We start from the raw sequence: 143,294 nt of genomic DNA, 5'->3' as shown, positions 1-143,294 counted from the left end.
CAGTCACATAAGCTCACATCACCCACAGAAAGGCAAGTATGGGCCCAGAGAGATAGCACAGCGGTGTTTGCCTTGCAAGCAGCCGATCCAGGACCAAAGGTGGTTGGTTAGAATCCCGGTGTCCCATATGGTCCCCCGTGCCTGCCAGGAGCTATTTCTGAGCAGACAGCCAGGAGTAACCCCTGAGCACCGCCGGGTGTGGCCCAAAAACCAAAAACCAAAAAAAAAAAAAAAAAGAAAAAGAAAAAAAGAAAAAGAAAGGCAAGTATGCGCCCATAGACACGCAGACACACATGGGCACAAGCACACAGCGGGCTGGGCTAACATAGCCCTGGATCCATACCCAGGACCACAAAACGTCTGATGTGGCTGTTTGGCTATTGGGCCGTGGTGGTTGTGTTGTCAGGGGCCGGGTCCTCCTCCTCCTCCTCCTCCTCACTACAGGTTGGCTGCCTCCCAGGCTTCTTCTATTCAATCACTTCTATTCAATCACTGTACACATCAAATGGCTCTAACAGGGAATGAGCCTCTGGACCTCACACAGTACAGGAGGAGACTCCAGTCAGTGTTGTGGGCATATATGGTCTCCCAAATCCTGCCAGGAGTGATCCCTGAGTCCAGAGTACTGCTGAGTGGGGCCCCAAAACAAAAAGAAAAAAAATGTCTGAATAATGATAGTAGTGTTTAAAGATATAGAAGCTTTGTTCTTGGGACCAGAGAGATAGCACAGCCATAGGGTGTTTGCCTTGCACACGGCCAAAACTGGACGGACCCCAGTTCGATTTCTGGCATCCCATATAGTCCCCTGAGCCTGCCAAGAGCAATTTCTGAGCGCGAGCCAGGAGTAACCCCTGAGCATCACCGGGTGTGACCCAAAAACACACACATATAAACACATACACAAAAGAAGCTTTGTTCATAAAACTGAAAAATGGGACTCTATCTGCAAGTCCATTGCTAGGGCCTATGTGTTGTCTTTTATAGTTCTGACTTTTAGAGAGCTTTCACAAGATTCTCAGAAATTGCTCCTGAGGGCCCGGAGTAGTGGCACAGGCAGTAGGGCCTTACATGCGCTAACCTAGGATGAACTGCAGTTCGATCCCCCGGCATCCCATATGGTCCCCCAAGACAGGGAAGATTTCTGAGCGCAGAGCCAAGAGTAACCCCTGAGTGTCACTGGGTGTGGCCCAAAAACCAAAAAAAAATAAATCACTCCTGGACTGGCACACATCACAAAGAACAAGAACAATCAGCACTGGCAGGGATGTGGAGAGAAAGGAACTCTTATTCACTGCTGGTGGGAATGCCATCTAGTCTAGCCTTTATGAAAAACAATAATGGAAATTCCTCAAAAAACTGTAAATTGAGCTCCCATATGATCCAGCTATACTAGTCCTAGAGATATATCCTAGGAACACAAAAATACCATAAAAAAATTCCTCCCTGAACATTGACATAAAAACCTGGCACAGGCCTCAGAAGAATGGTTCTCCATTCACCCCTGATCTAGGGAAGACATCTACGAAACATCCAAGGTTGTCTATAACATCACCTGGAGGCAATCTTCTACCAGGGAAGACCCTACCGCTGCTCTGACATCGACCTACTCAAAAGAGACTTCCCTTAACACTGAGAAGACTTAACAACAACCATGACCTGCTTACTGGACAGGGCTTTCTGTATTGCCCTTTAATTGTGAAGTGAAACTAGAAGATACTCCACACCAGCCTGACTTCAATGTAGGATGTGCAGATTCCAGGATCTTTAATACAGAAACCTGATGCCAACAATAGAGACTGCGTGAAAAATAAAACTGTATTGGCACTACAGACAATAACTCGGTTTGAATAAACTAGTTTACCTGGAGCCTAGAGTTGGTCTTACGCCAGGAAACTTCAGGGGTAGGGTCTCCTTGTATTTAGACCAAGGCTTTTCCTTTCCATGTCCCCCATATTTTGGTGGGCCTATGCAAACAATATTTGCCACTCTAACAGTTTTTACTGTGCTCTTTTGACTAACCCTTAAAAAAATTAAACTTTTGATGTTAACTTAAACTAATATGCATGTGCATGAAAATATAAAAAAAATACTATGCCTTCAAAAAAGATTTCTCCCTTGAGGCTGGAGAGATAGCATGGAGGTAGTGCATTTGCCTTGCATGCAGAAGAACTGTGGTTCAAATCCTGGCATCCCATATGGTCCCCTGAGCTTGCCAGGAGCAATTTCTGAGCAGAAAGCTAGGAGTAACCCCAGAGTGCTGCCAGGTGTGACACGAAAACCAAAAAAAAAAAAAAAAAAAAAAAATTCCTTCCTCACACCTATATTCATTGCAGCACTATTTACAATAGCCAGACTCTGGAAACAATCAAGATATCCTTCAACAGATGAATAGCTAAAGAAACTGTGGTACATATACACAATAGAATATTATGCAGCTGTCAGGAGAGATGAAGTCATGAAATGGATGTACATGAACATATCTATTATGCTGAGTGAAATAAGTCAGAGCAAGAGAGATACACAAAGAATAGTCTCATTTATATATATATATATATATATATCGGTTTTAAGAAAAATTAAGAACATGATTATAATAATCCCCAGAGACAATAGAGATGAGGGCTGGAAAGATAGGCTCACAATATGAAGCTCACCACAAAGAGTAGTGGTGCAGTTAGGGAATAACTAAACTAACAACTATCATGACAATCTTAATGAGTGAGAGAAGTAGAATGCCTTTCTCAAATATAGGCAAGGGTTGGGAAGGTGGGAGGGGGGCATTGGTGGTGGGAATGCTGGTGAAGGGTATGTTCTGATTATGACTGAAACCCAACTAAATCATGCTTGTAATCATGGTGCTCTAATAAAGATTTTATATATTAGAAGAAAAGACCGGGCCCGGAGAGATAGCACAGCGGCGTTTGCCTTGCAAGCAGCCGATCCAGGACCAAAGGTGGTTGGTTCGAATCCCGGTGTCCCATATGGTCCCCCGTGCCTGCCAGGAGCTATTTCTGAGCAGACAGCCAGGAGTAACCCCTGAGCACCGCCGGGTGTGGCCCCAAAAAACAAAAAAAAAAAAAAAAAAAAAAAAAGAAAAGACCATATGGGATGAGGGTGATCAAACCACGGTTCGTCCTAGGTTAGTCGTGTGCAAAGCAAAAGCCCTACCACTTGCACCACTCCTCCAACCCCATCTCATTTGACTGTTAACAAAATGGCAAAACCCCAATTTTTACAGATCCATTCTATACAGATGAGGAAATTGATCCATAGTGCACTTAAAGTAGCTGATATCCTGAACTGACACACAAGTAATATTTGTAGGATTTGTTTTTCCTGCACCCCCAATGCTAACATCGTGCCTAGTATCTAATGCTTATAACTTTGCTGAATAATAAATAACTATATTTAATAATGTGGCTTGTTGGAGCAATCACATTCTTTTGCAGCTCCTTTCTGAAAGCCAACCAAAAAGGTAAAAAGCTTATTTGAAGAGAGAACCAGACAGGATGCTGACCCTAATGATAGATTAAGCCAACCATTCATGAATAAATGAGGTTTGTGAAAGTCATAGTCTTTGAGTCTGCTTACAAAAACAGAATGTTTTAGGGTTATAATGATAGTACAGTGTGTAGGGCATAGGCCTCACAAACAGCTAACCTGGGTTTGATCCCAGGCATCCCATATAGTCCCTCAAGAACTGCCAGAGTAATTCCTGAGTGTCTAGAGCCAGGATTAATCCATGATCGTTGCCTGGTGTGACCCAAAACTAATTTAAAAATATAAAATGTTATAGTTTCTGCCCAGTCTCAGGAGTTACTCCTGGCTTTGCACTCAGAAATCACCCCTGGCTTGGGGGACCATGTGGGACACCGGGTATCGAACCAAGGTCCATCCATCCTGGATCAGTCACATGCAAGGCAAATGCCCAACCACTGCACTATCGCTCTGGCACAGTCTCATGTTTTGTTTATGAGAAATTATCAGAACTTTGCCCAAAAGGGTCTTGTCATTTAACATTCCCACAAACAAAACAGATATATGAGACTTCTCATCCTCTCCAACATTTTAAACTGTCTATAACATGTTAACCATCTGGGTAATCTAGAGTACCTGGATGATTTGGATGGAGTCTTTGTCGAACTGTTTAGTACTGTAGTATTTTAGGAGTTCTTGACACTTTTTCATTGCTATTCTTAAGCTTTGGTCATTTTTCTCATCACGGGTGGTATCTGAGGAGAAAATAGGCACAATACATCTTCCTTATTCTTTTTCCTTGAATTTTCAAGCAGATCTACTTAAATTTCCAAGCTGAAGGAATCCTAAAATGATTGCATTTCTCTTTTTCATTTGAATAAAAAAACACCTACAGGAAAGAATTTGTATTGATTTAAATGCTGATTTGTTTTACCAGTTGTAGAGCAAGATATAAAGGGCCCTAAATATATATATTTATATATAAATATATAATATAAACATATTATATATAATCAATATATATATATATATATATATAAAGGGCCCAAAAGTAAAAGAGCTTTTAGTTTTGTTTTGTACTTTTGGGCCACATTGGTGAAATTTAGGGGTTACTCTTAGCTCTGCCCTCAGAAATCACTCCTAGCAGACTCAGGGGACCATATGAGATGCTGGGGATCAAACCTGGGTGGGCCACGTGCAAGACCCTACCTGTGTGCTATAAAAGAAATTCTTGTAAAAATAGAGCTCTAGGGCCGGAGAGATGGCATGGTGGTGGGGCAGTTGCCTTGCATGCAGAAGGACAGAGGTTCAAATCCCAGCATCCCTTGTGGTCCCCCGAGTCTGCCGGGGGCGGTTTCTGAGCGCAAAGCCAGAAATTGTCCCTGAGCGCTGCCGGATGTGACCAAAAAAAAAAAAATAGAGCTCTAGGGGCCAGAGTGGTGGCACAAGCAGTAGGGCTTTAGCCTTGCACTTGCTAACCTAGGATGGACTGCGGTTAGATCCCCCAGTATCCCATATGGTCTCCCAAGCCAGGAGCGACTTCTGAGTGCATAGTCAGGAGCAACCCCTGAGCGTCAATGGGTGTGGCCCATAACCCAAAACAAAAAAAATAGAGCCTAAAGTGATTTGGGAATACAACCAAAGCATACTAAGCCTTTCCAGAACTTTTGAGAAGTCTCCTATAAAACATAACTTCCTGGGACTGGCGAGGTGGTGCTAGAGGTAAGGTGTCTGCCTTGCAAGTGCTAGCCAAGGAAGGATCGTGGTTCAATCCCCTGGCGTCCCATATGGTCCCCCCAAGCCAGGGGCAATTTCTGAGCGCTTAGCCAGGAGTAACCCCTGAGTATCAAACGGGTGTGGCCCGAAAAATCAAAAAACAAAAACAAAAACCCCATAACTTCCCACAAAACAATTGCACAGTTTTGGACAGGTCTGATAATTAGAACTCTCTGACTACTTAAGTGGCTCATTTTTTTTTTTTTACCTATTAGGTCACAGTTAGAAATGCTCAAGAGTCATTTTGGGGAAATGTGCTGTTCTCAGGATTAAAACCAAGGCTCCCAAATGCAAGATAAGGATTAGATCACTATGTTCTGATTACTGTGGGATCCCAAGCGAGTACTCAGTAAACACTTAAAGGCTTTATTGATGGCTGAAGGCCCAAATGATAGCAAGCCCCCATTTTACTACTGATCACTTCGGTTTATCTACATAGTCACACTCCAACTTAGGAGACTTGCAGATGGCTAACACTCATAAACCTGGTCCAGTATAATGATTCAAATGATTAAGTCATTGTTGCTCTATCTCTGCCTATGAACCATGTGCCTTTCTTTTTATTAACTACTGCTAAAGAAAATTAGGAGGCCAGAAGATATCTAAGTGGGTTGAGTGTATGTAAAACAGGCAGGAGGCCTAAGTTTGATCCCTGGAATTGCATAGGGCTTGGAGCACCCCTGGTAGCAATCCCTGACCAGTGACTGCGATTAGCCCCTGCTCACTGTTACTGGTGTGTTATTTGATGTGTTTTCCAAAGTTTATTTAAAACATAAGTTAGCTGAAACAATAAAAGAAATGGGGAAGAGTAGCACATGTGTGTATATGATTGTGTGTGTGAATGTGTGCCATAGCATTTGCATATAATTCAGGAGCCTTACTGGCAGGAGTAGAGCCTTACATTTCAATCTTAGGATGATCCGCAGCAGATAGAGCAAACCCTCTGCAGCATTCTCTGCCACCTGATCCAGTGAGTCCCCACAAAGCAGCGCCATCAGAGCCACTAAGTGTCCGAATCTGTGAAATTGCAATGGAAGCTAGTGAGGGAGAAAAAGGAACACGTCATCAGAATAAATTTATTTATTTTTATTGTATTGTATTTATATATGGGGTGACATGTGCAAGGCAAACACCTTACCCACTGAGATATCACTCTGGCCCCTAGAATGCATTTATTATCTTAAAATAATGCCACTTGGGGCCAGAGAGATAGGAGGTAAGGCATTTGCCTTTCATGCAGAAGGTCGGTGGTTCGAATCCCGGCATCCCATATGTTCCCTGAGCCTGCCAGGAGCAATTTCTGAGCACAGAGCCAGGAGTAACCCCTGAGCGCTGCCGGATGTGACCCAAAAGCAAAACAAAACAAAACAAAACAAAAAAATAATGCCACTTATACCATCTATTCAAGAAAAGTGTGAAGCCAATATTTAATAGTTGTATCTCTTTAGACTTAAGATTTAACATGTATAGACACAAACATCTAGCAAACATTAGCAGAGCAGAAAAGAGAACCATGGTAGTCACTCTGAGTATTAAATCATTAAAAATCAATTATGTAGGAGTTAATCCCATGACAGTATACTTCAGGGGTGAAGAAACCCTGTATCTCCTAGGCCAAGGGAATTCCTTCTATAATGTCCTCAATAGTTACTGTGCCTATAAAGGGGGAAAAAGAAAAAAAAAGCTCAAAATAATCCTTTTATCCATATATATATATTGATTGATTGATTGATTGATTTTTTTTGATTTCTTTATTTTGGTGTAGATATTGAAGTTGATGTCTCCAATTATATTTTATTTTATTTCATCTTTCTCTTTCTTTTTGCACTCCAGCATGGTTTGATTTCAGGACTGAGACTATTGTGCGGTGCTTGTCTTTATTGCTGTAGTGCTCACAGGATATTTTATTTGATATTTCTTTCTGTATTGTTGCGGTGTTTCAATTACCTTTTCCTGTCCTCTCTCAAACTGAGGTTGAAAGCCTCTAGAAGACTCCGCCCATTTTCAGCTTATTTGATTTTTTTTACCCCATTCTATTGCTTTTCTTTCCTTCAAACAAAACCATATAACTCAAACTATCTAGCTCCGCCTCTCAAATAGAGGGGGAAACAAGAGAGGCTACCAGGACCAATCAGATATATGACCCCTAGTAGTAAGCTAGACACAGAAGGGACCACTTACTCTAGCAGCCTGAGGGGTGATGTTGGGGGATATAGGTTGCAGGAAGGAAATGGGGGTGGGGGAGGACAAATTTGGTGATGGGTATTCTCCTGATGTATGTACCTAAAATATGTACCTAAAATACTACTGTGAAAGATATATAAGCCAATATGGTCAAAATAAAAATAAAAAAAGAGAAAAAAGAAAAAAAAGAAGGGCCCGGTGAGATAGCACAGCGGTGTTTGCCTTGCAAGCCGCCGATCCAGGACCAAAGGTGGTTGGTTCAAATCCCAGTGTCCCATATGGTCCCCCGTGCCTGCCAGGAGCTATTTCTGAGCAGACAGCCAGGAGTAACCCCTGAGCACCGCTGGAGGTGGCCCAAAAACCAAAAAACAAAAAGACAGAGAGAATACAAATTACATCAACTACCATCTCAGATCATCATGCACTGAAATTAGATGCAGTTGACCTGGGTTCGATTCCTGGCACACCATATGGTCCCAGGGCCTTCCAGGAGCGATTTCTGAACTCAGAGCCAGGAGTAAGCCTGAGTGTGGCCGGTGTGCTCCCCCCCACCCCCCGCAAAAAAAAAAAAAAAAAGTAGGACAGGAGCAATAGCACAGAGTTTAGGGCATTTGGCTTGTACAAAGCCGACTGGGGTTCTATCTCCGACATCCTATATAATCCCCTGAGCTTGCCAGGAGTGATTCCTGAGCTCAGAGCCAGGAGTAACCCCTGAGCACTCCTGGGTGTGGCCCAAAAACCAAAAACATAAAATAATTAAAACAAAATTTTACTTTTATTTATTGAACTGGGAAGAGAGAACAGTATTTTATTGAACTGGGAAGATAGTACAGTAGGTAGGGCCAGGCTTTGCACACAGCTAACCCAGATTTTATCCCCAGTAATCCATGTGGTCCGTGAGTTTGCCAGGAGGAATCCCTGAGCACAGAACCAGAAGTAAGCCCTAAGTACTACCAGGTGATGCCCCCTAAAAACTAAACAAGGCATTGTTTTTTCTCAGTCATGGCAGGATTGTTTACCTGCATTTTGAGATATATGAATAAACACTTCAGAACTTGAGTCATTAAGGAGATGGCCCGTAGCCGCTCAGTGTCTCTGTCTGTCTGTAGCCATGGGGCCAAGAGCTGTGGAAAATAAAGAGTGGTTTATGGGATTAATTTACCAGGAAGATCTGGGATAACACCTTTATTTTAGCTGGAAGAAAATAAGGAGATGTGTTTGTATTATGTTGCTACTATGTCTGACAATCTCTTCACACAGGATAAACCAATTTGAGTTGGAAATGAATGACAGGATTCCAAACAAGGGCCAAAACTCAGGAAGTTCAGTGAATACTATTATTTCTCCCATTCTGGGGATGTCTTGTTGTTGTTATAGTATTAATGATTTTATTGGTGATACAATAATTGTCATGAATTCTGGGGATGTCTTAAGCCTTCTGAAATCTCCTTTGGAAAAAAAAAATAAATGGCAGGCTAAGGAGGAACTTTGAGGGAGGGGAGATTGCTTCTACCTACAATGATCAGAGAGGAATTCATGGAAAAGATCTGAGGAAGGACTCTGCCAAACAACAAACAAACACACACACACACACACACACACACACACACACACACACACACACATTTCAGGTAGGAGAATGACTTGAACTAAGTTCCCAAGCCAGGGACATGCTCAGTTGTAAAGCACTTGCCTTGCACATGAGACCTAGGTTAAATCTCAGATATCTCAAAACTATATTCTCAACTCCACCTGCTACCCTCCAAAAAAATAAAGTCAAAGAAATGCTGCCAGACAGCTCAGTACAGGTATATTTTACTAAAGGGAAGAAACCTTGATCTGTTTGGGGTGGAATGAAGGTAAGTGTAGGCCACAGGGGGGCAGGCACTCCTCAGTGACCTCTGTATCTGCAGTCCCCTGCTCCCCCATAGGAAGTAACCTATTTACTACTGAAGTTGCCTCTATTTTCTGGTCACTAAACAAAACCCAGAGGCAGTAAAGAAAAATAATTTAAAGAATAATTATAGATTTGGGGGGGGGTTTAAAAAAAATAAATAAAGAATAATTATAGGGCCAGAGAGTTAGCATGGAGGTGGGGCGTTTGCTTTGCATGTAGAAGGATGGTGGTTCGAATCCCGGCATCCCATATAGTCCCCCAGGCCTGCCAGGAGCCATTTCTGAGCATAGAGTCAGGAGTAACCCCTGAACACAGCCAGGTGTGACCCAAAACCCACCACCACCACCAACAACAACAACAAAAAAAACAACAACAATAAAAAAAAAAAAGAATAATTATAGGGGCCAGAGAGATAGCATGAAGGTAAGGTAAGGTGCCTTGCATGCAGAAGGACGGTGGTTCAAATCCCGGCATCCCAAATGGTCCGCCCAGCCTGCCAGGAGCAATTTCTGAGCGTAGAGCAAGGAGTAACCCCTGCACGCTGCTGGGTGTGACCCAAAACCCAAAAAAAAAACAAACAAACAAACAAACAAAAAGAATAATTATAGCAACCACTTAAACTATTTACTCAAACTCACAGTAATTATTTTCATTTTACCTTTTTTTGTTTGTTTTTGTTTTTGGGGGGGGCCACACCCAACGAAACTCAGTGCTCTGTGCTCAGAAATTTCTCCTGGCAGGCTTGAGGCACCATATGGGATGCTGGGATTCTGTACTAGGTTAGCCATGTGCAAGGCAAATGCCCTACCATTATGCCATCACTCCGGCCCTTCAATTTACTTATTTATGTTTACAATCCCGATTTAAAGGTGAAGACATGAGATTGTAAAAGATTATATTCCTTGCCGAATTTATAACCAATGAAGGTCAGGGAATCAGAATTTAAATCCAAGTCTGATTTAGATACTTCGTGGGGGGACTGAAGTGATAACACAGTGGGTAGAGCATTTGCCTTGCATGTTGCAGATCTGGTTTAGATTCCTGGTATCCCAGATAGTCCCACGAGCATAGCCACAATGACCCGTGAGTATATAGCCTAATTAACTGCCCAGTCTCCCAATACCCAGCTTACCTTCAAAATGTTATCAAGATTTTTCAAATGTGAATCTTTTACCACCAAAATTTGGAACATCTCAGAGAATGCCTGAAGCGTCCGACTGTAGAGATACTAAAAAGGCATTAAGTTAGGAATGCTGCCTCTGTTTCTCCTTGCTATCTGAAGCAAAGGCTCTGAGAAACAGAATTAGTGAAAAACCCTGGCAGACGATTCATCACCTGTTGAGTAACAATACATCTTCCTTTCACAAGAATACCTCAGCATTACTGGAAACACACTGAACTGATTCCACCTACATTTTTGGGGAATTCCCTATGAATAATATTTTTTTGTTTTGTTTTGTTTTCATGAGAAGGGTCATCCCTGACAGTGTCTCAAGCCTGATGATGCCCAAAACTAGCAGTGCTTTGGGGGAGGGGGGCATTAGGGCCACAACTGTCAGAGCTCTGGAGGCCATGCTGTGCAGAAATGAAAATCAGGGCATATGCTAGACACACGCTCTAGTACTTGAATACTGTTCCCATCTAGATATTTCAGTTTGACTTGTGCATCTTTGACCTAAAATAAAGGGGAATCAAGTTCCGTTTGGCAACTGCTTTTCCAGTCACAAAATAAAATCAAGTATTTGGAGCTAGAGTGATAGTACAGCAGGTAGAGCACATATCTGATCTGCATTCAATTCCTGGGGTCCATTCGATTCCCTGACCCTGCCAGGAGTGATTCCTGCTGGATGTAGACTTCTCCTCCCTCCCCAAATCAAGTCTTTACTTCCTCTTCTTTCTGCTTTGAAAGCTTTCCTTCAGAGATAACCACAACAAATTGCTAACTACAATTTTTTGGGGTGGGGGAGTTGGGTCACAACAGGCGGCGCCCAGGGGTTACTCCTGATTCTATGCTCAGAAATCGCTCCTGGCTGGCTCGGGGGATCATGTGGGATGCTGGATTCAAACCACTGTCTGTCCTGGATCAACTGTGTGCAAGGCGAATGCCCTACCACTGTACTATCTCTCTGACCCTGCTAACTACAACTTTTTTTTTTTGAATATTTGAACCCCTTTTTCTCCAACTTTCCACTTTGCTGATGTTGTTTCCTCGCCCTACAGTACCCTCATGAAAAGGGTTGGAATCCCATGCAGATTTGTTAAGGTTGATTTCCACCATGGAGTTTGAGATGAAGAATCCTGTTTGGGTGAAACCACTTCATCTAACCTCCTGGTAATGACAGTCCTGAGAGGCTGCAGTGGTGGTGACATCCACCGACCACAAAGGTCACACTGCCAGCAGGAGCACAGTACCTTCTGGGCCCATCACTTTTCCTTGGCCTTGTCCCTCAAATTGGGTAGTTTTGCACCAAAGGACTCAATTCCACCAAGACATCACCGTGATGAATGTTCACAGCCATTTTCTGTAGACACCTTCTATTGCCCCATGGGATAGAAGGTCAGGAAGACTTGAAAGGAAGCTGTAAAAGTCCAGCCAGGAATCTCAGCTCTGTTTGATGTGGACACAGGAAAACCACCTTTGTCCTCCCCAGATTTTATTATAATCAAAGGAGAAAAATCCATGGGACTCTAATGGCAAATATGCTAGATATAAAACTGATGGAATGCTAACTGGTCCATAAAGGGCTGTACAAGATAATCTGTGGCAAAGCAGAAAACAAGCCCAAAGGTGATAGAGATGGGAAGAGCTGGTAATGTTTTCTTGAAAATGGCCAGGAGTAACAATGTAAGGCACAGACCAATTAATATGGCTACGAAACAGGCTATGGTGGTGTTCCAGTCTCCACTGGCTGTTGCGGAAGCTTTACCAACCAAAACACTGTAGAAAATGAAATCTCCTAATACAAGTTTTACTCCCCTTTCCTCTGGGTCCTCGCTGGTCAGGATGCTGCTGGCTATTTCCTGAGCAGCTGCTCGCGTCTCAGGTGTGCTGCGCTGAGGCCCAAGGCGACTGTCTCTCTGGGCTTCCCACTCCTCACTGAAGCCACCATCATCACTCTCTGTCACAGGGTCTTGTGGCTCACCTTCTGAGCTTTGTGCATTGTGATTGGAGTTTTTTGATACCTTCCTTTGGGCTTCAGGGTCTCCTTCGGCCATATTCACCAACCACATCATTGTTGAGGAGTAAATGAGGGCTGGAAACAGAGTTTCATTCCTCTCTTGAGCTGTTTCAACCAGCATACGAAGTGGGCCTTTTAGACACAAAACAGCCACTAAATCATATACGGAAATCACAGCCAAGATGAGTCACGCGGTCCACTCCGGGAGGTACTTGATAAATACCAGGGCCATGAGGGCACTGATCGTGATGAGATACGCTTGCTGGAGTCGCAGTGGCCCTTTCCAGTGAATGGCGATCATCCCCACCACGCCAAAATTGAAGATCAGGAGCACGACGGTAATGTAGTCCATGGCAACAGTGTAAGTTTTAAATACTTACCCCAAGTAAATAAATGAGAAAAAGAACAGCAACAACAAAGATGAAACAATTAGCCAGCCATGAATGACCTTGTAGTACCTGTATTTATATAGAACCACCAGGAGAATAGTCATGACAACAATGACACTGATCATGATAATAGCATTCAGAATTGAGTTCAGGGCTCGCTGACCCACTGTCTCCGTGTCCTCTGTGAATGGGGTGTAGATTAGCTGTCCGTCCTTCCGGGTATAAAAGCTGACAGATTTGATAGTAGCCACGACAACCACCATACAAAGGGTCACAGGGACAAAGAGCATGATCACATGCTTGGCGCCATATTTTAATGTCAGCTCTTCCTCATCGTCTTCTTCTTGTTCCAACACCTGCTGTGTACCACCCTGGGGTCGCCCATTAGAGACAGATTCGGGGTTGCTGCGTCTCTGCCTCTGCTCATTCTGGTCTCTAGTGTCATTCTGGCTACGTGCAGGATTGTTCGAGTGGTTGTCCTCGGACATCTGTGCATTCTGAAAGTAAGACAAAGGTGCGGGTAACTCTGTCATTGGAGCAACTGTATAGTAATACTTTTTCACAGAACACAAAGCCTCTTGGGGTTCTTTCTTTCATGTGTCCTCCTCCTGGCCAAGCTTTCTAAAGGTTCTGCAGGCTGGTGTCACGTGCGGGTTTCCAGATTAGGTCGCCTCTCGCCTCTCGCCTCTCGCCGCCGCCGCCGAGGCTCCTTCTTCCTGCGGAGCCGCTGTTTTGTTTCCGACGTGAAGCGGCGGCATCCGGAGCAGCCCGCCTCGGCCCCGCCTACCGGCCGCTGCGCGTGGCGTCACTCTAACTACAACTTTTAAATCAGCTTCCCCTGACACCGTGTGTTTAAGAAAAATTCATATATTTATTCTTTATCTTCTGCTTTTTCCATTTTATTTTTGTCAAGTCATTTAGAGCTATTGGTATTTTATTTATCAATAAGTTGTATCTCTGCTCTAAGATATAATATGCTCCCAGAGTATGTACTGCTGTATTTTGGCTGCCTATCATGATTAGCTGCCCAATTTCTCCTAATACCTGGTTTACTTTGAAAATGTCAAGATTTTCCTCTGCCTAGCACAGAACCCTAAATATCTGCTAAATACATGAATGAATACTCCCACCTGGTGGGTCACATCCTGTGGTGCTCAGAGGTTACTCTTGGCTCTGTGCTCAGAAATTACTCCTGGCAGGCTCAGGGGACCATATGGGATGCCAGGGATCAAACCAGTGTTGGCCGGCTACAATGCCTTATCCATTATGCTACTACTGTCTTAGCTCCCCACCATATTTTGAAGTTGAAATCAAAGAAAGAGGAATGAAGAGAAAAAAAAGGGGGGGGTCAAATAAAGGGCACAGCAGCCCTGAATTTGCCTACAGAATTTATTCACCACATTTCCTGCCAATGTTTATTTGGGGGGGTTGGTTATTTCCTGCCCCCAATTCTCAATCAGACACACCTGTAAAAAGGTCAAAATCATCAGACCTATGGCTGGCAGTTAGTAAGCAAAGCATGAGTTACCTCTAAGTCGTAGGGCTCCTTTGGCATTGTATTTTGCAGAGGAATGAGAGCCTCTACAGGGGGAAGAGTTATCATTCTTCTGGTGATAAGATTGAGCAAGTCGTCTTGATTCTCAGAGCTGAACAGCAAACAGTCACTTTGGAAACTGAGGAAAGACAGGTTGAGAATAGCAATGTAAGAACAGTTTTATATCAGATATCGCTAAGTAGGGATTGAAGCCACCATAAAGGTTAGGATAGACTGGCTGGACATCATTCTGATGGAAAAAAATAAATGGCATGACTTAACAACCTGTTAACTCTCAAAAGTTTAGAGAAGAGTTTAAGTTTAGGGGCCTCCCTTCTTCTCCCTGCTTCCCACCACTCTTGCACCAGGTCACCAGAGTGATCCTCTTCTAGGTCTGTCCAGTTACAAAACAGAGGGTGGCCTGCTGTGGTCTGATGCAGGGATTCCTGACCTTTGCCCACTCTATTCTGCTGTGTGCTTGCCAGGTTGGCAAATAGAAGGTTGAACATATCTCCAACTGAAGGATCTCTTGGGGCCTTTAATCAAAGAACATGCAGTTCGAACCTCTCAGAAAGGTAGAGGCAGGCAGCCCTTGAAATTTCTTAGATAGCAGAATTCCACTGCATGGAATTATTAGGATGACAAAAGGAAAGTTGGAAGAGGTTTCAATAGGGTCTTTCTGAAAGTTTTTTGGGTGGGATCATACATGATATTAAAGTTATTTCAAACACACAAAATATTTGAATTTGGCTTTCCCATTTTCAACTTAATAGTTTTTTGCAAGTGAAATATATGGAATGTAAGCACAACATGGGGAACTGGGAGCTATGTTTAGTGTGTGGGAGGAAGAAAGGCATGTGGGTATTACCTGAGGGCAGAGATGGTTAAAAAGATGTCCTGACATACAGGGCTAAAGAAATTGCATGGTATATGCTCTTCCACCAGGATCTGCAATGAGAAAGAAAGAAAATTCTGAGTTGAGCACATATCAGGCTATTAGGCCAGATGATCAGAAAATGAATCGCTAGGGCCCGGAGAGATAGCACAGCAGTGTTTGCCTTGCAAGCAGCCGATCCAGGACCAAAGGTGGTTGGTTCAAATCCCGGTGTCCCATATGGTCCCCGTGCCTGCCAGGAGCTATTTCTGAGCAGACAGCCAGGAGTTACCCCTGAGCACTGCTGGGTGTGGCCCAAAAACAAAAACAAGAAAAACAAACAAACAAACAAAAAAAAAAGAAAATGAATTGCTAGCAAGGGCAACTGCCAGACATTAGCCTGGCTAGGAGTTAATGCTCTGAAATTAGGTCCTGAGGCTGTGGTCTAATGCAGAGTGTTCTGTCTTACAAGGTATTTGTACTGACTGGGCTTAATCTCTCTCCTTTTCCTAATTTGGAAAATGAGACATTAGTGCCATATACCTTCATGGGGTCATTGTGAATACTACAGGCACTAATTCTTTTTTTTTTTTTTAGTTTTTGGGCCACACCCGGCGGTGCTCAGGGGTTACTCCTGGCTGTCTGCTCAGAAATAGCTCCTGGCAGAACGGGGGACCATATGGGACACCGGGATTCGAACCAACCACCTTTGGTCCTGGATCAGCTGCTTGCAAGGCAAACGCCGCTGTGCTATCTCTCCAGGCCCGGCACTAATTCTTAATACCTAGCAACCTTCATTAACTGTATCTGCCGTTCTTGATTCTATTTGTAGTGATTATTCCCAGGTTAGGCATCCTAACTTCTTTTCCTACAAAACCAGTCATCTCTATTCTGGGGTCCATTATTCTTCCAAGTTACCTATCCTGGAAAAGAAATAATTTCCTAATTCTTTTTTGTTTGTTTGTTTTTGGTCACACCTGGCAATGCTCAGGGGTTACTCCTGACTCTGTGCTTAGAAATCACCCCTGGCAGGTACGGGGAACCATATGGGATGCTGGGATTCGAACCGCCATCTGTCCTGGATCAGCTGCATGCAAGGCAAATGCCCTACCAGTGTGCTATCCCTCTGGTCCCATATTTTAAATTCTAAATGAGTCAAGGAAATGATTCCTAATTCGGCTGGAAAATCTGTAGTGTAATAGAGTAAAAGACAGGCTGGAAACCTCTTCCAGAGCCAGAAAGCACCCTGATTTGAGAACTGGCTCTGCCACTTGGTCACTGTGTGGCCCTAAGGCTGAGGGAATAGAGCAATAGTACAGCAGGGAAGGTGTTTGCCTTGTAAGTGACTGACCCAAGTTTGATCCCCCAACATCCCATATGGTTCCTTAAGATGCATCAGGAATCATCCCTGAGAGAAGACCCAGGAATAAGCCCTGAGCACTACTGGGTATAGCCTACCCCCACATATATGGCTAAACTTTTTTATGCCAGTTTCCTTATCTGTCTCTCAGAGTTGCTGTGAGGTGCATATGTCAAGGCCAGGGGCATTGCTCTGTGATCAGGGGCACATACATGCATGTATAGGGACTAAGTTCTATTTCCAGTACTATATGGCACCAGAATCACTGCCATGGTTTCTCTAAAGGCCCCCAGCATGCCAAGTGCAAGCAACACTGTATTGCTGAGTCCAAGAACTGAACCATCTGGCATGGTTGACCAAGTATTGGCTAGAATGGCCCTGGGTCCCCTGAGCATTGCCTGAAAGTACCCACATACACACAACAGTTGAAATGTTTTCTGAAGTTGTGCCATTTTACATTCACCCAGCAATGTATAAGAGTTTTAGTTGTCACATAGCTTCTCATTTTCTACTGTATATAGTTAAATCTCATTGTGATTTCAATGTGCTTTTTCTTTTTTTTTTTTTTAATTTTTTTTATTGTGACTGAAGTTCATTACACAGAATTATTTACGATACATAGTGACAATAAATGAAGGGCATTCCCACCTCCAATGTTGTCCTCCCTCTACTCTTGTTCCCAGCATGTCTCCCACATCTCCCTCCTTTACCCCCAGAATCCTACTGCAAATAGTCTCCGCCTTACAGCTTGTTATAGGTTGGGTATCTATTCTGTTTGGTGTTCCAGTCTGATCATTTTCTTTTACACTACCTGTCCATATGACTGGTCCTGGTATCATTCTTTTCCCCCCTCAATTTATGAGGCTGAATGATTCAAAGTATGCTATTCTGTTGGAGATAAAAAGGTTAAGGAGGGGGCCGGAGAGATAGCATGGAGGTAAGGCGTTTGCCTTTCATGCAGGAGGTCATCGGTTCGAATCCCGGCACCCCATATGGTCCCCCGTGCCTGCCAGGAGCAATTTCTGAGCCTAGAGCCAGGAATAACCCCTGAGCACTGCCGGGTGTGACCCAAAAACCACAAAAAAAAAAAAAAAAAAAAGGTTAAGGAAAAAATGTGGTATCAACTACTAAAAAAAAAGAAAGAAAGAAAATCACTGAATAATATCCACAAAAGTGGAAAAGAAAGAAAAAAGTGGGAGAAAAAAAGAGAAGGAAAATAATATCAAAAAACAAACAAAAAATAAAACAAAACAAAACCATAAAAAGTGCTGCAGTGGCAGGTTTTGTGTTTCTCATCTTTTTATTTATTTATTTATTTATTTATTTATTTATTTATTTATTTATTTATTTATTTATTTTTTGGTTTTTGGGCCACACCCGGTAACGCTCAGGGTTTACTCCTGGCTATGTGCTCAGAAGTTGCTCCTGGCTTGGGGGACCATATGGGACACCGGGGGATCGAACCGTGGTCCGTCCAAGGCTAGCGCAGGCAAGGCAGGCACCTTACCTTTAGCGCCACCGCCCGGCCCCTTATTTATTTATTTATTTATTTATTTATTTATTTATTTATTTATTTATTTATTTATTTATTTTGTATAGGCACAGCAAGTATTGGGGAAGGAAGGAAATTCCCGTGGCCTAAGAGATTCAGGGTTTCTCCACTCTTGAAACATATTGTCATGGGAACAACCACTGGTTCCATACCTTCTCAGTGCCATATCCCAGGGCTTGTGTGTGTGTGTGTGTGTGTGTGTGTGTGTGTGTGTGTGTGTGGTGTCAGGAACCTTTCTTCTCTGTTGTGGATGAGAAAATAAGGCCACTATAGCAAGCAATCTTGGTATTTGCGCAGGTCCTAGGACAGGGCCTAGGATAGAGTCTTTAAGGTTCTAGAGGTACTGTTCCACCATTGTTGGTGTGTTCAGTTTTCTGTATCATGTGCTCCATGTTTTTGCTCATTCCCTAAGCTGAAGTCTAGGAAATTATGGTTCCAATGGTTCTGCTCAGTCTCTGTTGTCAGAATTGGACCTCTGTACTAAGAAGTCTTGATTTTTGTAAAAGACCTGGGCTATAGCCTAGGGTAGGGTTTTCCTTAATGGTCTCAAGGTACGTTCTGCCCAGTCACAGTTGTCAAAGTCAGTTTTTTGTAGTTAGTGCTCTTATTTTTCATAGTTCAAAGGACGATACATCTTCTGATTTCCACTTAGTGTTAGGTGATGTGATAGGACCTCCTGGTCTTAGGTCAAGTTGTCATTTCCTCGCTGTCCTCGTTGTCATATTAACACTGGCACAAGTATATCTCCCAACGCAGCTTAGTTCCTGGTGTTGTTGCATAGGTTTGTTTCAGTTCTACGTCTGGGATCTGAGATTTGAGAATGAACTAACACTGTCCAATCTCGTGGAGACTGAGTTGTATACACATGACATATGTCAGGATGGGAGGCATCCTTGTATAAAAAAGTGTGAGTTCTTATCCTTAGAAGATAAGAGCTTGTGTCTGAGTCCATGATTTCCCCTTAATTACTAAATCTATACAAAAATGTATGGTGTACTTTTGTATTGCTGGTGCTATTCCAGGTAAGGATGACAGGCTACACGTACAGTATCTGTGGTGTGGTCTGAGCTTTTATCCCAGGCAAGACGTTTTCTTGGTTTTTGACCAAGCAGCACCAAAACTGGTGAGGGTATGTATATATAAAAAATAGAATATATGGGGCCGGAGAGATAGCATGGAGGTAAGGCGTTTGCCTTTCATGCAGGAGGTCATCAGGTTCGAATCCCGGCGCCCCATATGGTCCCCTGTGCCTGCCAGGAGCAATTTCTGAGCCTGGAGCCAGGAATAACCCCTGAGCACTGCCAGGTGTGACCCAAAAACCAAAAAAAAAAAAAAAAAAAAAAATAGAATATATAAGGCTCGGAGAGAAAGCACAGCGGTGTTTGTCTTGCAAGCAGCCGATCCAGGACCTAAGGTGGTTGGTTCGAATCCCGGTGTCCATATGGTCCCCCGTGCCTGCCAGGAGCTATTTCTGAGCAGACAGCCAGGAGTAACCCCTGAGCATCGCCGGGTGTGGCCCAAAAAACCAAAAAAAAAAAAAAAAAAAAGAGAATATATAGATAAAATTGATATATATATATATATATATATATATATATAAAGGAAATTGAGGGGAAAAAAGGGAAAAGGGGTATTTGAAAAAGAAAGTGATTGGGGAGGCTATCTGTATGTTTAGGAATACATATCTTAAGATACATTATTATAAAGGTATTAAGCTAACGTAGGCAATATAGGCCTCCCAATTAGGTCTTCTGAGATATTCTTGTGGGGAGCTAAAGCCAAGGTACTTTTTCATATCATAGACTTTGGTCTAGAGTTTAAGATATGATTTGCGGCATTTCAGAGTCCTATAGTGTCCTTGAGCTGGGGGTTTTGCTGCAGCTGAATCTGGTATCATGCAACCGTCCACGATTTGAAGGTGGTGAGAGGGGTCACAAGCTTGAGTCAGGAGGCTTATTGGTTGTGGTTTCTTGCTGAGACACAAGATGAGGGATCAAGAGGGTGTCGTTCATTGAGGAGCTGGATGGTGGTCTGTTGGGAAGGAGGTCGGTCTTGGTGCCTAACGAGTTAAAAACTGAGGGTAAACAGGGTTAAATAAGGGGGAGATAACAAATCCAGGTTGGGATATGGGGGTAGGGTAGAAAGGTCTCTGGGTGTGGAACAATGTGCTTTTTCTAATAATGAGGAAGACACTTATTTTATGTGTTTTATTTATTTATTTATTTATTTATTTATTTATTTATTTATTTATTGGTTTGGGGCCACACCTGCAGTGCTCAGGGGTTAACTTTTGTCTCTGTGCTCAGAAATCATTCCTGGAAGGCTCAGGGGACCTTCTGGGATGCCAGCGACCAAACCCAGGTCAACCACATGCGAGGCAAACACTCTACCCACTGTGCTATTGCTCCAGCCCAGCTTGTTTTGTTTTGTTTTGAAGGAGTGAGAACAGTTTAATTTACAAACCAGCTTTGACAGGCTCCCATCTGAAGGGAGCCCTTTGCAGGCTAAAACAAAAGCTAAGACTTCCCCCACTTGTGGAGGCAATTCTGGGGCACAGTGGAATAGCTTTTTCAGGTAAAGGGCTGGATTTCTGCTTCTGCTTGCATTTGCATTTATTGCCATAATAGAGGGAGCTGTTTTTATCAACCAAGTCATCAGCTTCCTGGGCATGCTGTCCTGCAGCACCCTGAGAAGGCCCAGGGTCACTTGCTCCATGTCCCAGCAGGGGACAGTGTGGAATAGAAGTAGGCAGCTCTCAGCACCTGAGCTCCAAGTCAACTTCCTGAGCTCTCTGGAGGACTGGATGTTAAAGGCTATTTCATGTACTTTTTAAGTGAATCTTCTTTAATGCCAGACCATTGATTTCTTTCCCTTTTCCACATTCTACTCTATTTGGAGAAGGGGTCGGGGTCACAGGACACACTTCTGGGAGGCTCAGGGGTTCATATGGGATGCCAGGAATTGAACCTAGGTCTGCTATATGCGAGACAAAAACCCAATCTGTTGTACTATCTCTCTGACTCCTCACATTTTACTCTTAGCTTCCTTGTATCTTTTCATTTGAACCACAGTGAATTACATCGGTCTATGCTATGAAAAGACTGACAACTGCCTTAAAGTCTTTCTGTACAATAATTCATTTTCGCTTTCTTGAGCTTTCCTCAGCAAAATTGCTCCTTTGCTTGCATACTTGTCTTCTTGTTTTTCGGAAAATACAATCGCTCTTTTTTTTTTTTTTAACTGTCTTCACATGGGCCTTCAGGAACTTCAAAGAACTGATCAATGACACACTGTTTCATGTAACTCTCTCATGAACACCAATCACCTTTAGTTCTGTTATTTCCTTCCGTCCTCCCACCCTTCTTCCCTCCATCCCTCCCTCCCTTCCTTCCTCCCTCGCTTCCTCCCTCTGTCCCTCTCTCCCTCCCTCCCTTCCTCCCTCCCCCCCTATCTTCCTTTTCCTGGATCACCCTGGCAGTGTTTAGGGCTTACTATACACTCAGGGATGGCTCCTGGTGGAGCTTGTCAGGGTCTCATGGGTGCTGCGGTTGGCACAGGCAAGGCAAATGTGTTGCCAGCTGTACTACCTCACTGGCTCTCCTTAGTTTTTGAATTCCTTCCAGCCCAAACTTTATTTGATACCTGTAGTGGTTATTTCACTACAAATCCAGTGCAATAGGAGAAATTCCATGTGCTATTGCTCCTCTGAGACTGTATTTTATGCAATTGCTGAGTTGGCTGGTTGAACTCTGTGGCAACCCACTACCGATGATTTTTGTACACACACAACTCTGGAATTATGCATATCATCATCTATTTAAGGATAGGCTGCTGGGCTGGAGAGATAGCACAGTGGTTGGGCATTTGCCTTGCATACGGCCAACCCAGGATGAACGGTGTTTTGAATCCTGGAGTCCCATAGGTCCCCGAGCCTGCCAGGAGCGATTTCTGAGCACAGAACCAAGAGTAACTCCTGAACACCCCGGGTGTGACCTCAAAACAAACAAACAAAAACAACAGCAACAAAAAAGTATAGGCTGGTAGAAAACTACATTTATTATTTTTTGTTTGTTTTAGTTTTTGGGTGACATGCAGTGGCACTCAGAAATTACTCCTGACAGGTTCTGGAAGACCATGTAGTCTGCCAGGGATCAAACTTGGGTCAGCTGCATACAAAGCAAATACCCTAACCACTGTGCTATTCCTCCAGCCCTGCATTTACTCTTAATTCAGCATCATGCTCCTTTTGCTCTACTGGAGAGGGTATATAGAAAGTGTGGTTGCTTCCAGGTGGATTACTCACTCTTAGAAGGTAAGGATCAACAGTTGGAGGAAATACATTTCTCTTATTAAAGCACCGTAGTATTCTAGAAATAGTAGACCCTTGATAACTATCACATAACAAACTTGTTAGTCAATTAGCCTTTAATTCTGAAAATTAATTGTCCCCAATCTGGTTTCAAAGAACTGCTTATTTTTCCCAAATATGTAAAAAAACAAACAAACAAACAAAATACTCAGATTTCAGGGGCCAGAGAAATGGGTAGCACAGGGGTAAGGCATTTGTCTTGTATGTGGCTGACTTTGATTCTAATCTCAGTATTGCATGTGGTTCTCCAAGCACTACTAGGAGTGATCCCCAAACACAGTGAAGAGTAAGCCCTGATCAGAAAGGTGTTACCCAAACCTTCTGCTTCCCAAAAAAATCTCAGAATCACAATTTTAGAGCTCTAGGGAAACTGAAAGGAATATTTCAAAGATTAAAAATTTAAAGTATCAAGGGGCTCAATACTTGTTAAGTATCATAATCCCTCCCTATTTTTTTTTTGGCTACATATAGCAGTGCTTAGAAGTTAATCCTGACTTTGCAATCAGTCCCACTCCTATGGAGTGGGCTCAGGGCACCATATATGGTACCATGAATCAAAATGGGGGTCTGTTGTATGCAACGCAAGTGCCTTAAACCCTGTACTTTCCAGAATCCATTTACTCCCAACTTTATGTTTAAGGATTATTCCCAGTGGTATTCAGATGACCAATATATGTGATGCCAGGATTTCTGCCCAGAGCTTTGTTGCAATGTATGTGCCCTACCCACCATTCTATCTTTGGTCATTATCACCTTCATTGATCTCACTGTAGTCATTTAAACTTTCATCAAAGTCTCTGCTCTACTTGATTATACCTTGATTAGCTAAAGAAATAAGGATGATGTCTTCTTTCTTTCTAGGCCCAATTCCTAGGAAAGTGCCTGTTTCATATATTCAATCATGTCAATGGTGTGAAGTACAAACAGGACAAAACACAACCATAAAAACAATAAAGTCAAGTTTTCAGATGCAACATATGTGCTAAATGTTCCCAGAAGTTCTGGGAAGTAGACACATTTATATTTTAGAGATGAGGGACTCTGAGAAGTAGTTTTCCAGAGTCTTTCCCAAAGTTTGCCTTCTAACATCTAGAGAGAGGAGGAGATAGCCCTTAGACCCAGGCTTCTGATTCTAGAACTTGTCTCATAACTGATGCTAGATTTAAATGCTGAGTTGTCCTTACTGAGAAATTTAAGTGCCTTTCACCCTATCTTTTTAATTCTTTTCATTGATTTTCACAAGTTACCACACAAGTTAATATATCTGGGTTTCTTTTCTAAGCAGAAATACCATAAGAAGTTAGATAATTGATAATATAGAGGAAGCCACAGACATACACACAAAAGTATTGGTCATAACATAGACTGCATGGTCGCCATTATGTCACAATACTTACATATAAGATATCCACAATGTCCGTTATGTGGTTGTGAATGAACTCTTTTGCGGCTTCTTTAGAAGGTATTCCATTGCTGAGAGAGAGCAAAGACTTGAGGAAGAACAGCTTCTCAGACTCACTCTAAGTTGGAGAAAATAAAAACTTATAATATCCTCATATACATTGGACACCTATTACACATCTGCATTAGAATGCATACTTGTATGTAAATTATAATCTTATAGAATATTTATCTGATGATTGTTGAGAGTTTTAACTTTTGGGGGGGTTGATCACACTTGGTGGTACTCAGGGGTTACTCCTGGCTCTGTGCTCAGAAATTGCCCCTGGCAGGCATGGAGGACCATATGGGATGCTGGGATTCGAACTGCTGTCCATCCTGTGTTGGTTGCATGCAAGGCAAACGCCTTACTGCTGTGCTATTGCTCCAGCCCAGAGGGTTTTAACTTTGGGGGGGAATGGGAGCTCTCACCATCGATGTTAGGGGTCACCAAGATTACATCCAGTGGTGCAAGGATGGGTATAGAGTGCCTGGGACCTTGTGCATACCAGGCATGACTTACAGCCTTTTGAGATAGCTCCTGAGTACCCAGTTGTAGAGAGATTTTGAAAATAAAACAAACCAGGGGTTAATATTTGGAAATCCTCACATCTCATTTGATCAAATATCAGTTTTATTATTCCTTGGAATGAACAAATTATTGACCAAGTTTAGTGAAGTTTCTTGCCTATTGATTATGCCTGGGACCTTTCATCTAGGTTCCCAGTGCTGACTATCCAGCACATTGTCAACCACATCTCCTAAAGACACCTCTGATACTGCTATTTCAGGCTCTTAATATGATTAAAGGTTTTGTTTTTGGTTTTTTGGGTCACACCCAGAAGTGCTCAGGGGTTACTTCTTGGCTCTGTGCTCAGGATTCACTCCTTATGGTGCTTGGAGGACCATATGGGATAGCGAGGATCAAACCCAGGTCAGTTGTGTGCAAGGCAATTGCCCTCCCTGCTGTGCTATTGCTCTAGGCCTAGAGTCATTATTTTTTATTTTTTTAAGGCTTCCTATTAAAATGCAGGTTCCATCTCACCCATTGCTGGTACAAATGTTGTCTGGTTCAACCCCTGTAGAATATTGTATGAAGAGTCCTCAGTAAACTTAGAATTGAACTGCCATGGGGCGGAGAGATAGCATAAAGATAAGGTGTTGCTTTGCACGCAAAAGGATGGTGGTTCAAATCCCGGCATTCCATATGGTCCCCCATGCCTGTCAGGAGAGATTTCTAATCACAGAGCCAGGAGTAACCCCTGAGCGCTGCCTGTATGACCCAAAGAAACAAAAACAAACAAAAAAAAAAAAAGAATTTAACTGCCATATTATCCAGGATTCCACTTTTGAGTATCTACCCCAAAACATTCATTTAGGGCTGGAGAGATAGCACAGCGATAGGGCGTTTGCCTTGCAAGTGGCCAACCCAGGACCAATGGTGGTTCAAATCCCAGCATTCCATATGGTCCTCCGTGCCTTTCAGGAGAAATTTTTTTTATTAAATATATTTTTTATTTAAGTAACATGATCATATTTGGGTTACAGTCATAACCAGAACACCCCCCTTCACCAGTGCAACATTACCCCCTCCCCCCTCAGGAGCAATTTCTGAGTACAGAGTCAGGAGTAACTCCTGAGCACCGCTTGGTGTGGCCCCAAAGCCAAACAAACAAACAAAAAAACTAAAACAAAAAAACATTCATTTTAGGGCTGAAGCGAAAGCACAATGGTTTTTGCCTTGCATGTGGTCAACACAGGATGAACCCCGGTTCAAATCCCAGCATTCCAAAATGTCCCCCGAGCCTGCCAGGAGTGACTTCTGAGTGCAGAGCCAGGAGTCACTCCTCAGCACTGCCAGGTGTGACCCAAAAACAAAAACAAAACAAAACAAAACACAAACTAAAACAGGGCTGGAGAGATAGTGCAGCAGTAGGGCGTTTGCCTTTCACACAGCTGATCCAGGACAAACCTGCTTTGATCCCCGGCATCCCATATGGTCCCCCTAGTCAGGAGTGATTTCTGAGCACATAACCAGGAGTAACCCCTGAGCATCACTGGGTGTGACCCAAAAACCAAAACTAAAAAACAATAAAACATTTATTTAAAAGGATGTATACCAAACATTATTCATTGCTTTCACTTAGTACAATAGCTAAGATATGGAATCAACTAGATGTGAAGATATGGTATATATACACAATGGAGTTCTGTGCAGCAATAAGGAATAATGAAATCATACAATTTACTGCAACCTGATTGGAACTGGAAGATATCATATTCAGTGATAAAAGCGAGAAGAAGAAAGATAAACACAGAATGATCACACTTATCTGTATATGATACAGATATATAGAATAGAATATAGAATAACTGGATGTTGGGGCCAGAGTGATAGCATGGAGGCAAGACATTTGCCTCGCATGCAGAAGGAGGGTGGTTCGAGTCCCGGCATCACAATGGTCCCCCGAGCCTGCCAGGGCTGGTTTTTGGGCCACACTCGGCGGTGCTCAGGGGTTACTCCTGGCTGTCTGCTCAGAAATAGCTCCTGGCAGGCACGGGGGACCATATGGGACACCGGGATTCGAACCAATCACCTTAGGTCCTGGATCGACTGCTTGCAAGGCAAACACCGCTGTGCTATCTCTCCAGGCCCCAGGGGTGATATCTGAGCATAGAGTCAGGAGTAACCCCTGAGCACTACTGGGTGTGACCCAAAAACCAAAAATGAAAAGAAAAGAAAAGAATAAATGGATGTTAATTTAAATGGTATTTGGAATAACTATGATATATAAAATAATTGGATGAGGGCCCGGAGAGATAGCACAGCAGCGTTTGCCTTGCAAGCAGCTGATCCAGGACCAAAGGTGGTTGGTTCGAATCCCGGTGTCCCATATGGTGTGTCCCCCCACCCCCACCCCCACCCCACCCACCCACCCACCCACCCCCACCTCGTGCCTGCCAGGAGCTATTTCTGAGAGACAGCCAGGAATAACCCCTGAGCACTGCCGGGTGTGGCCCAGAAAAAAAACAAAACAAAAAAAGAATAATTGGATGAGAAAGTGTAATATAGTAAAGGAGGAATGCCTAGAGAAATCACTTTTGAGCTCAGAACTTAGGGAGGAGGACAGACAAGGAAATAAATCCAGGCTGGAAGGAAAAACAATGAGAAGTGATAAAGGAACAGAGGTTGAGACTTCAGTTATATTGTTGTATGGGAGAATAGTATAATTATATATCCAAAACATTGACTCAACAACACTGAAACATGATATCTAAGCTTCTACCACTGAACTTAGTAATTACCTATCAGGGTGACAAACAGGGGGTGAGGGTGGAAGTAATTGAGTATGGGAGCGTTGGCAATGGGAGTTGACACTGGTGGTTGGACTGGTGATGAAATACTATTTGCCTAAAACTTAACAATCAATAGCTTTGTAAACTACAGTTCTTTAATAAAATAAAATTTATTAAAAATAAAATCCTTCGGGGCTGGAGAGATAGCATGGAGGTAAGGCGTTTGCCTTTCATGCAAGAGGTCATCGGTTCGAATCCCAGCGTCCCATATGGTCCCCCGTGCCTGCCAGGAGCAATTTCTGAGCATGGAGCCAGGAGTAACCCCTGAGCACTGCCGGGTGTGACCCAAAAACCACAAAAAAAAAAAAAAAAAAAAAAAAAAAATAAAATCCTTGGGGCCCGGAGAGATAGCACAGCGGTGTTTGCCTTGCAAGCAGCCAATCCAGGACCAAAGGTGGTTGGTTCAAATCCCGGTGTCCCATATGGTCCCCCGTGCCTGCCAGGAGCTATTTCTGAGCAGACAGCCAGGAGTAACCCCTGAGCAACACCAGGTGTGGCCCAAAAAAAAAAAAAAAAAAAAAAAAACAAAATAAATAAATAAATAAAATCCTTGCCCAGTGGTAGGGCATCTGCCTTGCATGCAGCTGATCCAGGACGGACAGTGGTTCGAATCCCAGCATTCCATATGGTTCCTCGAGCCAGCCAGGAGCGATTTCTGAGCCCAGAGCCAGACGCAATCCCCAAGTGCCACCTGGTGTGACCCAAAAAATAAACGAACAAACAAAAATCCTTGTCCTTGTATTTTTCTGAATATCAAAGCAATATTTATCATAATCTGAAAAAAAAGTAATAATGAAGTAAAATATGTCAGTAATTCTACTGTCTTATCTCCCTCACTGACATAAAGACACAATAAACAGGGGTAAATTCTCTGATGTGCAATACACTGCAAGAAGCCAAGGTTATGGTAAGAGTCTCTTTCAAATTAACTCACTAACAACCCAACAACAGATATTCCGGACCCAATTTTTCCCCACTCCGATATTTCTCCTAGTTATGACCAGGCTAATCTTTCTAAAATGAAAATTTGACTAAGTAACTCCCTATTTAAAGATTTTTGGGGGGGTTACATTCGACCATGATCAAGGGTTACTCCTGGCTCTGTGCTTAGAAATCACTCCTGGCAGGCTCGGGGGACCATATGGGATGCTGGGATTTGAACCACCATCCATCCTGGATCAGCTGCTTGCAAGGCAAACGCCCTACCGCTGTGCTATCTCTCTGATCTGGCCCCAGGATCTTTTATTTTATTTATTATTTTTTTTGTTTTTTGGGTCATACCCGGCAGTACTCAGGGGTTACTCCTGGCTCCAGGCTCAGAAATCACTCCTGGCAGGCTGGGGGACCATATGGGACACAGGGATTTGAACCAATGATCTTCGGCATTAAAGGCAAATGCCTAACCTCCATGCTATCTCTCTGGCCCCAGGATCTTTTTTTTTTTTTTTTTTTTGGTTTTTGGTTTTTGGGCCACACCCCACGTCAGCTCCTGGCTGTCAGCTCAGAAATAGCTCCTGGCAAGCACGGGGGACCATATGGGACACCGGGATTCGAACCAACCACCTTTGGTCCTGGATCGGCTGTTTGCAAGTTAAATACCGCTGTGTTATCTCTCTGGGCCCGGATCTTATTTTTTTTATAAAAATTTTTTAAGTGGGGGTCAGAGAGATAGCATGGATATAGAGTGTTTGCCTTGCATGCAGAAGGACGGTGGTTCGAATCCTGGTGTCCCATATGGTCCCCGGAGCCTGCCAGGAGCGATTTCTGAAACCCCTGAGCAGCACCAGGTGTGCCCCCCACAAAAAAAATGTTTTTAAGTGAGGCCAGAGTGATAGCACAGAGGGTAGGGTGTTTGCCTTGCATGGGGCCTGGGTTCAATCCCCAGCATCCCATATGGTCCTCCAAGCCTTCTAGGAGTAACCCTGAGTGTCACCGGGTGTAGCCCAAAAAACAAAAGTAGTAGCAATGATAATAATAATAATAACAGTAATAGGGACCGGAGAGATAGCACAGCGGCGTTTGCCTTGCAAGCAGCCGATCCAGGACCTAAGGTTGTTGGTTCAAATCCCAGCATCCCCTGTAGTCCCCGTGTCTGCCAGGAGCTATTTCTGAGCAGATAGCCAGGAGTAACCCCTGAGCACTGCCGGGTGTGCCCCCCCCCAAAAAAAAAAACCAATAATAAGAATAAATAAATTTAAGAGTACTCAAGAAGGTATTCCCAGTATACCTTATCCATTTCATCTCTTGCCTCGTCCACTACCCCAGCACTCTGAGCCAATTGCTATTCTTCTTCTTCTTTTTTTTTTTTTTTTTTTTTGCTTTTAGGGTCACACCTGGTGATGCTCAGGGGTTACTTCTGGCTATGCGCTCAGAAATCGGTCCTGGCTCAGGGGACCATATGGGGTGCCAGGGATCGAACCAAGATCCGTCCTGGATCAGCCATATGTAAGGCAAATGCCCCACTGCTGTGCTATCGTTACAGTCCTATGCTGCTATTCTTATGTTTCTGGGTTTTTTTTAACCTTCTGACTTTTCTATATCTATTTACTGATTATACTATATATATCCTGGCCCAGGGATGGGTCTTAATGGCAGGATATATATATATATTTAATAAGCAACATTGTATTACTCATGAAATTCTAGGTCAAAGAAGAGTCTACAGAGCAGAAGGAAACATTTCTTTTTTTTTTTTTTTTTTGATTTTGGGCCGCACCTGGTGACTCCCAAAAAGGGGGGGGGGGGGCGGAGAGATAGCACAGAGGTAGTGTGTTTGCCTTGCATGCTGAAGGACAATGGTTCGAATCCCGGCATCCCATATGGTCCCCCGAGCTGCCAGGAGCAATTTTTGAGCATAGAGCCAGGAGGAACCCCTGAGTGCTGCCCAGTTAGTCCAAAAACAAAATAAAACAAAACAAAAGAATCATTTGAGGAGCCAGAGCAGTGGCGTAGTAAGCTTGTACGCGGCTGAACCAGGATGGACTGCAGTTTGATCCCCCGGTGTCCCATATGGTCCCCCAAGCCAGGAGCAATTTCTTTTTTTGTGGGGGAGGGGTCACACCTGGCGGTGCTTAAGGGTTACTTCTGGCTCTGTGCTCAGAAGTCTCTCCTGGCAAGCTCAGGGCCATATGGGATGCCAGGATTCGAACCACCGTCAGTCCTGGATCAGCTGCAAGGCAAATGCCCTACCACTGTGCTATCTCTCGGGCTCCCAGGAGCGATTTCTGAGCACGGAGCCAGGAGTAACCCCCTGAGAATCACCCAGTCTGGCCCAAAAACAAAATAACAAAACAAAACCAAAACCAAAAAAGAATCATTTGGCCAGAGAGATAGCATGGAGGTAGGGTAGTTTGCCTTGCATACACATGGATGGTGGTTCAAATCCCGGCATCCCATATGGTCTCCTGAGCATGCCAGAAGTGATTTCTGAGCGTAGAGCCAGGAGTAACCCTTGAGCACTGCCAGGTGTGACCCAAAACCCCCCAGAAAACAAACAAACAAAAAAGAATCATTTGAGGAGGCCATATAGATCCATATATAAAAATTTTTGTATTTATGATTGAAACCCAACTACAAACATGCTTGTAATCATGGTGCTTAAATAAAGATTTATTAAATAAATAAAACACTCATATTAAAGCCAATAAAGTTAAAAACAAAAAATATTCTTTGTGAAAGTTGGGGAAATGACTCAAAAAGCTGGGGCTAGGGAGTGGGACTTAGTAGATGACATGCCTCTTAGGTCTGAGACTCTGAATTTGGCCTTTGGCACAGCAAAATCAAACTGAAAACCAAATAAAAAATGTTTAAATGTTGCAAGCATTTGCTACAGATGAGAGGGTAAGTTGGACAAGTGGGAAGGAGGCTTCTACATACCTTAAGTTGATCTGTAAAAGCTGCCTGGATAGACTGGATCAGAGAAGCAATTTCAGCATCGTTGAAGCGGTACTCAGGTCTCAGTATTCTGAGTTTCAGAGATTTTACTGTAGTGGAGGAGAGACCTTGATGTCAAGACAGCTGCACTATCTTCCTCACCTTTGTTACTTGCTCTTCCCTTCTAAAGTCTAGGTTTTCAGATCTGAGTGATAAAACAGTCAGCAGTGCCTTGTAATGTGGCTATCTGATTAGATCCCTGGCCCCCTATCTAGTTCCCTGAGCAGCACCAGGAATGATCCTTGAGTTCACAGCCAGGAATAAGCGCTTAGAACCAAAAATTGTGGCCCAAAAATTTATAAAAAAAGAGTCCCAGATTTCTCAAAGATAAATTCAGGGGGCTGGAGCAGTGGCGCAGCAATAGGGCATTTGCACATGGCTGACCCAGGACAAACTGGGTTCACTCCCCTGGTGTCCCATATGGTCCCCCAAGCCAGGAGCAGTTTCTGAGTGCATAGCTAGGAGTAACCCATGAGCGTCAACAGGTGTGGCCCACATACCCCCCCAAAAATGGTAAATTCAGCATTCCCCGTGACAAATTCATGGGGATAAATTATATCAAAGATAAAATCAGGGGCCAGAGAGATAGCATAGCAGTAGGGTGTTGCCTTGCAAGCAGCCATCCCAGGACCAATGTTGGTTGGAATCCTGGCATGCCATATGGTCCCCAGGGCCTGCCAGGAGTGATTTCTGAACACCAAGCCAGGAGTAACCCCTGAGCGCTGCCAGGTGTGCCCAAAAAACCAAAAAAAAAAAAAAAAAAAAAAGGGGCCGGGCGGTGGCGCTAAAGGTAAGGTGCCTGCCTTGCCTGCGCTAACCTTGGACGGACCGCGGTTCGATCCCCCGGCGTCCCATATGGTCCCCCAAGCCAGGAGCAACTTCTGAGCACATAGCCAGGAGTAACCCCTGAGCGTTACTGGGTGTGGCCCAAAAAAAAAAAAAAAAAAAAAAAAAAAAAAAGAAGACAGAAAAAAAAAAGATAAATTCAGTGTTCCCATCTAAGCTTCTTTTTTGTTTGTTTTGTTTTGTTTTTGGGCCTCAACTGGTGATGCTCAGGGGTTACTCCTGGCTATGCACTCAGAAATCGTTCCTGGATTGGGGGACCATATGGATCCTGGGGAATCAAACCATGGTCCGTCCTAGGCAAGCACCTGCAAGTCAGATGCCTTATCGCTTGCGCCACAGCTCCAGCCCCAGCTCCAGACACTTCTTTTTTTGGAGGGGGGACACGCCTGTTTGATGCTCAGGGGTTACTCTTGGCTATGTGCTCAGAAATCACTCCTAGCTTGGGGGACTATATGGGCGGGGGTGAAGTGGGGGATCGAAATGAGGTCTGTCCTAAGCTAGTGCTTGCAAGGCACTACCTCTAGGGCCACTGCTCCGGCCCCCTCCAGACACTTCTGATCTATAATGTAATAGTTAAGAGCACATGTATTTCACATCTCAGTTTGAGACTAGTTTGAATTCTGGCTTTATGACTTCTTAGTTGTATGGTTAACTTCTAGTTCAGTTTCCTTATTTCTTTAAAATAAGGCTATTGTGCCCATTAAGTGGGCTACTTAAAAAGGCTTAAATCGGGCAGCAGGGATAGCACAACGGTAGGGCATTTATTTGCCTTGCAAGCGGCAGGTCCACTCAAGACCAACGTTGGTTCGAATCAGGGCATCCCATATGGACCCCTGTGCTTGCCAGGAGCAATTTCTGAGTGCAGAGCCAGGAGCAGCCCCTAGTACTGCCAGGTGTGGCCCCCAAAAAACCAACCAACCAAACAAACAAACAAAGAAACAAAAGGCTTAAGCTAATTATCTGGCTCACAGTTAAGTACTCAAACAATAGCAATTACTCTTCCAATTCAAAAGATGACTCTGTGGTGACAAAAGCTAAAGATAGAGCTGCACTCCCTTGCTCAAAACTGTTTTCCTACTGGACCAGGATGCAATGTGGATCCTCTCTCCAGACCTGCATATAATCTGATTAAGAATACCAGCAGGGTAGGGCACTTGGCTTACACATGGCCAAACTGGGTTCAATTCCCCGTTATCCTAAGCATTACCAGAAGTGATTCCTGAAAATCAGGAGTAACTCAAGTGTCCCCAAACAAACAAACAACAATAACAATAAACAAAATAGCAAAAAACCAACTCTGGATACCAAAGGATAGTACAGGGTTTAAGTCATTTGCCTTACATGCAGTCAGCCAGAGAGTTAGATCCTTGGTACCCCATCTTGCCCCCGCAAGCTTCCCAGGAATGATCTTTAAGCACAGAGTCAGACATAAATCCTGAGCACCACTAGTGTGCACCCTCAAAATAATAGCTCTAAACACCAAAGAAATAATACATAGGTTAAGGTGATCCTCCTGAATACTGGCATAAGTGATCACTGGACACAAAGCTGTGGCCCCAAACAACCTGCTTCTGGCCAAATAAAGACAAGAGTAAAAGCTTAAAAAAATAATAAGACCCTATTAAAAATGGGGAGAAGAAATAAACAGACACTTCCTCAAAGAAGAAATACAAATGGCCAAAAGACACATGAGAAAATGCTCCACATCACTAATCATCAGGGAGATGCAAATCAAAACAACAACCATCTCATGCCACAGAGACTGGCACACATCATAAAGAACAAGAACAATAAGTGCTGGCGGGGATTTGGAGAGAAAGAAACTCTCATTCACTGCTGGTGGGAATGCTGTCTACTCCAGCCTTTATGGAAAACAATATGGAGATTCCTCAAAAAGCTGGCAATTTAACTCCCATATGATCCAGCTATTCCACTCCTAGGGATATACCCTAGGAACACAAAAAATACAATTCAAAAATGCCTTCCTCATTTATTCATTCATTGCAGCGCTGTTTACAATAGCCAGACTCTGGAATTAGCCAAGATGCCCTCCAACAGATGAATAGCTAAAGAAACTGTGGTACATAGTATACACAATGAAATATTATGCAGCCATCAGGAGAGATGAAGTCATGAAATTTTCCTATACATGGATATACATGGAATCTATTATGCTAAGTGAAATAAGTCAGAGGGAGAGAGATAGACATAGAATAGTCTGACTCAGAGGCTGGAGAGATAGCATGGAGGTAGGGCATTTGCCTTGCATGCAGAAGGTCAGTGGTTCGAATCTCAGCATTCCATATGGTCCCCTAAGAAAAATTAAAGACATTATTGTAATAAGGTCCAGAGACAATAGAGTTAAGAGCTGGAAGGGCCGGAAGGACCGGCTCACAATATGAAGCTCACCACGAAGAGTGGTGAATGCTGTTAGGGAAATAACTACACTAACAACTAACATGACAATGTTAATGAATGAGAGAAGTAGAATGCCTGTCTCGAATACAGGCACGGTGGGGGAGGTGGGAGGGTGGCATTGGTGGTAGGATTGTAGCACTGGTGAAGGGAGGTGTTTTGTTTATGACTGAAACTCAACTATAATTATGCTTGTAATCATGGTGCTTAAATAAAGATTAAAAAATAATAATAATAATAATAAGGGGCTGGAGCGATAGCACAGCGGTAGGGAGTTTGCCTTGCACATGGTCAACACAGGACAGACCCCAGTTCAATTCCCAGCATCCCATATGGTCTCCCGAGCCTGCCAGAAATGATTTCTGAGCACAGAGCCAGGAGTAATCCCTAAGCGTCACCCGGTGTGACCCAAACAAACAAATAAACAAAAAAAGAAAAAATAATACAAGATTTTGGGACCGGAGTCATAGCACAGAGGTAGAACGTTTGCCTTGCATGCACCCAATCCAGGACAGATGGTAGTTCAAATTCCGCATCCCATATACTAGTCCTCCACGCCTGCCAGTAGCGATTTCTGACTGCAGAGCCAGTAGTAACCCCTGAACCCACTGGGTGTGACTCAAAACAAACAAACAAAACAAAACAGAATACAAGATTTTCCTTAGGGAAACAGTTCAAAAGGTTGGTGCACCTGCTTTACATGTGGGAATCCCAAGTTTGATCTCCAGCATCTCATGATCTTGACAGTGCCAGGAACAAGCAAGTACTGAGCAGGACATAACCCTGAGCACTGCTGGGTATATTCCCCCACCCCTCCACACCTTACACACAGAAAGAATACAGCTCTGGGGGCTGTCTGCCTACCTCCATTTTCCTTGCTCTGCTACTTTCTAGCAATCTAACGTCATTTATCTGTGCCTATTTAGTTTCAAAATGGAGATGACAGCAAAGCTGACTTCACTGGACTGACATAAAATCTGTACTAAGGACCTGTTGGAAAACAGTCCTTTGCTCATGGAATGATAAAGACTCAACCTCATTTTCCTCTTTTGTAGCTTTCTATCCTTATTGTCTCAAACGTGCAATTATTTCTTCTATTTCTCCTTAGGGATAAAGGGGGGAAATTATTATCTCTTCTTTTTTTTTTTTTTTTTTTTTTTTTGGTTTTTGGGCCACACCCTGCGGTGCTCAGGGGTTACTCCTGGCTGTCTGCTCAGAAATAGCTCCTGGCAGGCACGGGGGACCATATGGGACACCGGGATTCGAACCAACCACCTTTGGTCCTGGATCGGCTACTTGCAAGGCAAACACTGCTGTGCTATCTCTCCGGGCCCTATTATCTCTTCTTATCATCTTTTTTCAGATTGTGCAGGTCTACAGAATTATCTCTCAGAATCAAATTTAGTTTTTTTTTTAATTAAGTAATGTAGATCCCCACCCCACCTCCTGCAACAATATTTCTTTTTCTTTTTCTTTTTTTGGTATTTGGGCCACACCTGGTGACGCTCATGGGTTACTCCTGTTGATGCACTCAGAAATCGCTCCTGGCTTGGGGACCATATGGGATGCCGGGAGATTGAACCGCGGTCCGTCCTAGATTAGTGCTTGCAAGGCAAACGTCCTACTGCTTGTGCCACTGCTTCGTCCCAAGTATTTCTTTTGTTTGTTTGTTTGTTTGTTTGTTTTTGTTTTTTTGGACCATATCTGATGGCTCTCAGGGATTACTCCTGGCTTTGCGCTCAGAAATATTACCCCTGGCAGGCTTAGGAGACCATATGCAATGCCGGGATCAAACTCACTGCAAGCAGAAGCATGTACCTTACCTACTGTGCTATCTCTCTGGTCCTGCAACAGATGTCTTAAGTTAGGACAAAATCCAATGCCCAAAGTCTAGTTACTGGGACTGGGTAGATGGCTCAAACAGCTGGAGCACATGGTATGCAACTAGGAGTCACGGGTTCAATCTCTGGTCTTTCATGGTCTCCATAGCACTGAGTCAGGAGAAGCCCCTGAGCAAAGCTAGGTATCGCCCAAAGACCATAACAAAAGTCTTGTTAAGAGGTGGTCACACCATAACTTAATCTGAAAAGAGATTCCCTTTTTCCGATCCTCTTCCTTTAAAGCCCTCCCCTCACTTTATCACCTGGATGTTCCCAGATACCGAAAAATTTCAGTATGCCATTCAAATCTTTTAGTTGCAAAGCCACACTCCCGGAGTCAGAATCATCTTCCGAATCCACACTGTCAGGAGCACAAGGAATCACTACTTCCTCACTGGTCCTAGGGATGAAGAGAGGAGTGGAGAAATTAGTATTCCAGATTGCACTGGCTCATCACTTAAGCAAAACATGTTCCATGTCACTTTTAGAGAAAATAGGCAGTTATCATTTTTTCAATCTTTAAAAATTGAGGCATCCTGGGCCAGAGAGATAGCATGGAGGTAGGGCATTTGCCTTGCATACAGAAGGACAGTGGTTTGAATCCCGGCATCCCATGTGGTCCTCGAGCCTGCCAGGAGCGATTTCTGAATGTAGAGCCAGGAGAAACTCCTGAGCACTGCCGGGTGTGACCCAAAAACAAACAAACAGAAAAAAAATTGAGGCATCCTGGGGCCGGAGCGGTGGCACAGCAGTAGGGAATTTGCATTGCATGCTGCTGACCTAGGATGGACCGTGGTTCAATGCCCCAGCCTCCCTTATAGTCCCCCAAGCCAGGAGCGATTTCTGAGCATAGAGCCAGGAGTAACCCCTGAGTGTCACTGGGTGTCCCCCCCCCCAAAATTTAAAAAAAATATATTTTGAGGCATCATGGTCTGCAAAATTGTTAGTATTTTTAGCATTTTTTTTTTTTTAAATTTTGGGCACACCTGCAGTGTTCGGGACTACTTCTGGCTCTACGCTCAGAAATCGCTCCTAGCAGGCTCGGGGGACTATATGGGAAGTCAGGATTTGAACCACCGTCCTTCTGCATGCAAAGCAAACGCTCTACCTCCTTGCTATCTCTCCGGCCCCCGGCCCCTATTTTTTGTTTTTTTGTTTTTTTTTTTTTGTGTTTTTTTTTGGGGGGGTCACACCCGGCGGTGCTCAGGGGTTACTCCTGGCTGTCTGCTCAGAAATAGCTCCTGGCAGGCACGGGGGACCATATGGGACACCGGGATTCTAACCAACCACCTTAGGTCCTGGATCGGCTGCTTGCAAGGCAAACGCCGCTGTGCTATCTCTCCGGGCCCCAGGCCCCTATTTTTATCACAGTATTTGACCATTACCTCTACCTGGCTTGTTCACTTGTGTTTGGGTATGGTCTCCCATCAGACTGTAAGCTCCATAAATTTACAGGGAGCTGAATCCCTGGCCACGGCTGAATCTCTGCCAACTAGCCTAGAATGAGAGGGTGGTAAGAAATGCTAAGCCACTGTTCAGAGAGACAGAGTAGAACTCCTACCCCATCATCTCCCTTGACCCCCTGACCCCCCCTTTTCCTTTCTTATTTTCTCTTTGTTCTGCAGTGCATGACCTCTTCTGTCATACCCTGTGCTTATCTAAGATATTCATTTTTTTTTTACATCTATTTCTTCCTGTTTAAATCCAAGCAGTACAAGGGCAAGGCTCTTTGTCTGCTTTGTTCCGGAATCTATTCCCAGAACTGCGACAAAAGAGATGGGGTAAGGAAGATAGTTTCTCAAGATTTTGTGCTTTCCACAATATAAAATATGCAGACAAGACCATGTACAGACAGAAATTAGGTCTAATTCTTTTTTTTGGGGGGGGGGGTATAACACCTGGCAGCGTTCAGGGTTTATCCTGGCTCTGCACTCAGAAATCACTCCTGGAAGGCTCAGGGATGCCGAGGATCGAAACTAGGTCTGTCCCCAGTCGTCCGTGTGCAAGGCAAATGTCTACTGCTGTGCTATCACTCTGGTCCCTAATTCTAATTTTTTTTTTTTTTTTTTTTTTGGTTTTTGGGCCACACCTGGCAGTGCTCAGGGGTTACTCCTGGCTGTCTGCTCAGAAATAGCTCCTGGCAGGCACGGGGGACCATATGGGACACCGGGATTCGAACCAACCACCTTTGGTCCTGGATCGGCTGCTTGCAAGGCAAACACCGCTGTGCTATCTCTCCGGGCCCCCTAATTCTAATTTCTATCATATTTTCTCTACCTTTAAGTTCAGACAAGCAACCAGACAATAAATATCTCTTGGGCTGCAGAAATGGTAATGGGTAAGGTACTTGTCTTGAATATGGCAGACCTGGCTTCAATCTGGTATCCCAAGCACTATCAGGAATGATTCTTGAGTGCAGAGCTAGAAGTAATCTCTGAGTATCATTGGGGTGGCCCACAAACCAATAAATATATCAAGCTCTGCTTGACCTGATAAGTAGATAAATATCTCCAACATGGCCAAAATCAAGCTCTCATTGTTACTTGGGAAGAGAACCACCCCACCATGTATTTCTGCCATACAGTAAATGTGCACAATCACAAAATGTACACTCAGTGATTAAGTGTAGCAATTAGGAAAGAAGTAGGTTTTTGTTTTCATTATATTTCATTGTAAGCCTGTTTAATTTTATTTTTCTAAGTAGAAGTATTAGGGCTCTAGAGATAGTACAAGAGGATAAGGGATTTGCCTTGCATCCCAGCAACTCCTCCAGGAATCCTGGGTTTCTCCCCATCCTCCCTCATTCCTAGCCCCCACTGGCAGGAGTCACACCTGATCAAAGAGTCACCTCCCCTAGCTCTATTTAAGAGCCAATCTAAAAATTCCTTTTTAGTTTTTCCTTGTGGGGGCCATACCCAGTAGTGCTCAGGGGTTTACTCCTGACTTTCATTCAGAATTTAGTCCTGGAAGACCTTGGGTACCCTATGGGAAGTGAGGGATTGAACTCTGGTTAGCCATTTGCAAGGCAAGTTCCTTATGTGTGTACTATGGCTCTGGCACCCAAATTACTTTGCTAACAACTGATTCTCATAAGTCAGTTAAGATAGTCCAGCACATACTTACTAAATTGTAGGTTCTCTTTAATTGAAGGTTCTCTTTATCATTCTAGAACAGGATCATCAGTGTCCAATAAAACAAGTTTCCTTAATAGTGGAAATGCTCTTTACTTCTGCACTATTCAATACCATATCCACTAGCTACTCATGGCTAATAATCACTTAAAATGTAGCTAATACAAAGGTTGTAGGGTCTAGGTGGATAGGGCTTTTGCTCTATACATAGATGACCCTAGTTTCATCCCGGGGACTCTATATAGTCCCCCAACTGGACCAGAAGTGATCCCCGAGAACAGAATAAAGAATTTTATACATTCAGGGGCTGGAGCAATAGCACAGCAGGGAGGGTGTTTGCTTTGCACGTATGTATGACCAGGATTTGATCCCTGGCATCCTATACGGTTCTCTGAGCCTACCTGAGTATAGAGCCAGGAGTAACCCCTGAGTGTAGCAGGGTATGCCCGCTTCCCCCCCCAAATAAATTTATATATTCATAATAGAACATTGTAAATATTTATGAAATCACATTGCTTTGGTTCAATTGGTTCAAAAGATTCAACCCAAATCTTTTGGTTTTGAAGTGGAATTTTTCTCTCCACCCCCTATTCCCTTTACGTCCCACTCTTTCTCTGATTCCAGAGCACAACTGGACACTCCTGCCCCACTCTACACAGCCATGGGATTAATTTTCTTAGCACTGCTGGGTGTGGGAGAGCTAAGAAGACATATCTATCTCACTGAATAATGGTGAAAGGCGTAACTTGAGATAATGTATATAGTCCATTACACTTCGGGAGGGGCAGGGATCCCAACTGCTCAGGAGATCCACAGTCTGTTTGGGATTTTTATTTTTTCTTTCTGGTTTTATTTCTTTTTCTTATTTTTTATATATATAAAATATTTAAGCACCATGATCACAAGCATGATAGTAGTTGGGTGTCAGTCTTAAACAGAATACGGATCACCAGTGATCTATTCCACTTTTAAGGAATCCAGTCAACACCCAATAATTGAAATCATTTTAAGATGTCATTTCCATTTCTGAACTCGTTGACTTCTGTTTGCTCAGAAAACGGTGCTCAAATCAGTCACTCCCCCGCTCCTTCCGCCCACACCCAACTGTCCCTTTAAAATTGGCCGGGCTGCCAAGAGACGGCTGAGTGACAAGGGAACCGACCAATCAACGCCACCGACCAATCAGCATACGCCCCGTCGCGGGCCCTTCCGGGAGCCTCGTCCAATCGCGGCCCGGCAGGCGACCGTTTCGAGGCGGGCGAGTCCACGTCGGTCCGGGCGCGGGGGTGGTCGGGAGCCAAGCTGGCCTGTCCCGGAAGGACTGCGGGGCTCGAAGCGTGGCATCCCGGCCACGGCTGCGGAAAAAGCGGCCCGGCTCAGCTTGGCGGCGGGAACTGACCTGGGGCTCGCAGCCATCCCCGCACTCTCAGCCCGCGGGTCCCCGGCGTCCCCTCCGGCGCGGTCGGCGAGTCTCTCCCGGGGGCGGAAGTGAGGCCGCGGCGCGGGGCCAGCCGGGATCCGCTCGGAGGAATGGCGTCGCCGGGTGAGGCGTTGCTCGGGGCTCGGGCTGGGGGTGCCGTGGCCGGCTCGCCTCGGGGCCGGGGCCTTCGCCCGCGAGAGACTGGTGCCGGCCGCTCGGGAGCCGGCCTGTCGGGATGCCCTGCCCTGGAGGGACGAGGGCATGGGCGCGCGGGCTCGCTGAGGGTCGCGCCGTGCTGGGACCCCGCGTTGGCCGGGCGAGTGGAGGTGGAGGTGGCGGTGGGGGGAGTGCGGAGCTTGCGGGGCTACGGGTCCCTCCGAGGCCCAAGCTTAGCACCCCGGGCGCGCTAGCCTCCGGGCGCTGCTACTCATTCATGCCCATTCATGGATTGGCCCGGCCGGGCGGGCTTCTGGCCCAGGCGGGCCGACTGCGCTTTCGGAGAAAGCGTCCATAGTTTTTCTTTCTCTTTAGTGAAAGTTGCAAGAAACCCACTCTCGGAGGTAGCTGCGGGTGCCTGAATAAATGCTCAGTTAAATGCCCCAGTTATTGATTGGTTCTGTGACCCAATTGATCCAGTCGCAGATCCCACCCCGGAACCTCAGTCTCTGATTTGCAAAATTGTCAGGTTTAGGGGTTGGAGAGATAGCATGGAGGCAAGGCGTTTGCCTTGCATGCAGAAAGACGGTGGTTCGAATCCCGGGATCCCGTATGGTGCCCCGAGCCTGCCAGGAGCGATTTCTGAGTGTAGAGCAAGGAGGAACCCCTGAGCGCTGCAGGGTGTGACCCAAACCCCCCCTCCAAACTTGTCAGTTTTTTTACCTCCTGGCTGTTGCCTGGAGACCCTCCCTCACTTACATTGTGCGTGGCACCCACCGTGCCAGCACTCAGGAAAGTCATCTGTCTGATGGAAAAGGCAACTGTTTTGCACAATGGCCTCTCTAGGCGCCCCTCGCTCCAGTTTGGGGAAAGCATGTCTTATTTTCATCGGACAGACGAGAGGGAATCTCCTCCACCCTCCAAGCAATGAAGGAATCAGTGGCTCGCCGGCTGCCTTTTCTAGAGAAATAAAAAGTCGTGCGTGGGGCCGTCACACTGACCCACCTACCTACTTGTGGTAGCCCCACTCTCACCCTGCATGTGGAAGGTGCAAGTGGTGGCCCGTCACTTGGGCCCATTTCTTCTGCATGACATGGCTATCACCTGCTCTGTGCTCATCTGTTGAGTCCAGGGAAATCACTAACCAGAGCAGGGGAGTCTGGGGGTTTTGACCCTGCTGCTGAGTTGAGGGACTGGTTTCCTCAGAGTCTGCCTGGGAAAGTGGTGATTGTAGTCACTTGACTGGAACTCAGAAAGGGAGGCTGCACACATGTATGTAACTAAAGTTGCTGGGCCCCCACATTGTTATCTTGACTTTTTCTGATCTTTCTGTTAGCTATTCTGGTTTTTTTTATTTTGTTTCCTAGCTAGGCTGGAATAACTTCCATTGCTCCCTTCCTGGCTCAGACCCCTGCATCCTTTTTGCTTCGCTTTAATAGTCTCCTAACTAATTTCCTTTCAGCCTTTTTCTTGCAGAGTCTCAACATAGTGTTGCTTATTTCCATTCTCTGATCCTGTAAAAATGTCCTATCAAAGGGCTGGAGGGGTAGTACAGAACCACAGCACTTGCCTTATACACAGCTGGCCCAGGTCTTGCCAAGGGAGATCCCTGAGCAGAGCTAGGAGTAAGAAACCCTGAGCACCCCTGGGGATGTCTCTAAGACAAAAACAACAAAGTTTGTCTAATTTTCCCCTGCTCAGAGCTTCCCTGTGGATCTTTCTTTCTCATGAAAAGCCAGAGTTCTTACTGTGACTTAATAAACTCTCCTGATTTCACCTCTATCACCTGTCAGTGGTCGGCAACCTACGGCTCACGAGCCACATGTTGCTCTTTACACTTTTAATGTGGCTCTTCTGTGTGCTGGGCGGCCGCTCCAGGAGTCAGGACTCTGCTCCTAGCCTCTGTCAGTGTGCGCCCTGTGTGGCTCTCAAAATAAATTTCAATCGTGGTTTTGGCGAGATTTGGCTCAGTTGAAAGAAAAGGTTGCCGACCACTGACCTAGATCTTTCTCATTATCTCTCTAGCCAGACCAAGCCCTTCAGGCTAATGTGAAAAGATACTATCATGGGCATGGAGATAGTATATGATTAAGGTACTTACTTACTGTGCATGCAGTAGTTGGATACTGCTTCAAATCTCAGCACCTCATATGATCCTGGAGCATTCCCAGGTGTGGATTCCTGTTGCAAAAGATACCATCTGAATGCCTGATTTAGGATCTTTGCCTTGCTTTTTTGAGGGTGTCATTTCCCCCTAAAATTTTTTGGCCACACCCAGTGATGCTCGGGTCTTACTGCTGGCTGTGTGCTCAGAAATCACTCCTGGCTTGGGGGACCATATGGGACGCCACTGGGGGACGGGATCGAACCTCGGTCCATTCTAGGCTAGCGCAGGCAAGGCAGACACCTTACCACTTTGCATCATCGCTCCGTTCCTTTCATGTTCTTTTTTTGGGGGGAGGGGCACACCTGTTACTGCTCAGGGATTACTCCTGGCTTTGCTCTCAGAAATTGCTCGTGGCAGGCACTGGAGACCATATGGGATGCCTGGGTTCGAACCACCTTTGGTCCTGAGTCAGCCTGGGTCGGTGCTTGCAAGGCAAAAGCCCTACCACTGTGCTATCTCTCCAGCCCACCCTTCATGTTCTTTTTTTTTTTTTTTTTTTTCGGTTTTTGGGCCACACCCGGTAACGCTCAGGGGTTACTCCTGGCTATGCGCTCAGAAGTTGCTCCTGGCTTGGGGGACCATATGGGACACCGGGGGATCGAACCGCGGTCCGTCCAAGGCTAGCGCAGGCAAGGCAGGCACCTTACCTCTTGCGCCACCTCCCGGCCCCACCCTTCATGTTCTTAATGTAGGTATCCCAACAGCTTTTTTCAGTGTATAGAGGAGTGTCAACACTATAGTTAGATCTGGGTTTGAGTCCAAGACTGGTTGTATGCAGGTACACTGTGACCTCAGGTTTTTTGTTGTTGGTTTTGTTTTCTGTTTTTGTTTTTGGGCCACACCTGGTGATGCTCAGGGGTTACTCCTGGCTCTGTCTTGGCTCTGCGCTCAGAAATCGCTCCTGACTCGGGGGACTCTATGGAATGCCAGGGATCTAACCCAGGTCCGTCCTGGGCAGCCACATGCAAGGCAAATGCCCTACTGCCATGCTGTCTCGCCAGCCCTGAACTCGGTTTTGTTATTTGTAAAATGAATATAATAATTCCTTTTTTGAAGGGTTCTAGTTCAAACTAAATTTGACAGTTGTAGGCTAAGAATGTGGGACAAATAATGTTTGTAATAGTAATGATTACTATTACTTGTGAGCAGACAATACTGATAAGAATCAGTCCTCTTCAAATGTGTGTGGTTTTTCATGAAAAGCAACATAGACTGTTGCTTTTCGTCTGTGTCCTGGGGATGAGACAAGAGTTGTCTTTTTTTCCCACTTATTTAGAAAATAATAGTTTTTTACTACTATTTTTACAGTTTTTGATAGTGGAAAGAAAAAGAAACCATCTGTGTGCCCATGGAGCTTAAAGCTTAGTGGAGGAGTCAGGCATTGAGTACAGTGGTAAAAAATACTGCATATGGTTGCTATGAATGCAGATAGCAACAATAATGGTGGCAAAAATAGCTATCACTTGGATATATCACTTGTCTTTATTATAGACTATGTCTTGATCCTAAGGGGGCCATAGGACCATGTAGTGCCATAACTCAGACTCTGGACTCCTATCTGCAAAGCATGCGCTCCAGCTCATTGAGCTATCTCCCTGATCCTTCTAAAGCCTTATTGTTGGGGTTGGTGCTCAGGCTTACTCCTGACTCTGTGCTCAGGGATCACTCCTGATTTGGCTCGGGACCATATGGGGTGCTGAGGAATGGCAGTTGGCTACCTTAAGGCAAGTATCTTATCTACCAAGCTATTTCTGTTTGTCCTTACAAGCCTGAGGTAAATTCTGTTTTCTGTTTGGAGAAACTTAGCTATGGGACTGTCACTGTTACTGTCATGGCCATATTATAATGCAGGACAGAGCCTGGGTTTCAACTTGGTCTCAGAGGTCCAGCTCCCCGTTAGTTAGTGCTGGGAACCGAAACTGAGAGAGCTTCTGAAGGAAATTTTGCCTCAAACTGAGGCAAGTTGAAGTAATGGAAGGCATGGGAAAATGCCAGGTAAGGAAGAGCCTGACTCTTCAGAAGCGTTGAGAAGAGGATAGATAAAAAGAGTACAGAGAAAAACATGGCAAAGAAGCCTCAATGTTGTGGTGAGGATTCTGGTCCGGCCTGAGAGGAGTTAGAAAGAGACTTGATTTGGGAATGGCACAGTGAGTTCTGTGCTTTGGTGACATGGAGGCTCCTGGAAAGTTTGACTTCAGCTAGTTGACCAGTGCCCAGGTAGCACAGCCTACGTGTCTCTTCAGGTTAGACCTCCATTTCTCTCCCATTTCCTTCTGTGATTTGGTACCCAGGTATTGGCGTGTGTGGGAAAGAGTAACAGTGCAGTGCATTTAACGGTCGTTTCCTCCCCAGGTTCAAGGACTGTCTTCCTGTTGGCCCTGACCATCATAGCCAGCGCCCAGGCTTTGATGCTCAGTCACTACCTCAGCCAGCATGACGTGGAGAGACTGAAGGCCTCACTGGACCGCCCTTTCCAGAATCTAGAATCTGCCTTCTATTCCATTGTGGGACTCAGCAGCCTGGGGGCCCAGGTGCCAGATGTAAAGGTAAGGCCAAGTGTGTCTTGGCCCTTTGCTATGTCCTTTGTGAAGAAGATCCAGTATAATACAATAAGAAATAACTTTATCAGATTTTTTTTGAGGATGTCTACTACTGTGTTTTTAAGACCAAGTTGGGTGTTTTAGCACTACATAAAGAAAAGCAAGTTAGGGGCCAGAGATAGGCACTGGCCATACACACGATTGGCCCAGGTTTGATTCCCTCATATCCCATGAGAAATGATTTCTGATTGCAGAGCCAGGAGTAATCCCTGAGCACTGCTTGGTGTGGCTCACCCAAAGAAAGAGCAGGTTCTAGATCATCTTGGAACTTTGTTGTGCTACATGTATACCATGGGCAGTTTGATTTATTACACGGTTTAGGACATTTTGGTATACTTGGACTGAGATGACAAGTATCATAATACATCATGATTAAAGCCTTCCCTGAATTTAGGACTAGATTGAAGTGAATACACTTTTTTTCGTTTGTTTGTTTTTGGGTCACACCCGGCAGTGCTCAGGGTTACTCCTGGCTCTACGCTCAGAAATCACTCCTGGCAGGCTAGGGGACCATATGGAATGCCGGGATTTGAGCCAGCATCCTTCTGCATGCAAGGCAAATGCCCTACCTCCATGCTATCTGTCTGGCCCTGAAGTGAATACACTTTTTGCAAGAAGGGCCACCTGTGGTGGTATTCAGTGATTCCTCTTCAGTGAAGATGGCTACTTTCAAATACTGATTCACTTGTATTGGCAGATCTGTGACTCCAAATCTCTATGATTTATGATAAGTTTGAGTTTTCCTCATGTCCTATTGCCATCAGATGTTATGTGCAGCGTTGCTCCATTATTTATTTATTTATTTTTTGGTTTTTGGGTTTTGGGCCACACCTGGCAGCGCTCAGGGGTTATTTCTGGCTATCTGCTCAGAAATAGCTCCTGGCTTGCTCACTTCGGCACCACATATACTAAAATTGGAATGATACAGAGAAGATTAGCATGGCCCCTGCGCAAGGATGACACACAAATTCGTGAAGCGTTCCATATTTTTTAATTGAAAAAAAGAAAAAAGAAATAGCTCCTGGCAGGCACAGGGGACCATATGGGACGCCGGGATTCAAACCAACCACCTTAGGTCTTGGATCCACTGCTTGCAAGGCAAACGCCACTGTGCTATCTCTCTAGGCCCCATTTCTTTCATTTTTAATGTAGCCTGACAGAGCTGCTGCCTCTGACCAGCTTGTGCAGACATTAAATGAAAGCATAGCTCTTCAAACTTCTGCTCAGGGGCCTGGAAGATGACCCAGGAACTTAAGGTCTTAGCCTAACAATCATAAAGCCGTAAATGGCACAATTTCATCTTTTTGTAGCTGAGTAGTATTCCAGTGTGTATAGATAATAACTTCTTTATTCACTCATCTATTTTGGGAATTTGGGTTGTTTCCAGCTCATGTGCTGGTTGACCGTAGGTACTATAGAGAGTGTGCATTTATTTCTTCTGGCTGTCTTTTGAAAAAAAATTTTTTTTTTTTGGTTTTTGGGCCACACCCGGTGTTGCTCAAGGGTTACTCCTGGCTGTCTGCTCAGAAATAGCTCCTGGCAGGCATGGGGAACCATTTGGGATGCCGGGATTCGAACCAACCACCTTAGGTCCTGGATTGACTGCTTGCAAGGCAAATGCCGCTGTGCTATCTCTCCGGCTCTCTATCCATACTCTTACGTTTGTTTTAGGCCACACCTGATGGTGTTCAGGGGTTATTTGCTCAGAAATTGCTCCTGGCAGGCTCAGTGACCATATGGGATGTTGGGGATCAAACATAGGCATCAAACTCAGGTGTGTCCTGGGTCAGCCACATGCAAGGCCCTACTGCTAAGCTGTTGCTTTGGACCTTTCCCCATACTCTTGTGGAAGCCAGGTCACTTTTCTTCAAGATTTTTCTACATTCTGCCTTTTGTTTTGTGTTTTTGGGCTACACCCAGTGACACTCAGGGGTTACTCCTAGCCATGCGCTCAGAAATCACTCCTCACTTGGGGACCATATAGGACACGGGGATTGAACTGCAGTTTGTCCTAGATTAGTATGTGAAAGGCAAATGCCCTACCACTTGTGTCACCGCTCCGGCCCCTACATTCTACCTTTTATTGTATTCTTACGATTATTTTTTGTTTTGGTTTTTGGGTCAGCGCTCAGGAGTTACTCCTGGCCCTATGCTCAGAAATTGCTCCTGGCAGGCTCAGGGGACCATATGGGATACCAGGATTTGAACCACTGACCTTCTGCATGCGAGGCAAACACTTTACCTCCATGCTATCTCTCCGGCCCCATTCTTTAAATTCCTTATATTTATAAGCTGAGAGCTAAAATTAAATTACCCATCCTTACGATTTCTTTAAATCCCTTATATTCTATAAGCTGAGAGCTAAAATTAAATTACCGTATTTTCCGGTGTATAAGACGACTTTTGAAACAAAAAAGGTCAACCAAAAATCGGGGGCCATCTTATACGCCGAGTATATCCCGAAAAATGTTTCAATATGCCGCTAAACGAAAATTGTCTGAATATTGCCACAAAACGAATTTTCCAACTCAACCCTGCATCAGTCACTGCAAGGCTGCTCGGACCGCCTCTCTAACTCAGTCAATCCAAGCAGGCTTTTTTTTTTTAATTTTTTTTTTTATTATTATAAGAATTTATTCGAGGGCCCGGAGAGATAGCACAGCGGCATTTGCCTTGCAAGCAGCTGATTCAGGACCTAAGGTGGTTGGTTCGAATCCCGGTGTCCCATATGGTCCCCCGTGCCTGCCAGGAGCTATTTCTGAGCAGACAGCCAGGAGTAACCCCTGAGCACCGCCGGGTGTGGCCCAAAAACCAAAAAAAAAAAAAAAAAAGAATTTATTCAAGACAAAATTGATTAACATATTGAGGTAAACTGACATAACATAATATAGTAACATAATATAACATAACATATGATTAATAAATATAATAATACATGTAAGTCAAAGAACATTTCTAAATAAAACACAAATTTTTTTATCATAATGACTTACATCAAGCAGGCTTTTGATGCATGGAAATTAGACAATGTTCTGGACCTGAATCTACACTGTCAAAAGCCTGCTCAGATTGGCCAGAGTCAGAGAGGAAGTCTATTACAGTATAACCTTTGAACCTTTGCTTGTTGTGATTGGCTCAATGTGGTACATGAGCACAGGAACACATGCAGCACAGGAACGTTCTGTCTGGTATTTATGTTTTAACTGCAAAATTAGGGGTTGTCTTATACGCCCAGTCGTTTTATACGCCAGCAAATACAGTATATACAATTTCAGTCTTGGGAAACATTTCTCTTTTTTTGTTTGTTTGTTTTTGTTTTTTGTTTTTGGGTTACACCCGGCGGTGCTCAGGGGTTACTCCTGGCTGTCTGCTCAGAAATAGCTCCTGGCAGGCACAGGGGACCATATGGTACACCGGGATTCGAACCAACCACCTTTGGTCCTGGATCGGCTGCTTGCAAGGCAAACACCGCTGTGCTATCTCTCTGGGCCCTTGGGAAACATTTCTAACTTGTGGAAATGGGTGCATTTTGATAACAGAGTTGATCAATGAACAAGATAGTGTTAATACTAAATTAAACTTGTAAACTGTATGGAGAAATGACTGTATTTTATTCAGTTTGACCATTTCTGCCTACTCATTAGGAAACTTAGTTCTTTTTATGTTTGTTTGTTTCTGGGCCATACCCAGTGATGCTAAGAACTGGCTCCTGATTTTGTGCTCAGAAATAATTCCTGGTGAAGCTTGGGGTACCATTTGGGGTGCCTGGGATCCAACTCAGATTAGCCACATGCAAGGCAAATGCCCAACCTGCTATACTATCTCTGGTCTTCCCCTTTCTATTTATAAAACAGATGGTCTCCCCATTACCACCACTTTTTTGTTGCTGTTGGACTGACCAGAGCTGAAATACTAGTTTTTGATATTCTACACAATTACACACTTCTAGTAGTGTTTGGCAGGGGTTCTGACACCTCACATTCCTCTCCCACATCTGCTTTGCACATTTGAAGCAGCATTTGGGGTCTAACATGAAGCTTCTTGGTTGTAAGGCAAGCTCAGGAAGTTTGAGGCCTGAGGCATGTACTGGACATGAGTGGACTCTTCCTGTTCTTCCTCTCCCTCCTCCCCCTGACCTCAGGCAACCTTTGTTTTTATGTGATGCCACAGTTTTTTAGAGTTTCCAATTTCTCAGCTTCTCTTTTATATTTTCTGCCCCGACTAGATGCTACAGTTACTGTAACTTATTACTTGCTTCTTCTATGCCTTGTATACTGGCATATTCTGTCTTAGGTTAGAGTTATTTTTGTTTGTTTTTGGCTTTGAGACCCCATACCTGGTGGTGGTCAGGGCTTAGTCCTGGCTCTGTGCACAAGGATTGTTCCTAGAAGTGCTCAAGGAGTACCAGGAATTGAACTTGGGTCGGCTTCATACAAGTCAATCGATCTACCTACTGTACTATCACTCTGGCTCCTGGTTTAGTTTCTTAATTGTTTGTAGTCAGAAATAATATTCTATAAAAGAAGAGAAAAATCAAAGTTCAGAAAGGCTAAGTAAGGTGCCCGATGTCTGGCAACTGTCTTTTAAATACCTGGTAACAGACAGAGGCTCCCTTATGTATCAAATAATGCTTGGTGCCATTTTTGTAACTGGTGTCTTGCAGGAACCTGCCAATTCACTTTTATATTGTTTCTGGCTGCATGTACTTTAACATGCAAGTTGAGGATTATTGAGGAGACTGTCAGTCTATGGTGGCGGAGGTGGAAGAAAATATAAAAGACTATTGGTGGGGCCGGAGAGATAGCATGGAGATAAGGCGTTTGCCTTTCATGCAGAAGGTCATCGGTTCGAATCCTGGCGTCCCATATGGTCCCCCGTGCCTGCCGGGAGCAATTTCTGAGCATGGAGCCAGGAGTGGCCCCTGAGCACTGCCGGGTGTGACCCAAAAACCACAAAAAAAAAAAAAAAAAAAAAGACTATTGGTACAGAAAAGGCCTGGAATAGTTCCTCTCTGTCTCTTTCCTGAATGTGCTGATCTCTGCCATCCTGTTTCTCACATAGAAATTTCTTTCTGACAGCTCCCTCTTATTCCTACCAAGGTTTCCTTCCTGTGAATGATTGTGTTACGGAAACAGACTTTTCCTTGTGATAATGGTCCCTTGGGTACTGCCAGGTATGGCCCAAAAGAAGACAGGAACTGAACACAGACATTACAGTGAGTTAGTCCTGGCTTAGTTTTTTGGAGTTTGGGAAGCCACATTTGATGGTATTTCTGACTCTTTATTCAGGGATCACTCCTGGCAATGCTCAGGGAACCAGATGCAGGGCTTGAGATCAAACCTAGTTCCATCCCCAACACCATATAGATTCCCTTATGCATCATCAGGAGTGATGCCTTAGCACAGAGCCAAGAATAAATCCTTAGCATTGCCAGGTGTGTTCCAAGAACCAAAAAAGGGGGCCAGAGCAAGGTGCAAGCCGTAGGGCATTTGCCTTGCACATCCTAACCTAGGACGGACCCTGGTTTGATTCCCATGGTAACTCCTGAAGGTCACAGGGTGTGGCCCAAAAAAGCAAAACTAAAAGAACCAAAAAAGAAGAAAAAGATTCATTGAGAGACCAGAGAGACAGTACTGTAGATATGGTGCTTGCCTTACATGTGGCTGACCAGGATTTGATCCCTGGCTCTTCATATGGTCCCCTGAGCCTGGTAGGAATGAGTCTTGAGTACTACCAGGTGTGGTCCACCCCCCCATCCTACATCCACCCCGAAAAAGAGGGAGAGAAAAAGATGCATTGTGGTTCAAGATAAAACTCGAAGGGGTTCTGGAGCTATAGTACAGGCAGGGCACTTGCCTTGTATACGGCCTGTCCAGATTTGATCCCTGGCATCCCGTATGGTCCCTGGAGCCCTCCAGGAGTGATTCCTGAGTGCAGAGCCAGGAGTAAAACCTAAGTGCCTCTGTTTATGGCCCCGTACCCCCATCTCCTAAAGATAAAGCTTTCATTCTCGAAGCCTAAGTTTGATCCCCAGCACTACGTAGTCACCTGTACACTGCTGGGAATGATCTCCCCTGCAGCATCCCACAAGTAGTCCTTGAACACCATCATGTATGACCTAAAAACTAAACTAAGTAAAATCCTTCAAGAGACAGTCTCTATAACTGCTTGCTACAGGCAAAGGCACGTGTTGTGTTAGTTGGGTGCCACTTTCAGCAGAGTATTGAAGCCCTAAGTTAGTTGCTTCTTATGGATCTTGAGGGGAGAGTTTGGGTATTTTGTTCAAAGAAATTTTTGTGGTGAACTTGGTAGCATGGGGTTTAATAAGACAGGGAAGCTAGGAGGTATGGACCAGCAGAGTTGACTTCAGGTGCGATAGAGAGTAAACATGGGGCCTGAATGATAGCACAGTGGTGGAGAGTTTGCAGCTGACCTGGGTTCGATCCTTGGCATCCCATGTGGTCCCCTCAGCGTACCAGGAGTGATTTCCGAGTGCAGAGCCAGGAGTAGCCCCTGAGCACCACTGGGTATGGCAAAAAACAATAGAGTAAACATCTTTTACTTGATTGGTGGATACTGTTTGCATCTATATAATAACGATAAGCACCCAACAGTGACCATATTAGACATTATTGCTTAGCTTTTTACAAGTTCTAAGAGCAGTAGGGATTGTTTTGGATGCATGTTAGTGAAACTACTAAGTAAATAGGGGCATACTATGTCAGAAATTGTGAGGGCAGTACTCAGGTGACCGCATGCCGGACACATTAATGTTTCGAGGGTGATTTGTTAGTGAAACAAGCACTTTCCCTGTCTGTGAACTGGATAATCTTAACTATTTTAGGGAGTTATGGAAAGATTAACTAAATAAGGAGCGTGACATGCTTAACTCAGCACCTGGCATTTGGTGAATGCATATGAATAGGGAGTATATTGATCTTCATTCACTGAGTGCTTGTTGAATACCAGACCCTCAGGTAGCAATCACTGATGCAGTGTCTGCTTTGTGCAGATAGTACTCAAGAGCAGGGAAGCCAGTAATCCAACAACAGTCTTGCTCAGTGTTTCACAACCTTATTCCAACTTAGGCCCCCTTCTGTCCTTGTTTTTCTTTGTGTGGGCCCCTACTCGACCAGTTGTTCTCCTGTTTTCATACTGTGCCCTTACCTCATTGATATGATTTTCTTTGTGGCCCCTTGTAATATCCTGGGGGCTTATGGAGTGCATATGGAATGCTCAGTTGAGAAGCACTGTGAAGACAAATTCTTTTATCCATGACCATCAGTCATTCTCCATGTATCAGCTTCAGAGATCCTTGGAGGTGTGGAAAGTACCAAGGGAGTCCAGCAGAGGGAGTGTTCCTACTCATGCTCCCTGTTAGCCATAAAAAACTGAAACCCCAATTCTTTTTTTTGGTTTGTGTTTTTGAGTCACACCTGGCAGTGCTCAGGGGTTACTCCTGGCTCTGTGTTCAGAAATCGATCCTGGCAGGCTTGGGGGACTATATGGGATGTCAGGATTCGAACCACCGTCCTTTTGCATGCAAGGCAAATGCCTTACATCCATGCTATCCCTCCAGCCCCGAAGCCCCAATATTTATGAAGCTGAAGGGGGAGAGAAGGCTGGAGAGATATCCTACCTTTGAAAATTAGACATTGAGGGGCCAGGCGGTGGCGCTGGAGGTAAGGTGCCTGCCTTGCCTGCGCTAGCCTAGGACGGACCTTGGTTCTATCCCCCGGCGTCCCATATGGTCCCCCAAGAAGCCAGGAGCAACTTCTGAGCGCATAGCCAGGAGTAACCCCTGAGCGTCACAGGGTGTGGCCCAAAAACCAAAAAAAAAAAAAAGAAAATTAGACATTGAAGGAGCTGGAGCGATAGTACAGCGGGGGGGGGGGGGGGTGGTGGTGGTGGTTGGTTTGCCTTGCACTCAGCTGACTCTGGTTCAACCTCCAGCATCCCATATGGTCCTCTGAGCACTGTCAGTGATTTATGAGCACTGAGCCAGGAGTAAACTTTGAGTACTACTGGGTGTGACCCAAAAATGAACAAACAAAAAGAAAAGAAAGAAAGAAAGAAAATTAGACATTGTGAATATTCTAGGAGTTGCCAGTTTTTGAGATGAATAGAATTATGGATGGAGAGATAGCATGGAGGTGGGGCATTTGCCTTTTCTGCAGAAGGACGGTGGTTCGAATCCCAGCATCCCATATGGTCCCCTGAGCCTCCCAGGAGCAATTTCAGGAGGAACCCCTGAGCACTGGAGGGTGTGACCCCCCCCCCAAAAAAAAAAAAAGAAATAGAATTATGGATGGAGAGAACTGCCTACATTAATCCTGGGTTCTACAAGTGCCTAGTTTGTTTAGACCAATACCACAGGGTCTCCTGAGCACCACTGGATGTGACCCCGGTGTTTCCTAGCATTTTAGGACCCAAGCAGCAATGCACCTTTGGGTCCTAGCATTGAAATGTTTGACTTGGTGTGTTGATAGCCACTGGGAATGACCTCAGGCCCTTTGAGCACTTGATGGAGGGAGAGATAGTTCAAGTGGCAGAGCACATACCTAGCCTGAGCTAGGCTCAGATTCTCTCCTAGCACTGCTGCCTGCTTTCTGGCACCACCAGGTGACCCGGCTCCCAGCTGTGTTTACATGTACCCCAAAACACACCTTAACAAACACACGTAGGTACTGTGACAAAGTGGGGGGGCTTACCAACTTGGTGAGAGGATCCAGAGTAGTTGGGAACTATTAGCGGAGTGAAAAGCAGAAGAAAAGGCTGGTGAAAGGACTTGCTTCATGATTGGACCTCAGGAGTTGACTGGAAAAACTGGTGGAGGAAAAGGTTACTGTTCTTTGCTTAGAGGACACCTTGATAATTGATAGTAGTACTGGATGCACCTATACTAGGCCTGTCAGCACAAGGAGCCTGGTGAAACTTCCCATTGCTCTTGTTGGCACAGAATTCTAAAGGTCCAAGTGCTAGTTTTAGTTCACAGCAGATAGTTATTGTTGGTCCTAGGAGAAGTAGAGGGTGGGTGCACAGACTGGAATCTGGCTTTGAATCAGGAGTGATTTCCAGCTCCTCCATTGACTGCATAGTCTTAGACGATTACTTGGTATCTGAAAACCCTTCCTTCCTTCCCTCCTTCCCTCCTTCCTTCCTTCCCTCCTTCCCTCCCTCCCTCCCTCCTTCCCTCCTTCCTTCCTTCCTTCCTTCCTTCCTTCCTTCCTTCCTTCCTTCCTTCCTTCCTTCCCTCCTTCCCTCCCTCCCTCCCTCCTTCCCTCCTTCCTTCCTTCCTTCCTTCCTTCCTTCCTTCCTTCCTTCCTTCCTTCCTTCCTTCCTTCCTTCCTTCCTTCCTTCCTTCCTTCCTTCCTTCCTTCCTTCCTTCCTTCCTTCCTTCCTTCCTTCTGTGGTTTACTTTACTGTTACTGAAAGGGGTATCATGCATATCCCTTTATCTCTTTTCAGCACCCAATTCTTGTCCAAAGGGAACATTTCCAACTATCATTGCCATAGTGCTCCCTTCTCTGCCCTCAATGCACTCCCCCTCTTTGTGACAAGCCTGTTTTATTATCTGCAAAGCTAAGATAATATGACAGCATACACATCGCTCATCTTATTATGTGAGAAATGGACGTAAAACACTTAGAAAGAAAGCGCTCAAGAAAGTGTTCATAGCACATTGTTCGGGGAACTTGAATGCTGTCACTTCATCATTGAAGCACCAGATGGCGACAAAGCACTTGCCTCAAGCTTATCCATGCTCTCTTGAAAGGATTCCTCAAATAGAACTTTGTTTAAAATTATATTTCAGGCACCATGGTTGACAGAACTGTTCATGGTAGGTTTCATCCACAACATTCCAGCTCCCTCCATGGTGTGCTTCCCGCTTCCCTCCACCAGTGTCCCAGTGTTCCCTAGCTCCCCTGTCACTCTTTAGATCTCACACTTCTGCCGTGTTAAGTCTTGTGGTTTTAACTTCTCTCAGATTCTCGTTGAAATTCATTGTTTTTGAGACTCTTATATTTTATTTGTAAAATGTAACTACTGTTTTTAGTTGAAGTGACACATCATATACTAAAATAGTAGATAATTCAGAACAGCTTTTGTTGGGCTCGGCCACATGTAAGGCATGCACCTATCTCTCTGGTCCCAGGGTGGAGTTTAATAGGTCTGTAAAGTATTATGGTTTGGAGTTTAACATATGGGCATCCAGGTGGGTTTATTTTGTGCCTGCTTTGTGCTAGGCTCATAATTAGAGTCTCTGTCCCCAGGAAATACCACTGGTGGGGGCAGTCATGACAGTGTGGTGAGTGCTGAAGGTAGGGAGTATCTCAGGTCAGAGGTATCCTGGACTACCCTGAGATAAATGTCAGCAAAACCTTTCTGCATAGAGACATCAAAGGAGAACAGATAGGAGCTCGGTTGGCAGAGAAGTACAGAGTAGTTTCGGGGTGAGTGTGAAGCTCAGGAACTTGTCCAGGATGCTGTAGTGCTGAAGGGTAGTAGGTTGGGCCAGATTGAGTTGTGGTGGGGAAGAAGCTTAACGAGTGTCCAGTGGTTGTGAGGTCCTGTCATTGCTCATGGCATGGGAGTCCAGCACTTGACTCTGGACTGTTTCTCTGGCCTCTCAAGTGCATTTTAGATGGCTTGACTTTGATTCAATATTAGAGACATTTAACTAGAGACTCAGTATAGATAATTCAGAGACACTATGTCATTAATTGTGTCACTTCCATGATGTTACATACCTAAAGTCTCAGTTTCTATTTCTGTCAAATAGGACAGTAATAGCTATTGCCATCATAGAATCCTTAGAATTTTATTTATCACCCAGAAAAATATTTGTGCTTGTCTTGGTCACTGTAGGGCCACCGCTTCTCATTGACTTTTGCTTTCTTTCTTTCTGTATAGAAAGCATGCAGCTTCATTAAGTCAAACCTGGATCCCAGCAATGTAGATTCTCTTTTCTATGCAGCACACTCCAGCCTTGCCCTCCCTGGTTGTGAGGTAAGTCCAGGTTCCCACATGTATATGTCTTTCATTTATTTATTTATTTATTTGGGGTTGGGGGTCAGAATTTACTCACAGTGGTTTTTGGGTCTTCATGGGCCTGGAGATCAAATCCAGGCCCTGCACATGAAAAGCATGTACTCTGCCTTTGTGCAATATCCTGGCCTTTTATGTACTTTATATCACAAGAGAAAGTGGCTAGGTTAATTGTTTCTTTTTTTTTTTTTTTTTTTTTTTTTTTACTTTTGGCCACACTCAGTGGTACTCAGGGCTTACTCCTAACTCTGCATTTAGGGATCACTCCTGGAAGGGTTTGGGAGCCATATCAAGGACTGAGTATGGGACTCAGGTTGGCTTCATGCAAGGCTGTGTCTTTTCTACTATACTATCTTCCCAATTCCCAGATTGTTTTAACAATGAGACTTGTTGATGTGGGGGAAAGTGCCTTTCTTGTGATTTTTATATGTGGGCTTCATATTCAAGGGACATGCTATACCACTGAGCCACTTCCCCAGATCAGTCTTACTTTCCTTATTTCTTTCCCCTTGAATTGCTATTTGTTGTGACCATAGCTTTTCTTTGTTTTGTTTTGGTTTTGGGTCAGACCCGGCGGCGCCCAGGGGTTCCTCCTGGCTCTACACTCAGAAATCACTCCTGGCAGGCTCAGGGGACCTGATGGGATGCCGGGATTCGAACCACTGTCTTCTGCGTCTAAGGCAAACACCCTGCCGCTGTGCTCTCTCCGGCCCCTATAGATTTTAATTTTTACCATTTTTTTAAGGGGACTTGGGCCATTTCCAGCAGCAAACCATGGGTCTCTCCTGGCAGTGCTTGGGGAACTGCATGTGGTGCTGGGAATTCAGCTTTTTTGGCTTTATATACTTCATATCCCTTAACCCCTGGACTCTGTTTAGTCTCAACTTTTTGTGGATTTTTTTGTTTGTTTGTTTGTTTTGGGCCACACATCACGCAGGGGTTACTCCTGGCTATAGACTCAGAAATCCCTCCTTGGGGGACCATATGGGATGCTGGGGGATTGAACTGCTGTCCATCCTAGGCTAGTGCCTGCAAGGCAGACATCTACTGCTCCATGCCACTGCTCTGGCCCCCCTTTTTTTTTGATTTTTAAATAACATGTTACCTCTCTTTTGAAAGCCTTTAGTTTTCTTTTCATCTTCTTTAAACATTTTAAAATGTTTGAAATAAAGGGGTGTATATATAAACAAAAGCCCTTATAACAAAGTTTTGGACATCCGTTTTATTGAACATGGTAGAACTAAGTACCCAAGTGACTTGCCAGCATCTTTTCAAAAGTGTTGTAGGTTTGAGAACATTTGATTCTGGCACTGGGCAGTCGCTGGGGACTGATCCTGTGGGTGGGTGGGGTCGCTTGGCCAGTTGCTTTTCAAGCCATCTTTTACATGCCTGCCACAAATGGCCCACACCTGTCATGAAGCACTGTGTCTGCCAATTCCTCCTAGATCTCCGTTTCAAACGAGACCAGAGACCTGCTTCTGGCAACGGTCAGCGAGGATTCTTCTGTGGCCCAGATTTACCATGCAGTTGCAGCCCTCAGTGGCCTCGGCCTGCCCTTGGCTTCCCAAGAAGCACTCAGTGCTCTCACTGCTCGCCTCAGCAAGGAAGAGACTGTGCTAGCGTGAGTCATTCTTCAGTGGTCTTGGTCTTCATTCATACCGGGGACACCCTAGTAGGACTCGTTTGTCAGCCCAGCAAATAGTTCCTGACTAGTTACTGTGTGTTGGGCCCTACCAGACTCTTGGGTGTCCTCTTGAATAGAGGCAGATAAGGCCCCTTATATCAGTCAGTCACACTCACTGGCACATGATCTTCCCCAGGCTGAGGGCGGCCACATGGCACCACGAGACAAGACACGAGATAGCCTGTGCAGGGAGAACTTAACACTTTGATGCTGGCGCTGTAATTTGTGTTAATCAAGCCACACCCAAGTATGTACCACTAATGGTAGGAGCTGGTATCAGTTTGTTTTGGCAAGGTAGAAGAGAGCCGAGGGGACCTGAGGCCTATGAATCACATGTGAGGAAGCTTTGCCCAGGGCACAGTGAATACCGGCAGGAGGGGACAGTAGAATTGGGAAAGGCAGGTGCTGCAGAAGGCTTAGATGAAGGAAAGGAGCTTGGAGCAACTTTTCTGCATAACTGCTCACTAAATGGCACAACTGATGGAAGGATGTGCACTGAACATTAGTGAAGCAGGACCAAGGAGAAGCTCAGGGATCAGAGGATGTGAGTTCAGTCTCCAGCACCACATGACTCTCTGTGCAATGTTGGTTGTAGCTCATGAGGGCTCTGGTGCTGTTGGACCTGAGCCCGGAACTATTAGGCCAGTTGACCAAGTTATTCTGGGTGTGAGGCATGGGTCTCCTGGACATTCCACCACCTGAGATCCCTCCCATTTCCCCTTCCCCAAGGGAGAGCCAAAGCCACACCCAGAGTGGTGCTCAGGCAATTCTGGCTCTGCTTAGGAGGCAGTGCTGGGGGTCAAATCAGGCTGTCTGAATGCAAGGCAAGTACTTTAACTGTTGTCTTTCCAGTTCCCTGTAAGCTATTTTTAGATTACTTAAAACAAACCTCTCTCTATTTGCAGAGATGGGTGCTCAGCAAATAGTAAAGGGGGAAATTATACTTTACTGGCGTGGTAGTAGTTCTATTGATTTGGGACACATAGACAGGGCATGTGCTCTAGTTCTAAACTATAGCACCAGTTCACTTTTGTGGTTTATTTTTTCTCATGTTAAAAGTTTACAGGTAGAGGGGCTGAAGAGATAGCACAGCTGTAGGGCATTTGCCTTGCATGCAGCTGACCCAGGACCAACGTTGGTTCGAATCCCTGCATCCCATGTGGTCCCCTGTGCCTGCCAGGAGCAATTTCTGAGCAAATCCAGGAGTAACCCCTGAGCAAATCCAGGAGTAACCCCTGAGCGTCGCTGGGTGTGGCCCTAGGGGAAAAAAAGCTTACAGGTAGAAAGAGGGCATGATTTAGATTAGCTCAGACTGTGTTCATATTCACACTTCTTTATACTCTGGCCATGAGCAAGCTGCTCTGTGTTTTCTGAAGTCAATGAAAGTAACCTATCTGAGGATCATTATTATTAAGATCAAACTGTAAGATGCCCTCCCTAATGTTTTTGCTAATATGCCCTCTTTAAAGAAAACAGATATAAATTAGGAACTTAACACAGGGGGAAATGTTCATAAACTTGGAATGGGAGGGGAAAAATTTAAAGTTTATAGGGATACATACATCGGTAAGGCTGTCATTGCAGTCTCTCATAACCCAATTTCTTAGGTTCAGCTACCGTGTATTAACCAGGGGTTCAGCTTCTTCTGTGATTGAGCTTAGAACTCCAGAGGGAAAAAATTGCTGGCTGGGAAATAAATGATTAAAGCCAATAACAAAACTTTTCAAGAACTAAGTGTATTGATTTCATTCTAAAACTGCTGATGTGTGGTTCCCAACATGATACTCACTTGTTTCAAAGAAGAGAGAAATGATCTGTTTGTTCGTTGAAAAGGTCTTTCTGTGCTTTTTAAGCAATCCTTTCTGGTTCATCATTCATCATGGGCTGCTGTGGGACTTTATTTGGAAGAATTTAGCTTTCGTCTTCTCAAATGCTTCTAACTATGAGCATCCCATATGAATTGTTGAATACTCTGGGGCATCCCCCTCAGTGAATTGTGACTCCTATTTTCCAACTTGTTATCTTAATGAAAAATCACTTTTCCAGGGAGGGGATCTAAATTGTTACGATTATGATGAATGCAGACAGCATGGTCTCTGGGGTCCATCGTGCATTGACTAGATAAGTGACAGCTGCACACGGGGATCTGGCATCTCTGGGGGGGTTCAGGAACCTTCTGGCAATCTGTTTAACCACCAGAGGTCCTCAGCTTCCTCCATTTGACTTAGAAAAAAAAATCATTTCACAACTTACTACATTAAGAAAATTAAACCTGGGGCCGGAGATAAGGCGGTTGCCTTTCATGCAGGAGGTCATCGGTTCAAATCCTGGTGTCCCATATGGTCCCCCGTGCCTGCCAGTAGCAATTTCTGAGCCTGGAGCCAGGAATAACCCCTGAGCAGTGCCGGGTGTGACCCAAAAACCACAAAAAAGAAAAGAAAATTAAACCTGATTAAAAAAACTTAATCAGGGCCAGCGTGGTGGTGCTAGAGTTAAGGTGTCTGCCTTGCCAGTGCTAGCCTAGGATGGACCCCGGTTTGATCCCCTGGCGTCCCATATGGTCCCCCAAGACAGGAGTGACTTCTGAGAGCATAGCCAGGAGTAACCCCTGAGCGTCACCGGGTGTGGCCCAAAAAACAAAAAAAACAAAACAGAACAAAACAAAACAAAACTTAAGGTTTGTTCTACCTTAAGAAGTCTATCTTGGGGGCCCGGAGGGAGAGATAGCACAGCAGCGTTTGCCTTGCAAGCAGCCAATCCAGGACCTAAGGTGGTTGGTTCGAATCCTGGTGTCCCATATGGTCCCCCGTGCCTGCCAGGAGCTATTTCTGAGCAGACAGCCAGGAGTAGCCCCTGAGCAACGCCGGGTGTGACCCAAAAACCAAAAACCCAAAAAAAAAAAAAATAGAAGTCTTATCTTGGTGTGGATGCCCTAAGCAGGCCTAGCAAGCCCCCCCCCCCCCCGTGGGTTCGAGGCCCGGTAGCCCATGTGCCAGTGCCTTAAGATCCCCAAGATCCTCTCTGCATAAGGGAGGATGGGTTGGAAGCCTTAGGGCCGGAAAGATAGCGTGGAGGTAGGGTGTTTGCCTTGCATGCAGAAGGACGGTGGTTCGAATCCCTGCATCCCATATGGTCCCCCGAGCCTCCCAGGAGTGATTTCTGAATATAGCGCCAAGCGGAACCCCTGAGTGCTTCTGGGTGTAACCCAAAAACCAAAAAGTCTATCTTAGATAAATATACCCAAAGGAAATAAATAAAGGGGGTCATGGAGAGAGCCTGGGTGAAGCACTTGCCTTGCACACATGAGGATGTGATTTCGATCCCCAGTGCTGCCTAGGGGTACCAAATGTGATGTTCTGGGACCCCCAGAACTACACCAGGCTGTGATCTCCTGAGAGCACCCCAACTACAGGATGTGCAACCAGTACTGCCAGTTCCACATGTGACACTCCATTGCTGCAGTAGCAACAGCAAAGGGCAGGAAAGTCGAGACCATAGATCAAAGCAATGAAAATAGAAGAATTGAATTAAAAAAAAGGATAATGTCCTGGGGCAACATGAACAAGCCTTGAAAATGTGATGCAAAGTGAGCAATATGAAAGATGCCAAATACAGAAAGGCCCATATTGTATGGTTTAATTTATATGAAATATCCAAGCTTGGTAAATCCATAAAGGCTAAAGGCAGATTGAAGGACCTGTGACAAGGGAGGTGAGAAGGTATATTTGCAGGGTGCAGAATTTTCCTGGGCCACGGGAATGTCAGGAAATAAATGTAAGTGGTGATTGTGCAGCATCACATAGTAACTGAGCTTCACTAAATTGTTCACCTTCAGTGAATTGTTCACCTTGAATCATGTGGATTTTACTTGTGGCTTCTAGATCGATACAGATTCACATATACAAATATGTGTTATCGGGGACTAGAGTGAAGATTTCGGTTCTGTCCCAGGTATCCTGGATGGATTGCCCAAGCCTCCCAGGAATGATCTCTGAGTGCAGAACCTGGTGTAATCCTGAGCACGTCTAGGTCTTACCAAAACCAAACCAAACAAAAACATATGTGATATTAGTTGTAGCGTTGTATACAAGAAATGTTTTTATTAATTGGTGATTAAATGAGCAATGAAATGACTAAATGAGTCAGTTACCTCTAAGCAGCGCAAACTATCTTTGTTCATGAGCACAAAGTATTTTGCACTTGCTTACATGGAAAGAGGCATCAAGATACCATTAAGTTCAAATAAATTGGAGGGGCCAGAGGTATTGTACAGCATTTATCTTGGACGTGAGAGGTTCTGGGTTTGATCCCTGGTACCACAAAAATAATAATTAGGGCCCGGAGAGATAGCACAGTGGTGTTTGCCTTGCAAGCAGCCGATCCAGGACCAAAGGTGGTTGGTTCGAATCCCGGTGTCCCACATGGTCCCCCGTGCCTGCCAGGAGCTATTTCTGAGCAGACAGCCAGGAGTAACCCCTGAGCACTGCCGGGTGTGACCCAAAAACCAAAAAAAAAATAAAAATAATAATAATAATAATTAGAGAATAGTTCTTCTCTCTTTTGTGTTTGTTTGTTTAGGTTTGGGTTACACCCAGCATTACTCAGGCTATTACTGCCTCTGTGCTCAGAATTACTCCTGGTGGGCTTGCGGACCATATGGGAATTCAACCTGGGTTGACTGTATGCAAGGCAAATGCCCGACCCTAATGTTTTGAGTTTTTAACAAATGTATTTTTGTAGTCAGAAATAAATTATAGGGAGAGAATAGCGCAGACTGGTTTTGGAACCGAATCTTTTATGAATCTTATTTAATGCCTGAATGATGGGTGACTTTCTTTTTTTCCTGCATTTGTCACACTTCTGTTTATTCTGTAACAAATAATCTGGTTTCACAAAAGTTGCTCTAAATTGTAACCATTAGTCTACAAGTGTAGAGTTTACTGTGTTTCTTTAGTCTTAGAGTAAGAAAGAATGTCAACACGCAACACATGCCTTGGAAACTCTATGGATCTTGGGTACCTGGGAGAATAGAGATCTGATAAAACTGATGAAGTCTTAATCTTGGGGTTTCGATTGTGTGTGGTGCTGTTAGAGGCAGAACTGATCTTCAGAGTCGAGTGAGCCTCTTCTCCCTCTCCCTAGCCAGTCTGTCATGCCAGTCCTGTGTCCTGGTGTGATTTCTCCTGGGTAATCTCTCTCACATGTCTCATACTGAGTTGTAAATAGGTTCCTTAAAGGCAAATGGTTTTTTATTCCTAAAGAACAACAAAGAAATATTGGAGCTATGTCAGTCTTGGGAGAGGTGAGTAGACGAAGGGAATCTTGTCACTCATTGGATTTTACACTTTGCCTTCCAGAACGGTCCAGGCTGTGCAGGCTGCGTCTCACCTGTCTCAGCAGGCTGATCTGAGGAGCATCGTGGAAGAGATTGAGGTGAAATGAATTCCCCAACTTCCATCTTTGAAACTTTAGAAAAAGTATCCCGCATGTAAACTTGCATCTCTGCTGCCAGTTACATTTCTTTTCAAGTACATAACACACTTGTGTTCTTTGTATCCGAACATTAAATCATAAATATATATGCGCTTTTTTTTTGGTTTTTGGTTTTTGGGTCACACCTGGCAACACTTGGGCTACCCCCTGGCTCCATGCTCAGAAATCGCCCCTGGCAGGCACAGGGGACCATATGGGATGCCGGGATTCGAACCACCGTCCTTCTGCATGGAAGGCAGACGCCTTACCTCCATGCTATCTCGAAGGCCCCGCGCTTTTTTTTTTTTTTTTCCGGGCCATACCCATTTGATGCTCAGGGGTTACTCCTGGCTAAGCACTCAGAAATTGCCCCTGGCTTGGGGTGACCATATGGGACGCTGGGGGGATCAAATCACGGTCACGATCTTTCCTTGGCTAGTGCTTGCAAGGCAGATACCTTACCTCTAGCTCCACCTCGCTAGCCCCTTTTTTTATTTTATTTTATTTTATTTTTTTTTTTTTTTTTTTTTTTTTGGTTTTTGGGCCACACCCGGTAATGCTCAGGGGTTACTCCTGGCTATGTGCTCAGAAGTTGCTCCTGGCTTGGGGGACCATATGGGACACTGGGGGATCGAACCGCAGTCTGTCCAAGGCTAGCGCAGGCAAGGCAGGCACCTTACCTTTAGCGCCACCGCCCGGCCCGCTTTTTTTTATTTTCAAGCAAATGAATTTATGTCTCTGAGCCATGGTTGTCTTAGATGGTTTCTTAGGTAGAATCGGTGAGGTTCTCAAGTTCCTAGATATGATAAGGCTTGGAAAGAGGTTGACCAGTGTGCCTTTTTTTTTTTTTTGGTTTTTTGGTCATACCCGGCAGTGCTCAGGGGTTATTCCTGGCTCCAGGCTCAGAAATTGCTCCTGGCAGGCATGGGGGACCATATGGGGCGCCGGGATTCGAACCAATGACCTCCTGCATGAAAGGCAAACGCCTTACCTCCATGCTATCTCTCCGGCCCCGACCAGTGTGCCTTTTATTATGCTTTCCTTTCCTTTGCCCAGGCTCCGAAGATTCAGGCACTGCAGAGCAGTACTGAGGGACCACCCATAACATATTTCCTATAGGCTCCCCAAGTGCCCAAGCAGACTGCCCAGGAGAGTCATGGCTATTCTTTTGAGTGGGCAAGGGAGATGTTCTGCTCTGCAGGGTATATGATTTGATAGCCCCAGATTCTATTGGAATCCATGTTTTTCTGGTTGTTGTAGCCTACTAACCTAATTGCTCTCGATTGACTAGGAGCCATTGGTACCATAGCTCAGAAGAAACTGAGAAGAAACTGTTTTCTTCCAAAGTCTCTATGATATACTTTGCCATGTGCCTTTTAGGGGAATAATACTAAAAGACCGAGATGTTTTCAAGATGTGCAGGAGATTCCTTAGCATTGTGTCTGTAATGTTGGGGGTTGTGCATCTTGTTTCTGTTTTAGGTGCCTGCCAACACCCTTCTGTTTTGTTGTGACAGGATCTGGTGGCTCGCCTGGATGAACTGGGAGGTATATATCTGCAGTTTGAGGAAGGACTAGAGACGACTGCATTATTTGTGGCTGCCACCTACAAGCTTATGGATCACGTGGGGACCGAGCCGTCTATTAAGGAGGTGCTTGTTCAGTTGCTCTAAAACAGAAAACCCCAAAGGAGTTGTTAAATTTCTCTACTAAGAAGGACCATTTCCCCATCTACTTGGCCCTAAGATGTCATTCCTCTGGATCTTGTACTGAGAATGAGAAACAGAGAGAGTTCCTGTCTTAGGAAACTAGTTTTCAGTGGGACAGACCCATAAACATTGTCTCACATGCTTTAAATAGGGTCCTAGGGGGCTGGATCGATAGCACAGTGGTAAGATGTTTGCCTTGCATGCGGCCAACACAGGATGGACCCCGGTTCAAATCCCAGCATCCCATATGGTCCCCCAAGCCTGCCAGGAGTGACTTCTGAGCGCAGAACCAGGAGTAACCCAAGTGTCACGGGGTGTGACCCAAAAACCAAAAATAAATAGGGTCCTAGATTGCCATGAAGTAGTGCAAGAAGACCTGGTGTACCCCACTATGTGCTTAGCTTTTCTTCACTGTGCTCCCTGTCAGGTGGGTGCTTTCACTTGGTGACCCTTCAGATCATTATTTCCTTTTGGTAAGTGCCCCCTATGTAAGACTTGTCCATTCTTCCTTCACCTCTCTCCAGACATAAATGATCTTTCATCTTGCCATCTGACAGTTCACTGAGGTAATGTATCGACCAGGTGCCCACCAGAGGTTCCTCCTTTTCCCTTGTCAAGAGGTGTTGACCTGGAAGAGTAGGTGGTTGGAATATGGAAAGGTTTAAAATAGGACCTTTTCTTCTGTCTTTTGTCTGTGAAGTTACTGACTCGATGGATCCATTAAGGTCTTAAAATACAAGCTGCTGCTGATGGCACCTGAGAGAGAGCATAGCGGGTAGGGTGTTTGTGCCTTGCACACAGCTGACCCGTTTTCTATCCTCAGCATCCCATATGGTCCCCTGAGCACCACCAGGAGTGATTCTTGCATGCAGAACTAGGAATAATCCCTGAGCATTGTTGGGTATGGGCTAAAACAAAACAAAAATAAAATAAGCTGCTGCTGTTTAAAATTTTAGGAGAGGTTTGGGTTTCAAGTTAGAATATTTTTTTAATTAACTTGATTGATTGATTGATTAATCAATCGATCGATCCCTGGGCTACACCCAGTGGCGCTCAGGGGTCACTCCTGGCTCTGCACTCAGAAATTGCCCCTGGCAGGTTGGGGACCATATGGGATGTGGGGAATTGAACCAAGTCCCTCTGGGTCGGCCGAATGCTAGGCAAATGCCCACCGCTATGCAGCTATGCATCTCTTTGGCCCCTTCTCGTGTGTGTGTGTGTGTGTGTGTGTGTGTGTGTGTGTGTGTGTGTGTGTGTGTGTGTGTGTGTGTGTGTGTGTGTGTGTGTGTTTAAGTAAACAGTAAATAGGGGCTGGAGAGATAGCGCTATGCATCTATGCTTCTCTTTGGCCCCTTCTCGTGTGTTTGTGTGTGTGTGTGTGTGTTTGTGTTTTTAAGTAAACAGTTAATAGGGGCTGGAGAGATAGCACAGCAATAGGGAATTTGCCTTGCACATAGCTAATCAGGATGGACGGTGGATTGATTCCCAGCATCTCATGTGTTCCCCCAAGTCTGCCAGGAGTGATTTCTGAGTGCAGAGCCAGGAGTAACCCCTGAATGTTGCCAGGTATGATCCAAAAACCAAAAAAAAAAAAAAAATGTAAACGGTAAATAATTAATTGTCGGGTAATTTGAAATATTCCCTCCTCTAGTAGATATGAATTGATTTTCTTTATCTGAAGGATGTGATCTGATATTTGGTTTTCTGACTGTTTTGTTTATTCCAACCCGCTTTAGGAGCATCTGTATATGAACCGTCTCTTCAAATTTCTGTTAGGAGTGAAAGTGCAGGAATATGGGTCTTTAGGAACAAAGACATCTTTAAGGCTTCTTTTCATCTACTTAGGACTTAGATGAATTGGTGGTGTTAGACATAAACAACTTAAACTTTTTCTTGCTTTATTCCCAAGCTTCTGCTAACTAGGTATTTGTCTGGAATAATTTTGCTGTCACTGCTTTTGACACAACCATTCTAGTGAATAGTTACCCATTTTAGCATGTCAATAGCCTAGTGATGGAAAAATGTAATTGGTACAATTAAAGAAAATTATTTCATGTCGGCTGTGAATAACACTGTCGAGAACAAGGGAGCTCTTTTGTTAGATGGTAGTTTTTAAAAAACAAAACTGATTGAGGTGGAAAATGTTTTCTTTTCAGCAAACAGTCGCGAGAATTTTAATAATGCCTTTTAGTTTCCGCTTTTTTTTAATTGCTTTTCGTTTTCTCCTACAAGCAGCCCATTAGTTCTTAATGGAGGGCTATTTTAGCTTCTTTCTAATGTGCATTTTGGTCCTAAGGTTTGCCCTTTCTATACAAACAGCTCCAACACATTGCGTTGAGGTGGGATGGAAGAGATAATAGCTTAACTAGGAGGGGTGTGAAATCAGGAGAGATTGTTTTGTTGTGGAAGCACTTCATAGACAAATCTATGAATTTGCCCTCCCACACATTTTTTTCTGTTTTAACATAGTAAATGGATCCTTTTTCAGGATTTTTGTCAAGATTTGAATTAGTTAATATGACACACCCATCAGAGTACCTGGCACATACAGACATCTTAACAAACTTTTATTATATAGTGTCCTACCAGTAAGTTAATCTAGAAGTGTATGTGGTTGTATGCTAAACATTTAGTGAATGGTTGGTAGGCAAGCTCATGAATTTGCTTGAATTCGAAGATGGGAGAAAAAGTAGTGAACCAAATCTGGGCCATAGAGAAAACTCAGTGGGCCAGAGCCGTAGATCTTGTGTGCAAAGCCCTGAGTTCAGTTCTCAGTAACAGATCACCCTCAAACTACCAGGATGGTCTTGGTGGTGCCAAGCCTGAGTTTTGAACCTTTAGGCTCTCCAGACTGGACAGTGTCACCAGGGGTGCCCACATCTCACCCGATAAAAATTCACAATCAAAATTCAAGGTTTTTTTTTTGGGGGGGGGGGTGGAGTTGTACCCAGCAGCACTCCAGGGTTACTCCTGGCTCTATGCTCAGAAATCGCCTCTGGCAGGCACAGGAGACCATATGGGATACTGGGATTCAAACCACCGTCCTTCTGCATGAAAGGCAAATGCCTTACCTCCATGCTATCTCTCCGGCCCCAAGGTTTCTTTCTTTTTTTTTTTTTTTTTTTGATGAATGATTTTACAATAATAATAGCAGTGTTCATATATAAAACATTCCAATACTACACATACCCGTCACCAATGTTAGCCAGCTTCCCTCCAGTATTCTCCTAGTGCTCCATCCTTGATAGATGAACCCCCTTCCCTATAGTGATACACTTCCTTCTAAAGACCATTTCTCAGCTTCTGTTGCTTTTGAGCATTTGCTATTTCTTTTCTGTTTCTTTATGTCCCACATCTGAGAGAGTTCATTCTGTATCTGTCCCTCTCTTGCTGACTAACTTCACTCGGTATGACACTTTCCAGATACATCCACATAGCAGCAAATTACATGCTTTTGTCTTTTCTCATGGCTAAGTAGTATTCCATTGTATATTTATCCAAACTTTCTTTATCCAGTCAACTGTTCTTGGGCATTTGGGTTTCATATTTTATCTATTGTGAATATACTACAACGAACACAGGATTGCAGGTGCCTTTTTTGAAAAGAATTTATGGGCCCTTGGGGGTAAATACCAAGAGGTGGAATTACTGGATAATATGGGAGATCAATTCCTAGTTTTTGAGACGTGTCCATGTTGTTTTCCAAAAGGCTGAACCAGATGACTTTCCTACTAGTTTTCTAGTTGAGTCCCTTTTCCACACATCCTCATCCAATACTGTTTGTTTCTGATCTTTATGAAATGTGCCAGTCTCACTGGTGTGAGAGTTATCTCAATGTTTTAATTTACACTTCCCTGCTGATAAGTGATGCAGAACATTTTCTATATCTTTTGGCTATTGGTACTTCTTTGAGGATGTTTTTTTTGTTTGTTTTTTGGTTTTGGTTTTTGGGTCACACCCAGCAGCACTCAGGGGTTACTCCTGGCTCTATACTCAGAAATTGCTCCTGACAGGCTCAGGGGACCATGTGGGATGCCGGGATTCCAACCACTGCCCTTCCGCATGCAAGGCAAACGCCTTACCTCCTTGCTCTCTGGCCCCTGAGGACGTTTCTATTCCATCTCTTTGCCCCATTTTTTTTTAAAACAGGGTTGATTGTTTATTGTAAAGTTCTACCAATCTCATTTCTCATGGATGTTGTTAACTCTATCAGATAGACGTGGACAAATAGTTTTTCCCAATCTATGGACAAAATTCAGTCTTAAAGCTTAAATGCAAAAGATCAACTCCCTTCCCTTGCTAGTTAGAGGTTATAATTTCTTCCAAGATGTGGTGGGCTATAAAGACAGGCTCTCCGACTTCTCTGCTCTGTTGAAGATCCAACTTGAGGCAGACTGGGAATTCCATGTTTCTCCTTTCTTTCAGGACCAGGTAATCCAGCTCATGAATACCATCTTCAGCAAGAAGAACTTTGATTCCCTCTCCGAAGCCTTCAGTGTGGCCTGTGCAGCTGCTGCACTTGCCCAGAACCGTTACCACGTGCCAGTGGTGGTAGTACCTGAGGGCTCACCTTCCTACACTCAGGACCAGGCCCTCCTGCGGGTATGATGTTTAGACTCTAACTCCCCTGGAACTTTCAGAAACCTCCTCACCAGTTGTAACCCCATGAGGTAGCTCCATTATATTCCCCAGTATATGAGCAAGGTTCATTTCCCTTGGCCCGAATGGAGTGAGTTAGTCCCAGAACTCAAGTCTGTCTCTAAATCAAGCTTTTGCTCTAGCAGGGATCCTCAAACTTTTTAAACAGGGGGCCAGTTCACTGTCCCTCAGACCATTGGAGGGTCTTACTATAGTAAAAATAAAACTTATGATCGAATTCTTATGCACACTGCATATATCTTATTTTGCAATAAAGAAACAAAACAGATACAAATACAATATGTGGCCCTCGGGCCATACTTTGAGGATCACTGCTCTAGAGGATTTTTTGTTTAATTAAAAAAAAAAAATGGGGGACCGGAGGGATAGCATGGAGGTAAGGTGTCCGCCTTGCATGCAGAAGGTCTGTGGTTCAAATCCTGGCATCCCATATGGTCCTCTAAGCCTGCCAGGAGTGATTTCTGAGCATAGAGCCAGGAGTAACCCCTGAGCACTGCCAGGTGTGACCCAAAAACCAAAAATAAATAAATAATTTTTGAGTTTGGGGGCCACACCCAGCAGCGCTCAGGGGTTTCTCCTGTCTCTGTACCCAAAAATTTCTCTTGGCAGACTTGGGGGATCATATGGGGTGCCAGAGTTCCAACCCGGGCCCATCCCGGGTCTGCTACACGCTGGGCATTTGCCTTACCACTGTACTATTGTACTGGCCATGATTTTTTTTTTTTTGTTTTTGTTTTTGGGCCACATCCAGTAACGCTCAGGGGTTACTCCTGGCTATGTGCTCAGAAGTTGCTCCTGGCTTGGGGGACCATATGGGACACCGGGGGATCGAATCGCGGTCCGTCCAAGGCTAGCGCAGGCAGGGCAGGCACCTTACCTTTAGCGCCACCGCCCGGCTCCTGGCCATGATTTTTTATTTAAAAGTTTTCCTTCCTTTTATTGTTTTTGGGACCACATTTGGTTATGCTCAAGAGATACTCCTGGCTCTGTGCTCAAGGCTCACTCCTGCCAGTTTCAGGAAACCATACTGGGTGCCAGGGTTTGAACCTGGGTTGATTACCTGCAAGGCTAGTGCTCTGCCCACAGTACCATTGCTCAGCCCTTGTTCTACTTGTTCTAGAGGATTTGAAATAGTCAGGACTTCAAGAAATTAAGTGCACAGAAACATGAATTCCTTGCACTTAATTTCTTGAAAAATCTACTGTTTACCCTCCAGTTTTCCCATTGCTAATATTGTCATAAAGGATGTCTGTTTAAGTAGATACTGTATAAGTTTTATAATAATATTTTAAAAATTGTTTAGCGAATAGAACTGGCAATCAGAAAGGAAAGTAATTTGGGGTCAGTCATTATTTCTTCTGTGCTCTAGTTTTATCTAAAAATAAGATCACCAGGCAAGATCTTCAGAGGTAGAGCAATAATACAGGGGGTAGGGTAGGGTAGGTTTAGACACTAGAACCCTCTATAATTCCCCAATTCTGCCAGGAATAAGTCTTAAGTACAGTTGAGTGTAGCACAAAAACAAAGATATTGTAGCTCATCCCCACCACTCACCCTTTGGAATCAATATTCTTCCTAATCCAGTTGTTTTTCTTTGTTTCATCTCTGATAAATAGACCAAAGGTCATTGAGAATTTCCTGAAGTTTTTCTTCTCCTCAGAGATTGCTCCCTATGAATTAAGCATCCCAGCACAGCCTGTGGTACTACAAATAATCTTTTATTTAATTTTCAGTTGCAAGTCACCAACGTTCTGTCCCAGCCTCTTACTCAGGCTTCAGTTCAGCTGGAACATGCTAAATCTGTTGCTTCCAGAGCCACAGTTCTGCAAAAGACCCCATTTAGTTCTGCAGGGTAAGTACCAAGCATGGCTGTCAAAAAAATAATTTTCCTCTAAAAGAATTTTTATTAGAAAAAAGGGGCCAGCTCGGTGATGCTAGAGGTAAGGCGTCTGCCTTGCAAGCCCTAGCCTAGGACAGATCGAGGTTCAATCCCCCGGCGTCCCAGATGGTCCCCCAAGGAGCGATTTCTAAATGCATAGCCAGGAGTAACTCCTGAGTGTCAACAGGTGTGTCCGAAAAAGGAAAAAGTGTTTCCTTTCATTTTATCTATCCAGTTCTCTATGAGATTAAAGATTCGATATTTTATTTTTATTGGCAACATTAAATAATGTTATGTAAGTTTCAAGCAAGCTAAGTATCAGTTTTGGGGGGGTTTATGGAACAGAGGAGCATGGTGAATTGGACCCAGGACATCATATATTACAGTTCACCACTTAAGCCACTCTCTGGCTCCAATGGTCAGGTTTTATATGTAGTTTTGTTAAATTTCATTCACAAGTTAATAAGATCAAGAATGTTGAGTTTTGGGGCCGGGCGGTGGCGCTAAAGGTAAGGTGCCTGCCTTACCTGCGCTAGCCTAGGACGGACCGCGGTTCGATCCCCCGGCGTCCCATATGGTCCCCCAAGCCAGGAGCAACTTCTGAGCGCATAGCCAGGAGTAACCCCTGAGCGTTACCGGGTGTGGCCCAAAAACCAAAAAAAAAAAAAAAAAAAGAATGTTGAGTTTTAGAAATAATGGTTTGTTTTTTTTATCATAAAGTAAAACCAGTACTCTATGAAATTAAAAGACAATAATACAAATGATAATAGATGACTGACAAAGATTTTATCCCTGGGATCCCATCTGGTCCCCCAAGTCATCCTTAAGCACAGAGCTTGGAGTAATCCCTGAGCATCACCATGTGTGGCCCCAGAACAAACAAGATAAAATCATTATAACTAGAATAAAAAATTACATTGGAGATTTGAGATAAAATTTTTGTTTACATTTTCCACTTATTTATAAAGATATACATGTACATATGTGTGTACACAGGTGTATATATATATATATTTTTTTTTTTTTTTTTTTTGATTTTGGGCCACACCTGGTGGCACTCTGGGGTTACCTCTGGCTATGCATTCAGAAATCGCTCCTGGCTTGGGGAACCATATGGAACGCCAGGGGATCGAACCGCAGTCCGTCCAAAGGCTAGCGCTGGCAGACACCTTACCTCTTGCACCACCGTTCCAACCCCTATTTTTGTTTATTGTTTTTAATCACACCCAGCAGTGCTCAGGAGGGCTTTCTTCTGATGCTGAACTCAGTGATCATTTCTAGCAGGAACCATATAGGATGTTCGATATCGAAAGAGTCACCTGCATGCAAGTGTAATTTAAATACAACATAAACACATAACTATCACTAGCCCCTACTGTTTCCCTTTAAAGTAAAATTATATTTTAGGTTAGGAAGATATGCTTTCTTTACTTGGGGGGAGGTCACAGCTGGCAGCGCTTGGGTTAGTCCTGGTTCTGCCCTCAGAAATCACTCCTGGCTTGGGGTGACCATATGGATGCCAGGAATCGAACCCAGGTTTGTCCTGGGTTGGCTGCATGCAAGGGAAATGCCCTACTGCTGTTCTATCTCTCCTGCCCCAAAATATGCTTTCTTAAGGAAATTTACAAGGCATAGGAGAGAAGAAGTAACAATGTCTACAGTCATACTAACCTGTACAAACTACTTTATATCTTCTGGAAGTTTTCCTCTGATTATAACCTGTGACAAAGCAGGGACTGTCCAGGATGCAGAAAGTTGAACATTAAGGAGGTGGTAGCTCTGCATTGTCTCCTCATTTGTTCTCTGTGCATTCTATTCATGACTTTCTGTTTGGGAGTTCAGTAACTCTGCTGTCATTCTTAACAGGAATGTTTTTGAACTAAACTTCGTGAATGCCAAATTACCCAGTGGTTATTATGACTTCTCTGTCAAAGTTGAAGGTGACAGCCGTTACATTGCAAATACAGTAGAGGTATGTGCTTTTCTTGTCTTCTCCATTGTCATGGTTCATGCTATATGTGCAAGAAAATGACCAAAAATTAACATTTGGTTCCTTCAGTTAAAAAATGAGTGGATGTGGGTTAAGAGAGGGATAAGTTTGGAACCAGAGACATACTAAATGACTGAATGAATGGGGCCTGGAGAGATAGCACAGCGGCGTTTGCCTTGCAAGCAGCCGATCCAGGACCAAAGGTGGTTGGTTCGAATCCCGGTGTCCCATATGGTCCCCCGTGCCTGCCAGCAGCTATTTCTGAGCAGATAGCCAGGAGTAACCCCTGAGCAATGTCGGGTGTGGCCCAAAAACCAAACCAAACCAAACAAAACAAAACCTGAATGAATGCCTTATATGCAGGAAGTCCAATTTTGACCCTATTATCATATGGTTCCCCAAATACCACTAGATGAACCGTCTAGCTTAGTGCTGGGAATAGCTCTGTCTGTACGTGGTGTAGCTAGGAATACAGTGTGACCCAAAACCAGAAACAGCAATACATCAAGAGAAAGTTAGGTTCAAGTGGTGCTGTTTGACAGACAACCTGGTCTTTTACCTGTCACCATTTTCCATTATAATTTGGCATGACTAGTTTACATGGAATTTAGGAAATAAAAAAATATGACATAGTTCTGCCGAAGCAGGAATAGTTCTAAAATGTTATGTCAGACTTTAATAGGTTTAGAACAGTGCTTGATGCTAATTAAGTAATAAAAAGCATCACGTGGACATATGGCCCTATAATGAGGCTATTTGGGGAAAGCACACAAGAAAATCTTCCATAATGAACTATTTGCGATGTTTCTCCTACTCTGGTTCTATTGAAGATCTGAGTGGTTTTAAAAGTGAAAAGCTCTGCCTCATTTATTGTGGTCTGAGGCATTTTACATCAATAGTTTTCCAGCTAATTGATGTTTTCCCCGTTAGGCCCCCCCTTGATTTTCATTTTCACCCTTTGAAGGAAGTTTATTTTAGCTAAATTGTGCGTTTTGCAACTTTTAAAAATTGGAACACAGTTTAACCTTTCCTTATTGTAAACTAGAATCACCAGTAGTTGAACCCTTTCTTGATGCCTGTTGAAGTTCTATGTGCATAGAACATACTACTGCTGTTGGATAACGATACCTTAACCTGTTGGAGTATGTGCATAGCTGGTATTGTCTGTCCTATTGCAGTGTGTCAGAGCTATTTCTGTTTCTCTTCCCACTGCCTAAAGACAAATGGGACCACCTTCCTTCATTTTCTGGATGAGGGTGAGAGTAACTGTTCTGGTCATTTACTCTGCATAGGTAGAGCCTTGGCATAATTCTAGTTTGATGTTTAGCTGTTTCATTTTGAAATAATTGCAACTTAAGGAAAGTTGCAAGAGTAATACAAAAAATTCTCATTTACCCAGCTTCCCAAATGTTGACTGATATAACTCTACTGGTCAATAACAGGAAGTTAATATTAGTTTACTGCTGTCATCGACTTTATAAACTTTAGCTACTTGCTTCTTCTCCAGCCTTCTCCAGCTCAGAGTAATTTCTTTTTTTTTTTTTTTTTTTTTTTTTTTGGTTTTTTGGACCACACCCGTTTGACGCTCAGGGGTTACTCCTGGCTATGCGCTCAGAAATCGCCCCTGGCTTGGGGGGACCATATGGGACGCCGGGGGATCGAACCTCGGTCCGTTCCTTGGCTAGCACTTGTAAGGCAGACACCTTACCTCTAGCGCCACCTTCCCAGCCCCTCAAGAGTAATTTCTCTCTTGGGTCTTGACACTTTTGAAGAGAACTGGTCAGTTACTTTGTAGAATGTCTCTCTTTGGGGTTTGTCTGCTATTTCCCCAAAATTGAATTTATTTCATGGCTTTTTTTTTTTTTTTTTTTAAGGAATATTCTGAGTTTCTTCACTGCAGTGTTGCCATTTTTCTGCTTTATCATTGTCTAGAACTTTAGGTTCTTCTGCCTTCCAGTTCTCAGTATGAATTCTGATGACCTTGCCTGCCAGTTAATCCTGGTGTGTTTTTCTAAAGTTGATTGTATCTTTTACTTCTGCATTTACTAATTGGAACTATACTGTAAGAAAACATTGTACTCTCATAAACATGAATTTACTGGATTTTGTTCTATTTCTTATATTTTGTATTTACAGATAGTAATTTTATTCTCAAGGTTAGGACTCATTACTATCATTTCTCATATTCTTGCACATCTTATCCCATTTGCCTTTGCCAGGCTCTTTGAGCAGACTTCTGTAACATGCTCTCTTTTTTTTTTTTTTTTTTTTTTTTTGTTGGTTTTTGGTTTTTGGGCCACCCCCGGTGGTGCTCAGGGGTTACTCCTGGCTGTCTGCTCAGAAATAGCTCCTGGCAGGCACGGAGGACCATATGGGACACCAGGATTCGAACCAACCACCTTTGGTCCTGGATCGGCTGCTTGCAAGGCAAACACCGCTGTGCTATCTCTCCGGGCCCCCTAATTCTAATTTCTATCATATTTTCTCTACCTTTAAGTTCAGACAAGCAAACTTAGATTCTCATTCCAACATTTCCTCTAGAAAACTTTTAGCTTGTTTTCTGAGAATTTTTTTCTTTTATATTTTCTTTTTTATTTTTTTATTTTTTATTTTTTATTTTTTTTTGGTTTTTGGGTCACACCCGGCGGTGCTCTGGGGTTACTCCTGGCTGTCTGCTCAGAAATAGCTCCTGGCAGGCACGGGGGACCATATGGGACACTGGGATTTGAACCAACCACCGTTGGTCCTGGATCGGCTGCTTGCAAGGCAAATGCCGCTGTGCTATCTTTCCGGGCCCGACATGCTCTCTTTTCTTTTTTTTTTTTTTTTGGTTTTTGGGCCACACCCAAATGCTCAGGGGTTACTCCTGGCTATGCGCTCAGAAGTTGCTCCTGGCTTGGGGGACCATATGGGACACCGGGGGATCGAACCGCGGTCCGTCCAAGGCTAGCGCAGGCAAGGCAGGCACCTTATCTCTTGCGCCACCGCCCGGCCCCCCGACATGCTCTCTTTTAATAAAAGAACAAGGCATCTAGAAAGTCTGACCTTTCCAAGAGTGGCGTTACTTAACATTGCTAGGTAGGCAGGTTAAATACTGTTTGGCAGAAAGTAAAACACTTTCTAGAACTGTCCTGTCTCATCTGACTTTTGGGGGCTTAGTTTGGGTTTTTGATTTTGGTTTTCTGGTCACACATGACCATACTGCAGGCTACTCCTAGCTATTCCTCTGGGTTCAGTGTTCTATGGTTTCCTTCTTCCTAGAAGTGAGGCTCAGGCTCCACAGTGCACTGAAAAAGCTCAGGGCTTCCACTGGATGTGTTTCCATCTGGCCTTCAGTATGAACCTCTGAAGTCTACTCTTGTTTTCTCATAGGAATGCTCTTTTCCCCCTGGTCCTTATGCAGGTCCTGTCAGACCTGTTTCAAACGTGGCTTCTGGTCTGTGCTCCTAGAGAGTTTCAGTTGTGCAGTATGTATTATATAGATATAATAAATACATTATGTAGTGTAAGAATCTTCATGTGCCTCTGGGCTATTTATCTTTAAAAAAGCCCTGCTTTTTGCTCTATTTGCTTTGTCTATTGTTTGCTAAGAAATAAAACTCTTGGAGCTAAAGCGATAACACAGTGGGTAGGGCGTTTGCTTTGCCAACCCAGGACCAAATGGAGTTTGATCCCTGGCGTCCCATAGAGTCCCCCGAGAGTGTGTGTGTGTGTGTCCAAATGGAGTTTGATTTGTGGCGTCCCATAGAGTCCCCCGAGTGTGTGTGTGTGTGTGTGTGTGTGTGTGTGTGTGTGTGTGTGTGTGGCGATTTCTGAGCATTTCTGAGTGTAGAGTCAGAGTAACCCCTGAGCACCTCCAGAGGGTGTGTGAGGGTGTATGTGGTTGTGTGTGTGTGTGTGCGTGTAGCAACTTCTGAGCATTTCTGAGCATAGAGCCAAAGTGTGAATGTGTGTGGGGGGCGATTTCTGAGCATAGAGCCAGAGTAACCCCTGAGCACCTCCAGAGGGTGTGTGAGGGTGTATGTGGTTGTGTGTGTGAGGGTGTGTGGTGTGTGTGTGTGTAGCAATTTCTGAGCGTAGAGCCAGAGTAACCCCTGAGCACCTCCAGAGGGTGTGTGGTGTGCGTGTGTGTGTGTGTGTGTGCGTGTGTAGCAATTTCTGAGCGTAGAACCGTAGAACCAGAGAGAGAGAGAGAGAGAGAGAGAGAGAGAGAGAGAGAGAGAGAGAGAGGAGAGAAGAGAGAGGAGGGAGAGAGAGAGAGAGGGAGAGAGAGAGGAGAGAGGAGGGGGAGAGAGAGAGAGAGAGAGAGAGAGAGAGAGAGAGAGAGAGAGAGAGAGAGAGAGAGGAGAGAGAGAGAGAGAGAGAGAGAGAGAGAGAGGAGAGAGAGAGAAGAGAGAGAAAAGAGAGGAGAGAACTCTTGGGGGTACAGTAATAGCACAGTGGTACGGTGTTTTGCCTTGCATGCCAATGACCCCGGGACAGACCTGGGTTCGAACAGGCATCCCATATGGTCTCCCAAGCCTGCTAGGACAACTTCTGAGCCCAGAGCCAGGAATAACCACTGATCGCCACAGACCTGGGTTCGATCAGGCAATCCATATGGTCTCCCAAGCCTGCTAGGACAACTTCTGAGCCCAGAGCCAGGAATAACAACTGATCGCCACCAAGTGTGGCTCAAAAACAAAAAAACAAACAAACAAAAAACCCTTGAAATAAAACTCTTGGGGCTGGAGGAATAGTTACAGTGGACAGGATATTTTCCTTACATATGGCCAACCTGTGTTCAATCCCTAGCACCTCATATATTTACCTGAGCACCATTAGGGTGATTCTTGAATACAGAGCTCAGGAACAGGTCCTCATCACAGGCAGTATGGCTGAAAACAACAAAAAAGGAGAACTCTTAGGTTGAATTTAAGCTCTCTGCTTTTCTTGAACTGAATATGTTTTTTTTTCCCCTTGCCCAGATTTGGGACTTACGGTTCTAGTGTGAGATTTTTTAAAATTCTGCTTTGCCTTTTAGTGTTGTTGTGTTTTTTGGCCACACCTGATGGTGCTCAGGGTCTCTTCCCAGTATACTAGGATTTGAACCCAGGTTAGCTTTGTACAAGGCAATTGACCTATTCTATTTCTTTGACTTCTCTCCATGTGTTTTCTTCATCCTTGTCAAAAATCAATTGAAGAGGGGGCTGGAGTGATAGTATAGCAGGTAGGCATTTACTTTGGATGTGGCTGGTCCAGGACTGACCCAAATATGATCCCCAGCATCCCGTATAGTCCCCTGAGCCTGCCGGGAGCGATTTCTGAACACAGTCAGGAGTAACCCCAACCCCCTCTTCCCCAAAATCAATTGAAGAGGCTAGGTAGATAGCTTAAGTTAGCTCAAGTAGTAAAGCATAGACTCACTGGATGGCTCCCCATGCACCATTGGATAAGGTTATGGGGGTCTCGACACTCCTGGTTTGCCTCTTGTCACCCGTGGTGCCCCACTATTGCCACCACTATCAATTTGAGCTAGACCCCTATGAATAAAGCCCGTTGACCACAAATGTAAAGGATAATTTCTAGATTTTACTCTATTTTTGTGTTTCTCAATACCGTGCTGTCTTGATTATTCAACAGCTTTTTTTTTTAATAAATCTGGTGTTTCTGTGGTCCTTGGAAAAATGATTTTAAGTTCAAAATAGCAGAAATAGCAGCTAATAGCTATTACTCATGTAATGATAATAATCCCTAACTGACGCCACTGTTATTTTCCTTCTCTGTGATGGAGTAAACTTCCAAAATCTCCTCTCCCCCCACTTTCTGGAGTCAGGGGCAAGACGAGGACAGTTGAGGGCCTGCCAAGCCTCCCAGCACTCCCCAGGCTAGGGAGAAGGGCTCCGGTATGGGGCCTCCCCAAACCCCATACCTGGCAAGAGCTGGTCTCCAGAATCAAGGAGGAAACCGGAAGCCAGATGTCTGCCCACCCTCCTCCCCATGCACCTCCCTCCTGGAGTACGGAGGGAGGAGGGAAGCCTGAGGACCATTAAGAGTCCACCTGAACCCACTTCTGGCCATCTGAGCTGGCACCCAGGGAAGGCCTGGAGTTAGGGGAAAAAGACAAGGATGGCTGGGGGCCTGCCAAGCCTCCCAGCACTCCGCAGGGTAGGGAGAAGGGCTCCGGTATGGGGCCTCCCGAAACCCCATACCTGGCAAGAGCTGGTCTCCAAAATCAAAGAGGAAACTGGAAACCATAATCTTCGTTATTCTATTAGCTTTCAAGAGCAGAACCAATTTACTGTCCTGGGCGTGCCTGGCTTTGGCCAGAGAACATTATGGGTGTGGAAGGCACAACACCTAATAGCACTCACTGATGTTGGCCTGGCTATCGAGGAAGCATGGGTTTCGGGATGTTTTCATTAGCATTAATTGCCCCTAATGTACCATCATTTTGGACTGTAATGAGCTAAACAGGGAGGTTATTACTCTCAGCAGAAAGACTGCATTTCCTGGCATTAAAACATCTATTGAGGTGTATGTGGCATGCAACACGTGCAAAGAAAGGACTAGAGGGAGTCTTTGTAGTCGCTAAACAAGTTCCTTTCCCATTATAAAAACTAACCCTGCCGAGGGTGTTGGTTTAAAAGAAGTCACTAACCAATAGGAGCCTACACTAAATGCCTGACAGCTGGGCTTTGAAACAAGTTATGAGGACTTTTATTTCTTAGTTTGCTTTGAAAGCAGTGTAAAACACTTCCCTTTGAGACATTTCCAGAGACTCATTTGTAGCAGGATTTTTGGAGTAAGAGAACTATTTTAAACTGTTTTCTATTAAAAAACAGCCCCGCACCCTCCCCATACTACAAAGAAAGTAGTGACTCGGGAAGCCTTTTCAATTAGGCCTAGAATAAACCAAAAATGACTTGAGTGCACTGCAATTTGCCCTATGTCATTCCATATGTCTGAGGAATGCTTGTGATCTTTGTCTTCGTGTCAAATAAACATAAAGATGAATTCTGAAGAGCAAGCTTTAGTAACTATGGGCTTCCTGCAAGTTTGTAGTCAGCATTCTATGTGAAAATTGGAAAATTCGGGCCCGGAGAGATAGCACAGCGGCATTTGCCTTGCAAGCAGCCGATCCAGGACCAAAGGTGGTTGGTTCAAATCCTGGTGTCCCATATGGTCCCCCGTGCCTGCCAGGAGCTATTTCTGAGCAGCTAGCCAGGAGTAACCCCTGAGCACCGCTGGGTGTGGCCCAAAAACAAACAAACAAACAAAAAATGGCTACATAGGGGCCGGAGAGATAGCATGGAGGTAAGGCAATTGCCTTTCATTCAGAAGGTCATTGGTTCGAATCCTGTCATCCCATATGGTCCCCCGAGCCTGCCAGGAGCAATTTCTGAGCATAGAGCCGGAGTAACCCCTGAGCGTTGTCGGGTGTGGCACAAAAACCAAAATATATATATTGGCTGTATAATATTCCATTGTGTAGATGTACCATAGTCCCTTAAGTCACTCATTTGTTGTTGGGTACCTGGGTTACTTCCAAGTTCTGGTTATTGTAAATAGTGATGCAATGAATATAGAAGTGCAGAGGGCATTTTTGTATTGTTTTTTGTGTTCCCAGGGTATATCCCTGGGTGTTGCATTGCTAAATTGTATGGGGATGGGAGGTCAATTTACAGTTCTTTGAGGAATATCCATATTGTTTTCCAGAAAGGCTGAACTAGATAACATTCCCGCCAGCAGTGAATTAGAGTTCCTTTTTCCCCACATCTATGCCAGTTCTTTAATTCATTTTGATTTGACTTTTGTGCATGGTATTAAAGGGAGGTTTGACTTCACTTTTTTTGCATGCAGTTGACCAGTTTTCTCAACACCACTTGTTGAAGAGACTTTTCTTACTCCACATTGTATTTCTTGCTCCTTTATCAGCGATTAATTGGTTGTATACCTGAGGGTCTCTCTGTCTTTGTTGCAAACCATGCGGTTTTAATGACAGTTGGCTTATAGTACTTTTGTTTTGTTTTGTTTTGTTTTTGTTTTTGGGTCACACCTGGCAGTGCTCAGGGGTTACTTTTGGTTCTACACTCTGAAATCGCTTCTGACAGGCTCAGGGGACCATATGGGATGCCGGGATCCAAACCACTGTATTTCTGCATGCGAGGCAAATGCCCTAACTTCATGCTATCTCTCTGGCCCTTATTGGCTTCTACTTCATCAGTGATCTAGATAAGCTGCTGCAGGTTGGGATCCAAGGTCCTTACACAAAGTACCTTCAGCTCTGTCCCCTTCACTGCCTGCTTCTGTCCCACCTGAGGGGGCCTCTGCCACATTCAGAACAGGGACCATATGCCCTGATGTTCCATGTTCCAGTGAATGGCACTGCACGCGCAGTCCTGGTGATTAACCACCAGGATCAAATCACTCACCATTGTTGAGTCTTCTTGGGTCCTCAGGTTGCTGTTCGAGTATCAGTTGTAAAATAAATCACACATTGTGAAATCACGCCACACAACGTATTTCTAACCCCAGGAGGATGGATCTGACGAAGCAGGTTAGCCACAAGAATTAATAAAGCCAGTCAGGAGAGAATCATGGAGTCTGTTTGCTTTTCACCTCATGGTCTCTATGCACGCCAAGCCAGACTGGATTTGTATTTATTCTCCCAGTACAAATTCAGCCAGGTCTGGGATTGTAGAGTGAGGACTTTTACACATCAAAGGGATAGGTTTCCAGGAAAGAGGAAGATGAGGGATTGCCTTTGTTTTGGGTTAATATCTGGGAATCCTCTCATAGCTCATAATTGACAGGCAGCTGTACCTGAGTACCTCTTATGACTTTCTTATCACTATGATTAGGATCCACTTAGTTGCCTTTCATAAATCTGTAAATGTGTCTTATCTATCCATGAGGACAGAGAGTGATTTCCCACCACCACCACCAATGAACAATTTGGTGCCAACCTTTACCATGAAGCTACATTACTGGCTAAAAAGTGATAACGTGGTAATTTTATTTCTTGATTTATGTGTTTTTTTATTTTAAATCTAATTTCTTTGGGGGTTTTTTTTGGTTTTGTTTTTTGTTTTTTTTGTTTTGGTTTTGAGTCACACCGGGCAGAGCTCAGGGGTCACTCCTGGCAGGCTCAGGGGACCATATGGGATACCAGGATTCGAGTCACCGTCCTTCTGCATGAAAGGCAAACACCCTACCTCCATGCTATCTCTCTGGCCCTCTTTTTTTTTTTTTTTGGTTTTTGGTTTTTGGGTCACACCTGGCAGTGCTCAGGGTTACTCCTGGCAAGCTCGGGGGACCATATGGGGTGCCAGGATTTGAACCTATGACCTTCTGCATGAAAGGCAAACACCTTACCCTCTCCGGCCCCCTCTTTTTTTTTTTTTTTTTTTTTTTTTTTTTTTTTTTGGTTTTTGGTTTTTGGGTCACACCTGGCAGTGCTCAGGGTTACTCCTGGCAAGCTCGGGGGACCATATGGGGTGCCAGGATTTGAACCTATGACCTTCTGCATGAAAGGCAAACACCTTACCCTCTCCGGCCCCCTCTTTTTTTTTTTTTTTTTTTTTTTTTTTTTTTTTTTTTGGTTTTTGGTTTTTGGGTCACACCTGGCAGTGCTCAGGGTTACTCCTGGCAAGCTCGGGGGACCATATGGGGTGCCAGGATTTGAACCTATGACCTTCTGCATGAAAGGCAAACACCTTACCCTCTCCGGCCCCCTCTTTTTTTTTTTTTTTTTTTTTTTTTAGTTTTGGGGCCACACCTGGTGATGCTCAAGGGTTACTCCTGGCTCTGCACTCAGAAAACACTCCTGGCTTTGAGGACCATATGGGTTGCCAAGGATTGAACCCAGGTCCATCCAAGGTCAGCTACATGCAAGGCAAGTGCCCTACCACTGTGTTTTTACTCCGGCCCCAGGTAATTCTTTTTAATATAGTAGTGTCCAAATAAAGAAAATGATAGGAAATGGATAAAAGAATTGGAGCACATGCTTTGCATGTGGGAGGAGGCCTGAATGCCATCCCTTGCATTATGAGGTCAGAATCTACCAGCTGTGGCCCCAAAGCAAAGAGTCACAAAAAAGAAAATTGTGGCTTAATGGTAGAATACACTTATACCCTGTATGCGTAAGGCCCTGACTTTGAGACCCAGGAATTGTTTCATTCACCCAAGGGAAATAGACAAAAGGGAAGAAAGTATAAACATGTTCTCATCCCTCCAATATTTATTTGTTGTTTTTTTTTTTTTTTTAAGGTCTCTTAAGCAACTCTTAGAGATATTCCACTTGGTGCTACTTTTCTGTCCCAAGAGTGCTTGGGCGACCTCTGGTGTCACCTCAGCAGTACTTGGGAGACTAGACAGACCCAGGACCCTCACTGATGCCAGGCTTGTGCTCTAACCCTTTAAACCATTTCCCTGGCTCTCTGGGAATTTTATTTTATTTTTTTACTGTTGGTTTCTCCCCCCCCCCCCCTGCCCTCTTTGATTTCTCCATTCCTTTTCCACAGTTAGACTTTCTTCTCTCCTCCTCCTCTAATTCCTCCTCTCCTGGCTCTGTCTCAGGTTTCTCCCTTTGCCCATCTTTACATATATGTTCCTGAACTTGTCCCTTGTTCTATATCCCTGTGATTTAGCACTATCCATTAGTCACCCTTCCCAAATAGGCTCTGTTCCCTACACTCAAATTCTTCACATAATCACTTTAACTTTCTAGGACATCTGATACATTTACCGAGGGTACACTGACCTTCAGTAGTCCAAAAACATTTTGAACTCATTCCTATTTCTCATATTAAACAAAAACTGAACATCTATGTATACATTTCCCTGAAAACTCCCAATGGTTAACTACTTAATGGTTAACTAAGAGAGACAGAGGTTCTCTCATGCAATCATTGGTTTTCTCAAAAAACGAATTTTTTTTTCTTTTCAAAGACTACGCCTGGTTTGATGCTCCGGGTTACTTCTGATGGTACAAGGGAACTGTTTGGTGCTGGAAATTGAACCTGGGCTTCTTGCAAACAAAACATGTGTTCCAGCGCTTGGAGCTATTTCCCTGGCCCAGTTAGTTTTTAAAGAAATAGTAAAAGATGCATGTAACTAAGTTCAGCATAGAAAAATATACAATGGGCCAGGGAGATGATTTCACCCAGTTGCTGGGACTCGGGGACAGGCAGTGATGTGGACTGTAATTCTGTCATAGGTGACTATTCAAAGCATGGAGGTAGTATTTCCGTAGATACCTTACCTTGTCCTTTGTAATTGCTCCATAATTCAGAGAGTTTGCATCCCATTATTTATTGAACTAGTCTCCTGCTTATAGACTTTTAAGTGGGGTAATGATTTCAAGATCACATTTACAAATTAAGTGGGTTCTTAAGCGGATAAGTCTGAAGTGAAAAGGAAATTTTCTGGTTAATGTTGATGAAAATTGCAAAGTGGTTAACTATGAAGACAGATTGCTGTTATAGTGCCGGGTACCACTCAATTCTTTTTTTCTTCCCGAACCGGAAAGCTTCCTGAGCCTTCTTGCTTTGTATCTTCCTTAATCAGTTCCTTCTCTTATGCTTCTATTATAGCTTGTCTTCCCTCCATTAAAACACTGACCTGGTATTGCTTTGTTTTACCTCATAATATGCTTCCCTTTGGGACAGAGAATGTACCTTACTCTCTCTCTGTGTCCCCTCTGCTTATAGGGACTCCAGATAACTCAGGGTGTAGGCAAAGGGATCTCCCTGGGGCATTCTGTCTGTGGGGCCAAGAAGATGACTCAGGAGTCAGGCGTGTATACCTTGGATGTGCTAGTTTGATCCCTGGCACTGGAGGTTCCCTGAATACCATTAGACCGTGGTTGCTCCAAGCACTGTGGCCCAAGCAGGGACACTCACTTGGGAGCCCTCTTCCCCCGCAAAATTAGCCAATAGTGTATTTGTTGAGGAGATAGTGTGGAAAGCTGGACATCTAGGTTCATTTCTCAGCATATTTCCCATACCTGGACTCCTGAGCACCATCTACTATGCCCCCAAACTGGGAAACAAACAAGCCAGAGAAAGTCAGTCGCCTAGTCAAAGCTCTTTGGCTACTTCTAGAGCCTCCATCCAGTTTTTCTGCAGACGGACGTGACTCCTATGCCTCTCTGGGCTGAGCTTCCCACAGCACTGTTTGCTCTGGTTTCCAGTGCGACTCAAGTCATGGAGCTACTCATGCATGCCATACTCTGTATCTCTCTGGGTTGACTGTACCCAAAGGCACTCACATGTCTCTTTGTCATTTTCTAGACTCAGGGAAAAGTGAGACTAGTTATAACTGCCAGTGTGTGTCCTGTATTCAAAAGTAGGAAGTGACTTTATTATCTGGTTTATTATAATAGCTCTTTCACTGGTAGACTTTGAGGAAGTTAGGGGGAGCTGTTGGAGGTTGCTCCTGTGGTCTTCAGGGGCTGCCTTGGCTCCATAGGTGGAATCGTCCCTATAAGTGCAGGGATCTGGTAATTGTTGGGAATTATGCCTACGCCTACAGGTCTTTGCTCTATCTCTGGGCCCTTGGTGCTTTAAGCCAACAGAGTACTCCTTTCCAGGCTGATAACTGAGGCAGTAGCAAAGTGGCTATTATATAGTCAGAAGAGAAGCTCCCAGAAAGGAAATCCTTAATAACTATCTTTATTCCTTTTTAATTTTTCTTCTTTGACCTTGATTCGAGACGGTCACATTTTAGAAATATGCTGCAGCTATCTTTCAATTATTTGCACAGCCCTCTATTTTTTTCCCTGGATCCTATCTTAGACTATAAGCCAGTGGATTTGGCAAGGATTTTCTTCAGCATTACATTCAAGCTTATCAAATATTTGGAAGGCTTACAGATAAATGTTTGCTCATAAAAAAAAAAAAAGTGCCTTAGGTTTATATAATTTGCACATTCAAACTTAGATTCTCATTCCAACATTTCCTCTAGAAAACTTTTAGCTTGTTTTCTGAGAATTTTTTTCTTTTATATTTTCTTTTTTATTTTTTTATTTTTTATTTTTTATTTTTTTTTGGTTTTTGGGTCACACCCGGCGGTGCTCAGGGGTTACTCCTGGCTGTCTGCTCAGAAATAGCTCCTGGCAGGCACGGGGGACCATATGGGACACCGGGATTTGAACCAACCACCTTTGGTCCTGGATTGGCTGCTTGCAAGGCAAACGCCACTGTGCTATCTCTCCGGGCCCCTTTTATATTTTCTTAAATGAAAACAGTACACAGCTTTTATTGTTATCTGGTCATATGAGGAGAATCCACACAATATGAACAAATGTTTTAGAGTTCTACTCCCTGCGGTGGACACCCAAAACCATGCTGGTGTTTCTTCAGCAAGTATTCACTTCACTGATCACATGTGATCACATCATTGATCATTGCTAGTGGGAGACACTTGGCAATAGAATAATAGTCTCTCCTTTTAGCATGCTCTGGATGACTATTTCCTTTTTTCTTTATTTTTTTCTTTATTTTTCTTTATTTTTGTGGTGCTTGAGACCTAACCTAGGCCTCATGCATGGATATGCTATATATGTGTGTGTGTTTATATGTTCATGGTTGGTTAATTGACTCGATCAATTGACTCCTGCCCTAGAATTTTTCCTGCTCTTGTTCATCATTAATAGTAAAAAAAAAAAATGGGCCGGAGAGATAGCATGGAGGTAGGTGTTTGCCTTTCATGCAGAAGGACAGTGGGATCCCGTATGGTCCCCCGAGCCTGCCAGGAGCGATTTCTGAGCGTAGAGACAGGAGTGATTTCTGAGCGTAGAGACAGGAGTAACCCCTGAGTGCTGCTGGTTGTGACCCCAAAATAAACAAACAAAAAAAATAGTAAAATAAAAATTGGGGTTCCAGAGAAGATTACTCAATAGGGCAAACTCGGGCTTGCATTCAGAAAGCTAAGTTTGATCCTCGTACTGAACACAGCTCTATCTGGCCCAAACTCTCCCCATCAGAAACTGAGTAGAAAAACATGAACATGTGTTATTTCTGGTTATATATTTTCTGGTCTTTATACTGATCTTTCCCCTCTGGATGTGACTCTAGCTCAGAATCAAGATCTCCACTGAAGTCGGTATCACAAATGTCGATCTTTCCACTGTGGACAAGGACCAGAGCATTGCACCCAAAACGACACGGTAAATAGAATGAGAACTGGGTATGGGAGAGCCCCAACTTTACTCACCTGAACATGACTGGTTGTGGCACAAAAAAACAAACAAGCAAGAAAAGAGCTTGCTTTGCTGACCCTGGCCTGGATGTTTTTTCTTTTGTTTTGTGGTTTTTGGGTCACACCTGGCAGTGCTCAGGGGATACTCCTGGCAGTCCCAGGGTACCATATGAGACGCCAGGATTCGAACTGATGACCTGCATGAAAGGCAAACGCCTTACCTCCATGCTATCTCTCTGGCCCCTGGCCTGGATATTTTGATAATGACAGTGGGGTGAAGAACACTATTGAGAATCTACTATAATGGTTTTCTCAGTGCTTTAAGAGCTGAAGAGATTGGAGCGAAGAAATGGTGTCTTTTTCTTTTTCTTTTTTTTTGGATTTTGGGCCACACCCAGCTGTGCTCAGGGGTCACTCCTGGCTATCTGCTCAGAAATAGCTCCTGGCAGGCATGGGGGACCATATAGGACGGCGGGATTTGAACCAACCACCTTGGGTCCTGGATTGGCTGCTTGCAAGGCAAACGCTGCTGTGCTATCTCTCCGGCCCCAAGAAATGGTGTCTTAAAGTAGCATAGGTGTGAGTTCTCTAATAATGTCATTTGGTTTGTTTCCTGGACATCTTTTTTGTTTTGGTTTGGGGCCATACCTGGCAGTGCTCAAGGATCACTCCTGGCTCTGTACTCAGAGGTCATTTCTGTCAGGACTCAGGGGACCATGTAGGTGCCATGGTCAAATCCAGACCAGCTGTCTGCGAGGCAAGTGCCCTACCCACTGTAATATCTCTCTACCACCCATCCTATTATTTTTGTATTTTTTATAGAAGCCACACCCTGCAGTGCTCAGGGGCCATGTTTGCTGAATTCAGGAGACTAGACATGTGCTCTGCCAGTTGAGTTCACTCCTTGTCATTAAAAATGGAGCAGTGAGATTGAAGGGGCCCAGAAAGATAGTACAGTCGTTAAGGTACTTGTCTTACATGTGTCTGTATGATGATGTTTTGAATCTCTGCATGTTATATGGTCTCCAGCATTGCCAGTGTGGTCCTTGAGCACTGCTCGGTAAGGTAAAACAGGAGAGAAAAACTGTTAGTCTCTTTTCCCCTTTGTTTCCTCGCTGCTGACTTCACCACCATATCAATTTCTAGTCTAGATCTTTGGTCCTGCTAGCTGATGATTTTAGGTCCTTGGAGTGAAAGCTGCATAGAGCATTTCCCAGATGCTTGCTTTTTTGCTCTGGTTTCTGAGTCCAGTCTTCCCCTGGCTGCTCACAGTTATTCCCTATGTCTACAAGGGAAACGTGTTTCAGTGGGACAGAGAGACCAAGACTGTGAAGTCTGTGTTCTCTGCTCTCACAGACCTCCTGCTTCCCACTAAAACTTGTTCTCTGAATGTCTCTTGCAGAGTGACCTACCCAGCCAAAGCCAAAGGCACATTCATCGCAGACAGCCATCAGAACTTTGCCTTGTTCTTCCAGCTGGTAGATGTGAACACCGGGGCCGAACTCACTCCTCACCAGGTCAGGATAAGTGTGCTCTCTTTTAAAGGATTAGCTGATATTAGAAGATATATATTTAAGGCCAGCTATCTCTCTTTTTTTTAGTTTTGTTTTTGGGTCACACTGGGCAGCGCTCAGGAGTTACTCCTGGCTCTACGCTCAGAAATCGCTCCTGGCAGGCTCGGGGAACATATGGGATGTCGGAATTCGAACCACCATCCTTCTGCATGAAAGACAAACGCCCTACCTCCATGTTATCTCTCTGGCCCCCATGCCAGCTCTTTTTTTTTTTTTTTTTTTTGGTTTTTGGGCCACACCCGGTAACGCTCAGGGGTTACTCCTGGCTATGCGCTCAGAAGTCGCTCCTGGCTTGGGGGACCATAGGGGACGCCGGGGGATCGAACCGCGGTCCGTCTCCTAGGCTAGCGCAGGTAAGGCAGGCACCTTACCTCCAGCGCCACCGCCCGGCCCCCTTTTTTTTTTTGGCAGCTATCTCTTAATGCCTTTTATTTCAGGGAGGTGGTTTTGTTTTGTTTTTAATGAAAAATGAACGCCCAGTGGCCGGGCGGTGGCACTGGAGGTAAGGTGCCTGCCTTACCTGCGCTAGCCTAGGAGACGGACCGCGGTTCGATCCCCCGGCGTCCCATATGGTCCCCCAAGCCAGGAGCGACTTCTGAGCGCATAGCCAGGAGTAACCCCTGAGCGTTACCGGGTGTGGCCCAAAAACCAAAAAAAAAAAAAAAAAAAAGAAAAATGAACGCCCAGCCTTTTAAATTCTGAACAAGCAGCATTTTTTCTGTCTGAAAATCTGAAGACTCGACCTTTATAAAACTGGTACCACTTTTGTATTATAAAGGAGTTGCTTTTGTTTGTTTGTTTTTTCTTAAGTAATGATAATTCATGATTAAAGTAGTCTCAAAAAATGACCTTTCCCCCCATAAGGCAGGGCAGATGTGGGCTCTGTTTTGTGGGACACCTTTTTGAGCCCCTTCTAGACAAAGATTTTCTCAGGCCTACCCTGTCCCGTTCCCATCTGTCTCGTGTCAATGAAATTTAGATCAATAATACCTTAAAGGCAGCTGAGTAGGCAGGACTCACAGCCATGGCATCAGCCCCCTGGATTGTGATGAGACTAAGCAGGAGCAGAGCTGGGTTTCCTTGGGAACTTTTCTGTGTTTTCCTTCTTTCTGAGACCCCAGGGCAGCTGCCTACAGAGTCACCATCCTGGCACTTCCCTTCCACCACCCCATCTCAGGGATACATCACTCTGGTGACTTATTTCTCCATGTTTTAGCTATCCAGCGTTTCCGAGCTTCTTCGGAACAGCTTTTCAATCAGAAATAGAAGAAGGCAAAACAACTGGAGTTAATGAGGACATGTCATTTAGCTGAACACCAGCCTCCTATGAGGCTCTGTGTGAGACAGACTTCAAGACCTCCAAGGAGCCAGTGGTGTTGGCTGGACAGGAGAAAGATCAGCTGGCCTAAATTCATTCTTTGTCAAGACTCACTGATATAGCCGTGGTGCTTCACATTTCTGGGTCATTTTACCAAATGCTTTGGTAGTGGTTCTCTGTTGCCCAGATTTAGAAGAATAAAGGAATTTGTATTTTCTCTGTGGATTCAACACTCCCTCTTCGACCATGGCAACTCCTTTAATGCCTCTTGTGATTTGTGAAATGGAACCACACCCTTGTTGAATTTTTTAATTTCAAACATCTAAAAGAGAAGCTCTGAATGACTTTATTAAGATTTTTCCTAATGTTCAGAAACCTTAATTTCTTTCTTCTTAAAGTGTTTTTAATTCTCTCTCTCCTTCTCTCTCCCTCTCTCCCTCTCCCTCTCCCTCTCCCCATAGTTAGGGTACTTTCACCTGTGCTTACCAGTTCAGTTCAGCCATACAAGTAACAGTTGTTCACATCAGGTTCACTGTCATACTCTTGTGCTTGATTTGTGGGGATTGTGCACATTGTTGTACATACAGTACAGCAGGGTTTCATATACTCAGGCAGATGCTCTGAGCCACTGTGTCAGTCTCCAGGCCAGATCTTTTTTTTTTAGGGGGGGGGCACACCTGGTGACACTCAGGGTTACTCCTGACTATGTGCTCAGAAATTGCTCCTAAAAAAAAGGAGGGGGGGCGGAGAAATAGCACAGCGGTGTTTGCCTTGCAAGCAGCCGATCCAGGACCAAAGGTGGTTGGTTCGAATCCCCGTGTCCCATATGGTCCCCCGTGCCTGCCAGGAGCTATTTCTGAGCAGACAGCCAGGAGTAACCCCTGAGCATTGCCGGGTGTGGCCCAAAAACCAAGAAAAAAAAAAAAGAAAGAAAGAAATTGCTCCTAGCTTGGGGGACCATATGGGACGGGGGGGGGGGGGGTGTCAAACCGCAGTCTGTCCTAGGCTAGCATGGGCAAGGCAGACACCTCACCACTTGTGCCACTGCTCCAGCCCCCGGATCTTAGTTTCTTTTGTTTGTTTGTTTTTTTTGCTTTGGGTCACACCTGGCAGTGCTCAGGGGTTCCTCCTGGCTCTACGCTCAGAAATCGCTCCTGGCAGGCTCGGGGGACATATAGGATGCCGGGATTCGAACCACTGTCCTTCTGCATGCAAGGCAAATGCCTTACCTCCATGCTATCTCTTCAGCCCCACATCTTAGTTTCTTATGCCAATGGGTGGGTGTGGGGAGAGTTGAGGTGACTAGACTCATACCAATAGTCTACTCTTTGTAGACTAGCTGCTGTCAACAACACATCTCCATACTTAGGTCATTAATAATCTTAACTGTTATACCACAATTCGAGGTTAATCCTTGTGTCTTATTAAGGTCCAAGGAGGTTAAGGAACTTGTTCAGTGCGAATCAGTTAGTGAACCCTGATCTGTCTCCAGATGCTGGGCTCTGACATGGAGCTGCTGTCTGGATTGGAGCTCAGCTTTCCTATCAATCCCCTTGCCTCCTTCACTGAAACCTTAGCTAGAGGGCCTTGGAAATTAAAAATTGGCCTTTTACAGTTCCACCTCATTTCCCTTCTTTTCATCCTCTGGTGATGAAGTTAATTGGGCAGCAAAGTGGCCAAAAGACAGGGAGAAGAAATTACAGCAATAGCAAAGGACTTAAATCATCCACAAACTGGGTTTTAACCCTCCGAGTAGCAGACAACTTAACTGACTGAGCCTCTGTTATTTGTTTGTTTGTTTGTTTGTTTGTTATTTAGGTTTTATACCACAAAAAGTTGTTTGCACAAAACCAAGTGCTAGTTACCCTTCCTCCTCTTAGGCAGGTCTGTGACCCCACGGAGCTATAGATCCCCATGATTGCATGCAGGGATCTCAAACTCAGTTTACCTGGGGGCCGAAGGAGGCAAAGTCAAGGTGATTCTTGAGTGCAAAGTCAATAGTAAGCCTTGAACATTGAGGGGTGTGAACCAAACAACTAAAACAAAACAAAACAAAACAAAAAAAGATTCCTTTAGGGCAGGACCACAAAATGTTGTACGGAGGACCGCAAATGGCCTACGGCCGCGAGTTTGAGACCCCTGGAGAGTGTCTTGGTGATTAGATCTTGGGGCCTGAAGCAGTTTTGAAGCAATTAGATAAAAAACTGTATTCTTGTTCCATCTAGACATTTGTTCGTCTTCACAACCAGAAGACGGGACAGGAAGTCGTGTTTGTCGCCGAGCCAGACAGCAAGAATGTGTACAAGTTCGAACTGGATACCTCTGAGAGAAAGCTGGAGTTTGACTCTGCATCTGGCACCTACACACTGTACTTGATTATTGGAGATGCCACTTTGAAGAACCCAATCCTGTGGAATGTGGTAAGTGTACCCTGGGCCAGGTACATGGGTGTTGCTCTTCACCCCTATGTCCCCATGGGAGACAGTGGAGAGACTGTCGCCTTTGCCATTACTACCAGGAGTGAAATGCAAAGGTCCGCATAATAATCGGTGGTTGATAGTGATTGAGTAACCTGAGCATGGCCAGGAGAGCCCTGGGAAAGCCTTCTTGCCACATCATCACACCCCTAACCCAAACAGTGGCTGAGTGACTAATGAAGTATAATTCTTTCCTTGTGGGTTCTGGTGTTCTGTGAAATTTTAAGTAAGTGATACTAGAATGAGATTTTCATATTATAGCCAGACACTGGGGGGAATATATGGACATACATGATAAAATTCCTGACCTCGAGACAAAAGAACCTTCTAGGTAAACTTGGACTCTGGTAAGGATTTAGGAAGGTACAGACAAATAGATTAGAAGTTGTTCGGAATGCTAATAGACCAGCATCAGTGAGACATGTTACAGCTCACACACGCTTTCTACCTCTGGGTCTCATTTTTTATTTGTACCTTAAGAAACATCTTCTCCCAAGACTTAGCTTCAGAGATTGGAGTTGAAGGAATACAAGGGAGATGGTTGGAGATGGTCTGTAGACTCCTGTAGATTCAGGAGCTTTTGGTGACATGTGTGGGTTCACTGTGTAACCCAACAGAACTGGGCAATCACCACAGGTGGTGAGCTTCCGGGCCATAATAGGGTTGGCTCTCTCTGTAAGACTGTCTTCCTAATGTGCTTCATCTCAACAGCTACTTTTGTAGAAGATCCCATTTTTCACTTTATTTTCTCCTTCCGTTTCTCCGTCTCCCTTCCTTCCTTCCTTCCTTCCTTCCTTCCTTCCTTCCTTCCTTCCTTCCTTCCTTCCTTCCTTCCTTCCTTCCTTCCTTCCTTCCTTCCTTCCTTCCTTCCTTCCCCTTCCCTTTCCTTCCTTTCCCTTTCCCTTTCTTTTCCCTCCCTTCTCTCCCCTCCATTTCCCTCCCCTTCCCTACACCAGTAAGAAAACTTACTGGTTTTCTTACAGAGAAAGTAAGAACTCTTTCTCAAAAAAGCTCTTTCAACAGAGACTTACTTTATTCTTGAAATTTCTACCATCTTAACAAATGGTGCGACTAACAAATAAGAAGGTATGAGACTACTTGCAGCTCTGCCTAGTTACGGCAACAGGCACAGGATGCCTCTGCCCTGTGCCTTTCAGCTCTGCTCTTGTCTTTCTAGGCTGATGTGGTCATCAAGTTCCCCGAAGAGGATGCTCCATCAACTGTTCTGTCCAAGAATCTATTCACACCCAAGCAGGAAATTCAGGTATACTCAGAGACAGGTGAATCACTCTGGTATGTTCCATAGTTGGGTCCTAGAGACTGGCTCTCAGAAGTAAGTAGGGAGACCCCTAAACACACAAGAGGTCCAGCCCTCAGACCCCTGCTCATGGGCCACTGAACAGGTAAGTGTGACCTGCCACATTGTCTCCTACAGTGGTTGGGACTTTGGGGGGAGTTCAAGTGGAAACCCACCTGGGAGGTCAGGACTCACCTCCCTGTAGGCAAGTGCTTTCTCTCCATGAGTGATCCATGCCTAGCTCAGCCCAGCCCTGGGTCTGGTCTCTGGATCAATGTTAGTGGCAGGTACAGAGAGAAAGCTTTGGAAAATGGCTTACAGAAGCAACAGTAACCATTGAATTATTTGTGCACTGCTTATGGCAGCTGAGGTGGATCTCGCCAGTAGACTCTTTTGCAGTCATAAGAAATGATCCTGGGCCTGGAGAGATAGCACAGCGGTGTTTGCCTTGCAAGCAGCCGATCCAGGACCTAAGGTGGTTGGTTCGAATCCCGGTGTCCCATATGGTCCCCTGTGCCTGCCAGGAGCTGTTTCTGAGCAGACAGCCAGGAGCAACCCCTGAGCATAGCCGGGTGTGGCCCAAAAATAAAAAAAAAAAAAAAAGAGAAGAAATGATCCTGCTGTATTGCCATGGAAACCTTTCTAGGAGTTAATGGTTGATGTGTTTAAAGCAGGCTACTTAATCTCACTCTCAAGAGAAAAAGGACAAGAGCCCAAAGAGCAAGAAGAATATAGTGGGAGTCTTTTATTAAAAATCCCCCAATGGGGCTGGAGAGATATCTACACAGTGGTAGGGCATTTCCTTGCAGCCAACCCAGTACAAATGGGTTCAAATCCCAGCATCCCCTGTGCCTGCCAGGAATGATTTCTGAATGCAGAGCCAGGAGTAACTCCTGAGCACTGCTGGGTGTGACCCAAAAACAAAAACAAAACAAAACAAAAAGTCTCCCAGATGTTGACATGGGCATTGTTCTGTCTGTGACCTGGGCATTATTTAGGCTAGAAGATAAGCACAGGTAGAACAGTGATGATGAGGGGTCCTGTGTACTGACTTTTGTAGGACAATGCAGGTCTTAGCTTTTGCTCCAGGCAATGTTAGAACCTCCTTGGAGATAGCAGAAGCAGAGAGGATCAAAGGTGAAAATCGAAAACAGGGGTCTCAGGCTGGATTGACGCCTTTTGGAATTGGTTGCCTGGACATTAGCATGCAGGAAGTCAGCATAGGAAGAAAGTCTTTTTTTTTTTTTTTTTTTTTTCAAGAACAGGAGAGTTCAGTGGAACAAGTGTTTGCTTTGTATGCTGGAGACTCTTTCACTCTAACATAATATGGTTTCCTGAGCACACAGGGATATGGCCCAAAAACCAAAAGGAAAGATATAAACATTTCTTATGTGTGGAAGAACTTACAGAGAGCCAATGGTCCTTGCACAAGTCTAGCAGGATTGTCATTGCCCTCCTACCCCCTACTCCTCAGCTAGACACTGAGGCAGAGTATTGAAAGTAGGCTGAGGAGAAGATTCCAAGGTCTGGAGCATATACCTTACACACAGGAACCCCAGATTCAAACCCTTGCCCTTCATAGTCCCCATGCACTCGCAGGAATAGCTTCTGACCACAACCAAAAACCTGTGGAAGCCACTTGCCTACAATTGTGCTATCAAAAGATCAGTTTGGACCTACCATAGCTCTCTGGCCTCATGGTTTAACAGTGCTGGGCCACTCTGTCCAGATGAGCTTCCTAGAAATCTCCATATCTAATTGCCAGCTAAAACAAAGATATCCGGTGAATGCTTGGCCTAGACTTTGGTTTGCTTAGTGAGAAAGGGAGGACATTTAGTGCTTCCTGGGGCTCAGGGGGAATGTATTGACTTGGAACCCGCCTTAGTGAAGCTCTGTTACATTCTAGGACTGATGCTTCTACCAGTTAGCTATCTTAAGTGGGGTCACAACACGCAACCATGTTGCTCTTGACATTCTGAAAGCCAGAAGCCAGTGCAGAGAAATGGCAGAAGTCATGCTAGATTTTTGCCTTCGGGTGACCCTTTTTCTCCATGCGTGTTTTCAGTGTTTGGGGAAGTGTTCAGTCCGGGGAAGGGCATTTTCTTAAATGTTCTTGGTGTGTTTTCTTTTGGCAGCACCTGTTCCGAGAGCCTGAGAAGAGGCCCCCCACGGTGGTGTCCAATACGTTCACCGCCCTCATCCTCTCACCTTTGCTGCTACTCTTTGCTCTGGTGAGTAGCTCTAATTAGCATGGGCAGCATGTGTCTAGCACCACACTCAGCAGATGGAGCTGCTCCAAAGGTGGTCCTTTGCTCGTGGCCACAACAGAGCTTCTAAGGGGTCCAGCAGCTGTGACCTGAACCAGTGATCAGAATTACAGAGAAACCAAAATTCCCACTGGAGGGGAGCAGCCAAAAATGCACGGCTCTTACTAGCTAGGAACACGAAAAAGTACCTACTAGCTATTAAAAATGATAAAAGTGTGCAGACTATGGTGCTTCATAGACATGTTGAGACGGGGTCACGTGTGAAAGAAGAGGCCCAGTGCTGCCAGCTAATGCAGAATGACACAGAGCCAGGAGCACAAAACCACAGACTCAAAGCCTCATGGAAACAGTTCGGTGATAGGGCATACTTGCAATGGAATAATATGTGGTTTATTGAAGGAATAGATTTTGATGCTGCTATTCTAAGATAGCCATCACCTTACCGGCATGAGGGCGAAGGTGTTTACACTGAGAGGCTCTATACCTAGTGTTTCTACTTAATGTAAACACCTTCCCAGGCTCTGATTTATTTTGTGAGTACCTCTAAAGAGAGGACCTTTTGGGAAGTGTAGGGGAAGGAAATTTTCTTTTATGTTTTTCTGCTGAGTTTTGTTTTATGACCAGAAAATTTTGGTGGGAGTAGTGTGTGGGGAGGGTGGGGTCCTCCATTAAAGTCATAACATTATAAATAGAGAATTTGAAGGACTATGGGTAACTCACTAGAATTTCCTTTTAGAAAATTGGCAGGGCCAGAGAGATAGCACACCAGTGTTTGCCTTGCAAGCAGCCAATCCAGGACCTAAGGTGGTTGGTTCGAATCCCGGCGTCCCATATGGTGTCGTGTCCCCCCCCCCCCCCCCCCGTGCCTGCCAGAAGAGCTATTTTTGAGCAGATAGCCAGGAGTAGTAACCCCTGATCACCGCCGGGTGTGCCCCCCCCCCCCCCAAAAAAGAAAATTGGCCTGTATTCCTGATTCAGTCATTGACTCCTGTCAGGGAGGGCTGGTTTGGTTTGTCTAAATTGAAGGCATGCCTCGGCTTTCAGAAACCAGAGCAAGGGGTTAGGACAGGTCTCCTGTTTTCTCAGAACACTGAGCGAGTTTGCCCAGTTCCCTCAGACCCAAAGCTATAGCCCGAACATGCCTTCTACCAGTTGCCACTGAGTCTGTCTCTCCAGTCCTCAGAGAAGTTCTGGCCACTGTCAGCTACTCCATCTTAAATGCATTTTCTGACCTTTGTGCTTCTTGGTTTCATCTCTTTTAAAATAGAAAAGGTTTGCTGTAATAAAAAGTGACTTTTCAGCTTGAGTCACCCAGGCATGTTGGCAAGCAGGTGTTGGGATGTCTGCCTAAAGAAGAGGGGATGGGTTTTTCCTAAGGACAGAGAAGAGGATGCTTGTCACTTGGAAAAAAATTCCCCTCCTGCAAGTCTGCATGAACTTTGGAGCCCTCGGGCTGCTCATTGGATTAGCATCAACATGGCATGTGTTATCTCCCTTTCAAGTTCTAATGTCTTTTTAATTTATTTCTCTTCACCGTTCAGTGGATCCGGATTGGTGCCAACATCTCCAACTTCAGTTTTGCTCCTAGCACGATTATCTTTCACCTGGGACATGCTGGTAAGTGCCCCCCGGCTGCTAATTTCATTTAACCTCCTCTGACATTTAGCCTGCCCCCACAGAAGCCCTGTTAAGTAGAACCATAACATATTAACTATAATGACTTAATAGCATAACATTTCCCTTTTCCTCCTGGCCTTTTAGGACAGTTAATATGATGATAAACCTGGTTGGTCCATCAGCTTATAACAGCTGTTATTATATCAGTTTTCATTGTCCTAGACTACTTTTAGTAGGCCATCTACCCTCATTTAATAGCCCCACTCATTTCCAGAGATTACTCACTTAGTGTGTCTTTATATTGGGCCATCTTCCTGGGTGAAGAGCATTAATGCCGCTTCTAAAGGTTATCTTTCCCCACCACGTCGATCTCCCTATTTGCCAGCGGCTGTGTCTGGACAATTTTAGAAAACAGTCCCTTCCGCACTCAGGCACACTCGGACCCAAATGGAACAGGACATTGTCAAACATTAAGGCATCTCCAAGACTGGTGGCACTGTGGGTGCCTGGCTCTTGCCCACATTTCCGTGGCCACCCTTGTTTCCTTGACTCTCAGAATTCCCACCCACCCCACATGCAGATTTTGTAGTGTCCTCAGGTCAAGTCCTTGAAGTCCTCAGCAAATATGAACTGTGCTTTTCTGGGGACAAGCCTCAAAAACTGCTCGGCTTCCCGCAGGAGTCTGTTAGCCTCAGACTCTTGCAACTACTACCATTCTTTCTTCCAGCTACTACCATTCTTTCTTCTGGCTAGTCACTGAGCTGCATACTTGCTTTCCAAGCCAGTCCTAGGTACAAATTGGTTTTGGTGTTGACTTTTTCCACCAGAGTGCTGTTTGCTCCTGTCCCCTCACTTTTTGTTTTTGTTTTTGTTTTTTGTTTTGTTTTGTTTTGTTTTTTGGGTCACACCGGCAATGCTCAGGGGTTACTCCTGGCTCTATGCTCAGAAATTGCTACTGGCAGGCTCGGGACCATATGGAATACCGGGATTCAAACCACTGACCTTCTGCATGCAAGGCAAACGCCTTACTTACCTCCATGTGGCCCATCGTCGTCCCCCCCCTGCACTTTTATCTGATTTCTGATAGAGGTGGATTGATAAGAATCAGGATCCTTGGTTACAAGGGGCAGAATTTAGGCTCAAAAAAATGAAATGTGGGGGCCGGTGAGGTTGCGCTAGAGGTAAGGTGGCTGCCTTGCAAGCTCTAGCCAAGGAAAGACCACGGTTCAATCCCCCGGCGTCCCATATGGTCCCCCCAAGCCAGGGGCAATTTCTGAGGGCTTAGCCAGGATTAACCCCTGAGCATCAAATGGGTGTGGCCTGAAAAACCAAAAAAAAAAAAAATGTGGAGGAAGTGCAAAGCCTAGAAAGGCCTTGGGATTTTTTTTTTGGGGGGGGTCACACCCAGCAGTGCTCAGGGGTTACTCCTGGCTGTTTGCTCAGAAATAGCTCCTGGCAGGCACGGGGGACCATATGGGACACCAGGATTCGAACCAACCACCTTTGGTTCTGGATCAAGGCAAACACCGCTGTGCTATCTCTCTGGGCCCAGGCCTTGGGATTTTAATACCCAGCTCCAAGCCCATTTTACTAAACTGTCCTTGTTTCCTTCTTAGTCAGGATGACAAATTATCCGTCCAAAAAAGATTTTTTTTAATAAGGCCAGAGAACTAGCATAGGAGGCAGTGTTCTTGAATTGCTTGTGGCCAACCGTTAGCTGCACTACATTAGGATCTGTCTGTGCACCCTCAGGGGTCACTCCTGAGCACAGCCAGGAATAATTCCTGAGTGACTGACTACATGGGTCTGGGTAAAAGAAAGAGGTGGTGGAAATGTATGGAACACTATGTACTGTATACTTTCTTTTTTGGTTTTTTTGGGTTTTTTTGTTGGTTTTTTTTTTTTGGTTTTTGGTTTTTGGGTCACACCCAGCAGCGCTCAGGGGTTACACCTGGCTCTGTGCTCAGAAATTACTCCTGGCAGGCTCGGGGGACCTTATGGGATGCTGGGATTTGAACCACCGACCTTCTGCTTGAAAGGCAAATGCCTTACCTCCAGGCTCTCTCCGGCCCCTAGTTTCATTTTTTAATGAAAAAATATTTATGTGCTATATATTTTAAAAGTAAAATAAGGGGCTAAAGAGATAGCATGGAGGCAATGTGTTTGCCTTGCATGCAGAAGGACGGTGGTTTGAATCCCGGCATCCCATATGGTCCCCTGAGCACTTCCGGGTGTGACCCAACAACCAAAAAGAAAAAAAAAGGTAAAATAAATAAATTACTCTTAAAGAGATCGGAGGAACTGGAGAGAGAGTACAATGGCTAAGATTGTTTTCCCCTGCACATAGTCAAACCAGGTTTAATCCCATGAGTCCTTTCAGGATTAATCCCTAAGCACAGAGCCAGAAGTAACACTAAACACCACTGAGTATAGTTCATAAACCAAAAGGAAGGAAGGGAGGGAGAGTGGGAGGGAGAGATGGAGGGAGGAAGGGAAACAAAACAAAACCATGAATTAGAGTAGCTAAGGCTCAGGGGACCATATGGGATGCCGGAATTCGAACCACATCTATCCTGGAACTGCTCTGTTAAGGCAAATGCCGTACCACTGTGCTATCTCTCCGGCCCCTAAGATTTTATGGTTTTGTTTTGTTTTGGGGCCACACCCAGTGACACTCAGGGATTACTCTTGGCTATGCGCTCAGAAATTGCTCCTGGCTTGGGGGACCATATGGGATGCCACAGGATCGAACCACTGTCCATCTTAGGTCAGCTGCGTGCGAGGCAAATGCCCCACTGCTGCGCCATCACTCCAGCCCCAGATTTTGTTTTTTTGCTGGTGAATTTCTTGGTAGCAGAAGAGAGGGGCCGGTTTCAGATAAAAGGAATGAAAAAAGCCTGTCTTAGCTAGAAGCAATGACCTTTTCCTGAGCCAGCAATCACATCACTGCCCTCAGCTGTCTTCTCGAAGGCATTCTCCAAGGCATTCGCCCCTGTTCTTGCAGCTATGCTGGGACTCATGTATGTCTACTGGACTCAGCTCAACATGTTCCAGACACTGAAGTACCTGGCTATATTGGGCAGCGTCACGTTCCTGGCTGGAAACCGGATGCTTGCCCAGCAAGCAGTCAAGAGGTAATGCTGGGAGTGGCTGGAACCTGGAATAGGTATTCATCAGCTCTTTCCCCCTAGCTCTTTGAACAAGGGTGTATGACAAAATGATTCATGGCCATAGGAACCAAGTGTGACACTTTAATCCAGAAGGATACAAAAGCTTCTAAGTCAGACAGGAATTTTGTGATCAACTTGAAAAGTTAAAATCACAACCACTCACACCTCTACACATAAGAAAAAAGAAAGGAAGATTAGTTGTGTGTGATGATGAACCAATTCAAATATGTGGCAGAAGATGGTAGTTCAGTGCTGGCTGGATAAAAATTTCCTGTGCTGCTCCTCTACCTTCCTTCCGTGCAAGCCTGGAGGGCTCCTCCCCTCGGTCCCACAACAGGCTCGCAGAGTCTCATCCCTAAGCCTGTGACCCCTCCTCCATCCCCAGAGCTGGACGCACTGCTCAGTAGTCTGCCAAGCTCTTGCCAGAAACCAGACCCGCTTAATTTCTCAAACATATTTGGGAACCACACAGGGGCAGCCCACTGGCAGCTTTGCCTTTTGAGCCTTGAAGTGAGGGCAAATCTAAATGTCACATAGGTGTTTTATTGATTTGTTTCATTAGAACTGGGGTGTGTTCAGCAATGTAAAGGTCAATCAGAAAAGGTCAGCATCGCTCTCACCTTTGGCAGCTAACATTTTCCAACATGCCTGCCCTGCTTTATCCTCTCCAGAACTTTTGTTGGAAAAATGTGACTCAAAGGTATGGCCACTGCCGGTTCCCACAAACCCAGGAGAGGCTCCCTCAGAGCATTGCTCCCCACTCCCTGGGAGGATTCCAAGTTCCATCATCAGAGCTTCCCTAAGCCCTGGCAATAGCAGCTGCTCATTTTGCTCTCCCTCCAGCAGCCTAGACAGAGCTGAAAAGGCACAGGGGACTGTGTAGGTATTTCTAAGTAGAATGTGTTTCCTCACAGCCACCAGTTTGTGCAAGGAACCAAAGACTGTGCCTGATAATTCTCTTTCAGTAGTTGCCCACGCAAGTCACACAAAACCAAGGGCTATTAGGGGTATATGACCTGTGATTTTACTTTGGTCCTGTGTGATCTGTGAGCAGGACTTTGTAATATGACTGTGTTTCGTGGGTAGATAAGGTGAAAGCTGATCTTCACTGGCGGGGTTTCAGTTCCAGAACTAATTGCCCCTATTGGAAGCTCTGGTCATGTGTTTGTTATTTTTTCCCTCAGCTTATTTCTCTTCTCACTAGCCTTTTCTTGATTCTCAAATCCTCTTTCCTTTGGCAGGATCGCTGCAGAGCAGAGCAGTAGATTGGCAAAATATAGGACACTACGGTAAAGATGAGGGGTGACTCACCCCAGAAGCAGGCTCCTTCCCCATTTTAGTCACCTCATGCATGTCAGTTGTCCTGTAGCTTTCAGCCCATTCGTCCTTCCCTACTACTCCCCAAAGCCAATGCTGAATTCTGAGCTCCTACCTCCTAGACCAGGTTATAACTGACTGGAATGAAAGTCGTCCTGGTTGGACCAAGTAAGGAGACAAATTCTTACAGAGATGGCCGGCCAGGCACTTAATGAAAAAGACTCCATGCTGGCCAGGAGGTTCTTCTAAACCACAGTATTCCTTGTTCATAGGAGAAAGGAGTGGAGCTAAGAGCTAAGACAGATCCATCCTTGGCCTTTCTAAAAGTGCCCATTCAGGACATGTAAATTCATTCAGTAATGATCCCGTGCAAGTCCTGGCATACCTGGTTTTCGTTCCTAGCCCTTTTTGGAATACCGATCATTGGTTTGGCCAAATAATGTCATTTGGTAGACTTTTGATGCCTACAGGGTTTGGTCAAGTAATGGCAGATCAAAGCCAGGACAGTTCCCTATGCCATAGACTCAAGTCTATCAAGGGGCTAATTGCAACAGCAGCTTGGATGGAGAGAAGGAAGGAGAGTGTCTGATGCTTCACTGATAAGCTTCTCTGACCTAGGGATTCTTTGAAGAGCCTGGTGGTATTTTGGGCTCTACGACCATCTGTACTCTGGAAACCCCTGAGCCCTGCCGCTGTGCTGTGAGCCCTGTAGAGTGTGGGGACTGATGTGTGTGGCTGTTTCCACTCACATGTCATTGGCCATCTTGGAGCTATTTGTGCGGGTCTTTCACCCGCCCAAGGAAGGGGGAGGAAGTTTTATTTTTCATGTCTGTTCCCTCTTGCCCCTTGCCTTGAAATGGCTTTCCCTGCCAGAGCAATGAAGCTGTCTGATTTTTAGTCCTCAAGAAACAAAAGAGATCAATAGAGCATGACACATAATGCATTTTCACTGCTGTGCGAGCATAAGCTGAAATCTCAAGGCCTCACACCAAAAGGAACTACTTTGGTTTGTAATTTTCAGTCTTAAATTAAGGCCTAACTCATATATACTAAAATGGATGCCTTTAGAGCACTATTTTGTGACTATTTGCAAACACATTGCTAGAGGGTTATTTCTTTCACTTTACACATTGTGCAGACTGTTTCTACATTCCAAAAAGTTCCCATGTTCCTGAGACAAACATTTGGGTTTGTCCTAGAACCGCTCTATTAGAGACTGCTTTCTGCTATGTATTGAGCTTTTTCGTTCTTTAAAGTAACTCATTCATTTTATTTGATTTGTAGGTAGTCTGCCTTCACTCTGCTCCCCATAGCTCCATGATTATGCCTAAAAGAAAGAGAAGTAATTTGTTCACTGGGCATTTGGGACGTTCTGAGATTGGAACCTAGTGTTTTCAGGAAATACCCCTGGTAGCAAAAATAAAAATGACCTTTTTTTTTTTAGTTTGTTTTTTTATTTTTGTTTTTGGGTCACACCCAACAATGCTAAGGGGTTACTCCTGGCTCTGCACTGAGAAATCGGCCCTAGCAGGCTCAGGGGACTATATGGAATACCAGGGATTGAACCTGGGCCTGTCCCGGGTTGGCCATATGCAAGGCAAACACCCTACCTCTCTGCTATCTCTCCGGCCCCAAAAACAACCCCTTGTGATCTGAGCAGGTACAGGTTCTTGCCTACTTTATTCCTGCATCTCAACATGCCTGGGAACCTCTAAGTGTGTGTTGGCAGAGACTGAGATGCCTTCCCATGGTCCCCAGATCTGTGCCTGCATGTGCTTCTGGGTCTGTGGTTGTCGTGGAACCTGCCACACTGCACCTCTATGAGTCCCTCCACTTTTGCTTGCTGGTGGCCCCCACCTGCTGGCACCTTCTGTTGAGGATGTCATTTTTGCTTATTTGTTTTGTTTTGGGGCCACACCCATTGATGCTAAGGGATTACTCCTGGCACTGTGCTCAGAAATTGTTCCTGGCTTGGGGGACCATATGGGACGCTGGGGGATTGAACCGCAGTCTGTCCTAGGCTAGCGTGTGCAAGGCAAGCACCCTACTTGCGCCACCGCTCCAGCCCCAGAGGATACCACTTTTCCTATGTTTCCCTATCACTTCTTGGAGTCTAGAGAAAGGCAGCTCTGAGGAATTAAGGACTATGGGGATTGAGAGATTTCTATCCCCTCTTAGAATTATCCTACAAGCCAAGTCCCATTTTGAGAATCATTGTACAGTTAAATGCTCCATCTTGCCTCCCATGGCAGGAAGATGGTCCAGTGTCTGATCAGGATGCCCAGAACATCCTCTTCCCCGAAGCCAAGGACTGAATGCTGGGACCAGGTGAACCTGGAGCCTGGAATTGAAATGAACCTTGTGTTCGTTCACAGCTTCCTCTGTGTTCATCTGATGGAAATGTACTGTCCTTTGGCTTGCCCTGGGAGAGGTGTGCCTGGAATCCCTGTCTCCCACATCCACATCCCACTTTCCCAGTTTCCATCAGGCCCATCTCATCGTTTCCATTTCTGTTCTTGGCTGCAGTGTGAACTAGCAGTCTCAGAGTCTTCTGTGAAGGGAAATAGGACTTACAGACGTAGAACCGCTAAATAAGTGATTGCTCTCTAGTAAGTGGGATCTTAGAATGGGGACAGTTTCTTGGTTTAGTCATCACTTTGGGAATTGACAGAGTAAATTCAAGCCTTCCATAATTTTCTTTTTGTCTCAATTTTCTTTCAGAACAGCACATTAGTTCCAAAAGAAAAGGGAAATTCTAGAAGCTAAATGAACATCAAGAAAAGAAGTCAAGAACAGTTCACAGTTTGAAAAGAAGGGTGGAGAAAAAAAACAAAACAAAACAATTTAGGGAAAAAATCTAAATAGTAATCCTTTCTTTATATTTTTCTTTTTTAAAAAAATGTTTTGACTTGTTTATTTCACCAACACAGAACAGATACCCTTAAGCCCAGGTAATAATCTCTTTCTTTGGCCTGGTGCCCTGGCAAGATGCTGTGAATCTTCCTAACTTACCCAAGATACTGCTTTTGAAAAGCTGAAATTTGGACTGTCTGTGTGGGAATAAAGAAAATAGAGGATCTAAACTGACTAAGAATCTTCTGTTCCCTTTGGGCACAGGTCCTCAGGCCCTTTCCGTGTTGTCCTCCTCCTCTTCCTCAATCGAACATTTGATAGTTCCCTGCATGGGTCATCATCTTCCTACTAGATCTGTGGGACCACTGCTTTTGCCTTGGGCTTAGTGTAGGAGGGCTAATCCCATAAATTGTCTTGGGCTTTTAGAAAGACACACACAGGTCAGGAGTTCACCCTTGAGGCCCAGAAAATTGCTCAAAAGGGCTGTGATACATGCTATACATATGGGAGGCTGTGATTCTGTCCCTAATGCTGTGTTGTCCCCTGAGCACCAACATCAGGAGTAGCCCAAGTTCTGCCAGGCATGTTTAATAACTACTGGGGGACAGAAGAAGAATGCCACCTCCCTTTTAAGTTTTTTTTTTTGGGGGGGGTGGGTGGTTGTTAATTGGCTTTGAAGACATATTCTGTGATGCTCAGGGGTTACTCCTGGCTCTATACTCAGGAATCACTCCTGACAGGCTCAGGGCACTGTATGGGAAGCTCGAAATCCAAGCCTGGTAGCTGTGTGTAACTCAAATGCCCTATGTGCTATTCTATCACTCTGGCCCCAAGAATGCCCCTTTGAAGCTCGGCCAGGAGAATCATGGCTTAGAGGTTGTCTGACATGTGCAGACTGAAGTGTGTTTGATCACTGTGTTTGGTTCACTCTTTAAATGCCAACAAGCCCACTGTTAAACTTTAGCCAAGTGACCTAACTTCTCCATGTCACTTTTGTGACATTCCTGCTTAGACAACAAGGATGGTCAATGACCCTGGCCTCCTGTTCCTTTTTCTAAGGTACCTTGTAACCTCAGCAAAAGAGAATGGCATGGAGGAGAGCACCAGAGCCCTACCCACTGAGGCTGTCGCCTCTAGGGTCTGAGAATAGACATAATGGCTAGGGGAAAGAAGGGCCAGAGGCAGTTTCATTGAGAGGGCAGTTAGGCTGAGGGGCACCACAGACATTTGCTATGTGCCAGGTCCTGCTAGGTCTCTGGCAGTGGGCAAGACAGCTTGGTCATAATCCACTTCCTAGGAAACTCAGAAGGGAACAGAGCGGCTTTGTATGTGAGGACATCCAAGGAGGCAAGCACTGAAGAAGGAGCCTTTACAGATTTTGTGGGGTGTAAGTGAAAATGTGGCTAATCTGAGTAAATCAGGCCACTGTGACTGGGTGTAGTTAGCAAGGAAGCATTTTTAGAAGCCAGAACAAATGGGCCTCTTAAGGGCTGTGATTAAAAAGGATAGATAGGGGCCGGCGAGGTGACGCTAGAGGTAAGGTGTCTGCCCTGCAAGTGCTAGCCAAGGAAGGACCAAGGTTCGATCCCCTGGTGTCCCATATGGTCCCCCCAAGCCAGGGGCAATTTCTGAGCGCTTAGCCAGGAGTAACCCCTGAGCATCAAATGGGTGTGGTCCGAAAAACCAAAAAAAGGGATAGATAATGGGACCAGGGTGATAGCACAGCAGTAGTGTGTTTACCTTGCATGCAGCCAACCCGAATGGACCCGGGTTTGGTTCCCGGCACCCCAGATAGCCCTCCTCTTCACCGCCCCCCAACCTTCCAGGACTGATTTCTGAGCGCAATGCTAGGCCACATCTGAGTGCCCCCAGATGTGGACACACACATACACACACACAAAGTTACTTATTTCCTGTTCAACGGCAAAGTTGGGGAGACTTGGATTTTACACTGGGAGAAACTGGCAGAGGGAAAAACTCATTTGAAATACCTAACCCCAGCTAATCTTCCTGATGTAACCTCTGAAACCAGATTGCCCAGAAGAATTTATATGTCATTTAGTTGGTCTGGAAAGGCCAAACTCCTCATTTATATAAAAAAAAAAAAAAAAAAAAAAAAAAAAAAAAAAAAAAAAAACAACCTTGGGGCCGGTGAGGTGGCACCTAGAGGTAAGGTGTCTGCCTTGCAAGTGCTAGCCAAGGAATGGACCTCGGTTCGATTCCCCGGCATCCCATATGGTCCCCCCAAGCCAGGGGTGATTTCTGAGCGCTTAGCCAGGAGTAACCCCTGAGCACCAAACAGGTGTGGCCCGAAAAAACAAAAACAAAAAATAAATGAACTCAGTTTTTCTACAGGATGGTGATGGGGAGCAGATGAAATCCTGGATGGGAAACCCTGTGTGAACTCAAAGTGAACACAGAGATCAGCACTGATCATTAAAAGCACAAGTGTGGGCCCGGAGAGATAGCACGGCGGCGTTTGCCTTGCAAGCAGCCGATCCAGGACCAAAGGTGGTTGGTTCGAATCCCGGTGTCCCATATGGTCCCCCGTGCCTGCCAGGAGCTATTTCTGAGCAGACAGCCAGGAGTAACCCCTGAGCAACGCCGGGTGTGGCCCAAAAACAAAAACAAAAAAGCACAAGTGCACCATTGGAGAATTGCCTCCCGTGTGGCTGACCCAATTTGATCCCTGGTACTAAATACTAGTTTCCTGTTGGTTGTTGATTGTGGCCCCAAAACAAAACCAAAAGTATTGAGCAGCCTTAGCGAGTACCCTGTTAAGTCATTTACAGGAACACCACCACCTCGTCTCCATCCAGGATTTCAGATCACCTCAGTTACTGAGCAGGTCTCCCTTAGCATCCTCCAACTGCTGTCTGAGCCGCTGACCTGTCTCCAGCAAGAATCCTGCTAGAGGGGCCGGAACAGTGGCGCAGCAGTAGGGCAGTTTGCCTTGCATGAGGCTGACCTAAGACCGACCATGGTTCAATTCCTCGGCATCCCATATGGTCCCCCGAGCCAGGAGCAATTTCTGAGTGCAGAGCCAGGAGTAACCCCAGAGCGTCACCGGGTGTTCCCCCACCCCAAAATAAAAGGAATCCTGCTAGATTGCTTTAGTCAAAGTCCCCTAGTTAATTCTGGGCTAGAAAGGGATAGTAAGGCCTTGCATAGGGCCAACTTGGATTCAATCCTGCTCTCCAGGTAAGGTTTCTTGACCACTGCTGGGTGTGATCCCTTGCTCCAAGGACCCACCTGCCCATGCAATGTTGAAATTGAGCCAACCTCTAGCTGATGTCTCAGTCTTTGTTGCAACAATCCCAAATACAATTGTATCCTGCCACTTCACTAGCTTTGGGTTTTTCCTGGGTAGGGCCTTCTCTAGGGATTTCCAAGCACAGCCCCGAGTCTAACCAACTTGCTTTGAATTTCCTGGTGAGTGAGGGGTCCTTCGTTCTCTATCAGTGAACAGGTCACATTTAAAATACAGTACAGTGCCTGGCACTTTGCTTCACCATTTGCTGTGCTGGGAGCTGGACATGGTCATTCTGTAGTCCCCATCTCTTCTCCCCATTGTAGCATTTGCAGGAGCCTCGGGTGCAGGCCTGTGCCCTTTTTCTCTCCATTCTCTAGCTCCTGGAATCTTGAGATAAGCCCAGAGCACTGTCCTGGGGTCTGGAAATAGTTCCCAGCTTTATTCTCCTGAGACCCAACATCCCTTCACCCCACTCTTGCCTTTCCTCACACAGACAGCAGATGAAGTCAAGAACCAGCAGTGGTCAAAACCACAGAGCCCTGTTGATTAGAACATTTCTTTAGGGGAAATGAAAAGTTTTACTGAGGCTTCAGTAGGACCCAAGGGGAACAGGAAGCTCTATCATTCTTCAGGAGGGTGGGTCTTAAGGCTTTTAAGATGCCATTAGCGTCATCATGAATGGGGGACGGAGCCCAGAATCTCGCTACCACTGTGGTAATTGTGTTCAATTTAGAAACCACAGGGAGCAGTGAGTCCCAGTGGTCATTGCTGCATTGGAAAGATTCAGTGGAAGTCAAGAGAGCATCATTTGTGTTTCTGTGGGGATGGACCTAGGAGAGGAGCAGGTGGGTCTGGGGAAAGGGTGTCTGGAGTTGCCTGGGCCTGTCTGCTCAGCAGCGCCCCTTTGTTCTCTGTGCTCCGGATGAAGTGACCTGCCTGCCCTCCACTCATTCCAGCCTTCCTCTCCTCCCATTGTTGCCTGGTCTATGCAGAGCCTTTCCCACACTTCAGTCGACAGCAGGCATGGCGAGGGCGACGCTCCAGGAACAGGTGTTCCAAAGCATCAGGCTCAATTCCTTTGAGTCATGCTACTGGAGACAGGCACTGCTTGCCAGGCTCAAGGGACTTGGGGTGGCACCATGTGCCCCAGTCTAAGGAGACAAGGCGAGGAACCCTCAACCACTCTAAAATGCTGCATCTTATATGCACTTCGGTGTTTTGGGTTTTGTTTTACTCAGTTCTGATTTGAGGGCTATACCCAGAAGTGCTCAGGGCTTACTCCTGATTGTGCCCAGGAGTTACTCCCAATGGTGCTCTGGGGTGGGGTGGGGGGACCCTGAGGTGCCAGGGATCTACCCCAGCTCTCCTGCATGCAAAACATTTCTCAGGGAGAGCTGGGGGGGGGGGGCGGGAATCTCTCAGGCCCTAGAAACTGCCCTCCTGGCCTAAAAAAAAAAATCCTAAGCATGCTGTTTAGTGAATCTATGTACCCAGATGAGATACTCCCAGTAACTTCTTAGAGTCTTAATCAAAGCCTGTATAAAGTAGATATAGGGAATATTCAATCTAGGAAAGATGGCTTGAGGAGAAAAACTGATTAACCACAAATGCAAGTTGATTGCCAGATCCAACTTGAAGCCTAATTAAGTTTTTGTTTTTGTTTTTTTGGGGAGGTTTTTTGGAGGTCACACCTGGTGGTGCTTGAGGGTTACTCCTGGCTCTGTGCTCAGAAATCGCCCCTGGCAGGCACAGGGACCATATGGGATGCTGGGATTTGAACCACAGTTGACCCTGGGTCGGCCACTTGCAAGACAAATGCCCTGCTGATGTGCTCTTATTAAGCTTTAAACCACTGAGCCATCTCCTGGCCCCCTTTTGCTCAAAACTTTACAACAAGGAAGCTCAGTTCTTAGACTTCTTTGTTCTTTATTTTCCTTGGCATACTAAATAAACCACTCCTGATTGACTTCAAAGATGTAAATGGCTGGTAGACTGTTCCCTTGTGCACACCCAACCCAGGTTCTATCCCAGGCACCTCCCAGATGATCCCTAAACTTATCTAGGAGTGATCCCCGAGTGCAGAGCCAGAAGTAAGCCCTGAGCACTGCTGGGTATAGACTCCAAACAAAACCATGTAAAGGGTGATAGCTGACAAATCTCCAGACCTCCGACTTGATTCAACTCTAGTGCCCTAGTCCTACACACTAACTTTGCTCAGACCTGAGATATCCAAACCCAAATTCCTCAGCCTCAGCGCCTTGAAGCACCTAAATGACTTCCATCCTTTCAGTTATTTAGGCCCAGCCCATGACATCACCCTTGACTCATCCTTAGGCCATGTACCCTTTCCATCAGCAAACAAGTTCTGCACAAAGAATGGGCCCAGAATTTTCCCTTTTCACGGTTTGACTTGAAACTATAAGCCATGGGGCCAGAGAGATAGCATGGAGGTAAGGCGTTTGCCTTTCATGCAGGAGGTCATCGGTTCGAATCCCGGTGTCCCATATGGTCCCCCGTGCCTGCCAGGAGCAATTTCTGAGCCTGGAGCCAGGAATAACCCCTGAGCACTGCTGGGTGTGACCCAAAAACCAAAAAAAAAAAAGAAAAAGAAACTATAAGCCAGCTTGTCATTCCTGCTCAATTCTGGGGTGCACTCCCACACACACTGCCCTAGGCTCCAAGGCACTCAGCCTGCCTCCAGCCTCCACATCCCTTCCAGCTGTCCTCCCCTGCAGCCCCTTAAAACAACCACACTCAGGGCCTTGGCATGCATGTTGGGGTAGAAGTGGAGAGTCACAGCCTTCTGTTCACTGCCTCCTCCAAAACTTCGTCTCAGGCGTTCCTGGGTGTGACTCCAGCAACACTTGGCCAACTGAGGCCAAGAGTTCAGTGGTTGGGCATAGAGGTACCGGTGGGGTGGCACCAGAGGTATTGGGGAGACATGCAAATACAGTAGGGCTACACTGAGTGGTGCTCTGGGGTTGGAGGCCATGTATTTCAGGGAAGCAAACTTGGGTTATGACTCCAGATTGTTTGGGGGCCACCTCTGGTGCTGCTCAGAGGTTACTCCTGGCTCTGCACTCAGGAATCACTTCTGGTGAGGCACAGGGAACCATATAGGATGCTGGGAATCAAGGCTGGGCCAGTGTCGACCATATGCAAGGCACATGCCTTACCCACTGTATAATCACTTTGGCCTCTGACCTGGCTCTAGAGTTCTCCCCTAACCCCTGGCCTGGACTATTTTGGAGTTTTGGGGGAGGCAGGTTCTGCACTCAGGGATTACTCCTGGCAGTGCTCAGGGGATCAGATGGTGTGCCTGGGATCAAACCCGGGTCAGCCACATGCTGTATTGTGAGTTTGGGGGCACAGTCCTGGATCTGTGCCATGAGAATCCATTCCAGAGACCATATGGTACCCAGGATGTGTAGTGTTTACACCTGGGCTCTGCTGTTGAGCTGCCTTTCCTGGTGGGCCATGTTTCATCCAGATATTTACAAGACCTGACTTCCTCTCTTCCTTCAGGCCTTTTTTTTTTTTTTTTTTTTTTTTTTTTTTTTTTTTTTTTTTTTTGGTTTTTGGGCCACACCCATTTGATGCTCAGGGGTTACTCCTGGCTATGAGTTTAGAAGTTGCTCCTGGCTTGGGGGGACCATATGGGATACCGGGAGATCGAATCACTGTCCATCCTATGCTAGCGCTTGCAAGGCAAACACCTTACCTCTAGCGCCACTTCCCAGCCCCCTTTCAGGCCTTTTCTTAAAAGCCATGTATATTGGGTGCGGAGAGATAGCACAACAGTTGGGCGTTTGCCTTGCACACAGCCAACCCAGGAGGGACAGTGTTCGAATCCTGTCATCCCATATGACCCCCCAAGCCAGCCAGAAGCAATTTCTGAGCACAGAGCCAGGAGTAACCCCTAAGCACCCCTGGGTGTGACCCAAAACTAAAAAAAAAAAAAATGTCATGTATATGATAGTCACCATCTAAGTCCCACACAGCAGAGCTGTGATCCAGAGCGGAAAAGATGCCTCTGGCATGTGTCCTCTCCTTCCCTGTCCTCCCTCTGCAATTGTAGCTTCGGTCTCTGCAGTGCTGTCCATGTGAATGACTGCACAGCAGGTAAGCAGGGTCATATGACCCAGTTCAGAATAGAGGACTCTGCTCATAGCCCTGGTATGTGTTTGACTCCTCCCTCTCTCAGGAGCAGGGATGGGGCTGTTTGGTGACTTAACTCCTCTCCTCAGTTCCTTGTCTATGAAATGAGGTGCCCACCTAATCCTCTGCACTGAACTGTGTGAAACATGTAAGAGATTGACTGCATGGCCAGTTTTCTGAGCACTGACAGATATTAGCTCTTGGGTATTCTTCCATTTAGTTGTACCTGTCCTGTTCCCTTGGAAATGGATCTATAGTAAACATGGCAAACTGTGCTGAAGAGGAAAGGAAATGAAAGTACAGAGCAGAATGGAGGATTTTATTGTATTTAAAAGGGGAAGAGGCAGACAGAAAGGGAACAGGATGAATGGAGCCGGGGTTGAGTCTCCATACAGGTGAAATACAGACAGATCTTCATCCTTGGGAATTCCTGTGACAGAGAAAGACCAAGCACAATCAGGCAGGTGCAATAGCAAGTTAGGCCAGGCAGGGCCTGGGCACCCAGGTGAAAGATATGCCTGTGTTGGCACTGAGGTCTAGGCTCCTAAACCAGTTATGTGCATCCCCCTGGATGCGAGAAATGCTGCCAGTTCTACTGACCCATCCTTACGGAGGTCCTGCCTGCAAGTCCACTTCTTCTTGCCACTCCATCTATTACCTCCTAGTACCTACTCAACAAACCCTCAACCATCCCTCAGTGCATTTCTGTCTGCCTGGGCTTCATGCTTTGAATCCAAAGAGGAAGAACCACCCACAGCCCCATTCACTTGGCACCCATGCCCAGAGCCTGGCATGCCAGTACTGAGGGAACACTTTCACAGCACAGAAGGACACGTGGCTTTGAGTCTCTGCTACCTCCTGGGCTTTGACTGGACATAGGTGTGGAGTTAAGGAAACTGCCACCTGTCAGCTCCTCTGAACCCTCAAGGTCTCAGCCCTCATGTGTTTCCTTGGGTACCCCAACTGTAGCTGGGTTTCCGCAGACTGAGCTGGGCTGGAGGAACCTTCCTAACCCTCTGTGACTTCCCTGCTTAGTTTCTGTTTTTCACCTGCAGGAATAAAGTCTGAATTCTGAATACTTAACACACACCCCTTTGGGTTACTTCATTCCATGGGCAGGGGCTGCAGAATACTTGGGAGGCCTGAAGCAAGACTGGTGACTAACCCCACCAAGAGAGACCCAGGAAGGTATCTCAGAGCCAGATTTTTCCCCCATCCCCCTTTCTCAGAGTCTAACCTTAGGGACCTTTAGAAATAATGGGGCTCCCTGCACCCTTTCAAGGAGAGGAACTGGGCAAGCATACTGGCTGTGTGCCACTGGGCTCAGATCACAGAGCAATCTGGGCAGCTGCCCACCTCGGCCTTCCAGAGACTGCTTGTTTAGGCAGGGCTGGCTGATGGGATCTTTGGGGTCCTGGTATGTAATTAGGATGGGAAGATGAGGACACCCTCAGACAACTCTGCTGGGAACTGGGTTTGCTTAATAGGTTGACCCAGAAGTGCCAAGCAGAGTCAGGCTGGGACATGCCTGTGTTTACAACCGAAAGTCTGAAATATAGCAGCATCTCCAAGTGGGCAGGCCACTGCCACTTCTTTGCCTTCATTTTCCTCTTCTGTAACATGGCAAATCTCCCTCTGTTTATGTTTTGGGTCATACCTGGCAATGCTCAGGGTTTCCTCTTGACTGCTGGTGGGTTTGAGGGACCATATGGGATGCTGGAAATAGATCCATGTCAGCCACGTGCAAGGCAAGATCCCTATCTGCTGTGTTATCTCTGACCCTAAAACTTCTTCTTGACCCTTCTTGGCTTCCAGTGGGAATGGGAGCGGGTCAATGGGTTTTTTTTTGGGGGGGGGGTCACACCCAGCAGCGCTCAGGAGTTACTCCTGGCTCTACACTCAGAAATCGCTCCTGGCAGGCTCAGGGGACCATATGGGATGCCGGGATTCCAACCACTGACCTTCAGCATGCAAGGCAAACACCCTATCTCCATGCTATCTCTCTGGCCTGGGTCAGTAGTTTTTGTTTTGTTTTGATTTATTTTGTTTTGTTTTGGTTTGGTTTTTGGGCCACACCTGGCAGTACTCAGGGGTTACTCCTGGCTATCTGCTCAGAAATAGCTCCTGGCAGGCACAAGGGACCATATGGGACACTGGGATTCGAAACAACCACCTTAGGTCCTGGGTCCGCTGCTTGCAAGGCAAATGCTATCTCTTCAGGCCCAGGTCAGTGGTTTTTATGTGAACTTGATGGCCTGCAGCAGAGAAGGTACCACAGACATCCTGGCACAAGGGACAAAACCCAATTTCCTCTGTCCTTTCCCAGTAGCATTAAGTAGGAAACATGTTTAGATTCAGCTGCAGAGAATGGTCGCTGCTGCACAGTGGAGGGGGCAGTGAAGACCCTGTCTGAACCCCACATGTCTCCCCTCCTCCAGACATGATGCATGTACAGTGTCATTTTCTTACCAGAGCCCCATATTTTGGGGGAGAAGACTCTTTCTTTTAACTGGCAGCTCATGGAGATGGTTATGAGGTGGGTGTGTGCAAATACCACACATGTGCACACACGCACATGAACATATACATGCGCACATATTCATAAATACATAAACACAACTACACACAATCACATATCCACACTCATACATACAGATACTCTCACATGTTCGTACATAGACATGCACACTCCCCCACACATACACATCACACAGTCCACACAACAGGTATGTTCTCACACACACACCCTCAGACACGCGGCCACACACATTCTGGCACACAGATTCTCACACCTACCTGCGCTTCTGCATCAGGGCCACCAAGATGCCGCCCGACGCCACCTGCTCCTGGGCTGCCCACACACGGTCTACTGCACGTGCGAGTCGAACCCTGGTTCCTTGCTCCTGGTTGGGCTCCCTATGCCATTCAAGAAAGAAATGGTGGAACCTGCTATGAGGGCATATGGAGAGTCCTGGGAAAACTCAGGTAGAGCAGGCTGTGCCCTGAAGCCAATTTATTTATTTATTTATTTATTTATTTATTTATTTATTTATTTATTTATTTATTTATTTATTTATGGAGGGTCATACCCTGCAGTGCTCAGGGGTTACTCCTGAAGGCTCTACCCTCAGAAATTGCTCCTGACAGGCTCAGGGGACCATATGGGATGCCGGGATTCAAACCAATGACCTTCTGCATGAAAGGCAAACGCCTTACCTGCATGCTATCTCTCCGGCCCTTCAATTTATTTATTTCTTTTTTTATTTTTTTTTTTTTTTGGTTTTTGGGTCACATCCGGCAGCACTCAGGGGTTTCTCCTGGCTCTATGCTCAGAAATCGCTCCTGGCAGGCACAGGGGACCATATGGGATGCCGGGATTTGAATCACCCTCCTTCTGCTTGAAAGGCAAATGCCTTATCTCCATGCTATCTCTTCAGCCCCTAATTTATTTATTTATTTGTTTGTTTGTTTGTTTATTTTGTATTTGGGTCACACCTGGTGACGCTCAGGTGTTACTCCTGGCTATTCACTCAGAAATTGCTCCTGGCTTGGGGGATCATATGGGAGGCCGGGGGATAGAATCACGGTCAGCTGTGTGCAAGGTAAACATGCCCTACCACTTGTGCCACCGCTCTGGCCTCCCTGAAGCTAATTTAAGCATTTGCTGTGACTTCCACCCTGTGTGTTCTACCTAGTGGCTTTGGGGTGCTGTTGGTGGAGCAATGGATCAGGGAAGAGCCAGACACCTCAGCAAAAGCATCCAAAGAGCACTCAGGTATATCCCTTACCGGGGAATTACTAGCCTTAGAGAGGGCAGACCTAGTGAGCAGTGCGTGAGCAAAGCAATCATTAATAGTAGGACAAACATTGTGGCTCCCGAGAGAATGTGCTGAGGACATCACACCACTTCTGTGCATACAGAGCCTGAATGGGACCCTGAGGAAACTTCAAGAAAACCCAGCATGGGATCAAATTGGAAATTTAAATAAATGAACCTAAACACCACATCATGGAAGATTGAGGAAAACTAGAAACGAAAGAGACAGGACAGCTAATAGGGATCCATGATCCTGCGTTTGTTCTGGGATCACAAAAGGAAAGTTTTACTTTTGGGGACAATGGGGAGAATGATGGACACAGTGATCTGGAATTATTGATGGAAGAAAATGTCCTTCAATCTATGGACATACGATCCTGAACACACCAGATGTTGTCCAATCTCGGAAGCTAAGCTAAGGGCCTGGTTAGCCTTAAATGGAAGAAAATGTCCTTCTGTTAGGTATTAGGAGACACAAATAGAAATACCCACGAGATGAGTCTGGGAGGGGGTTCAAAGGGCTGAAACACATAGAGCATGAAAGAAGACCCAGGGTCATATGGTCCCCAAGCCTGCCAGGAGTAACTCCTGGGCACCGCTGGGTATGGTCAAGGAAGGAAGGAAGGAAAGGAAGAAGGAAAGGAGGAGGGAGGGATGGAAGAAGAGACTGGCTAAGATAGTAGATTGCCTAAAGCACCTGCCTTGCATGTGGTCAACCCGGGTTTGATCCCCAACATTATCCTCATTAGAAATATGCTAAGGGGCTGGAGAGATAGCATGGAGGTAAGGCATTTGCCTTGCAAGCAGAAGGTCGGTGGCTCGAATCTCGGCATCCCATATGGTCCCCTGAGCCTGCCAGGAGTGATTTCTGAGATTAGAGCCAGGAGTAACCCCTGAGTGTTGCTGGGTGTGACCCAAAAACTAAAAAGAAAAAAAAAAAAAGTAATGTGCTAAATGTGGGGCCTGAGAGATAGCATGGAGGTAAGGCATTTTGCCTTTCATGCAGAAGATCAGTGGTTCAAATCCCGGCATCCCATATGGTCCCTCGAGCCTGCCAGGAGTGATTTCTAAGCCTAGAGCCAGGAGTAATCCCTGAGTGTTGCTAGGTGTGACCCAAAAAAAAAAAAAAAATGCTAAATGTGACTTGGTGTCCTTCTGTGACTAGTCTAGAAGGGGAGACTCCTAGGGAAGGGACTAGACTGAACCAGGTCCCTCTGAACTCGGAAGTGTTTGGAGTGTGGAAAGAAATGCTTAGACTCACCCCTGCTGCCTGTTCATGATGTCATGGAGAAGCTTGCGGGCAGACAGCTGGCCCAGCACCTTCCTGTAGCTGTTGGTGAAGATGGCATCTGCATACCGTGGCACCCTGTGGGAAAGAAGGAAGAGGGCAGGAGGGCAGAGATGGCAGGGCACTGGGGCCACCCTCGGTCTCTCTCAGGTCCTTTTGCTGCCCTTTGTCAGCTCATTCTCCAAAGTGGAAGACCTAGGGCTGGGTGACATCTCTGAGTTTAGGGTTTGACCCTAAACATCAGTTGGGGAGATCAGGGCCAGCAGATGGCTTCCCTGTAACTGCCTGTGACATACACGCTCCCTCCCCTGGCAGGATGATGTGGGAGTGCTGGGCAGCTTACCTGAGGGGCAGGGAGGGTGGGGAGCAGTAGGAGCCAGTGCCAAGGGTGAAGATGACCAGAAAGAAGACCCAGAGCAGCATCTTTCCCTGGGAAGATGCAGGAGGGGAAGGTCAGAGGCAGCCACAGCCCTGGATCCAGCCTTAGGTGTGGTCTGTGTTCTTGGAAGACAGAAGGCAGGAAAGAGAACCAGACACTGAAAGTGAGACAGAGACAGACAGCAACAGGTCTGGGTCCAAGCCTGCCTCTGCCTGCCCTAAGTTCTGACCTCATTTTCTTGGTTTTCTTGGGGAAGAGAGGATGGGCTACACCCAGCAGTTTTCAGGGGCTACTCCTGGCTCTGTGCTCACTCCTGGCTCAAACCGGGGCTAGCCACATGCAAGGCTTCCTCTGGACCATCTCCCTAGCCCTAGACATCACTTATTTAGTCTGCAAAGTGGGCATGCTGTCTTCTTCAAGTGGAGTGGAAAATGAACATCCTTGGGGATGCTGGCCCTGCCATGCATCTGACTGACCATGCAACCTCAGAGCCACATACATCTGGACTCTGTTGTGTGGCCAGGAAAAGTGGGTGCCCTTTCTGGACCTCAGTTTTTCTATCTGTAAAATGGGATCGATCACAACACCAACTGCTTGTGGCCCTTTTGCACACAAAAGGACCCTGAAGAGGGTCATTTAGCCTATAGGGAATGCCCTGTGACCCTCTGCTGGGGTCCCCCATGTCACCCTCTCCTGTCTTTTGTTTGGGGCCACACTGGCACATTGTTCAGGGGTTACTCTTGGTGCATTGCTCCAGGGTTGCTCCTGGCAGAGCTAGGGTCCTAAGCTCTAACCCAGCTGTTCCTGTTTCTGTTTTGTGCAGAGTTGGAGCAAAGGGAAAGCTGTCACTTTTGCTTAGAAGCTGAGTAAGGTGTCATGGAAGACACTGTGAGTGAGTGAAACAGAATCATCTCAAAGAATCCCATAATTACCCTTAATTAGGGTACACTGGCACCAAGCACTGCAATTAGGAGAGGAACCTCAGACAGGAAAAGAACTGCTGTTGTCCTCACTTCCCTAGGTGCCTCCTCTACCCAAGAGACTTACTCTGTGTCAGAATAGCTAAGGCAGGAGAGATAATGCAAAAGACTGGGGTACCAGCTTAGAGTTCAACCCCAGTGCACTGCCAGGAGTGACTTTCCCAAAAAGCCCTCGGTGAATCTAAGGATGTCTCGAGATCCCAGAGAGCATCGGGAGACTGCTCAGTGGAGCCCCAGGACCCCAGAGCTGGAGGGAGCAGCTGTTCTCCTGGGCATGTGCCCGTCTCTCCTCACCCCATGGACATGCCTCCAGCTCTGGCACAGACACGTGCTGCCAGATAGGCCGTGCGCCACCTCCATGACGATATCCCCAGTGCTCTATTCCCTCCTTCCAGAAACTGTCTCATCGGACTCATTACACAAACTCATTATCAGTCTCATGAAGTCACGTCCAATCCCCTTGTCCTTTGATACCTGGTAAGTGTCTCTGCTGGTAAGGACCAGAGAGGACAAAGATGAGCCACCGGCATCAGCTGCTGCCTCAGTGGTGCCCATACTCCGTCCCTCCCTAGCCTCTTGCGTTGCCTCTGATGAAGCTTTTAGCTCTACACATTCAGGGTGTTTAGTCTTCTCTGTCACCCCATCACAGGATATCGCATCCACTCCCCTCTCCCAAAGAGCCATGTCCTAAGCAGGGCTATTTCTGGAGGCAAGGGACCCCCTAGACATACCCCTGGGACCTTTCCTTCCTTCTAGGTACAGCTGATTGGTCTCACTTCTGCTACTTGTCTTTTGTTTTGTTTTTGTTTGAGGATCATACCTGGCAGTGCTCAGGGGTTACTCCTGGCTTTGCACTCAGAAATCACTTCTGGCAGGCTCGGGGTACCATGTGGAATGCCAGGGTCTATTCCTACCTGCTGTGGTATAGCTCTGGCCCACTGCTGCTTTTCTTTTTTTTTTTTTTTTTTTTGGTTTTTGGGCCACACCCGTTTGACGCTCAGGGGTTACTCCTGGCTATGTGCTCAGAAATCGCCCCTGGCTTGGGGGGACCATATGGGACGCCAGGGGATCGAACCGCGGTCCGTTCCTTGGTAGAGCTTACAAGGCAGACACCTTATCTCTAGCGCCACCTTCCCGGCCCCTGCTTTTCTTTTAAGGGCCAGACACACAGGACCAGGGAGATGATACAGAAAGTTATCTGCTTCACAGGCACTATGGAGCTGGGTTCAAATTCCAACCAGTATTGCATCTGGTCCCCTGGGCACCGTTGAGCACAGAGTCGGCTGTAGGCATTGTGTACTGTCATATATGGCCCACAAATAAACTAAACCCAAAAATCCAAACCAGAGGACAGGCAGGCCCCTATTCATCTCATTCCACTGCTCTGGGTCCCTCATGCATGACAGAGGAACCCTAATATCTGCTCTTGGACTCAGCCCTCTTTTGGCTTCCACCCCTCTTTCCCTTCTCCCAAGGCTGGCACAAGAGCCTCAGGCGCTCTTGGTCTGCAGAACCTCCCACCCCCGTGCACTCCCAGCAGATACTTTCGGAAGTGGACACTTTAAAGAAAGACTTTTTGAAAGACATCCAGCCCAGTGCCTTCTTCCCAGACACAGCCCTCCATCCCAGTGCCTGAATTGGGAGTGCGTCACAGTCTCCCCCCCCCCCACGCTGTCTTGCCCAGGGCATGGGCCTGAAAATACTTTTTATCTTTGGGTCTTGAGGAATAAGAACAGGAGGACAAACTGGAACCCTGCTTGGTTAGTGTCTCTCTGTGCCCTTTTGGAGGGTTGAATGTAACCCCAGAAGGGGGCTGATTTGGGGGAGCGAGTTCAGGACAAAGGCTGTTTTTTCAGAAAGAGTCTGAGCCATGGCATCATCTGGACAACCAAGGGGCACATTTGCTGCAGCTAGGACCTCTGGAATGGGCCCGGAAAGATAGCACAGCGGTGTTTGCCTTGCAAGCAGCCGATCCAGAACCTAAGGTGGTTGGTTCGAATCCCGGTGTCCCACATGCCCCCCCCCCCCCGTGCTTGCTAGGACCTCTGGAATGATGCAAGACTCCATGGCAACCTCTGAGCACTGCTGCGATTGCCAGACCCCGCTGGACCAGGTGGCCAGCTGATAGATGACATGCTGCAGAGGTGATGGATACCAGACAGCACTACACACTGGAGCAGGTGTTTTGAGAGCCGGGCCACTTGGCTCTGTAGGCTTCTCTAGCACTGAACTCAATCACCCTCCCAAAGCATTGGTGGGTGTGGCCTCCCCCCAAACAACAACCCACACAAGAAAAAGAAGAGCAGTTGTGTCACCAATGGTGAAATAACTGTGGCAGGTCTAGAAGCTAGAATTTCCTGCAGGGCACACCCACCAGCAGCCTACCAGCCATGCCTCAGTGGGTCCAGGCCTGCTCAGGCGAAATTGCTCTCATTAGAATTGGTGCTTCTCAGCGGTAGGACATTTGCCTTGCATGTGGCTGATCCCACAGGGATCTTGGTTCGATCCCCGGCGTCTCATATGGTCCCCTGAGCCAGGAGTCATTTCTGAGCGCAGAGCCAGGAGTAACCCCTGAACGTCACAAGGTGTGGCCCAAAAAGCAAAAAAAGAAAGGAGTGTGCTTCTCTCTCTCTCTCTCTCTCTCTCTCTCTCTCTCTCTCTCTCTCTCTCTCTCTCTCTCTCTCTCTCTCTCTCTGTTGTTGGGTCACACCCGGCAGCACTCAGGGGTTACTCCTGGCTCTATGCTCAGAAATTGCTCTGGCAGGCTCAGGGGACCATATGGGATGTCAAGATTCGAACCACCAACCTTCTGCATGCAAGGCAAAAGCCCTACCTCCATGCCATCTCTCCAGCCCCCAGGAGTGGTGCTTCTTATTCTGCAGTGCTGACTTGCCCAATTCCATGGTCAGATCTATGTGAAGCCATCCGGAGACCTGGGCGCTCGATCTACCCCTGTGGGCAGCTCAGGCCAGCCACCATGCCAAGCATACCACATAAGCCTTATGGTCACATCCCCAACTAAGCAGAACACCTCAAGAGAAAAACCTGCTTTGCTCTATAGGAATTCTGAAGCTCAACCATCCTGGTCCAGCTTATAGAAAACCTCGCTGAGAGCGTCTGGAGTGGACAGAGATCTATGTTTTTTTTTTTTTGGTTTTTTTTTTTGGTTTTTTTTTGGTTTTTGGGCCACACCCAGCAGTGCTCAGGGGTTACTCCTGGCTTCATGCTCAGAAATCGCTCCTGGCAGGCTCAGGGGACCATATGGGACGCCAGGATTCGAACCGATGACCTTCTGCATGAAAGGCAAATGCCTTACCCTCCATGCTATCTCTCTGGCCCCGAGATCTATGTTTTTAATGAGGGAGATCTTGACTTGCCACACAAGAGGGTGACGGTCTGGAGTTGCGGGAGGTGTGTGGCTGCTACTTGAGGACATCAAAGCCAGGAAGGAGACAAGTGCGGGCTAATGGAGTGCTCCCGGCACAGATAATTGGGTCTCAAACCTAGAGAAAGGAGCGCGGTGGCAATCGAGCAAGGTAGCAAAATGTTGTCAATTTCCAGGCAATTATGTTGGATCGGTTCCGAGCGATCAATGCTGGGACTGATTTGCACCATCGCTTGGCTCTTTTCCACCCCTGCCACAAGTTCAGACTTGGCTGTCAGACAGATTCAGCCCCAGATCCCACCAGCAGGCACACCCCTGAATGGGCACCACCCAGGGCCCTCGCCACCTTCAACACTTCCCTGTGTGTCCCCTCATTCACACCCCAAGATCACCCCAGCATGGCACCCTCCACGCAAGGGGGATCGGGGAAGAGCCTGAGATGGACTCAGCCATGCAGGGACATAGGAAGGGTGGGTGGAGCTCTGGGTGTTGAGGGGAGGGGAAAGCCCCCCATGCAGGCCAGCCCCTGGGTTACCCCTCTCACCTCTGTCCCTCTGAGCTGAGCCGGTAGGTCTCTCTCTGCTCCCAGGTGTCGCTCTAGCTCCTGGGTCACCCCCGCCTCTCTTCTGCACTGTGGCCACTGAGCTCCCCCACATTTATCCCTTCATTTCCCTAAATGGTGTTGGCGTCAGGGAACCAATTACCCACAAGGCCCGAGTTCATCATCCATCGGGGAGAGACGCTGGGTACTCTGAGATATGCCTGGAACTCAGGGAGCTCACCCAGAGCACTGACTGTTATTAATGGGAGGAACCTCAAATACCGACAGCTGAGTACTGTCTCCCAAGAGTGGCAAAGCCCATCACAGGGTCAAATATGCCTTTTAGAAAGTCCCTACAGGGGCCAGAGTGATAACACAGTGGTAGGGCATTTGCCTTGCATGCAACTGACCCAGAACGGACTGTGTTTCGAATCTCGGCATCCCATATGGTCCCCCGTGCCTGCCAGGAGCAATTTCTGAGTGCAGAGCCAGGAGTAATCCCTGAGCACCACCGGGTGTGACCCCAAAACCATAAAAATATAGTAAGTCTCAAGAAAAGAGCTTGCTTTGCTGACCCTGGCCTGGATGTTTTTTGTTTCGTTTTGTTTTGTGGTTTTTGGGTCACACCCTGAGCCTGCCGGATCGATTTCTGAGCACAGAGTCAGGAGTAAACCCTGAGCGCTGCTGGGTGTGACCCCCCCAAAAAAATGTCATTAAAGTATAATTCACATATCGTACTAGCCAACTATTCTAAGTCTATGGATTAATGAGTTTTCAACATTTAAAAATGATTTCAGAATAACTTGGCATTATGCCCTCAGCCCACTGAGCTATCCCTCCAACCCTCAGTAGCATTTTTAATATTCTTTAAATAAATATATATGTAATATATATATATATATATGTTGGGGTTGGGGATCAGTCCCCTTCTCTCATGCGGCGTCTCGAGCATTTCAAGGAGATGCGAGAGCCATGCAAATTTGCAAAGGATGATTTTTCCTTCCCCACAGCAAAGGGCTGTGATTTTTCAGGGTCATGCTCCTCACAAAAATGCTTCCACACCTTTTCTTGTAGTGTGCTGGAGGTCCCATGCTTTGTGGTGGTGGCAGTGGGGTCCTGGGATAAGGTGGGAAGTGTGGGGTTCTGCTCCCAGAATCATTGCAGGAGACTTTATTGGCTTTATTTGGAGGGCCACATCCACCTGTGTTCAGCACTTCTTCCTGGCTCTGGACTCTGAGATCACTCCTGGCATTGCTTGGGGAAACACAAGCACCTTACTGGCTATATTCTGTCTCCCACCCCTTGCAGGACACTTTTGGCTCTATGGCCACCCCTTGGCCTCTGCTAATGTATTTTGACTGCTTTGAGCTGTGCTCCCAATGCCCAGTGGAGAAGTGGTGGCCAGGTAAGCTGGGAACCAATGTGGATGATGAGCTTTATTTGCAGCAATGCTTCACTCATGCAGGAAGAGGATGGAGGAAGAGAGCTGGAAGGAACCCGGAGAACCAACCAGCCTGCCTCGCAATGCTGGGAGAGGCTGCTGGACAGAGGCGGGGAAGCCAGTGAGGCCAGACACTCTGAGCCCAGCCTTAATGAGCAGCTAATGCCAGTGTCACCCCCGGAGCTGTAGGAAAAGAAAGCACCCCTGAGAAAGGCAGTCTTTAAAAGGCCCCAAAATGCTGCAGCAGAGACTCCCTGGGGAGTGGGAGACAAGCCCCACATTTGTGTTGCAAATTTCCATTGTGATGAGGCCAGCCATTCAAAGAGGGTGCAGCCAAAAGTGGGGGGCTAAGTGAAGGACAGAGGAAATGGACAAAGGGAGCCTGTCTAGGTCCTCAGACCCCTACTTTGTAAAAGCTGCTTTGACTGCAGTCCCTGGAGGATGGCTGCATTCCCAGCTGAGTTCTCTGTCCAGGAAGGGGAGCCCAAGCCTCGGCTCCCACATTCCCTCCACACTCCCAGGACCCACCCAGCACTGCTGCCTTCCAGGCCTGTTGCTATGGTGACAGCAGCAGCAGCAGCAGCAGCAGCAGCAGCAGCAGCAGTGGTTGATCCAGGAGCTGTGGTGAGCTAGGGCCCAGGGTTCAAATGGTGTGGCCAAGCCAGGCAGGCATAGAAGTCACATGACTTCGGGGTACCTTGCTTTTCTAATCTGAAAAGTGGGACCCGAGATCCTTTCTTCTACTTTGCCATCCTACCCCAGCTCAGGACCTTTGACTGGATGGTGACTGTGCTTTCTCTGGCTGTTCTCAGGCTACTCCATATCATTGTCAGGAATCAAACCCAGGGTCTCATATGCACAAGGCAAGTGTTCACCCACAGAATCACCTTTCCTTCTCATCCCCAGAATTCTTTTATTTTTAGTGTGTGTGTGTGTGTGTGTGTGTGTGTGTGTGTGTGTGGTTTTTGGGTCACACCCGGCAGTGCTCAGGGGTTACTCCTGGCTCCATGCTCAGAAATTGCTCCTGGCAGACACGGGGGACCATATGGGATGCTGGGATTCGAACCGATGACCTTCTGCATGAAAGGCAAACACCTTACCTCCGTGCTATCTCTCCAGCCCTCCCCAGAATTCTTTTTAAGAGATGATGTCCACATCCAATTTACTTCAGACTCTGGGCAACCAGGGTGTATTACTCTTGGGAGCATTTAAAAATATTGTTTTCAGGGGCTGGAGAGATAGCACAGTGGTGTTTGCCTTGCAAGCAGCAGATCCAGGACCTAAGGTGGTTGGTTCGAATCCTGGCGTCCCACATGGTGTGTCCCCCCCCCCCCCCCCGTGCCTGCCAGGAGCTATTTCTGAGCAGATAGCCAGAAGTAACCCCTGAGCACCGCCGGGTGTGGCCCAAAAACCAAAAACAAAAAATTGTTTTCTAGGGGGGTGATGGTACAGTGGTGAGGCATTTGCCTTGCACGTGGCTGCCCAGGAAAGACCTGGGTTCGATCCCTGGCATCCTATATGCTCCCCTGAGCCAGGAGCAATTTCTGAGTACATAGCCAGGAGTAACCCCTGAGATCATGGTGTGTGGCCCAAAAACCAACACAAAACAAACCAAAACAAAAAAAATATTTGTCTTTATTTTGGAGACACATCCTAGTGTGCTCAGGGGTTACTCCTGGCTTTATGTTTGGGGGACCACAAGGGATGCTCAGCCTGCTCAGACGCCTGCCTGCAAAGTGCCTTACAGCGCCCTACTCACTGTACTCTCTCTCTCCAGCCACTCCAGGGAGTATTTTAAACATTTGCTTCACTAGGACTTCAGGGTCTGCCCTAAGTTACCTGGTTGGTGGTGGGATACAGGAAGCAGAGACATCAATCCCGGAACTCTGACCCAGCTTATACTCAGGTGCCTGAAACTTTTCTGAGCATACACTTGGGTTTCAGGAAGTTGTGTACATTTTTCTTTTTCTTCCTGCAAGGCCTCATGGGTAACTGACTGGTTACTGGATGGAAATGTCTCCTCTTCTGATCTGTGGGATGTCTGGGAATCAGGCATGACTCGTCTTTGTTTTTTCTTGGGTTTTTATTTGCTGAGGGCTCCCAAGGGGTGCTTAGAAGGCCCAGGGGCCCCACTGGCCTTCTTTGCCAACTGGGCCAATGGTTTAATGCAAGGGCATGAGAATGCAGTGCTATGAAGGAATTACCTGGCACTCCTCTCCCCGGTGCTGGATTGGGGGTCTAAAGAGATACATCTGCTCATGCTCAGAGCACCATGTGGTACTGGAAAAACTTCTAGCCCCTGATTCATCCATGAACTCTTTTTTGTTTATTTTTGTTTTGGGGTCACACCCAGTAGTGCTCAGAGCTTACTCCTGGCTCTATGCTCGGAAATCGCTCCTGGCTGGCTCGGGGGACCATATGGGGTGCTAGGATTTGAACCACCATCCGTCCTATATCTACATCATCTGCGTGCAAGGTAAACATCCTACCACTGTGCTATCTCTTCAGCCACTATCTATAAATGCTGGCCTCCAAACACTCCCACCAGCTTAATTGAAATATAGTCAACATATATAAAGTTTTTATTTGGAGAGATTCTGGGTGTGGGATCCACACCAGTGGTACTTGAATATTCTTCCTGCAGTGAAGCTTGGAAACCAGGTGGGACCAGTGATTGAATTCAGGGAGTTGCTGCATGTAGAATATGTGTTTCAGCCTGTTGTGCTATCCCTTCAGCCACATAAAGAATTTTCTGATAGAATGTGGTCCCTAGACCTAGAGTATCAGAACCCCTTGTGTTGCATAAAGCCCTGGGATGGGGCTGGATGGTGATGGGATGGATGGAGGGGCCTTTCACCTCCAGCCCAGGCTACGTGTCTGCAGCCCCCTCCAGCCTGCAGTTTCAGTCTGCAGGTTCAGGATAGCTGAGAGGAAATGATCCACAGACAGGTTTCAGGAGATATCAGCTTTATTCAAGGCCCTAGCCAACATGTGTAGCCTATCATAACCTTTTACGCTGGATCTTTATTTATGCATTAGACCTCTTTCAGCCATCTCTCCTCCTGCAGCTTCTCCCTTGCTGCATCTCAATGCTCCTAATCCCCCTCTGCCCCTGAGGCAAAACCTTTTGTTACCCACCAAAGACCCCTCGCAGAAATGGGCAGGCCTTATTAGCAGGTAAGGTTACAGGAAGAATGGGGAATGGGCATGGGCTAACACCCTTGAGGTATTGATTACTTATTAGAAATGTAGACGCTCAGACTCCACCCCAGAAACTCAATCAGAGCCCACATTTCTTTGTTGTAGGATTCTAAAGCCAGGGAGGGGGGCGCATAACAACCAGTAGGTGGCGCTGTTCACCAGTGATTGGCCATGTCAGGCTCTGCTTACCGGGGTAGTGGTGGCTTGGGCTGTGAAATTCCAGGAGGATGGAGGGGTACAAGCTTTGTCAGAGAGTTTCCCCTTGTCACTTGACTGCCTCCATCTTTCTCTGCCCGAGTCTTGGTCATGTATGAGTCCAGCTCCTGCCCCAGAGGCTCTGAGAAAAAGCCCCAAGAAAAAACAGTGCAGGGAGCCTCCCTCGAACTTGCTAGGCCTCTCTGGGGAGCCCCTTCTCCCTGGGAGCTGAGAGTCCCAGTTGGAGGCTGTGTGTCACCGAGGTCCGACAGACATAGAGGAAGTGTCAGCAGACAAAACCGAGGACCTGCTTCCTGTCTGAGGTGGCTGTGCGGTGACAGCTCTGCTTCCCCTCTGCAGTAACAGTTAAGGGAGCCCCATTTGCAGGCTGAGAAGAACTGTCTGGGGCTCCCCTCTAAGCAACCAGTCTGGCCATCCTGCCTTCCTGCATGCTGGTCCCTGAACACCCAGATTTGATCACTGGAACCGTATACCACCCCCTGAGCACTGCCAGGGATCACTCCTGAGCAGAGCCAGAAGTAGTCCCTGAACCTCATCGAGTGTGAACCGCTCAGTACCCCTCCTCCAGAAGAAACTATTTTTCTTCTGGGGTGTGTTTAGGACTCAGCAAATCTCCAGGAAGACATGGAGAAAGGCTGCGGAGAAAGAAAGTTGGTGGTGCCGGCTGGAGCTGTAATGGAGACCAGGAATACTGATTGAAGGGATACACATGGCAGCCCCAGTCGTGAAGAGGGCCTTCTGAGAGAGAAGGGTGGGAAGGGGCAGACACTGTTGGGTGCCATTAACAAGACCTCAGAATTGGTTGCCTGCTTTAAGTTCGTGACTCCTGAGTTGGATTTGCCCTAAAGTCTTAATAGGAAATGAAAATTTTCCCCAAAGGGCCTGTGAGACAGGAGCTTGCCTTGCATTCAGCTGATCTGAATTCAATCCCTGGCATCCTATAAGGTCTGAGCACTGACAGGAGCAATCCCTGAGCACAGAGCCAGGAGTAAGCCCTAAGCACTGCCTGGCATGGCCCCAAAAACCTAAATACATAAATAAGTTTATTTATTTAAAGTTAAATCTTATTTAATAAGATCATCACAAGGAAGATGGTCAGAACAGGGGTCTTGAAACACAGAAGACTTGAGGGGTTCGTTAGGGCCTTGGAAAGAAAATGTTAGGTGGAGAGGAAAAAAAAGCCTGAGAATGAAGCCAAAGAGATGCACAGTGGTAAGGGGTTTAACTTGCATGTAGCTGATTCAGGAGGAACTGTGGTTCAAATCCTGGCATCCTATGTGGTTCCCCTGTGCCTGCCAGGAGCAATTTCTGAGCACAGAGCTAGGAGTAACCCCTGAGCACTGCCAGGTGTGACACAAACAAAACAAAACAAAGAAAAGAAAAGGCCTGGGAGGTTTGTAGACTGCTAAAGAAAAGGAGCTTCTGGGATGCTAATACACTGAGTAGCGCTTGCCTTGCACACGGCAGACCCTGGCTTGATCCCATAATGCACCACCAGGAGTAATTCCTGAGTGCAGAGCCAGGAGTCGCCCCTGAACACTTCAGGTTTTGGACTAAAAGGAAAAAAATAGGAGCTTCTTTCTGACTTCCTCACCCAAGGATCCTTAGTCATAAGTGGGAAACGGGAACTAAGTCTAAATGAAACCAACTGGATAAAAGTAACGCAGTGAGCCATTACTGAGTGAGCCCCACTCACGCACAGAGCAGGCCTGGGGTGCATTGCCTGAAGCCAGCCTCCGGGGAGGGCCTAAGTGGCCGCTGCCCTGGGTCCTGGGCTAGCAGGCTGTGACCTGCTCTGCTACAGGCCACAAGTTATTTCACCTCTTAGGGTCAATCTGCAAAGGAAGATTCACACACAACATGTCAAAGTTCTCAGATTCGATGGAAAACTAATGCAGAGGCACACTTGGGCTGGGTTTTATACTCTGTGGGAGAATAGTTCGGTATAAGCCCCACAAAGGGAGCCAAGGAGACACCAGAGGTCCTTGGAAGGTGACATATCAGTCATGGAGGCAGGGTGGGGAGGTGACTTACATTGTGAGGTCCTGGTTTCTATCCCCAGCACCACCACCAATAACAAAAATATTCTGAGCTGTACTTCATGGAGCCCCCAGCAGATCTACAAATTCCAGCCCTGAGCAAACTGGCAGGGAAACTAGTGCTGGGGAGAAGTACCTGGGATTTGCTGGAAGCTTCTGGGAGCAAGACCCAGGAAGGAAGTTGTAGAATATGCTTGAAAGACAGCTCCCTGTTTGCTATGGCAGGGAATAGGGTCGATAGATCAGACACAGATATGTGAGGCTGAGATGAGGCTGTGAGAAGCTCTCTGATCCCACTGTTCCCCTGGGTTCCAGGGCTGCCAGAACTGTGTTGGAACAGAGTTTAAGGCCCACAAAAATGGGTCGGGGAGAGAGCAGATTCCATTAGGAGAGCATCCTTTCCTGAATCCTGCCTTCTGTCTTAGCTCCACTCTCACAAGGAGTAGAGCTGGGATCGCCCTTACTGTTCAATTTTAGTGCTTTGCTGAACTCAGATATTTTTGGTCTGTTTGCTTTTGTTTTTGTGTTTGGGCAATACCCAATTGTACTTAGGACTCACTCTTTTTTTTTTTGGTTTTTGGGTCACACCCAGCAGTGCTCAGGGGTTATTCCTGGCTCCACGCTCAGAAATCGCTCCTGGCAGGCTCGGGGGATCATATGGGACACCGGGATTCGAACCATTGACCTTATGATTAAAGGCAAACAAACACCTTACCTCCATGCTAGCTCTCCAGCCCAGGACTCACTTTCGTTGTTTTTTGTTTTTGGCTCACACCTGCCGACGCTCCGCTCAGGAGTTACTCCTGGCTCTGTGATCAGAAGTCACTCCTGGCAGGCTTGGGGGACCATATGGGATGTCAGGATTCGAACTGAGGTCTGCCCTGTGTTGGCCATAAGCAAGGCAAATGCCTTACCACTGTGCTATCGCCCTGCTAACCCCCCCCCCATTTTTTTTGTTGTTGTTTTTTGTTTGGGGGAGGACTCATTCTTAACTCTGTGTGAGAGTTAACTCAGGAATTAATCCTCACAGATTTAGGAAACCATATGGGGTGTCAGGGATTGAACCTGGGTCAGCCATGTGCAAAGCAAATGCCCCAGAATCTAGGGCCTAGATGCTGTGCTACCATTTCACGAGAGGATCCTGGCAGCTTTGCTGGAAGGCCCACCTACCTACCCCTGGAATCACTTGTATGTTTCTACATTTGAGACCTCTCTTGAAGCTCCTCGTCCCCCCAAATGTGTGGTGGATGAAGGGTTCCATTACATCCCCAGCAGGACACACTCCATTAGAACCTGGTAGCTGCAGATTTAACAAAAGCCAATGGGGCAGATGCTACGTTCAGGGCAAGCAAGGCATGCAGCTTCCAGCTCATGTCCCAAGTGGGAGAGGCCTTGGGGATTCATTTAGGGGTTGTTCAAAGCCAAGAGTATGTGCTGCATATAGAAACAAAGCACCATAGGGTAAAAAAAGGAAAAAATAATTAAAATAATCATTGTGGTGGAATTCTGTTCAATCCTATTAGGAAAAATTAAATTATTAAACTTGCTTACACATGGAAAAAAATAATCATTGTGGGCTGGAGAGATGGTACAGTGGGTAGGGAATTGTGCTGCAGGAGACTGACCTGAGTTCGATCTCTGGTGCCCCAAGCCCTGCCAGATCTTCCAAGTCCTGCCAGGCATGTTCCCTGAGCACAGAGATAAGCCCTAAGCACTGCAGGAGTGTAACCCTGAAACAAACATCTTTTAGGATGATGCAAAAGTGGTGCCCAAAACAGAGCCTTCACACCTCCCTGAACCTATTACCATTACTCAATCCTATGAATCAGGAACTTTATAGTTTTTGTTTGTTTGTTTGTTTGTTTTGCTTTGTTTTTGCACCACACCTGGTGGCGCTCAGGGGTTATTCCTGGCTCTGCACTCAGAAGTCGCTCCTGGCAGGCTCGGGGGACCATATGGGTTGCTGGTATTCGAACCACTTCTGTTCGAATCAGCTGTGTGAAGGCATATGCCCTACCGCTGTGCTAGCTCTCCGGGCCCCAAGGATCAGGAATTTTGAAACCAGCTTATTTACCTTCTGTGGGATGCAGGTACTCACTGGAATTTCCACATTCTACTCTAGGCATAGCCCTCATCTCCCAACCCTGCCCAATTCTCAAGCGAGGAAGTTTTTGTGCTCAGAAAGGTCACCCTTATGCTCATTGCTACCTCTCTGCAGCTGGCTGGTGGGTTTTCAAACTGTTCTCACAGTCAGAAATAAGCTCCTCACGTTACCATGGCAACCACAGCACAAGCAGCAGGTAGGTACCACCACTGCCTGGGGTCTCTGCATCACTGAAGCAAAGGTTGACACTCGCTCTGTTGGTCATTTTCTGGACACTTTTGGCATCTTTCCTCTTCTTTCCCTTCTTTATTCTCCTGATCTCAGTGAGAGCAACATGTGTTTTAATTGTTTTTAGACTTTCCAAAGGGCTACATCTGACCTCTCCTTTGAAACCAATAAAAACCCTCATCACATGGACCCATGCAAGGAGGGTTATTTGACTGCATTTTCATGGCCATCAAAATGTCGCGGTAAAATGTTCTTGAGTTGATAAATGTGTCTCTCGAGGAAAGGAGGTGCACGCAGAGCACAACGTTAGAAAGCGCTAAAATGGCTCACATTAAATCTGCTCTTGACCTGCTGTGTCTAGGTGCCCTCCCCGGGGTAGGTGGGGTGGGATGGGAGAGGCTTGCCCTTTTCTTAGCACCCCTGCTGAGACTTGACTGGCAGAAAGAAAGAGGCTTTCCGATTTTTCTTTATTGGCATAAATGGTGCCTTCCAAACCCTCCACACCTTTGCTCCTAGGTTCAGGAGTCAGAGATCCTTCTCAGGTAGTCAGAGCAGCTGCATGCTCTGCAATTGCTTTGCAATGAATGCATTAGAGGTGCCATCATTTACTGAGCCCCTTGTGGCTACTAGAGTTGATTCTCTTTCTTTTCTTTCTTTTTTTTTTCCTGCTCTGGTCCCTTTTTTTCTCTTTTTAATCCCATTTCACAGCTGTGAAAGCTGTGGTTTTGAGAAGGCGACTTAAGAAAGTTCTTTGAGTATTTTCAGGCACTGCTTAGCTACTACTGATTGAAGGGGAAGGGGAATTGACTGGCCCCGAATTACAGGCAAGAAAGAGAAATCAGATACCTGTTTTCTGTGCTTGCCTTGTCCTCTTCTCTAGTTTACGTAAATTGTGCTGACATTGCCTCATGCCTAGTACGAGATTAAAGATTTCTTTGTGGTCATCCTTTGTCTTGTTTGTTTTTATTTATTTTGTTTTGGGGCTACACCCAGCTGTGCTCAGGGATTGCTCTAGGCTGTTCACTCAGGAATTACTCCAGGTGGTGCTCCAGGGACTTTATGCCATGTTAGGAATCAAAACGTGATTGGTGGGCCCGGAGAGATAGCACAGCGGTGTTTGCCTTGCAAGCAGCCGATAAAGGACCAAAGGTGGTTGGTTCAAATCCTGGTGTCCCATATGGTCCCCCGTGCCTGCTAGGAGCTATTTCTGAGCAGACAGCCAGGAGGAACCCCTGAGCAAAGCCGGGTGTGGCCCAAAAACCAAACCAAACCAAACAAAACCAAACAAAACAAAACAAAAAAAAACCGTGATTGGCAGCCTGCAAGGCAAATGCCCTCCCCGCTGTGCTATCTCTCTGGCCCTTGTTTTTTGTTTTTATTTGAGGAGGCACACTGAGCTGTATACTCACTCAGATATCACTTCTGGTGGCCTCAGGGAATCATGTGGTGCTGGGGATCCAACCTAAGGCAAGTGCCCTACTTGCTCTACTATTTCCCTGTCTGTCCCTGACTGTGTTTAAGGAAACTTACAGGATGCCTGTGGCAGATCCAGGTCACCTGAGTGAAAGGCAAGTGTAGACATTGTAGATTTTTATTTCTAAATGCTTTTTGTTTAAGGGGGGCACACCCAGCAGTGCTCAGGAGATCCTCAGATCCCTCTCACAGGCAAGGCGTGTGTTCTACCAGTGAGCATCACCTGCCCCATGATAGATGGGCATCTTTGTTGCATCAGGCTAGGATCCTGTTTTCTTTCCTTCTGAGTCCCTAGCAAGTAATGCACTCCTCACATGCATCGGGTCTACTGTAGGTGCCCAATAAATACTGTGTGGCATGAATGATTGAACCAGAATTGTGTGTGGTTAGACAATAGGCACAGAGATCTGAGTTTAAATTCTTATTCTAACACTTATCAGGTGTGTAATCAAATTTCCTCTAGGAGAACTGGAGAGATCGTCTGAGTTAAGGCTCTTGCTTTGCAAGAAGTATGTTCTGGTTCATTTCCTTGGAGTCCATGGTGTCCTGGACATCACCAAGGGTCACTCTTGAATACAGAGTTGAGAGTGTGGCCCTAAAACAAAAGGCAGGGGTTCCTGGGAGGATAAAAGGCGTGAATGCAGGTTTCTGTCCTGGACCCTGTATGCTGCTGAGGATACAGCCATTTTTCTAAGTGCCTTTGGTGCTGTATACTGCCAGGAAATTCTGATGAAGGAACTGAAAAATCTTCAAAGAAGCTTTTTCTTTAAAGAAAATCTTCAAAGAGGCCACATTTGAGCTGTGCCCTGAAGGAGGAGGAAGATTCCTGCTTCAACAGCTTAGCCAGACAGCTTAACTGAATTCTTCTACACGCAAAGCACTCACTCCCTTTCTCCCTCCCTTTCTCTCTTCCTCCCTTCCTCCTCCCTTTTCTCTCTCCTGGTATTCTATGGCTTAAGTTCTCTCCAGAGGAAGATGCCACCCAATGAAAAGGTGCCCTCCTCATGCAGCAGCTGAAAAATACCTTCATGGGGACCCATGACATCACCTCCTTCATATGCAGCTCTGCTTCTGCTGGTGCCATACTGAGTGTGGTTTCAACCCCAGGAACCAAGACTGGTTGGAGAGTTCAGTTGAAAGGAGACCTTTATAAAAGTGAGGTAATTAAGGGGCACGCAGCGGGTTCAGGATTCGAATCCCGGCATCCCATATGGTCTCCCATATCTGCCAGGAGCGATTTCTGAGTACAGAGCCAGGAGTAACCCCTGAGTGCTGCTAGGTGTGACCCAAAAAAAACAAAAACAAAAACAAGTGAGGTAATTAAACGGTCCAGGGGCTGGGAGTGCATCACATTTGGGTGGCTCTTGAGACGAAACACTTTAGAGAGATGAAATCTTGGACTTAGATCATGGGGAAAAGAATGTACAGACTCCAGTATGGGTGTTGCCTCTGCTCTGATCTCCTCATAGATTGAATATCACCTGCTCTGAGAAGTTTTCTGGGATTGTCAAAACAGAATCTGCTGGGGCCGGAACGGTGGCACAGTGGTAGGGTGTTTGTCTTGCACACAGCTGACCTACGATGAACTGCAGTTCTATCCCCCGGCATCCCATATGGTCCCCCAAGCCAGGAGTGATTTCTGAGAGTATAGCCAGGACTAACCCCTGAGTGTCACTGAGTGTGCCCCCCCCCAAAAAAAAAGCCCCAAACAAACCAGAATCTGCTGCATATCCTGGTCTTTTTTTGAGGGATGGCACATCCAGGGTTGCTTGGGAAGTCACGTCTTATACTTGGGGGACTATGTGGTGTTGGAGATTGAGCCTGGACCTTCAGTATGCCAAAGCTAGTGCTCCAGCCCTTTGAGTAATCTTTAGCCTTCTCTTCAATTGTTTTGTTTTGCATGGGAGATTTGGGGACACATCCAGCCATGCAGGGTTCTGTGTACAGGGTAACCCTGAGCAGTTCTGGGAATTTGAACTAAGATTGACTGCGAGCAAGCCAAGTGCTTTAATCCCTGCACTATCTCTCTAGCCCTTTCTCTGGATATCCCCCCCACATTCCTCTGGATATTTTTTATGCCACTCTGCTTATGAGCTTGTGTTAGAAGGGCTCAAAATATTTACTGTTGGGTCAGAGTGATAGCACAGGGGTAGTGCATTTGTCTTACACGCTGCTGGCCTGGGATGAACCCGAGTTTGACCTTTGGCATCTCATTGCTCCTGTGCATACCAGGAGCCAAAACAAACAACAAAACAAAAATTTATCTTTTGGGCTTGTCTTTGTGTCAGTCTCTTTCTTACAGTCCCAGATCTTTCCCCCACTGACTACTTGCCATGCATTTTAATTCACAATAGATGTTTTTTCTGTTGTAAAGTTGTGGAAGATCTGGGGCCAGAGAGATAGCATGGAGATAGGGTGTTTGCCTTGCCTGAAGAAGGTTGGTGGTTCGAATTCCAGCATCCCATATGGTCCCCTGAGTCTGCCAGGAAAGATATCTGAGCGTAGAGCCAGGAGTAACCCCTGAGTGCCGCCGGGTGTGACCCCAAAACCAAAAAAAAAAGTTGTGGGAGACCTGAGGTCTCAAGAACAAGTCACAGGGCTGGAGTGGTAGCACAGCAGTTGGGTATTTGCCTTGCATGCGGCTGACTGAGGATGGCTGCGGGTTCAATCCCTGCGTCCCATATGGTCCCCTGAGCCAGGAGCAATTTTTTTGTTTGTTTGTTTTTGTTTTTGTTTTTGGGCCACACTCGGTGGTGCTCAGGGTGTCTGCTGTCTGCTCAGAAATAGCTCCTGGCAGGTACGGGGGGACCATATGAGACACCGTGATTCGAACCAATCACCTTACGTCCTGGACCAGCTGCTTGCAAGGCAAACGCCACTGTGCTATCTCTCGGGCCTGCCAGGAGCAATTTCTGAGCACAGAGCCAGGAGTAAACCCTAAGCACTGCCATGTATGCCCCCTCCCCTACAAAAATAAGACAAGTCAAGGCGTTTGGATTTTCCTGGACAACCAAGCCCTCTATGTTACTGATATGGAATCTATCTCTCCTGATGAAAACTTTGTGTGATGACGTCCTGAAGGAGCCCGGCATGGAAATGTGAGCTTCTTTGCATTTCTAGTAACCATTCAGAGGATTTTAGAGCATAAGAACAGAACTCAGGCACTGTAAATTTACAGATACCTGAATGTAGACACTGATTCTGAGTTCCTATGTTGTAGGAAACAAGAAGAAAAACATATTTTCTTTTATTTAATTATCTTTATTTAAACACCGTGATTACAAATATGATTGTAGTGGTATGATTTTAGTCATGTAAAGAACACCCCCCCCCCCTTCACCAGTGCAACATTCCCACCACCAATGTCCCAGATCTCCCTTCTCCCCACCTCCCCACACCTGGACTCGAGACAGGCTTTCTACTTCCCTCATTCATTCACATTGTTAGAATAGTTCTCAATGAAGTATTTCTCTAATTGCACTCATCACTCTTTGTGGTGAGCTTCATTCATGAGCTGCACCTTCCAGTCCTCATCTCTTTTGTCTGAGAATGTCTTTCATTTTTCTTAAAACCCATAGATGAGTGAGACTATTCTGTGTCTATCTCTCTCCCTCTGACTTAATTCATTCAGCATAATAGATTCCATGTATATCCATGTATAAGAAAATTTAATGACTTCATCTCTCTTGACTGCTGCATAATATTCCATTGTGTATATGTAACACAGTTTCTTTAGCCATTCATCTGTTGAAGGGCTTCTTGGTTGTTTCCAGAGTCTGGCTATTGTAAATAGTGCTGCAATGAATATAGGTGTGAGAAAGGGATTTTTGTATTGTATTTTTGTGTTTCTCGGGTATATCCCTAGGAGTGACAAACATTTTCTTTTCTTTTTCCTTCCCTTCTCTTTTTGTGGTGCTAGAGATTAAACCCAAGTTGTTGGGTTTTTTTTGGGGGGGGGCCACACCTGTTGACACTCAGGGGTTACTCCTGGCTCTGAGCTTAGAAATCGCTCCTGGGGGCAAGAAATGCAAAATGGGGGCCGGGCAGTGGCGCTGGAGGTAAGGTGCCTGCCTTACCTGCGCTAGCCTAGGATGGACCGCGGTTCGATCCCCCGGCGTCCCATATGGTCCCCCAAGAAGCCAGGAGCAACTTCTGAGCGCATAGCCAGGAGTAACCCCTGAGCATCACAGGGTGTGGCCCAAAAACCAAAAAAAAAAAAAAAAAAAAGAAATGCAAAATGGAGCAGGGAAAGCCTCTTCAACAAGTGGTGTTGGAGCAATACTGGTCAGCCGCTTGCAAAAAAGCAAACTTAGACCTCCACCTAACACCATGCATAAAGGTCAAATCCAAATGGATTAAAGACCTGGATATCAGACACAAAACCATAATGTATATTGAATAACACATAGGTAAAACACTTCATGACATTGAGACTAAAGGCAGAAAAACAGCACTCTCCATATAAGTGGAAATAGAGATTAACAGATGGGACTATATTAAGCTGAGAAGTTTCTGCTCCTCAAAGAAAATAGTGCCTAAGGTACAAAAGCCACCCACAAAATGGAAGAAACTATTCATTCAATACCCATCAGACAAGGGGCTAATATCTAAGATATTCAAGTTACTGACAGAATTTAACAAGAAAAATACATCTAATCCCATCAAAAAATGGGGTAAAGAAATGAACAGGGCTGATGAGAGTCTTCAATGAGCCCCTGCATGGTGCAGGCCTCACATCTCACCAGCCCGGTAAAGCTGCCATCAAGCTGTGCCTAGGTCTACTTGTTCCTCACGGTCTGGGAGGTGATCCCTCCAACAAGATTTTTTGGGATCTGTGGATGGAGAATCACTTGGCAGGAAAGAAAAGTTCAGTCCTAATTTTACCCAGTTTTGGGGTCTGTTGCCTTCCCCTCACAGAAGAGAATTTTGGGAGATGTATAGTGAAGCAATCCAATTTTATTTAAAGATTATGGGAAAAGGGGGCGAGAGAGATAGCACAGCAGTAGTGCGTTTGCCTTGCATCCAGAAGGACAGTGGTTCAAATCCTGGCATCCCATATGGTCCCCCAGGCCTGCCGGGGACGATTTCTGAGTGTAGAGCCAGGAGTAACCCCTGCTGCTGGATGTGACCCAAAAACAAAACAAAACAAACAAACAAACAAAAAGATCATGGGAAGGAAAGGGAAGAGAGCTGAGAGCATACATATCTGATGGAGAAGCACACACAGAATGGAAAGGAATGTTTGCCTTTGCAGAACTGGTTTTATAGGTTTGTTTTTCTTCTCCCTGAACTGCCCCTATGTGGGATTTTCTACCTAGATAAGACTTTATTGCTATGGCATTGTGAAGGAGAAGAGTTTGAACCTTTGGTGGTCCACCTTCATGTCCTTATCACAACCCTTTGTTTCTGCTGGAGTTTCTTTGCACCTGTGCTGGCGCCAGTGAGAATCTTATCAGACTTCAGTTTCTCTGTCCACAAAGTGGATCTGGCCATAATGAGTCTTTCAACTTTAAGGTTAATGACAGAGAAACTTCTCCAATCCCATCTTTATTTCATTCCTTCCATGAACTCATTGCTCAGGGCCCATCTATCTACCTACCTGCTTCACATTCATGGTGTGGCTAAAATCCTGCTCTGAGCCACCTACCCTGAACCAAGTCCCTCCAGACTCCCTGTGCTCTCTCCTTCCCCAACCCTAGCAACTGCTCTTTCCATCTCCTGAGTCAGCCTGAGCTGGGGATTTCTTTTTTTCTTTTTCTTTTTTTTTTTTTTTTTGGTTTTTGAGTCACACCCAGCAGCGCTCAGGGGTTACTCCTGGCTCTATGCTCAGAAATAGCTCATGGCAGGCTCGGGGGACTATATAGGATGCCGGGATTCTAACCACCAACCTTCTGCATACAAAGTGAATGCCTTATTTCCATGCTATCTCTCCGGCCTGGAGTTGGGGACTTGAAAGGCATTTTGGTATGGTCCAATATCTAGAGGCATGATTGTGTCCTTTCTGCACAACTGCTGTGCAGGGAGTGCCTCTTCTTGACTTTTATTTGGAAGGGTCACACTCAGCAGCACTAAGGGGTTACTCCTGGCTCTACACTCAGGAATCGCTCCTGGCAGGCTCGGGGGACCATATAGGATGCTGGGATTTGAACCACCTGCATGTAAGACAACTGCCCTACCTCCATGCTATCTCTCCGGCCCCCTCTTCTTGACTTTTTTAGAATTCCCGCAAAGTAGGATCTTGAAGCCCAAGTGGCATCAGTTCTTCCCTCCCACTTTAAAATTTTATTATTTTCTTCTGTTTCTCTTCAGAGGGGCACTATCTCTTAAGGAACATTCACTGGGGAGCCAAAGAGATAGTACAGCAGGTACTATCTGTATTATCAGACTGTAATGGTTACATGTGTCCAATCCAGGTTCGATCCTCAGTGTCCCATATTGTCCCCTGAGAACTGCCAGGAGTATTTTATGAGTGCAGAGCCAGGAGCAATCTCTGAACATCATCAGGTATGCTCCTCCCTGCCAGAAAAGAAATAAATAAACATTAATTAATGTCTGTGTACCAGGCAATGTAGTAGGTGCTAGGGATTGGGTAAAGGAAATGGAGATTTGGGAAAGGTTGACAATTAGTTTAAAAAAAATAACAACAATCAATAAGGAGGCCTAAGAGATAAGCACAGTGGGTAGAAAGTTTTCCTTGCAAGTGACCAACCTGGGTTTGATCCCTGGCATTCCATATGGTCCCCCAATTTCCAGGAGGAGTGGTTCTTGATCATAGATCCAGGAATAAGCCCTGAGCACCATTGGGTATGATCCCAAAACCAAAAATTAAAACGAGGTATTACATGTGGCTGGAGAGATAGCACAGGGCAGGGTGTTTGCCTTGCATGCAGCTGATCCAGGATGGATGGTGGTTTGAATCCCAGCATCCCATATGGTCCCTATGCCTGCCAGGAGCGATTTCTGAGTGCAGAGCTAGGAGTAACCCCTGAGCGCCACCAGGTGTAACCGCCCCCCCCCCCCAAATGAGGTATTATAGATGAGAAGCATAACAGAATTCACTATCATGCTAAGGTGATAGTGGTGCCATGGAAGGCCTGGGCACTAGCAAGTCTCAGCTGGAGCCCTGAAAAAGTGTCCCATGTATAGAGACAGTGTGACTGCAGTGACCTCCTGGGGAAGCTTTTCCCCAAGAAATAGATTGATTTCCCAGCACCAACACAGCTATCCCTGTGGATGATGGCCTTAGTTAAGAGTTCACAGTTCTAGGCCCCATACCGGAGCCCTTCTCCCTGGCCTGGGGAGTGCTGAGAGGCTTGGCAGGCCCCCAGCCGTCCTTGTCTTTTTCCCCTGACTCCAGGCCTTCCCTGGGTGCCAGCTCAGATGGCCAGAAGTGGGTTCAGGTGGACTCTTAGTGGTCCTCAGGCTTCCCCCCTCCCTCCGTATTCCAGGAGGGAGATGCATGGGGAGGAGGGCAGGCAGACATCTGGCCTCCGGTTTTCTCTTTGATTCTGGGGACCAGCTCATGCCAGGTATGGGGTTTGAGGAGGCCCCATACTGGAGCCCTTCTCCCTGGCCTGGGGAGTGCTGGAAGGCTTGGCAGGCTCCCAGCCATCCTTGTCTTTTTCCCCTGACTCCAGGCCTTCCCTGGGTGCCAGCACAGATGGCCAGAAGTGGGTTCAGGTGGACTCTTAGTGGTCCTCAGGCTTCCCCCTTATCTCTCCCTACACTAATGGAAATGCACTTTGGGAGGAGGGTGGGCCGTTTTAGTATTGGTTTATGTTGGGACAGTCACTGGAATTTTTTTCTCCTTGTTTTCCTATTGATAGTATTGTATGCATATATTTTATATATCCATAACATCCATCTTGTATTGTGACCTTGATACTGCCCTACAAATCTCATTTCAAATATTTTACTGCCTCAGTCCCAACCCTTATTTCCCCCTATCTTCTCAGTAGATGCAGCTCATGACATGAAGCTCACCACATAGAGTGATGAGTGCAGATAGAGAAATAACTACACTGAAAACTATCAATAACAATGTGAATGAATGAGGGAAAAAGAAAGCCTGTCTCGAGTACAGGTGTGGGTGGGGTGGGGAGTAGATAGATCTGGGAAATTGGTGGTGGGAATCCTGCACTGGTGAAGGGGGGTGTTCTTTACATGACTGTAAGCATACAACTACAATTATATTTGTAATCACGGTGTTTAAATAAAGAAATTTATATTAAAAAAAAAGAAGAAGAAAGCAGGAAGAAGGTAGCATGGTAAAAAAACAAAGAGTTTTGGAGCCGGAGAGATAGCACAGTGGCGCTTGCCTTGCAAGCAGCCGATCCAGGA

The 143,294-nt window shown here is 45.8% G+C and overlaps 3 protein-coding genes and 1 non-coding gene across 5 annotated transcripts; 2 read left to right on the top strand and 2 right to left on the bottom strand.

Annotated features, from left to right (window-relative positions):
- Nucleotides 1-11,971: 11,971 nt before the first annotated feature.
- On the bottom strand, nt 11,972-13,677 carry LOC126017356 (presenilin-1-like). The gene is given in 1 exon segment (XM_049779264.1): nt 11,972-13,677. A coding segment is annotated over 1 exon segment (1,398 nt). The 5' UTR covers nt 13,436-13,677; the 3' UTR covers nt 11,972-12,037.
- A 27,433-nt stretch (nt 13,678-41,110) lies between these two features.
- RPN2 (ribophorin II) lies at nt 41,111-106,681 on the top strand. Of its 2 annotated transcripts, XM_049779197.1 has the most exons (18): nt 41,111-41,136; nt 45,689-45,882; nt 56,851-56,946; nt 58,431-58,606; nt 64,027-64,102; nt 65,658-65,792; nt 70,275-70,451; nt 72,242-72,360; nt 74,254-74,359; nt 88,438-88,529; nt 89,964-90,078; nt 93,679-93,873; nt 95,108-95,194; nt 97,363-97,458; nt 99,036-99,111; nt 102,116-102,245; nt 103,523-103,570; nt 106,320-106,681. In XM_049779197.1, the coding sequence occupies exons 1-18, from the start codon at nt 41,124-41,126 to the stop codon at nt 106,330-106,332; spliced, it is 1,944 nt and encodes a 647-aa protein (XP_049635154.1). In that variant the 5' UTR covers nt 41,111-41,123; the 3' UTR covers nt 106,333-106,681. The 2 variants fall into 2 exon arrangements, with proteins under 2 accessions (XP_049635154.1, XP_049635155.1); XM_049779198.1 differs by lacking the exon at nt 103,523-103,570.
- LOC126019723 (U6 spliceosomal RNA) lies at nt 46,821-46,927 on the top strand. The gene has a single exon (XR_007499349.1). It is a non-coding gene; the product is annotated as a U6 spliceosomal RNA (small nuclear RNA).
- Nucleotides 106,682-116,193: 9,512 nt separating the features above from the next.
- On the bottom strand, nt 116,194-124,351 carry GHRH (growth hormone releasing hormone). Its single transcript, XM_049780526.1, has 5 exons — nt 124,256-124,351; nt 119,311-119,396; nt 118,941-119,045; nt 116,659-116,778; nt 116,194-116,239 (listed from the first exon to the last, which is right to left on the bottom strand). Exons 2-5 carry the CDS (start codon nt 119,388-119,390, stop codon nt 116,194-116,196), a joined length of 351 nt encoding a protein of 116 aa, XP_049636483.1. The 5' UTR covers nt 119,391-119,396; nt 124,256-124,351.
- Between the last annotated feature and the right edge of the window lie 18,943 nt (nt 124,352-143,294).

This window comes from Suncus etruscus, chromosome 9 (genome assembly GCF_024139225.1).
Source record: "Suncus etruscus isolate mSunEtr1 chromosome 9, mSunEtr1.pri.cur, whole genome shotgun sequence".
Classification (NCBI taxonomy): Eukaryota; Metazoa; Chordata; class Mammalia; order Eulipotyphla; family Soricidae; genus Suncus; species Suncus etruscus.
The sequence above is the reverse complement of the archived record's forward strand: the minus strand, read 5'-3'. Positions and strand labels throughout refer to the sequence as shown.

What these genes read in the sequence shown, in the direction of transcription:
- RPN2 (XM_049779197.1), top strand. An exon ending in ACCCCATTTAGTTCTGCAGG is followed by an intron (nt 72,361 to 74,253) that starts GTAAGTACCAAG and finishes CATTCTTAACAG; the next exon opens with GAATGTTTTTGAACTAAACT. An exon ending in GCCCAGCAAGCAGTCAAGAG is followed by an intron (nt 102,246 to 103,522) that starts GTAATGCTGGGA and finishes TTCCTTTGGCAG; the next exon opens with GATCGCTGCAGAGCAGAGCA.
- GHRH (XM_049780526.1), bottom strand. Translation starts at nt 119,390, where the DNA reads ATGCTGCTCTGGGTCTTCTTTCTGGTCATCTTCACCCTTGGCACTGGC. An exon ending in CCACCCTCCCTGCCCCTCAG is followed by an intron (nt 119,046 to 119,310) that starts GTAAGCTGCCCA and finishes TCTTTCCCACAG; the next exon opens with GGTGCCACGGTATGCAGATG. An exon ending in GCCCTGATGCAGAAGCGCAG is followed by an intron (nt 116,240 to 116,658) that starts GTAGGTGTGAGA and finishes TCCACTGTGCAG; the next exon opens with CAGCGACCATTCTCTGCAGC.